General features: G+C 38.2%; 1 long non-coding RNA gene and 2 pseudogenes across 4 annotated transcripts; all 3 read left to right on the top strand.

The window, feature by feature from the left end:
- The first annotated feature begins 3205 nt into the window (after window positions 1–3205).
- Window positions 3206–5241, top strand: LOC147505588 (uncharacterized). 4 transcript variants are annotated; one of them, XR_015220634.1, is made up of 3 exons: window positions 3206–3358; window positions 3474–3620; window positions 5111–5241. It is a non-coding gene; the product is annotated as an uncharacterized LOC147505588 (long non-coding RNA). The 4 variants fall into 4 exon arrangements; XR_015220636.1 differs by lacking the exon at window positions 5111–5241 and adding an exon at window positions 3735–4368; XR_015220635.1 differs by lacking the exon at window positions 5111–5241 and adding an exon at window positions 3721–4368.
- A 51411-nt stretch (window positions 5242–56652) lies between these two features.
- Window positions 56653–87920, top strand: LOC147505587 (ruBisCO large subunit-binding protein subunit alpha-like; annotated as a pseudogene).
- A 94-nt stretch (window positions 87921–88014) lies between these two features.
- Window positions 88015–111330, top strand: LOC147505586 (ABC transporter B family member 28-like; annotated as a pseudogene).
- Window positions 111331–116784: the final 5454 nt, after the last annotated feature.

Below are 116784 nucleotides of genomic sequence, written 5' to 3'. Positions count from 1 at the left end.
CGTGGTACCATTTTGAGGGTTGCTTCACTTGTCACCATTAAATTATTAACTAGTTTTGAGCACGTGGGCTCACATGCACGTCTATGCCACAATTTTTTTAAATACTCTTAATACTTTTTACTATTTTAGTATAGCAATTATTACAATGTTATAAAAACAATTATTTTATAATTTAAGATGCAAAATAGGGACAGAATTGTCTAAATAATTTGTATTTGATAGAGACAACTCAATTCAGAATTTAGCCCACGTCACCAATAAAATCAGCTTCATCTTTATAGTATATTACATATTAACCCCTAAAATACAATAAATATTACAATTGCATTTAATTGATTCTATTTTAATTTAAAATGGAAAATGGGGACAAAATCGTCCGAAGTGGTGTGAACGGATTTGCCACGCCCAAACGGCTCACTTGCATGCGCCTCATTACAGGGTAGAATAGATTAATTGCGGTACACGAAGCATTTCCCCTTGTACTAATAGTAGTGCTTCACTTGTTATCATCATAAGCACTTTGACTGAATGGTGAATAGTAGATGGTATTAATTGGTTGTTTTGGTTTTGTTAACAATTCAATGGTGCTAGTACTTTTAGTAGTTGCTACAGCAGATTATAAGGATGTGAATAAATTATAGAATATACATGCTAAAACGCCTTGGCTAATTTAATGGTTGTTGAACTTATTTGTATATTCAAATTCTTTTGTTCGGAACAAGAAGAAAAAAATGCTTAGGAAGAATATCTAGTATTTGAGCCTAGCTATATAATCAGACTATGTCCATACAAGATGAGGCTGAATGAGAGCAGAACAGGTTGTGATCTTAAATTGTTCCTAAAATTCCATTTGGCATTGCCATAATAAGTTATTTTATTTGTTCTTTAGACTAATGTGTTTATTTGTTGCACATTCATGATTTTCATGTGTTCTTATTATATCATGTGTGTTGGTACACATAATTTTGAGGTTGTTTGTATAGCTTCTCGGACATAGATCACGCTCTTTTTCTTGTAGGTTGCTAATGGATGATCTTATAAATTAATACCCTTCCATGCACTGATTTTTAAGTGGCAACGCATATTAGGTCGTGTATTGGATCATCCCTTTCAGATGAAGTTAGACAAAAAAATGGTATGAATCGAAAGACATTTACATATTTATTTTGTTCCAATCAAGAAATAAACTTAACTAATTAAGGTCCCATTCAGGTCTTGCAGACAATCACAAGTGAATGCATTGCTCATTAGGCAAGGAATTGGTCAAAGCCTCAAAGGTTACAAATGCGAGTCTCTACCAACTCCACTTCTGATTAGGTATAAATTATTCATTAGAGATTTAAGTTCTTAAAAACTGACTCTGGGTGACATCTACAAGCTATGTACTTAGGGGTGGAATTTGAGCCGAGTAGCTTGGGCTCGGCTCGAACTTGGCTCGTTTAAGCTCGGCTCAAGCTCGTTCATTTAATTAAATGAGCCAAGCTTGAGCCCATATTATAGCTCGCTTAATAAACAAGCACGGTGAAGCTCAGCTCGATAAGCTCAAATACCATCATCGTATTGTAAAATAGCCGAGCTACTCAGGCTCGACTCATTTAAACTCAGCTCAAGCTCGTTCATATAATATATGAGCCAAGCTTGAGCCTATATTAAAGCTTGTTTAAATAAACGAGCCAAGCCAAGCTTAGTGATGCTCAGCTCGATTAGCTCGAATTCCACCCTATATGTACTTTCGCAGTTTTTTATTTTGGATGACTATCGGTCTATCGTTAATGTCCTATCACATTGTAAAAGATTGTACTAATTTAACACTGAACTGAACCATTAGATAGTGTGCAATTGTGCATGGCATTTGACATGATCCCTTTCTCACGACTTCGAAAAGTGTTTTAAATGAGAAGTATGCTGCTTCTTTTCATCTTGTTTTGAATAACATTTAGGCATAAATAAAGGACGGTCCAGATTGATTTTAAATACCAAATTAAATCAGTCTCAGGCAAGGCCTTTTAGGTACTACATGTTTGGTTATTCTGTTAGGCTTCACTAGATCCAATTTTAAACTGCAATTCATCACTATCACTAGCTCCATCGTGTTTTTGAGCATAATAGAGCATTGGTGAGATATATGAAATAGGAAAGAGATGAGAGGAGAGGCGAAGGTGTTGTAATGGTGATTATCATAATTTAAAAATGAATGAGGTCAAGATGAGACTTAAAGATTCTAAGCCTAAGCCTAAGATGTTAGGCCTCACAAGGTTAATAATTTTGTCCGAGTCTGGTTTCCTACATTTATCAGAGAGAAATCTTAAGATTATTTGGCGATGTTGGGTTGTATTCGAAACTATTTCTTTTTTACCTTTTTCCAAATAAATCATTTGAGAATAGTTAGGATCAATCCAGTGGTTTGTATATATGATCTATTGACCGCCTTCAATATTATATTAGTGGTTATCAATACTGACATTGAGCTATTGTGATCACTAGAAAGCTTTATTTGTGGATTCTTTTATATATAGATATATATTGTCTGTGGTTCAATATTATTTATGGAGTTGTGTGAACCAACAATACTTTATATGAACTTGGTGCTGGCTATGGTAAGATGTTAGATGACTTGATTCATAAAGGACTTTGTAATGGACAATTAAAGGTTTCATATATTACCAATGAGGTTTCTTATTCATGTGTAAACTTTTGGGTTTTGATACCGTACCAACTAGTAACAAGCTTGGGGACGACAACAATTTGGAAAGAAGCCTGTAGAAATGATTGAATTGGAACTATTATGATGTTCTTTGTAAGAGCAAATTTTGACATAGGAGTCAGATTTAGGCTTGGATTTCCTACATACAAAAGTTAGTATTGTGAGTCTATTTTTTATGTGCAATATCATTTTTTATGGAATTGGACCTAAGTTACGTCGTAAACAATTTACTTAATGACATTCAAGGGATAATTTGTTTCTGGCAGTGCAAGTTATATAGGTTTATCATTACAACCATTTTGACTTTCGTTTTTAACATATGATTATAATGGTAACACATTCAATGATTTAATTAAATATGACCCATATTTCAATCTACCAATTGCATGTGGGGCATTGTGAAAGGATTGTTTTCACGTCTTTTTTCCCAGTAGTGTGTGTGTGTGTGTGTGTGTGTGGGTGTGACTTGAAAGGACCATTTTTCCAATGAGGGGCGGCATATTATAATTTTAAAGATGAAACATGGGGAGGAGAGGGGCTTAGTGAGCCTTATCCCATTACAATAAAATGATCCACAACATGGAGAGAGAAGCCACACCCACAAAAGCAAGGACAACTTTCTCCTCCAGAGAGTGTGAGAAACCCGTAGAAGAGGTAATACCGTCAAAGCTCCTACTAAAGAAACATGAGATTTGCTAATAAATTTTATCTGTTTCATTATTAAGTTGTGGAAACACCTATTAAATACAATTGTGTACATCTTCTACAGGGTCTGAGTAAAATAATCCCTGTAGCTGCTGAACTAGAGGAAAGTAATGCACTGGTTCTTGCAATAGTTCCACCAGGTTATGTTGGGGCTTAGAAATTGTATAAACTCAACTCAAAGAAGATCTCTATGCCTAAGTATTCAAATTATGTAAGTCCAAAAGTCATCTCTTGTTTAATTTGAACAAGATCTTCTCTATATTATTCTATTATGACATTTAAATTATAAGAAAGTACATTCTATATGTTAGTAAACTTCAACCAGGCCACACATCAATTTGCACGGAAACGGAAATTATTCATGTTGGACTATTGTAGTGATGTCGTTTAACAAACTTTCTGGCAAGATACCCATTGAACTAGGGCAACAACAAAACATTGATACAATGTAAGTATCTTCATTATTTTTCATCTGCAAGTTTAGAATATTGTTTTTATGATTATACATTATTATGCTTAGTTCTCCTTAAACTTGTTCAAAATGTTGAGAGATAACAATCTGCTTGGCAGAATTCCTGTCCAACTGAATTGGGTTGAATGTCAAATAATAAGTGGGCTTTATTTATAGGGTGCCAACCTAGAAGGGATTCTTAGTTCCATGTAAATGTCCACTCACCCCCGTGGTTTATTGCTTTTGTTTTACCAATATGCATGGAAAATTTACTACACCAAGTACTATGATATATTTTGTAATCACTTGATACATTTTGCAAGCTTAATTCTTAAAAAATTTTGGTTGGTCAAGCTTTATTGTGAAGTGAAAAAGGTTGGGGGCAAATCCTTATCGATTCAAACATTTCTTACACTAGTTTAACTGCTTTTTATAGAAATATATTGTTTTTTCAAAATCTGGGGTCCCCTCCCCTGATTGGTTAAGGCTTTGTTATCAATAAAAAAAAATTAGGGGAAAACCCTTAGTCCCTTATTGATTCAAACATTTCTTACACTAGTTTATCTGCTTCTATTATATATTGATTATTTGTTTCAAATTCTAGGTCCCCCACGGATCCATCAATCGGCTATGATATCAAGTATCAAAACTTGTTGAAGATATGTGCTTTGGTACCACCTTATTCTTTTTCATTTTTGTTTGATGCTTTTTCTTCATTTGATACCTTTTTTAGCACTTGCAAAGTGGATGTATGTAGTTGTTGACAATATATACTGCATATCTACATTCATGGAAGTTAACATATGCATGTGCTAGTGTTGTTTATTATGATAATCCAATTCCTTAGAAGCACATATGTCCTACGTGCCTTTGAAGAAGTGTTATAAATCACTATAAAACACAACCTTCTAGTAGCAAACCCGAAATTTATAGGATTTGAATATGAATTTTGGTGGTCACATAAATATAAGCCGCCTTGTATTGGGGTCACAGTCCTCACGTAACTTAATTAAGAAATACCTTTTAGCATTCAATGTTTCTTTGCTGCATAAATGTTTGCTTTCCCTATATAATGATGTAGATGCACTTAAGTTATTTATGGCGATGATAAGGAGACTGCTCTTGAGATCCGAGCAGGTATGATCCATTCTAGAATTCAAAGTCGAGTTTAGTTTCTTGATGAAAGAGTTAAGTTGATATTCAAACTTATGATGGTGTTAACATACACATTTATTCGACATCAATGCAAGGTGTGATTCATTGGGCTGCACAACCTTCTCCGGAGGTGTTCCTCTTAAGGTGGAAGTTGGACTGTTTTTGAAAGTTGTTCATCTCTAATGTTAGTAATCATTTATGTTCCTTGTGTTGTTTTGCCAACTCAAGTAGAGGTGTTAATGTAACCAAATATCCATGGTTAATGTATACACAATATAAACTATAGGCTTCATAATTTCTATCTCTTTTCCGGTCTATTCTAATGTATACATGATATAAGTGAGGTGTTTTTCTTGTTGAAACCCTTTAGATGGTTGCTTTTCTCAGTATTCTCGCACGGCTTCCCTTAGTAGTCTTCTAGATGGGACTAGTATATATTTGGGGTAGTCGGGCTTGTGTTTTTTTGAAAAGATGCTCCGTGTTAGGCTTGTGAATTTGTTGATGCAACTCGAAACTTTTCCCGTATTATTTTTTTTGGTTGGAGGGGGGGGAGTATACTTTCTTGGGTTTAACTAATTATGTTGGTTTGATTTAAAGGGATTAATTGTGAGTTTGTTTGGATAGAAAGAGAAGCTCATAAAACTTTAGAAGTAAGGATAATATCAAATGTTTTTATACTTTCTTATTCACTCATGATATACCCAAGGTGTTAAGCGCTAAGCCTATGTATTCAATTTAGTTTCAATTTGCTATCTAAGAAGAAGAGAGAAAAGTAATGGGTACACAAGAGCTTCTAGCTCAATTGGTTGTGTACCCCTCTCCTCATGGGAGGTTGTCGAATCTCACAAAGTGTTGGTTGTGATTTATTTCTTGTGTAATTATGTGATGGGCCTTTGGGCCAAACGAGCCTTCGGGCTAGAGACAAGGAGCTACTACGATGGGTGGACCGAGGAGCAAAAAGCAAGCCTTCATGGACAAGGTGGAGGCGGTTGGGTCTACTCAAAATGGCGCATCGGCGAGACCCTTCGGGCAATGTAAGCTTTCGGGCTACTGGTGTGGGTATACCTTAACCCTCTAAAAGAGTTAACGATCTCATTTAAAACAGGCTTGCCAATCAAAAAAATAAGAAAGAAAAGTAATGGGTTTATAAACAAAAGAAAATTCTTAGTTTTCAGTTTTATGTTATTGGCCTTTTTTCCCATTATGCCAAGAAAGTTTGATTGAAGCTGTTATGAGCAAGTATAACGTCGTTATATGTAACACCACGCTCTGTTTAGACTTTCTTCTAATAACTGATTTTAGGGGCCTTTTCTGGAAACTCTAAGATGACAAGGACTATTCTACAAATATTATTTTGGAAGGGGCTGTTTTGTAAATTTTGAATTTTTTTGTTTTGACTAAACTGAGAGATGAGACAAAAAGTGAGGGGAGAGCTTCCTCTTTCATGGTGTTAAAACCCTAAGAGAGATAATGTGAAGAAATGGAAAGAAAGAAACACTTTTACATAATTAAAGAGAGAAATTAGTGAGGGTTGTTAATTAGAAGTAGGAGAGATTCAATTGTAGGAAGAAATTGAAAACAAATTAGGTAAGAAGAAATAACAATTGAAGGAATTATGTGGAGTTCTAAAAAAATTCTTTGGGTGTCAATGTTTGGTAGCAAATTCATGCTTTAGTGATTTATTTTCTACTCTTTTATTTATTCTATCTTCCTTTTGATTGATTTAAGATAAATTATACCAAATTTATTGTATGTGTTGGTTAATCATTGTAGGAATCCTTAGGTTATACTTTGATTTTGAATATTTTTGGTATTTCATGTATACTATGGTTTTAGGGAGTGAATTATTTGTTTTCTTCTCAATCTGTCATGCCGATATAAAACAGTTAGTTGACTAACTTTCCCGTATTCAAATGATTTGAAATTTTTATGGTAGATATAAGACATGTAGAAGAAACACATATCTAAATATTAGGTCATTTGGGTGTGGAGAAAGATATGAGCTCCATAAGTTTGCGCGTCATAAATTTGCACTGTATTATCGTCCAGTTTTTATATAGTTGAGATGAGAGTTAGGTGTTCAGGAAAACATAAAAAAGTAAGTTTTGCAAGTTTGATTTCCATCCCAATTGGCCTCATCGCATTCTGAGGCCTATGGAATTAGTTATGATGTCTAGAAGTTGGGATGGCAGAAAATAGTGCGTCAGAAATCAGTTTTTGCACACTGAGTTCAAGTTTAGCTTTTGCATATTTAGAATGAGATTGAGATTTTTTTTGTAAAACATAAGAAAGTAAATTCTGTATGTTAGCTTTTCAACAAAAAAAACTTCGTTGCTTTGGGATACCTGTAGAAAGAGTTGTACTCTCCGGAAGATAGTGCGTCAGAATTTTAGTTTGCTGAAATTAGGATTTTTTACCAAGTTTGAGCTATATTTACTCCTAGATAGGAATGAGAGTGGGACTTCGAGTTCTAAATAAAAAGTAAGTTTACATATCCTAGTTTCTAAATAATCAAGTGGTGTATCATTTGGATGAATGTAGGGAAAGTTTTTGTTTTGATAAGTTGGCTAGAAAAGGTACCATGCCCTTTTTCTAGGTGCGCAAACCTATTTTGAGGAATATTTCTAGAAATGAACTAAGAGCTTCTTAAATCATTCCTGGGTGTTTTGTATGCTGTTTGTAACCTATTTTTATATAGTGGTTTTTATTTTGAATGGCATGGTTTTTAAGATAGTTTTTGGTGACCCGAAAATATAGTAAAATTCGTTTTTGAGCAAGTTTGATTTATAGGTTCATCGTGCATCATTAGAGCTGAAACATTATATATATTATTGTGGGAGTATTTGGAACTTGTTGTAACTATTTTTAGATGATCTAAGCCGTTGGTTTCCTTATTTGTAAATATAATGAGATTTATACATATTGCTTTTGGATTCGCTTTATTGCTTGAGGAATTTTATGCTTGGATGTCGTGGAGACTGTTTTTTACTCTTGAGTTCCAAGGAGAGCTTTAGATAAGTTCTCTTATTAAAATAGGACAATTAATTCATAACGAATGTTGATTGAATTTGTTGGAAATATTTTTACTGTGGTAGTGTTAGATATGCCTTAAGGAATATATGAGGTTTGGAATATGAATGTTTATATAAAGTAAGAGCTACGTAAGGCTTGATTCTAATCTTGAAAGATTGGATACGTAGGCAGCCTTAGTTGAAGGTGCAGCCGTTATAGTATATATTATGTTTTTGTTTTTGTGACCGATATATGCATGCAATGGATGTAGTATCTGTATATGATTTTGTGTTTTATGTATGAGTCAAGAAACTATATGCCTCTACTTAAACGAGAAACTATCCCGTGAGTCTCGGAAAGTAAAAGGAACTACTCGTCTTGATGTACGTAAGGGTTAAATAGTGTGGTTGTTTTTCTTTGAACCGTTTCAACTAAACGGTGGTCTTGTGGTATTGTATTTATATGTGATGGTGGTCACGCTCAGATTTTGTGGTAATCTAATATTTATTGGTGGTGGTGCTACCACGGGAACTTAGGGGTTCCGAAAAGGATATAAGAATTTAAATGGGTTAAGCTTGTAATATTATTTATAAATGGGTATTGAATGATATACTTAAAGAAGTTTGATGAAGCTTGGATTGTGTATTGATAAATGGGTATTGTAAGGTATATCCTGAAGAAGCTTGTAATTGCCTTAGTGTACTTTGGTTTCATTTTATTTTCAGTTGTGATACTGTTTTGGTTCCTTGAGAATTTCCTATTGGTGGTTTGCTGAATGCCATGGTATAAGTTGAATAATTTTCTTTTGTAAACTTTTATATGCCTAAAGATAATAATGTGTATGCTTGTTTGCAGTCCCTAGTCCACCGTGACTCCCCGATTTGATTTAATATATTTTTATTGGGCTTGCCATTAATGAGAATACCTGTTGAAAATTCCTTTGACTGATCACCAAGGTGGATAGGTATAGCCCGTTAGCCCAAGAGTGGTTGTTTTAATCTTCACCTCAAGAGTAGGCGAGAGATATGATATGTAGCGCCAAGGCATAGATAGATCCAACTCTCTCGCTCGTGAGCCCTGAATTGATATCCCGACTGAGATGGTTGCATGTTATTGAGAGTGGGTGCTTTGGTTATCTTGAGGATACAAATGGATATATGTGTTAGTCACAACAGCAGTGTGTAGAGGTGTGGGTCCGATATTTGTGTGGAATGTTATAATGAATCCTATGTGGTTAAATTTGAAATATTTTAAATGTTAACTATTTTTTATTTGTTTAAAAATATGCTTTGCAGGATGGTAAACATACTAACTTTCTTGTAAGGGTAGATCACCATATAAAGATTTTTGAACAAAGTAAATTTATTTCATTTGTTGGTTAATTTTGATAAAAGGACGCCTCACAATGTATAGAGGAACTAACAGTCCTAATGTAAATTATACTATGTTTTTACTTTTAGTAGATTTTAGATGCGTTAGAGAAACTAATGCCTTCCGAAGGAAGGTACTAAATTGTCTCGAGGCGTAAGGGTTGCTTAATTGTTATGGTATTTGTCGAGATGGTTAGGTAGCTCGGTTAAGTAATGAGATATATATATTGTTATGATTTCTAAGCTATGATAGGATTTAAGTTTATGAAAATATTGAAAATATAGAGGAGACTTTGCTAAATTTTTTGTAAAATTTTTCTGTTTTTGTATAGTTTGGGTTTTGCTTGGTTAGTTCGTATCACGTCTCGAGTTTTGTAATGATTGTATATGCCACATGTCTTTGGTATTCACTCATTATGAAATTTGGAGTGTGACATTATAGGCTGGAAAAAAATAGGTTGAGTGCACCAACACCCAATGTCCAAACACTTAACTCTTCAAAAATCTGACTTTGTTATTAACTTTGTAGTCACTAGCTAGAGGAGTATACTACACTACTAGAGACATCAAATTTTGTATATTTAGAGATATCTATTTGTATTAACTCTATGAGTTTAAGAGCAAAATGAATAGAACACCTTCATCGTTTGGACCAATACTCACTTGCTAACTAACGAAAAAAGTGAAACTCAAAATTGTAATGCGTGTTGCACCTAAATATTTTTGAATATCCTTGAATATGTAATAAAAAGGTTAGTTTTCCTTTCAAACAATCAAATCTCTTTGATTTCATTAGAAGATTTCAATTTTAGTGTTTTTATCTCATAATTCTAGAAAAACCCGAGAAGTTTGACTAACTCGACCCAACCCCTGAATTGGTCGGGCTAGGACTTTGGTTGAAAATTTAAGAACCGACTAGGGCTTGGTCCTTGGCTTGGTTGAAGCATTTGAAACTTGGGTTGGGCTTGGGTTATGCCTTTAACCCGACCCAACCTGCCCGAAGTTCCACCCCTAGACCTACTCCACCCACAACTTAAGAAAACCAACTTTACAAGGATCCATAACTATTTTTCTACCAATTACCTTTCTTCCTTTCTTATATCATTAGCATTTTATGTTTATTGAAAAAGCACATGTAAAGTAGTAATTTGTATTCCCTATTATAACCTATACTACAACAGTTCCAAAGAATGAGGGAAGAGCTACATAAAGAGATGGAGCTTCATGTTGTCTCGGAGCATGGTGTTCAGTATATTGGCATAACAATATCTATTTTATCATGCTTGGCACACAATATCGTGAAAGCCACACAATATTTTTGAAATGTGTGTGCCGTTAAAGAAAGTCGTATGGCGGGGATCCAAATCCCTTGATTCTCTACTTCACGAAATTTAGTGTGTTCACATGGATTTCTATAATATCAATGAAGTAACACCTCATATCTCTTATATTAGGATTGATTCACTATTTTTCATACCAAATTTTCCAATTGGTTTTTTTTTTTTATGTTGTATTTTGTGGTAGATTTTTTATGGGTATATTTCTTAGGCATTTTTATCCTCTTGATGGTTTCATACTTGAAGTTTATTATGAACCAAGTGTGTTACCAAACATCACCTTTTGTTCAAGTACATATTTTTATAAATATGTGAAATACCTTTAATTATGGTAATAATGGATTAATGGTAACACACTTGGTTCATTATTTATGTTTTATAATGTTTGGAAGTTTATTTATTTTTTTTTTATTCTTGGTGGTGTATTGGTGGTTTTACAGGTACTCAACGACCTAAGAGGTTTTCTAGTAGGTTCTAATATCCTCCAAGCCTGCTAAACCATTGTGAAATTTTTTTGCACCATAATTAAAGCGGTAGAGAAGACTTTGAACCATAATTAGGATACATACTTCGATGGAGATTCAGTTCCATGGGAACATGCACCTAGATGGAGGCAATCAACCAAGAACATAGTGCTTTGTAAGCTTATACATATATGGAATGGAGAAAATGCAATTTTGGAGCTGATTCAGCTATTAGAAAATGCTCCTCACAATAACAAGGCTTTTACTACAAAGGAGAGGGCAAGCCAGAGAGTAATAGAATAGGTGAGATTGGTGACACTTGAATTGTCACAGCCCGAATTTCTAAACAATTAAAAAAAATGAATATTTGAAATATAAATATCTCAAACATTACTCGGTTCAATTGTCTAAAAACCTAGGCTATGACGGGGTGGATACAACACATGTCAAAACCTAAAACCCACATCATAAAAGAATCTTAACAACAAAAATAATCTCCAAAATTCTCTTTATTACTTTATAAAAAAGTCTATCTTCCGTCCCAATAAAACATCAAACCACTCTAAGAATAACAGGTCTTCAACATCGTATTTTCATGTCATATGAAAAGAAAACTACATTATTACATACTTCCAAAAGATCAGACCTAATAAAAGAACTAACGGACTGCTCGAGATCAAATCCAAATCAAACATCGCGGTTCCACTGCCTTCCACCTATGTTCCCAAGAACACACCCACGTTGCCAAAACAAAGCAAACATAGGTCAGCAAAATGGAATTTGCTGGTATGAGTAGACTAACCACATATAAACATTATCATACTTTAATTATCCAAACAATCACTTTATATTATCCCATAACTTAATCATTCACAGCTTGGAAGACAGGTAGTTCCATCATTTTAACCGGCATAATTTCTTCCCAAGCAAGACTTCCATTATATAACTCATTATAATAACTCGTTTTAATATCTAAACCATTGAATTAAAACTTACCGATATCCACTGCTGTATAAGGGTAGGACCGCGTCCCTGCACAAAATATTATTAAGTCCTACCCTCCTGCAAAAGAAAGTTATAACTTCTATATAACATATGTAGATATTATATTAGGTATTCAAAAGTAAACCCAAACACTCGCATAATCAAAGAATACAACTAACCTGCAAGGCGAATACCTTAGTTCCTCTCTAGGGCAGTCCAAAGAATCTGGTCATTCATGGCACATTCAATGAATACCCGGGTCATTCATGGCACATTCAATGAATACCCATATATAATGCTAACGGGCCATTTATGGCACATTCAATAAATCCCCACCTAACATATGACATCAACAGTCATAAAACTCAATTCCAAAACTTGAGGCGTAGAGAGTTCTAAAAGAGTGCGGTAAATTTGTTTATGCATTATTGAACTTTATTGTATATATTCTTTTAGAGAATGGAGGAGTATCTAGATTCATGTATTTTGGTTACGCGTTATTAATATATCGATGTCTAAGTGTCATAGCGTTGCATATCACAAAAACTGAAATATCACATAGCAGTTAATACACATACGCACGTATATATAGAAAGGTCTTAGCCTAAAGCCAAGCATGCTAATAGCCCTAGACCTATCTTAATAACCCAAATCATAATCCGAGTTAAAAAGTCAAATTGGGTCAACTGGTCAAAGTCAACCCTGGTCAAAGTCAACGTCGACCTGCCAAGGGTCAACAGCAGTCAACCAGTCCAAACTTATCTAACCCCAAAAGCCCACAACCTAAAGCCCAAAGTCTAATACAAAAATCCAAATAGAAAAGGCCCAAACAAAATAAGGTTTTTGGCCCAACCGATTAGGCCCAAGCCCAAGCCCAGCCGGTCAACAATTCTTCTTCCTCACCAGCTACAGCAACCTCCTCCCCACCAGCCACCAAATCGCGCCGGCCACCAACTCTCCTCTACATCATATCGGTTTTGACCCTTGCAAAAACCCCTACAACTTTGTCAAACACAAACTCCCCAAATCATTCGATTCATATACTCCCTCCAAACTAGATCTAGAAATTTCGACCTCCATTAAAGCTTGTCAAAGCTTCAAGCTTTAACAGCTCCACCCAATTTAACATTCAACCCTTCCACTACAACCAACATCAACCCAACAACTACAAAACAAAATCCAAACCAAACACTAAAATCGCACTGTTCATCTTCCTCAACATACCACACCCATGAGAGGTCCGAAATGACGCTTACTCCAGGCAGAGGTTTGGCAATGCCAATACTGCATATCGCACATGCCATGGACGATGATCAACATGATAGAAAACTTATGCTTTAAGCTATAGCTAAGACTCAATAAAGTTAACCACACGCTGGTTAAATCTAGAGCAGAACTTGAATGTAAACTATCTACTACTTGATTGTATTATTAGTCTTTTAGTTACTGTTGGTAGATAAACAATACACAAGTACAAGAGAAGTCAAAATGGCAATATTATAGTTTCTTCAAGCCGTTATGATTTCTTCAAGGCATAACAAAGCGATCCGTTTCGGAAATACTAGAAACTACTTTAATACCGATTAGGAAGATCCGATACTTGAAAACACACACACCAAAGAACAAGACTGTCATTAAGATATATATTCAGGACAAACTTTAAATATTATGTTTCATCACTCATCACGTTGAAATTTACATGTATACAAAATATCTACTCACCTGCAGCGCTCTCCGATTATCAGCCAGCTATAAGAAAAAACTTCCTTTTCTTCTTTCAGAAAAATCCCGTTTTCTCGCCTAAAAAACCTCATTGTGTTTTTTCCCCAAAAACTTTACGTGAGAAAACCCACCGAAAAATAAGGACAACACTTATCTATTTACCTACGGGGCTTTTATCCTTATCTGATAGTTATCTATATTTAGTTTAACCTATTATTATTATTATTATTATTATTATTATTATTATTATTAATACTACTATTATTACAGGAAAAGCAAAATAAAAGACGGGGTGTTATATGAATGATGTAAAATTAAAAGTAATATGAGTAGTTGTGTTTTAACATTACACCTTGTCTTGTGGTTATCTAAGATTTAACTAGAATTTTTATGGGGTTGAAGATGGTAAGGATGTGTGAAACAAGTATCTTGTGTCGTGGACATGAGGTAATTATGTCTATTTTTATGTAACACAAACAATGTAGAGTCAAATTAGAGCAAACTTGATTTGGTGTGAAACAAGTCTTATGTCATTCCAAATGATATATATATGGCTTGACAAAATCTTGTGAATATCATTTTAATAAGCGTAAGACATATATATATATATATATATATATATATATATATGAGGGATAGAGGCACATTCTTATGCGCACATTATAGCCACATTGTAAATTAATTAAAGAAAAATCATAGACTTAAAAGTTGAATTAAGGGCTGATTTTTTGTAGATATGATCTCCCCATCATGGAGAACATGCTCACAAAAATTTAGCTTATTCAAATAAGTCTAACATTAGAACATGCTCACAAAACTTTTAAACCGTTAGATGAAAAGTTCAAAAATGAACACATATGACAAGAAGTAAGAACGACCAAGACCTGAAAGCACCGTCGCATGACTTGTGATATTATAGTCAGTGGACATAATGCCACTGGCTATAATTTCACTAGTCATGCCACGGTGCTTTCAGGTTTGGGTGGTTCTTACTTCTTGTCGACCAACTCTTGTAGGTGAAACTTATTTCGTTCAGTTACTTTCTCTTCAAATGTAATCCTTTGGGCAATTTCGAGTGGCAGACCAATTTCATTCACTTTAACCTTATATGATCTCAATACTCAGGAAAGTTCTTAAACAAGTGGAAATTATAAAGAGCTCTAATAAATCTTAAATTAAACGTTTTACCCATTGGCCTATCGTGGAACTTCTCATTGTGTAATTAACATCGCTAAGAGCACGCAACAAAGTATGCATAACTTGTATCATCCATTTGACATTAAGCTACATAACATACAAAATATTGCAAAATGAGCCACACAATAATTAGTTTGGCATTAACATTAATCTAACCATTTTGGTGGTAAACTCAAAACCACCAGAGATATGCTTATATACTAATTGCAGCTTATACGCTAATTGTTCTGACAACAAATGACCTCTATCATAATACATACTAATAAAGATGCAAACTATAGTGTGTTTTTTTTTTCAAGAGCCATTATCGAAATGAATGGGCTAATCTCAAAAAGTTAAGATTTTTTTCACGCTTGCCTTTCATAAAAACAAAAATTAAGTATTGTCATGATTTTGGAATAAATAAAAACACAAACACTATGCAATAACCTTAACTATCTGTCACCAAAACAAAGATGACCTTTCTATGCTTGGGGTGGATCTAAACAAAGCCATACCATTGTGCACCATATATTAATCTGCAAACCAAAACACATTCATCCTTATACAAAACACTCCTAAACTCAAGCTATATATAAAATTTTCAAGTATATTGAGAGTGAAAAATACAAACTTTAGAAAAAGTAGCACCTTTGAAGATATGGTTATGTTTTGTAAAATAAGCTACTATCAAACTTAAGTATATATATGAGTTACCAAAAAAAAACTATATGAACAAAAACAATTAGTACCTCAATATACTTGCTAACTCATCCTCTTCACCATCTTTGTCAACTTATTTTCAGAAAAGAAATGCAAAACCTCACAAAATAGATTTGGATCAATGGATTTTTCAGAGACTAGCTGTCACTTAGCGCAAATCTCGAGATGGTTTGCGGCCCATGCTTGCTTTGTACGAATGATTACACTTGCATATAAGCGCGCAAACTAATTTGTACCCTAGATTTTGGATATTTTAAGAGTCGGGATCCCCAAAACCGGGCCACTTGATAATTGTTTTAACTCCTATCCACTTTCCGCGATTAGTGCGTTTGCATTAAACTCCCCTAATTATAGATTTTCAATGCCCACGGTTAGGAGTGTAAAAAAAAATCGTTGACCCATCACGGTAGGGACCCGATCTTCACCCGCCACCCAAACCCATGACCGACCATACCGTTTCTAGGCGGTCGGGCTATGGGTGTAGCCGTGTAGGTTATATGCTCAAACCCGACCCGTCAAGCCACCCGACCCACACCATATCAAAAGTCGTTGACCCAACCCTGTTGATTTGCACAATTTCAAGACTCTAACTCTAATATTTTTGAATTTTGTTTATATTTTATTTTACCTTTTGTAGGAATTTGGGAGATAAAAAACTTATGAGTTCAACATCAATTTAAATATTCAAGTTTGAACATTGGGCAAATATCAAGAGTTCAAATTCAATTTCGTCAGCCCAAAAAAGTAACCACAATGATTGGGACCAAGAAAATAGGGACAACCAATATATTTTCTCCCTAGATTTTGACACTCCTAGAAACTTTCATGATCGCGGGATGTCCACAAAAACAAGTGTATGACGTTACTGAATATGAAGAATTTGGAGAAGAAGTTGAAGCACACTTTGAAGAAGACATTTGATTTTGAACCCTAATCACAAATTTGATTTTGATTAATAAATGCACAAGTTTGATTTTCAACCCTAATTTGAGAAATGAGAAAGAGTGGGAAATGCACAAATGTAGGGGATTAAATTGTTTCGAATTGGAGAAGGTTTTGTGTTTTAGAGGTCCGCGTGTTTTAGAGGGTCTTGAAAGAGGTGGTTAAAATTCGAGTTGGTAAAAAATGCTTTGAGGTGGAAATCTTTGAGGTGGTAGAAATCTTTGAGGTGGTATGCCTGAGTGGAAAATACAAATAAAGCGAAAATGAAAAACAATGACACATCATCACTTAACCGGCGGAACCTAGCAGTTGCTATTTTTGTGAAATTGGGCATAGTACATTGTATCGTTTGTGAAAAAAAAATTCTATGTTGATACAAGTGTTAATAGGACCTAAGAATGCGTTGCATATAGCTGTATTTAAACCAAATATTTTATTGTTTTGTACCATAGATCCTCGCTCCCATCTTCATTTTATCATCTTTGTGGAAAATAATCAATTTACAAATGTTTAATCATGAAAAGAAAATTCAAATTTCGGATATGGTTTTGAGTTCAAGTTCAAGTTTTTATTTTTTGTTTATTTTTCATTTATTGATTCTAATTTTTTTCTCTATGTTGTGAATTGGAAAGTATTACCTACAGAATTAGAATTAGAAAGTTTTTATTTTTTGTAGGAAATAAGGATCTTGGTGAGAACCCAATCAAAGCCCGGAGCCCACTAAAATTTGAAGATGACCATTTAAAGATGGACATATTAGGTGTTGACATTGTTAAGCCCATTAAGCGTTTCATGTTAGTTTTAGGAGAAGTTTTGAGATCCATTTGACAAGGATGAGGTCCGGATAAAGATGAGTCCTCAAAGCGGATTGATGTTCATGGAGCATAATTGTTCTTGGCGGATGTCGAAAAACCCAAGTGATTGTGCTCAAGTTAGGCAAGTAACTAGCTTTGGTTCCTACTTAATGTAGGCGAGAGACCGATTCTACATTAAAGGTATTTGACCTAAACATGCACAACCTAAGCGGTGGCTTTTGTGTCGATTTCATTTACTTTTATTTTTTAAATTTCATAAAGCTTTACGTTTTGCTTTTCCCAACCAAAAGATGACATCATGACAAGGGATCTCCCACCATGTGAAATGTTCAAATGCATCTCCCTCAGAGTACAAATGGCAAACCCACGGACATATACTACTGATAGGAAACTTGATAACACATATACTTCATGAGTAAGAAATTAGCACATTGATGAAGTGGTGGCGACATAGATGCAGGTCTTTAAGCCCACTACTGCACGAAAAAATGTGTATTATGGTAAGTAAATTGATTATACAAGGGACCTTCTTCATCCTGATCCGATTAGAGTCCTTATGTCTACCCCTGTGAAAGCAATGGAAAAAGAAGCTTCACATTGTAATTCGACTAGAAATGGGTAATGATGATCGGTTTCATAGTTTGGCCAAGATCTATCTCCATTTAAAAAGAATTGATGATGCTTGCCAAACTTCCTTCTCGTAGTTCTCGGTTATCTTTGAAACACATGCCTATCTCTTTAATTTTCTCAAGAAACTTGTTCAAATGAGTTGCCCTTGATATTGGCCAAATCTTTGGAATTCAGTTATAAACTTGTTTCAACTTGCCAAGAGAGTCGCGAGCAAGGGGATAGTCTCAAGATGTGCAGAACAGGAATCCCTCCATAAAATAAGTCCTGGATGCAAATGCTATTACCTCCATGATGCACAAATGGAAAACTAGAAAAATCCCGTGCTACCGCGACACAATTTAAAGTCTCTCTCTGATTCTGCCAGATGCATTGGGGAGGGAGTTTAAAAGAAGAGCTCATGGCCTCCGCAAAAGAACCACCTGACAAACATACTTCATAGTCCTCGGAATCTTCGCAACGATGCATAAACGGAAACTATAAATTGATTGCTATATCTGCGAAAGAAAGATTAAGGCCAGGCATTTTCTGTTTCTAAAAACATGGATTAAAAAGAGCTCATCAATACTGTAAGGGAAATTTCCGAGTATCCCCGATCTTCCTCACCTGTCTTGTGATCTTGGAAAGCCTCTATTGAATAAAGAAGGGATGAGATGATGGTGAGTTCGGGGTTGAACCGGCCTCACCCGTCCTCGATCTCCTTTGCTCTTAAGGAGAGTCAAACCCCATTTTGTATAGTTCCTAAGAGCGAATCCCTATGGTTTATATAGAAAGGGCTACGAGAGTCCTAGGGTTAGGTCTTCACCGCCAGAGTTCCCTTCATCTTTGGACTCGCCATCCCATTAGGATTCCTTTTCTTATGGAAGTCTAAATCTAAACCATATCTTATGAAAGGTAAGTTTCCTTGTTGATCATAATGTCCCATCGTGTATGGGAAGATTATATCTAAAAGGTAACTCCTAAGATATGTCATCATGATTCCTTCCTTATCATCAAAGATCGCCATCTTCAGTTTCCTTATGTTCAGGAACTGTCTATATCAGTTCCTAACGATTGGGGTGCTTGTTATGTTTGAAGGAGTAGTCACCATGTGCGGCACATGTCCACTAAATACTCGTACTAAGCATGAGATCACTTATTCCGCAGAACCCGATCCGATGGTCCTTGTTTCATTCTAGACATCTATAGTCTTAGGTTATTTCCCATACGTGTCATCTATTGGTGGCGGAAATCCCCACGAATGCCCCCTCGGTGCCATCTAGCATGTGGGCACTTGGCGACTCTTGCTTTTTGGGCGCAGAATCTTTTTCCAAAACCGCTTTGGACCGCTGTTGTATCCAACTAATTAAGGCTCGCGAAAAACGGCGAACAAACACACCGTTTCCCGAAAAAGGTAATGATGGCAGTTCCATCCCGAAAAAGCCGACCGCCAGGCTCATCCTAATCGTCCATATTATCTGTATATAAAAGATCTAGTGAGAGAACTTTCATTATCTCTTATGCTACTTTTTTGCATATTGAACCTTTTGATATCCCGGTTAGGGTTTAACCAAAACTTGAAACTTTTCCTCTTTTTGATCATGAATCCCTGGTCACTTGTAAACTTCGAAGATCTTTTTCCTCCTCGAACTGATCTGCGAAAATTTCACATCCCCGAAGATATCGGGCTTGGAATGGGGAGGTTATCTGATGAGTAGGCCTACAAGGAGGTTGGCCATCACCATTGGTCACCTTAGGGGGGACTCACTCTTCCCTACACCCATTGCTAAGAGAGTGTACGATTCAACTTCAATCTTGCTCTTGGTCGGGTAGCACCCCTATTTTATAGAACTGTCATATATTATTTTCTTGCCAAGAGACATGGATTTGCTCTAAAACCGTGGGTGTTTGGTTACTTTTATGAAAAGTCTGGCTTGATCGAGACCAATCATACTATTGAGGAAGTGATGATGAAGGCCGGGTCGATCACCACCTTCCGTGTTTAGGTGATGCGTGGGATGTTTGCCCTCGATGTTGATGGTGATTCAATGGGAATTCTGTTCCCGAAAAATACACCCATGCTCCAACCCGAGTCTTCTTACTCTCGGTGCTTTTATAACTTGATATAAAAGTCTTTACCTGAATTTCTTTGCTATTATTCCTTAGATGACTTTTCCTCCTGGAATCAACTAAGCTGCGAATGATCTTTGCCACGGTGGACATTATCAAGAAGATCCCCAAAGAACAGAGGATGCCTTGGGTGATAGTTCCTAATCCCACCCGCTTTTTGAATATTTTAACATGTCTCATCAAGAATTGCTGCAACTTATCCTGGATTTTCCCCTTTTGGGATAAATCTTTGAATTTTAGTGCATAACACTTCCTCCTCCCCGTGGATAAGGATGTTCGGGACTTCTTCCTCCTCTAGTTCGGGATGAATCTTTTGGATTACTATAAGAGAAACCGCCAGGAGAAAGTTACGTGGCCGTCTCTAGTGATGCTGCGCGACGTGTCGGGTTCGTTTAGGAGCCTGCTATCGATGATTATTATGTGATCAGCGGCGGGAGGGGCCTAAACTGCATCATGAATCTATTTGGCGGCGGCAATTTTAAAAAAGGCGATGCATCAACCTTTCTAGATTGAAGAGATCCGATACTTCTTTATTTCTAATGTTCCCACCTGTTAAGTCTTGTAAGAATGTAGTTGTACCCCATCAGTTCTAGATCCTCCTATGAGGTTACGAACAAAGCGGGTGAAAATGTCCTTTATTTGGACCGCTTCTCTCCCCTAGTAAAGGGGAAGGTATTCTTTGAAAATAATCAGCCGAACTATAATTTTTGGTGATAGGAGGAGGGTGATGACATCCCCTTCTTACCTCGATCTCCGAATTCCGCGAGGGATGATGGAGATAGATGGGGAAGAACTCGATGAACTTCCTATTACCAACAAGCATTCTGGAAGTCGCTAATTCACGCTGACAACAAGGTGAGCCCGATGGCGGGCGGTTCTTTACCTGTCCTTTCATCAACTGATGTTCATCTTGCTAAGGTAAAAACTTTAAGCTCTCTGTTCAATGTTATGTTTCTCGTTTGTGTCACTTCGCTTTTCGTATCCTTTTCGATTAGTGAATAACTTTTTAGCCATGAAAGAGCTTATCTTATGCGGCGACTCGGCCAGTACAACCATTGATGACGGCTCATAGCTCTTGATGCGGGTGAAAAAAGCTGGCTTGAGAAAAGAGTGAGGGGCTGCGAATCCAAGGATTGAATAGCTGCTTGGCGGAGAAATCTATCTTGGTTTCCAAAAACTTATGAGAGATATGATCTCCAACCTTTGGGGCTCTCGAAAAGCCGAGAAAAGGGCTGGCGATCTTCTACAACTGCGCGGAAGGTGAAAGTTCTTGGAACACGCTCCCATTTCACCATACAATGCAAAAGCATGACCAAGTCCCTTAGGTGTTCTTCCTTCTATATGGAGAGGCTAATCTTCTCCTTCAAAAGGGAGGAGATGGAAGCCCGATGCTTAAAGGTTTAATGATTCTTCGGTTCATGGTGTTCTTGATCGGGTTAGTTCTTTATGTTTGTAGTTATTAGTTCCATTGCCCACTGAGGGGGATGGAAGTATAGAATAGAGTTTATGTTTTGCAATATTAATATCATGCTAGTGTTCTTTACTTTTCTTCTAGTAGTGTAATTCTTTAGAGTTAGGGATATTCTTTGTGTTGCCTTAGAAGGGGTATTTCGGGGGTGGCTGCCCTAGGGGAAGTATTCTTTGTGTTTTTGCCTTAAGTGGTGATTCATTGAATGGCTACCCTATTAGGAAGTACTCCTTGATGTTGCTCTTGGTAATACATTGAATGGCTGCCCGAGCTTACATAAAAGGAAAAAAGATATTAATAGCATAAACATAAGAACAACTATTAAGTAGAGTTAATTGTTAGCGATGTTTCATCGAAAGGGCATCGGCTTTTCCTCGATTGCCTAATTGTAGTCTACTTGTAAAACAACCATAGGCGAGAAGGTCATAGATTAAAAGTATTGGTGGATTCTAATCTCTTGAATTCTCTCTCTTATAAATTCTCGATAGTTTAGTTAGTTTAGCTTAGTTTAACATTAGAATCTACAATCCCTGACATTAGTTTTTAATCCCTCAAACCCCCTTCCAGTCCGATTTCTTCACATAACATACACTTAAAAGTGGAGCGATACCCTACTCATCCTTTACTTAGTGAGGGATAATTGGGTTTTGATCTGCTTCTCTTTTGTTCATCGATCATCATCTATCTACATCATCCATACACCATCTAAACACACAAAAAAATTTAGTGTCGAAATGCCGCATTTGCGCTTTAAGTTGTTTATGTTTAGCGTTTTTCTTTCAAGATTAGAATTTTGGATATTGGGGGTAATTTTAGCGCATCATCTATCCTTTTAAGAAAGAAAGAAGCTTGAAGGACATCTAGAAGACAAGATCTACCATCCGGGTTAGTCAAATCTTCATTCTTTTATTGCTTTCTTAGTATAGTTGCATCATAGTTTAGTTTTATTGCTTTCTAGTATAATTGCATTTAGGATCTTTTCAACAATTGAAGTTGTAAGCCTTGTGAAATATCAGACTCTAGTGTTTCTTATGCGAATCTTGACAAAGCGGACTATCGATGCGTAGGTGGTGATATTAAAGCAATCCAAGTGATTCACCATAACCCTAGAAGAGACTGACTTTAGACAGCGGAGAGATACTAGGCTGCAAAAGCCCAACCCAGTTGAAGGAAAGTAGTTTTACATTCTAGTATAATTTAGAATAGTTGCATATTAGTTTAATTACCTTCAAGCATAGTAGGATAGTTTTTTTGTTATTTTTTTTTTTTTAGAATTTTCTAGTGTATGCCCGTCGTCCATATCATCGTCCGGTAAGAACCTTATGATGGACAAGGTTTAACAACCGACTTCACAAGAATACTAGGCGAGATTAATCTGATGGCGCAAGTAATGATGGAGGTGTTTTGGACACCAATAATCTTGAAGCTATCCCACCCATTACAAGCATAAATGAGGAGGAAGAAGGTTGAAGTTGATTTCTATTCGCCAATCATTGGAGACCCACCCGTAAAGATTGTTTTTCGGAGGACGAAGCTAATCAATTTGAACTTAGAGCATCCGGTAATCTCTATGCTTCCAAAGTTCAATGGTTGAATAATGTTTGACCTTATGTTCATGAACAAATTTCTATCGATCCTCGGAGAACTTTCAAGAACGAGAATATCGGGGATGAGAGTATCAAGTTAATTCTTTTTCCACTCTCACTCAAAGGTAAAGCATCCGAATGGTTAAGCTGCCTGACCCCATCAATTCAATCAACAATTTGGGAGAAGTTGAGAACAAAAAGTTTATGAACAAGTTCTACCCGCCCGAAATGCGGATGCCATGCGACAAGCCATCAAGCCAATTTCAAAGGGAAGGTGGTGAAGAATATCATCAAAGCTGGGAGAAATTCAATAATCTGCTAGTCTCATGTCACATCATGGTTATGATAAGAGCAAAACCGGCTCATTTTTTTCTTCGAGGACTTTCTACTATGAACAAGCAGATGATACAATCGATGCATCAAGGTAAGTTTACATCATTGGATGGAGAGGAAGCTACAACTTTCTCGAGAATTTGGTGAAGACACTCAACAATGGAGTACTAGCGGCGCAGGACGTAGCTAGAGTGGAGGGTGCCGAAGAAATTTGGCAACCAAATTCAAGAAGACCCAAATCAAGCAATGCTATCAATTATGGCAAGCCTATCAACGGGACTTGAAAATCTAAACAAGAAGTTTGATTAGTTCTCCATGAATCCTCCAAAACCAAACAATTTCCAAGCTAAACCTCGACCATCCAAGCCTTGTTATACCATTTGTGAGCTATGTTCGATGAAGGCCACACCCGAAGAGTGTTCGTCTTATATCGGATACTAATGCAGAGGCATGTAGTATCAATTCTTTAGGAAGAAATAACCGGTTCAATCGGGGACGTAATTATTGGAAACCACAAAATACAAATCGGAGAATTTTCCTCCGAGATTTCAAAATCGATCAAATGGAGTTCGGAATAACCGATTATCGGTTCCAAAACCGCCCGGCAACCATACGTAAATCAACGGTCATACGGAACCCGGCAATACCAAGCCAACACAAGCGAGAGAGTTAGTACCGGATCTTATGAGTGGATATATTGCCCTACGCCTCGGTCAAGCAAAGCGGTTATCCCACATCCGGAAGAAGCTATCACCACCATTGTCAATGAGTCAAAAACGGACAAATCAAAAGAACCGGAAGTTGGAGAATAACTTTGAGTGTCATTCAAGGCGGATAGGGCAAATCATTTTGCCTTTGACGGAGAGAGATCAAAAGGAGCATTACCAAGCCGGTAGGAGCAAATCGAAAGGAAGAGGTATCTTGCGGTGGATAACACGGAGATTACTCGGTCGAATGCCCAAGTCAATTCTGTCACCACTCGAGGTCGAGGCAAGAAAGTTGATAACAAGATTGTCTATGAACGGGGAAAAGATTCGTGGAGCCTAAGGTAACTTATGTCCCCACCATCCCACCCGGTTCTAACATTCGGATATATCTAGTGTTGTGCCACTCTTTGAAGAAACTGTTGCAAAAGAAGTTGAAGGAACCATGTGGAAGTAAGTAGAAGAAGAATCCATCGCGGTGACTCCACTGTCACTCCACTAATTGTTATTACCAAACCAGCCGAAAAGAAGAGAACCGATATTGAAGAATCCGCCCAAAGACCGTTTCCTTGAAACTAGTGAATACCGAGGAAAAGATGTCCGATTACAAAGGAGATTTTGCGATGTATTTCCAGAATTTTCAGATTAATATCCATTTGAGCCGCCATCAAGCAAGTTCCCTCTTATGCCAAGTTCTGAAAGATCTAGTAAAGAAGAAGACCAACATTCGAAAAAGCTTTTATCGGCTCAAAGATGTTCATCGTTACCTACAAAATCTATCGGTTGTGGAACCCGAAAGATCCGGAAGTCATTATTACATACATGCGAATTGGAGATTCTTTGGAGGAACAAGCTTTATTAGATTTGGGTGCGGTGTGAATCTTCTACCATATTTTCGATCTACGAGAAGTTGGGCTTGAAGGATCTAAAACCGGTGATGTTACTTTACGGTTGGCGGATAGATCGGTGAAGATACCTAGAGGACTAATTGAAGGCGTCATAGTCAAGATCGAAGATTTCTATTATCGGTTGATTTCATAGTACTCGACAGAACCTACATCGGTAGGCAAATACCAATCATTCTAAATGGACCATTCTTGGCCGCCGCAAATGCACTCATCATCTGTCGAAGCGGTAATATGGCGTTATCCTTTGGTAATATGAAAGTCGAGACCAATGTTTTCCATATGTTACGGCAACCACACAGGAAGTATGTGATGTGAATGAGGTATGCATGATTGAAGCGTTAGCGATTATTATCGACTCATTCATATCCTGGCGATGAGTTATTGAAAGCTTCCGCGGATTTCAGTTGTGAGGAACTTAGTGTTGAGTCAATCAATGCGATTTTGGATTCATCTTTGTCATGGATGACATCAAGTTCAAAGAAAAGCTTGAATCACCTATGCTTGATGGACCACCTAAAAGAGCTTAAAAAGGAGCCACCTAAGCTAGAATTGAAGCCTTTACCGTCTACACTCAAGTATGTTTTCTTGGGAGATTTGGGAACCTACCCGATAGTCATTGCATCAGATTTGACTAAGGAGCAGGAATCGGGTTAGTAGCACTTTTAAAGGAACACAAGTCGGCTATAGGTTGGACAATTGATGATATCAAGGGGATCGATACATGATAGTTCAACATAGGATTCATCACGGAAGAGGATTCCAAGACTTCTAAGCAACGCGAGAGGAGGCTTAATCCGAAAATGAAGGAAGTAGTTAGAGAAGAGGTCGTCAAACTCCTTGGCAGGGGCATTATCTACCCTATTTCGATAGTCAATGGGTTAGTCGGTTCAAGTTGTGCCAAAGAAGTCCGGAACCACGGTGTCGAGCGAGAACAATGAGTTGATTCAACTAGGATTAATTTGGATGGAGTTTGCATCAATTCTGGAATTTGAATAGCGATCGAGGAAAGACCATTTTCCATTGCCATTTATCGATCGGATGTTAGAAAGATTAATTTGGACAAGCTTACTCTGCTTTCTTGATGGTTACTTTCAGGATATTTTCAAATCCATATTCACCACGAGGACCAAGAGAAGACCACATTCACATGTCCATTCGGAACATTAAGCCTACCGTCGTATGCCTTTTGGTCTATGCAATGATGCGAGCCACTTTTGTGATGCATGATGAGTATTTTTGGCGACATGGTGGAGAAATACATGGAAGTTTTATGGACGATTTTTCAGTTTTGGATCATCTTTTGAGGATTGCCTACACCATCTCTCCTTAGTCCTTAAAGCGTTGTTGTGATACCAACTTAGTTCAATGGGAAAAGTGTCACTTCATGGTAAAGGAAGGGATAGTGCTAGGTCACCAAGTTTCAAAGGAAGGAATTCTAGTAGATCGGCGAAGATTGATATTATAAAGGATCTACCCAAACTGAGAACTCGGTCAAAGATATCCGTGCCTTCCTAGGTCCGCGCCGGATTCTACCGTCGATTTATCAAAGATTTCAGTAATTGCAAGACCCATTTTGTCACATCTGTTAGGGAAAGATATTGTCTTTGATTTTGATACATCATGTGTTGAAGCTTTTATGAAGTTAAAGGAAGCACTAACTTCAGCACCAATCATTCGTGCGCCCGATTGGAGCCAGCCATTTGAAATCATGTGTGATGCATCTGATTATGCTATAGGAGCCGTTCTAGGACAAAGAGACAAGAAAGTGCCATATGCAATCTACTATGCTAGCAAGACTCTAAATGGAGCTCAGATTAATTATTCTACCACTGAGAAGGAACTCTTAGCCGTCGTCTATTCTCTTGACAAATTCCGACAATATCTAATAGGTTCAAAGGTGATTGTCTATACTGACCATGCTGCCTTGCGTCATTTACTCGCTAAGCAGGATGCCAAGCCAAGATTGATCCGATGGATACTACTTTTGCAAGAATTTGATTTGGAGATACGTGATAAGAAAGGAACAGAGAATGTCGATTTCTCGATCACCTTTCTAGATTGCTAGTGGAGAATACGGAAGACAATTTACAAATCTGTGAGACTTTTCACGATGAGCGGTTGTTCAAGATATCGAAGTGCCATGGTACGACCACATTGCAAATTATCTTGTGACCGACAAAGGTACCATCACATTGGAGCAAGCAAGAAAAGATTTATTCTACTCAAAGGCCAGATATTATTTTTGGGATGATCCATACTTATTCAAGAAGTGTTCGGATCAAATTATTCAAGATGCATCCGAGGTGGAGCAGAATCCATTCTATCATTCTGTCATGATCGGACCTTTGCGGAGGACACTTTGGCCGATAGCGTCTGCAGAAAAAGGTATTACAAGCTGGATTCTATTGGCCTACTCTTTTTTTAAAGATGCAAATATTTATTGCAAAGCATGTCCGAGAGATGCCAATTTTGGTAAAACCGAAAAAAGGTTCGAAGTGGCCTCAACAACCGATCCTTATCACCGAAATCTTTGATGTATGGGGTATAGATTTCATGGGACCATTTCCTCCTTCTTTTGGTTACACCTACATTCTACTTGCTTGTGTGGACTATGTTTCAAAATGGATTGAAAGCAGTTTCTACGAAGACCGCGAAATCATAAAAGTCGTCGTGGACTTTTCGAAGAAGAACATTCTACCAAGATTTGGAACACCGAGAGCCATCATCGGTGATAACGGTTCTCACTTCTGTAACCATGTATTTGGGAATCTTATGGCAAAGTATGGAGTAATTCACAAGCTAGCTTTACCATATCATCCCTCGGACTAATGGTCAGCGAAGTTTCAAATAGGAAATCAAGAGTATTACGAGAAGGCGATGAAATCCATCTAGGAAAGACTGGTCTCTTAGACTCTAAGATGCACTATGGGCATCTGAGAACAGCATTCAAAACACCCATAGGGATGTAAGCCCCTATCGCTTGGTTTATGGAAAAGCGTGTCATCTACTGTTGAGTTAGAACATAAAGCCTATTAGGCGTTGAAAGAGATGAATTTCAACCTAGATCAAGCGAGGAGAAATGAGGAAGCTTCGGATCGTGAATTAGAGGAATTGAGAAGTGATGCTTATGATAAGTCGAGGATTTACAAGGATAAGACTAAAGCATTACATGATAGAAGAATTGAAGAGAGAATTTGAACACGGGCCGGAAGGTTACGGTTTTACAACTCTCGTCTAGAAATTTTCCCTGGAAAGTTGAGATCTAGATGGATGGGACCGTTTATAGTAAGACATGTCACACCTTTTTTGGAGCTATTGAAGTAGAAGACATAAAAAGAGAAGGACTTCGTTTCAAAGTCAATGCTCATCGACTAAAAGCCTTTTCCGGAGTTACCTCTTTGGAGACGTGGAGGCCATTTTTCTCAAGGATCCGGGTTTATCGGACCAGCTTGTTAGGAGGCGGAAAATTGGGGTAAGTTACCTACACACCTTAAAGATTACATTCTATGTCTTCTTTGAACCTGTTACTCTGTCTAGTTTAAGTTTTTTGCATGAGGAAGCCAAACGCGTAGTAAGCTTGACTCCTTAGGATCTCATTAGTATAAGTGCCAGCGATGGATAGCCCTCAGATTTTCATAACTTTGTCCTTTACTGAGAGGAGTTGCAAGCGCCGGAGTCAAAGTCTCATAACTCTAGTAGACCGAGTATAAAATGTCTATAGGAAGTAAGCATGTTGTTGATAAATCAGTTTTGGAATGGGAATTCTAGTCTTGAGGATCTGACTTTAAAAGACTCACATTATGTCTTGGGGATCTGACGTAAAAAGACCTAAAAATTTGTTTCTTGAACTAATTCTGATATTCGGCATCAATGGTAATATCCTACCTTTTTCTCATCCATTTCATTTACTTCTTTATACATTGAGGTCAATGCATGCATAAGTAGGAGGAGGGTGTACTTGAGAAATGAATTTCGAAAATTAGTTTTCAAAAACAAAAATATTTTTGTTTCTATATCGAGTAGCATGAGAAAAATGAATTTTAATGATGAGTGCGGGATATAGATTCTATATCTTTAGTCTTTGAGTTTGATAGATAGTTGATGTTATTGATTTCATTACGCTTAGACTATTTATTATGCTCGGGACATAGTTCTTATTGATAGAATTCTTTATCAAGGCACCACCATAATACTTGGTCAGTTTTGTGTACTTTTGCTAGAAAGAGATTTAAACCCTAGTAAACCGAAGTAGAATTTTTAGACTTAGCCCGTGAGACTTGAGCTTTATACTCATTTTTGGAGAGTTCTTATTTAAAATCCCAGTCTTAGTGACTCATTATCTTCAGTTCTTTTATGTCGTTGTAATATAGTCTCATTATTCTTTAATTTGGTTAATTAAGTGACATCAAGTTGGGGAGATAGCCATTTAGGTCTTGTAGTCTATTCAAAACAGAGTATCATACTGATAAGTCAAGTAGTGAACCCATTCAGCCTTTATCCCACCTAGTAGGACCATCATGTTAAACCCTTTTGAGCCTTACAATAAGCCATTTTCTTTCATAAAACCCTCTACTATTCACCCTTCACCCAACTCCAGACAAGAAGTATAGCCAAAATCTTTATCAGCCATACCCATATGTTTCTGAGAATACGAGGGGCACAAGGAGGAAGAAAGACCAAAAAAGGAAGATTACAAGGAAATACCAGAGAGATACAATGAATCCCATCATTACATTTCAAAGTGAAAGAAGCTAGTGGAAAACAAGCATATCCAGTACTAATCAAGGATATACCACTGAGTTTTAAAAAAAAAAAAAAAAAAAAAAAAAAAAGTTGAACAAAATGGATGGAAAAGCTAAAATAAAGGAAGAATTTTCTCTGCAATACAGAATTTGAAGAAATCTTCCAAAGAAAGAAGCAAAACCCTTAGTGTTTTCAGAAACAACCTTAGAATCCTTTTTACCTTTCCTTCATAAACCAATACCCAAGCCAAGTTACAACCCATGACTTATCATTACAGTATGGTACGAAGTCTAGAATAGGTGAGAGGATGCTAAAGTGAAGGACCCGACACTTCATATGTGATTGACATTCTTTCCATGAGACTAATTTTATTCAGAAGTCTGTTTTTCAAGGTAGTATGTGGGATGTTCAGATGCATTATTCTTTTCCCCACATACATGAGGTAAAATAGTAGACCATTTTTTCGAGAGATTCTTTTCTGAGAGTATGACCGGTGAGGATTGAAAGTCGAGATTATCTACCTATGGTAAACTAGGGATTCCGTTTCTTGGATAGGAGAGTATAGGAGATTGACTAAGTACACACATAAGCCTTGATTGAGAATTTTGTCAATTTTACTATCTCCCATCATAATCTATGAGTCTTTGCAGAAATGTAGTTAGCAATGGAGATCGCATCTTATGGGGTAAGCACTAAGTGGGTAAGGAATTTTTCTCTCTAAAAAATACTATCATTCTTAAACATGCTATTGATTGATTTTGTGGGTATATCACCGAAAACCCTCACGAGACTATAACTTCGTCCTTTTGGGGAACTTAAAGGTTTAAAGCCTTGTTGCATATGGTAAATGCAATCGCGATGCCCGTGGAAAATGTGTTAGGATTTTATTTTTGTTATTAGGATGTGATTTTGATCACTTATCTATTTTTATCTTATTTGCTAAGAGACTAGCAAAAGGCTAGTTGGGAGTTGTGATAAGTGCTCAAAAAGTGCTATTTAACCCTCGATTATGCCTCTTGTTTAGCCATCTTAGTGGACTAATAGTGTTTATAAGTTGTGTTTTAAGATTCTACAGGTGAAAAAGAGAGTTTTGTAGAATATTAGAGAAAATGGGGTAAAACGAAGCAATTCGGAGCATCAATGATCACATGGGAGGTCCGTGGACAATCATGGAGAAGGCCAAGGAATTGGAGCTATTAAATATGCGACTTGGACCTATTTTAAAGTCTATTTGGAAGCCCAAGGCCAAAGGATTCGTTGCTTGGACCAAAGCCATAAAAGAGGATAGAAGGATAGAAGCGTAAGAGAGAAAATCGGGCTTATGTGGTTCCGGGACGATGGATCGAAAGGCCCAGACGCATTGATTGCATCCGGGACGATAGATCGGCGCCCGACGCATTGATTAAGTCTGGGACGCATGGATAATGCGTCCCGACGCATGAATCGACAATCGTAGCCAATTCCTTCGGGTTTTGAAGGCTAAGTGGGACTGGAAAAAAAGAAACCTATTTGTATTAGGGAAACAAATGACGGTTTGGAATGCTTCTAGAACTCATTGTAACCCCTATAAATAGAGGACCTAAGTGCCTCATGTAATTTGCCAATTCACTTATATTCTTGTCTCGAACTTGAGGAGAGAGATTAATAATAAAAGATCGGTTTTAACTAGTCGAAGTCTTAATAAATTAGTCTTTCTAGTCTTATGTTCTTCAACTCTTCTTCTTCTCGTTCTTCGTGTTCTTCCTTCTATATGGAAGGCTAATCTTCTCCTTCAAGGGAGGAGATGAAGCCAGTGCTTAAGGTTTAATGATTCTTCTGGTTCATGGTGTTCTTCAATCAGGTTAGTTCTTTATGTTTGTAGTTATTAGTTCCATTGCCCACACCAGGGGATGGAAGTATAGAATAGGGTTTATGTTTTGCAATATTAATATCATGCTAGTGTTCTTTACTTTTCTTCTAGTAGTGTAATTCTTTAGAGTTAGGGAAGTATTCTTTGTGTTGCCTTAGAAGGGTAGCTCGGGAGGGTGCCTAGGGGAAGTATTCTTTGTGTTTGCCTTAAGTGGTGATTCATTGAATGGCTACCCTATTAGGAAGTACTCCTTGATGTTGCTCTTGGTAATACATTGAATGGCTGCCCGAGCTTACATAAAAGGAAAGAAGATATTAATAGCATAAACATAAGAACAACCTTAAGTAGAGTTAATTGTTAACGATGTTTCATCCAAAGGGCATCGCACTTTCGCTCGATTGCCTAATTGTAGTCTACTTGTAAGAACAACCATGAAGCAGAAGGTCATAGATTAAAAGTATTGGTGGATTCTAATCTCTTGAATTCTCTCTCTTATAAATTCTCAATAGTTTAGTTAGTTTAGCTTAGTTTAGCATTAGAATCTACAATCTCTACAACATTAGTTTTAATCCCTCAAACCCCCTTTCAAATCTCATTTCTTCACATAACATACACTTAAAAGTGGAACGATACCCTACTCATCCTTTACTTAGTGAGGGATAATTAGGTTTTGATACGCTTCTCTTTTGTTCAATGATCATCATCTATCTACATCATCCATACACCATCTAAACACACAAAAAGAGGTAGTGTCACACAACATCTGACTTTTGAGTGGGAGCTACCAGTTCTGGAGGTATGACTGCTTCAGTTCTGTAGGTCAGTGAAAATGGGGACTCACCAGTTGACCGTTTGGGTGTAGTTCGGTATGCCCATAGTGTAGGAACCGTTATGGTTGCATCGAATGATTTAAAACAAACCGCAAAAACCCATGCGCAGTGGAATAAAGGGTGTTCATGATTTTGTTTAGAATCATACCTTTGATCAGCTGTGATTTCTCTGAGAATCCAAGCTCTACGAATCAGCAACCTCTTGATCTTCTATTGTATTCCTATCCTTATAATGGACGTTGTGTGGGCAACGATCTTCCATCCCCTTCTTTCTCTCTTGGCCTCTCTCACTCACAAGATCAGAACTGAATTTTGGAACTTTTCTTTCTTGAGAAAACCTGAGTTTTTCTTAATGTTAAGCTGCCAAGAAAGAGGGGTTTGTTTTTATAGGCTACAACAGGGACCATAAAGAGAAATTAGGGTTGGGCCTCCTGACGGGTTTGGGCTTCCCATGTTTGCCCAGAACATACGGCCCAAGTCCGTCAACAAATGGCTTATTCTACTAAAGGTCATTGTTACACTACCGCCCTAATTCCAAATTACGTGTATTATGTTTATGGGCTCCATATTATATGCTCGTTGATCTCCCCGTGTTTAAGATATCGAATGCCCGTTGATTAAGTCAAGTTACTGACAACTACATTAATCAACTTCTTATGTCCTTGAGTAGTACCACTCAACCTTATTGTCATGTCGGATTAAATCCACCTGCAGGGTTTACATGACAATCCTTATGAGCTCCTCAAGGGGACATCATCAGCCCAACTTCCTGCGGGTCACGGATTCCTTCTATAATCAACATCACACCTTACATACAATGTCATTACCCAATCCATCGAGTTTGTTGATTCACAAATGAACCTCACTCATTGATGATTTAAAGCAATGTACAATGCACGTAAGTGCCCGTTATTATATCCGGATTAAAAGGACAAGCATCCATAATAACAGAGGTGTTTGTTCTCTTATATAGTCAATATAAAGAGAAACAACCTCACTTGGTCTTGTTCAATACACACCAAGTGTACTAGTGTAATCCTGTAGTCAAGATAGACTAATATCATATTATACTACAACCGTACCAATGGTTTGTCTAAACCCATCTAGGTTGTGAACGTTTACTTATACTTTATAAGGTACTGATGATATGATCTTCTGTGTGTCACCACACACCATATCATCTACAACATAAAGTATTAGACACATGCATATAACTAATAACATATATAATATGCATAACATTTGCCCATATGATTCTCATTCAAATTATAAAGAATTAGAGTTAATACAAAAGTAATGCTTTTAGTATATAACCCTATCACATAGGACCTTAGGTAGTTCCTCGACCCATAAACCTTTCATGTCGTCTAATTTACGCTTCATGTTATCCAAGATGACCCTGTTAGAGGCTTCAGCCTGGCTATTGCCTTGTGGATACCTTGGAGTTAAGAATAGATAGGTAATGTGAAACTCCTCACAGAGTTTAGCGACCAATCCTTTAGCGAACTGTTGCCCATTATCTGAGATGATAACTTTGGGTATTCCAAACCTGCAGACAATGTTGTTCCAAATGAACTTTCTGATGTCCTATTCTCGAATGAAGATAAGGGGAACTGCTTCTATCCACTTGGTGAAGTAATCCATCGCAACCGATAAGAATTGGATATTGCCAGGAGAAGGTGGTAAAGGTCCTACGATGTCAGTTCCCCACTATGCAAATGGCCATGGGCTGGCCAATAGGTGTAGTTCTGTTGTTGGAGCATGTATTAGCGGAGCATATCTTTGATATTTTTCACATTTGTAGGCAAAAACATGTGTATCCTTTTGCATATAAGACCAAAAGTGCCCTTGCCTTAGGATCTTGAGAGCTAGTGTTCTGCCCCCAGCATGGTTGCCATAAATTCCTTCATGAACTTCTCGCATAACCTGTTCAGTGAGGTGTGGGGAGAGACATCTGAGATGAGGTCCTAGAAAGGACTTCTTGTACAGATCGTCTCCAACGAGGGTGAATCTTTGTATCTTTGAAAGTAGATGCCTTGCTACATTCTTATCCTCAGGGAGTGTCCCGTCTTTGAGGTAGAACTTATATGGATCCATCCAACTTGGAGTAATGGCTGGAACAACACAAACTATTGTAACTGGGATCTGAATGCTAGATTTCTCCTAGAACTCTATAGGGATGGAACGTGACTCACTGTTGCCCAACATCGAGGCAACATATGCCAAAGCATCTGCGTGTCAATTTTTGGATTGAGGCAGCTGATAGAACTGAATGTTCTCAAACTTTCCTTGAAGACCCCTCACCAGTTCTAGGTATTTGACCATTCGTTCGTCCCTGGTCTCATACCCTCCATCAACTTAGAACACAACCAGCTGTGAGTCACTAAAAACTGTGAGGTGTGTTAGGCCCAGGTCGAGGGCCATTATAAGGCCAGCAAGTGTCGCCTCATACTCTGCCTCATTGTTAGAGGCGTTCCAACCTAATCGGATGGATTTCTCCAGCCGCATATTGTCAGGAGTAACTAACATAGCTCCAACTCCTGTGCCTCTGTCATTTGAAGATCCATCCACAAACAGCCGCCATCCGGAGCTCGACTCCCATGGGTCTGGACGGGTGTTTGGAGATTCAGGTAGGATGCTATCATCGAAACTAGGGGTGGTTGAGTCGTACCCCGTGTAGGTCATTGGGAAATCTCCCAAGAATTTTACTAGTTCCTGACCCTTCTCTGAGATTCTGGGGACGTAAATAATATCATATTATGACAGTTGCACAGCCCATTTAGCTAACCTTCCCAACCTATTCGGTTATTCCAAAACTGATCGCAATTGGTACTCTGTGATCACTCTGATGGTGTAGGACTGGAAGTACGGTCGTAATTTCTCTGCGGCAAAAACAAGTGCTAAAGCGACTCTTTCGAGTTTAGGGTACCTTGTTTCTACTGGTAGGAGCGTCCGGCTCAAGAAATAGACAGGTTTTTCAACCTTCTTTTCATCCATGCATATCAGTACAGAACTGATGTCGTAGTCAGATGAACAGAGATAAAAACCCAGGACTTCTCCCTTAACAGGCTTTGAAAGGATTGGCGGTGCCCCCAGGTATGTTTTGAGTTGATCGAACACCTTTTGGCATTCTTCCGTCCATGCGAAGGAGGTGTTCTTTCGCAGTAACTAAAATAGGGGTTTGCACTTATCTGAACTCTTGGAGATGAACCTGTTCAGAGCTACTAACCTCCCTGTAACTTTTTGAACCTCTTTCATGTTTTTAGGTGAAGGAATTTCTATGAGCGCACAGATCTGATCTGGGTTTGCCTCAATCCCTCTCTTAGTAACTAGGTACCCTAAAAACTTTCCTGATGATACAACAAAAGCACATTTTGCAGGGTTGAGTTTCATGCGATATTCTCGAAGAACATCAAATGCACGTTGCAAGTGGGAGAGATGATCTCCCCATTTCAGACTCTTGATCAAGAGATCATCATACACCTCCACAATGTCACCTATCAATCCTTCAAACATTTTGTTCACCAAACGCTAGTATGTGGCCCCTGCATTTTTTAGTCCGAACGGCATGACTTGATAACAATACAGGCCATCTTCGGTTGTGAAACTTGCATGCTTGTGGTCTTCCTCATGCAATGGGATCTGGTTGTATCTAGATGATCCATCTGTGAAAGATAACAGTTCATGTCTAGTCGTCGCATCCACCAACTTGTCAATTCGTGGCAGAGGGTAGCTGTCTTTCTGACATGCATGGTTTAGATCCGTGAAGTCAATACAGATTCTCCATGACCCATTCTTCTTTCTTACTAGGATAATATTAGAAATCTAGGTGGAGAAATTTATTTCCCTGACAAAATTAGCTGCTTTTATTTTATTAGGGTTTAGCCCTTTGCATATATAAAAGTATTACACATCTTACGTATATAAATAATTCAAATTAAGTCTTTTCTCCTTTAAATTCCATTAAAAAAATAATAAAATATTATATATATATATATATATATATATATCACCTATCCTTCTTGGTTTCTGCTTGATTACTACTACATCACTGTGGACATTGAGCTGGTGGCATGCTACGTGGGGGTTAATTCCTAGCATTTCTTCGAATAATCAAGCAAACACATCTTTGAGCTCTCGGAGGAACTGTATCAGAGCCTGACGCTCTTCAAAACTCAACAAGGTACCGAAGAAAGTGGTTTTTGGCGAGCTACCTCCTAAAATTTCCACTTCTTCTAATGGCTCCAGTGAAGGGGGATCCTCCCTCTCTCATGGTACCAGGTCCGGGAGAGATAGATCCAACTGTAATTGCTATTTGGCGAGTCGCCCCACCTCCATTGGTTCAAAAGGGAGTGGGGACTGCTTCATCGCTAGCGCATAGCATGCTTTGGCAGCCACCTAATCCCCTCTAATTGTCTCAATTATCCCATTATGTGGGAACTTCAGACATTGGTGATAGATGCTAGGAATAGCTCGGAGTCTGTGCAGCCAGGTCCTGCCCAAGATCATATGATAGGGTGTGTTAGCTTTTACCACAACAAAATTTATGATGAGAGTTACTGGACCAGTAGCTGCGGGTAGTTGGATCTCCCCAACTATCAGAGCTTTGTCCCCACTGAATCCATATAGGTTGGAGTTGGTGGCGACCATTTCAGAATAAGGAATCTGCAGCTTCTTGAATACGTCGTAGTAAAGCACATCTAATGAGCTGCCTGGATCAACCAATATGTGATGCAAATCATAATCTCCAAAAGGAAGTGTCAGGACAAGTGCATCCTCATGGGGGCTCTGGATGCTACAACAGTCAGCCTCAGTGAAGAGGATGAGTGGATCTTTGTGAGGTATCGCGTTAACCTGAGCTCCTGTAGTCAGCTCGCTGTTCATGATCCTTATCTGCTTGGCGATGCACATTTGATATCACGCACCTTTTTCAGTGATCTGTCCACTTCGTTTGTTTGCTTTTTCAGAAATCATATTTATTTGGAGTCGGCCATTCGCGATCCGATTGCACAGGGGATCCCGAATCGACATGCTAATAATCCTCCTCAGATCAAGGCTTCGCTTGTTCGTGTGCCACAAACTGCTTCAAATACCCCCTTTCAATCAGATCCTGTAGTTCATTTTTCAGGGTCCTGCAGGTTCTGGTGCTGTGACCCTTAATCTTATGGAACTTGTACTAGGTCCTTTGGTTTCTGCTACCCAGGGAGCCTGACTTTAGCGGAGCTGGCCATTTTAGGTAACTCTGATTTTTTATTGAGTCCAGAACCTTATCTGGCATTTTGTTCAGAGGGGTGAAGTTTCTGTCCATTGAGGGAAGAGCTTCTTCAGCTCCCTCCACACGTGGCTTCTTCTGTGGTTTTCCATCTGCACTACTAGCTACATTTTGGTATTGCCCTCTGGGCATTCGTCCCTTTGATGGGGATTCGGCCCTTTGGCGACCACGATTACGGTCTCTCTTAGATTTTTTAGGGGAAGAATTTCCATTCCCTTCTCGAGGAACCCCAGGAACTGTTCGACTAGTCTTCTTTGCTTCCTGACGCCTGTTCAGGACATCCTCTTCCCACCCCACATGAGTTTCAACCCTGTCAAGGAGTTCCTCTAAATCGCAGGGTGGTTTCCTAGAGAGAGATCCGAATAAGGCGTTGTTTTCATCCAACCCTTGTTTGAAAGCTATTACAGCAGTCTGTTCATCACAAGACTCTATTTGGATTGAGAATTCCATGAACCATTGCATGTAGGATCTCAATGCCTCTCCATATTTTTTCTTGATGTTGAACAATGCATCGATCCGTTTTAGCTGATACTTGTTGCATGAATAGTCTATGAAGGTCCTAAATAGTTCTTCTGAGGACCTAATCTGACGCTCAGGTAATCTGTGGTACCACTGGAGCATAGATCCAGATAGGGAGGCTTTGAACTTGTCACACCCCGAATTTCGACAGAATTCGGAAAAACAATATTTGTTCCCGACTCTTCGATTTTCGAGGTGTGATGCACTCTCAACTCCCAAAAACCCATAATCAGTTTAAATACGCGGATAATTAAAAACCAATAAAAATTTAAGATAAACAAAAGTCATATTCATTACAAAAATTCACAAATATGATTAGGTTACAAATCTCCTTTCAACAACTCTTTAATTATAACTACAACTGAAAATATAAAACAACATTTGTCTCAACTAAAATCTATTACACCTTAAGGGAAAACAAAACATATCCTGAATGCGACGCTAATGCAAACCACAAGCAGCAACCAACCTTCTCCAACATTAATCCTGCCAAGACTTATCAACTATGTTCATTTAATGAACACACCCGATAAGCAAACATGCAAATCGGGTCAGCATTATAAACAATGCTGGTGTGAGTAGCCCTAAAATATAAATTATACTTATACATATATATACACAATCCATAAGGCATTTAGTTCCTCCACCAAGGCACCTTAACTTACAACGACTAATACAATATCCTTAAGTACAATAATTTAGGCAGGTAGTTCCTCCACTGAGGCGCCTTAACTTCTAACGACTAATACAACATCCTTAAGTACAATAATTTAGGCAGGTAGTTCCTCCACTAAGGCGCCTTAACTTCCCACTAACCACACAACAAACTATACGCATAATAAATAAGGCATGTAGTTCCTCCATTGAGGCGCCTTAACTTCCCAACCATAATACAAAGGCATTTAGTTCCTCCACCGAGGCGCCTTAGGTTCTAACTAAACTAAAAACCAGCCAAGCATATTCTATACTTACTGCATTTCATGCTCAATTACAGAGTGGGTCGTCTCTTCACAAGTAATTAATTTGACCCACCCTTTTGCAAAACTATATACAATCATATATTTAAAGATATATCATTAACCAACATATTACCATAATTATATTATTTAAGGCTTTCTTTGCGTGTCCCTAAAATCATGGCATATCTATGTCTTACCTAGTTTCCCTGGCTACCACAATCGCTACCCAACGCTGAACATGTGCATCCACATGCCTCCCTTCACATAATGAACCAATCCGTGCGTAGCTACCCTAAGCGGGATATCGCATACCAGGTAACCCTCACACGAAAGCCATTATGTAAGTACTGCCACTATTCGACATAAAATATCGCGCGTCTCGTTCTAAATTTTGCGAACGGAATAATCAAGCCACTATTAAAAGCTCGCCCGGAAAAGGGCCATTCAGATTCACTGAAACGCCAGAAGGGCCAATCAAACACTTATGCCCGAAGGGCCATTCAGATTCACTGAAATGCCAGAAGGGCCAATCATATCACATACGCCCATCACAAGGGCCAAATCACATGAGTTGTGGTAGCTAGGTTCTAGGATTTTCGTTACGTAATTTATTCAAGTGTCATACATTTATATCTCATAATAATTTCACTATATCATGTGCATGTCAAATACCTTATTGCACTAAGCCACAATATTTAGAAATATCTTAATATATCTCATAACCATTTTCATTCTTTCATGTGCCAATATATTATTGTACTAAGCCACAATCCCGTGGGAAATATCCACAAATATTATACTACCTCCTAGTAGCATCTCACAGATAAAATAATGGAGCGTTTATATATTTATTTTTCCAAAACTTTTGCATTTAATATATATATCCCAACATATTTTATAATGTCACAATTGATTAAAACGTATCGCATAACATTTTTATAGCGTTTTAGGAATATTATATCTCCTAAAGTTTCTATCTCGTCACGTGTCAAAATATCCATAATATCAACGTCAAATCTCTCTTAAATAATGACAACCAAATTTATACAAGCTTCCACAGCATTTTAGCATTTGATTTGTCCATACAATTTACAACGTAAAACGTAGCACAATTAAACAGTCAAAAATACGTCAAAGAGCCAAACCCAACAGTCACTAGTTCGACATTCATCCAAACAGGTCCTAACGCAAACTCGTAGGTAAAACACTTCAACCCATGGTCCTAATCCAACTAACCAAAATAAAGCCCAAAATTGGGGCCCGAAACCAAGGCCCAAAAGTCTAAACCCTTAACGACTCACCTTGACCCATTTTAAGTCAAATGGGTCGGCCCAGAATAAAAATAGAAACTAGCCCCAAACCAAAAAGAAATGAACTGGCCCAACACAACTTAAAATGAAATGGCCCAACAACTTAAACTAGTGTGGACCGGCCCAAACAACTAACCAAGGTTTAGGCCCAAGCCCAACCAAGGTACCAGGTCGTCTTCTCCAGCTTCTTCTTCCTCACAGCAGCTCTCCTCTGCGAATTTCGGCCACCACCAACTCCTCTGCACCGCCCCCTCATCCCAGCGGTTTGACTCCTCTCTAAAAACCCCAACTTCGATACTCACAAAACCCAATTCCTCTCACCTTCGAAACTCGACCCCGACCGCCATTAACACCTGTTCAAGCTTTGTCCTAAGCTTCAACAGCACTCTCCAGCACTCACTCACTACCCCCAACTGTTGGTTCAACCCCAAACACCTAGATTATGACCACCTGCAAATTTCGATTAGTAGTCCTAACGATTTCTGACTCGCGCCGCCATTAACAGCTTCCCCAAGCTTCGACAGAACCCAACCAAACCTCAATTCACATGCCCAACACTTTACACTAATAACCAAACACTCTTCAACCATACCACAACAATAAAAGTTCACCCCACAGCCAAAGAGTTCAAACAAATACTAGTAGAACGATTCTTGGCGACGCCATTGACGCCCCTTCAGAGCTTGAATAGCTCCCTAACAATGTACCACCACAACCCAACATCCATCCCTAACCCCGACATCAGCCAAACATCAAAACTGTATACCAGTTCAACCCATTTACTGAACGATACTTTCTTTGGGCTTTAGTCGCCATTAATGGGCCCATAAAGCTTCGACAGTTCCATTTCAATATCCGAATTTCATGACATTTCAACAAGTTTTTAACAACGATAGTTTAACAAGTTCTAACAACGACAGGACGAACAATAATGACAGAAGAAACCTTAGTTATACGTGAAATAGAAAAACTAATCTACTCACCTTAATTAAAAGCTCCACGAATCTCTCATAGTCCGAATCGTCGCGCTCCAACACTCTAGCAAACGAGCTTTTATCTTCGCCTCCATTTTTATTTTATTTTTATCTCAAAACCCTATTCTCTAGAAAAAAAAAATAAAAAAAAATATATATATATATATATATATAAAATATATATATAAATATATATATATATATATATATATATATATATAAATCCGGGTTTGAAACCTAAGCCCTCAACCACCGGACTTCGGCCCGTAAATCGGGGCCCAGATATCCCAAATCCAATCTAGCGAATTTTAAATAAATAAATTAAATAATTAATAAATAAATAAATACATATTTTAAATACGAACGTTACAGAACTCCTGACACATGACATGGTAATATCTCTCATATTGTCCCATAGTGGCACGATACTTGAATACATTATCCACCAAATCTGACTTGCCACTAAAGACACTGAACTTCGGTTGTCTGTAACCACGGGGATATGGCTTCCTCATCACCCATGATGCAAAAGGAGATCTACCTGCCCCCATTATGGCGGATTGAACAAGGGAGTCTTGTATTTTTCTCCCCTTGCCTGTCATCCGATGCATCTGACGGATCAGGTCATTCTTCTCAGTTTCCCATGCACTTTCTTTGGTAGAAAGTTTTATGTTATGAGTTCTTTTACGGTGTCAAGGGTCGACATCATGATCCTGGTCAGTGGAGTCCAGTTCTAAGGTTGTTCCTGAGTCCTCATCTGAGTTGTTGTATTCTGACTTAGATGGCTCGCGTCGTATTGGATCCCCACGCCTTGGGTTCCTAGCACGACCACCTTCCGAAAGGTCATCATCATCAAGATCGATGAGTGGCTCCTTCCCTGTGTCAGACTGATATAAGTGCCTTAGCAGCTATAATTCTCGCTCAAGATTGCTTCTTTGCTATTCCAGAGCCTGCACCGCCTGACTCGCCTGAACAGACTCTGGGTTGGTAAGGACAACATTCTCACCATTTTGACGTTCCTCCTGAACGTTATTTCTGGGACCTGCTCTGAGAAGAACTGGTCCATCGGGGCTGGACACAGTTCCTTGGGGGGATCATTCGCATCTTGGTGACCAACATTCTCACCCCCTTCAGGCATCTCGTGTTCTTCTTCTCTGATGGCGACACTGCACGTGGTAGCGCCACCCTTTATTTTCTTTGCTCCTGCCATCACAACAGTAAAAGTTTTTAGACTAAATCAATCGTTTAAAAACGAATATTTACCTACTTTCGTCCCCACAGACGGCGCCAAAAGATGTAGGGGAAATTCTAAGTATCCCCTGATCTTCCTCTGTGCCTTGTGATCTTGAAGCCTCTACTGAATAGAGAAAGGATGAGATGATGGTAAGTTCAGGGTTGAACCATCTGACAGCTGCCTACGTATCTTCTTTGTTCTTAAGGAGAATCAAACCCCATTTTGCGTAGTTCCTAAGAGCAAATCCCTATGGTTTATATAGGAAGGGCTATGAGAGTCCTAGGGTTAGGGTTGTCCTAATTGCTTGTGAGTTCCCTTCCATCTTTGGACTCTGCCTTCCTATTAGGATTCCTCTTCTTATGGAAGTCTGAATCTAGACCATATCTTATGAGAGGTAAGTTTCATTGTTGATCATAATGTCCTATCGTGTATGGGAAGATTATATCTAAAAGGTAACTCCTAAGATATGTCATCATGATTCCTTCCTTATCATCAAAGATCGCCATCTTCAGTTTCCTTTTGTTCAGGAACTGTTTATATTAGTTCCTAACGACTGGGGTAACTGCTATGTTTGAAGGCGGTCAGTCATATGCTTGACACATATCCACTAAATACTCGTGCTAAGCACGAGATCACTTATTCACAGAATTGATCCGATGGTCCTCGTCTCATTCTGGACATCTATAGTCTTATGTTATTTCCCATACACGTGTCATCTGTTCAGTGACGGGAAATCTCCCCTACAAGCATAGCAAAAATTTCATGGATAACTCTACACGAGTATATAACTTAATTAATGTACTCCAAAGTCTCGGACTGCACAGAAAATTAGCACTATCCCTAAAGCACTTGAGTGCTACTGGTCTGTCCCACCACAAGGCGCCTTCAAATTCAACTCAGACGTCATTTCAAAAGGAAATCCTGACCTGGCATCTTAGGGTGGGGAGCTCCTATAAGAGATAAGAATGTACAAATACTGGACTCTAGAATTGGTGGTCTTGGGCAATTATTCATGGCATTGGGTGGATGAAAATCTGTATATGGTGTAAATACGGCCACCCTTTACTTTATTCCAATCCCCAATATCAACTACAATGAGGAGTTTCGCATAGTAAATTTAGATAGTTAGACAGAAAGGTCCTTGTTTACATTCAACACAACATGCTCTGTGAGTTGCATGAACGAAACACCTAAACTTTAGCAACTTATAAACTACTGCTAGCACCTTTTCAAAAGGTCTTTAAAGTTCCAAAACCTAACCATTAATTAAAGACAACCTTTTCTATTCACTAACAATACAGTTTAAAGTTCACAAGGTTCTATGAGTTGATAACGTATGAAAATAGGAATAGAGAAAACATTATTTCAGTATTACTTGATGATGAATACTGGTGCATTCAATAACCATAAGCTATGTGTCAAAAAAGACCCTATCGTTGGGCAAGTAACTTGTTTCGGTTTCTTGTACTTCTAGCCAGTCCTTTCTAACCTACTTTCTGATTTCAATATTTCCCACCCCAAGTCTTTGTTCCCAATTCAATATTGCTTCTAATTAAAATTAGTAAAAGTCGAATAGCACCTTCCTACATTATTTTCCAACTCTCAATCTCTCATAGCAAAATTTTGGGAATAACTTGGGTAAATTGTACTGCTTATATATAAGGCAAACTTCCTATATTCCCTCTCTTTCATTCTCATTCCTTTATGGTCTCTTTTTCCTATTCCAAACAAATAACTAGAGTGGTGAAAAACACCAATACTCCACAACGAACAGATAAACATACATATCCAAAAGGGCAGAACACGAGATAGTAAACATCCACTAAATAAGAAAAAACAAAGTGAACTGATTGTACTAAAAAACGATATCATTATGGGAATATTAATATAAGAATAATCCACCATCTATTGACACACCAAAAATTGTTCTTCACTCTCCCTAAAAAAAACTAATTAATCAATAACAACCCCAATAAGACAAAAAAAAAAAAACAAAGAATTTAAAGAGTGGTGCCTCATTACCAAAACTACCAAAACAATAGTAAACCGCTATATGATATAGAAAATTGGGAAAACCACAAGGTATATGTTTACCCCTCAATCCCTAAATCAGGTTCAATTAATTTGTTGCTACGGTTGTAGCTGTATTGGGACAGTCTCTTGCATAGTGGCCATCAGCCTCTTTACAGTTGTAGCATTGGTTTTCGCCACTTGTGCTGCCACCATTGCGTCTAGCACTACCACTGTTCTCATTAAAACACTCCCTCGCCAGATGGCCATACCCACCACAAGAATAACACGTGCCACTTCCCCTGCAATTATTATTATTACAGTCTCTGGCAAAGTGACAAAAATTGCCACAGTTATAACAACCTTCGCCTTGGCCATCAGCACTTTCCTTTACAGTGCACTCCCTAGCTCTATGGCTAGGATTCCTGCAGTTATAACAAGAAACATAGCGAGTCACATAACCTCCATTATTACTATTAGCACCAGCAGTAGCATTATTATTCTCTTGACAATCCCTAGCTCTATGCCCATGCTGACATGTAACAAGAACAAACATTCTCTAACTTCAAGTAATAGTATTATTGCAGTTCATGTAAGAATATCAGTGTTATCTTCAGTAGTACTTTGTAGATATTTCGTTTATTTCTAGCACTAATTGCACATGCAATTCAATGATGCAACTGTAAATAAAACACTGCTGAATTTAACAATGCTAGGTTCAAGCAGATATTATTAACTTGAACAAAACACAACATTCATACGGAGGAACACATGAGATCTACTTTAATAAGAATGAAGACAGTTTAAATGTTCTGGCAAAGGTAATAAACAGGTACCTCTGTTTGAAAAACATCATATGTGTCATCCCCAAAGCCATCTTGTTGCAGTATATATCCACCCCCATGAAAATGAGGAGCAAAATCCTCACGTTTCCGCTTGCCAGAAGACATCATGAAGAAATCCTGGATTTAAACCATATAATTTAGAATCGCAATGACTTCTAGATTACATTTATCATAATTAACACAAACAAGTCTATGTTTCTTTCAAAACGTAACCAAGCCCTACCCCAAAAGAAAAACAAATAAACATATTTAAAGAAAGAGTATAACCTATGTCGTGGGTTGAGAAGGATTCCCTCTCTCCCCTTCCTCCCACCCTTCGACATAAGCTACAAGATTCAAACCTAATTACTACCAATAGCTTGAAGATAGATATATGCTCTATCCTTAGCCAATGCCACTAAACTCACCGACATTAACGTCTACTCCAAGAGGCCTTTGGTTCATCCAAGGAGAAGGTGCTTGCTGCACAAACAATAAATGAATTTCAAATCTTAATGATCAATGCTAGAAACTACTAACAAAAAAGCCCACATTAATAGCTTTAAAAACTTAACATATACGGACTAGGCATCCCAGGTTTCACCTCATTTGGAGTAACACTCTCATGTCCACTACTATAATCACTAGGTGTGGGAAGCTGATACATCGAATTCTCCCCACTTCCTAGCAACGACGTTTATACCGTTCCAGGTAAAGGCATATGAGCCGTCCCTGGTATCGGCGTTTGCATTGGAGTCTGTAACGGCGTCTAAAATCCAAAATCCAAACCCCAAATTCCCAATAAACTAACAACCTAAAACTAACTAAAAAAATCATAAATAAAATTAACTTTAAGGTTAGATTCATGGTGGAAAGAGCATCTCGGCGATTAAGTTGCGTTTACTCTCTTGATTGGGCTCATAAGGTACATTAAGATCATGAATGGTGTAGTTACAACACCACGTGCACCATTAGTAGGTAATTTAGGTATAGTTGATCTTTCTATTGGTCCTAGCTCATATCATTAACACACCAGCAAACTTGAGTTCTATAATTGAAAAGAGGTGGTGACACTCAAATATAACTTGATATAAAATAGCTAGTAAATGCACCCATATACAAGGTAACCAAGTAAGCAACACATAGACAAAATATATATATATATATATATATATATATATATATATATATATATAAGAATCAAAGTAAAAGTAAAGCATCGACATGATATTTGACTACAAAATATATAAACACTTAGTAGAATGAATAAAGCAAATATGTAATTTTTTCCAAAGTATAGGTGGTGCAGAACATTAGCGAGTAATCAATTCAAATCTTAATATGAATACCAATGTTTAAGATCCATATTCAGCTGCAAGCGCACAAACTCAAATGGAATATATAGTTCGAGCAAGCATGGGAGAAGGGACATGTTTGAAGGAAAAAATAGGTGCTAATATGAGAGTAGAGCCCAAACAAGTTATAGCTGGTAGGCACCAGTCATACTGCTACATATGCCACCTGCAACTAACAATTATACGCCCCTACATTGTTGTTTTAGACATCTGATGTGTTGCCTACAAAGACACAATTAAGCTTAAGCTTCAGCATACAAGGACTACTAGACTAACAAATCTGTCACGAGACACCTTAAACTTTTACGGCAGGCTAATTTTGTAGTTTTCCTAGATATACCATGCTCAAGGAAATAAAAAACATAAAACTTAACATGCTCAAGGGGTCTACTATTTCAGTTTCCCTAGTTATTCTTCCATCCAATCTTTGATAAATGCATCAATGCATTGGAGAATGCTCTACTACGATAAACCGATGTTAGAACACCCCAAGATCACACTAACCACCCACATACATATCAAATATCCATCCTTATCTAACCCCATATTCCAACTTCTACCAAGTCCGAGCATTTCCACACAAGGTAATTACACTTCCCCATCTTAGTTTTATATGATTAGATATATACTACATTAGTGCGGGTTGTGCAACGTACCTTCATTAATTACAGCTTTGGTTTTCTCCCTTGCCTCTTCTTCTCTATCAATGGTCTCATTTTTGCTTTCTTGTATAGAACAAAAAGTATTTATCATTTTTCTCTTTTCTTTCTTTCTTCCTCTCCTCCCCCTTCACTCTTTTCACCATTGTAGACAGGCTAATTCGCTTATGCATTTCCTCCCGAATATGAGGTTATTCCATCGTAATCGGGTGACCTTCTACTTCTTGAAGATGTTGTTGCCCCTCCTCTTGAAGTTGTGGTTCTTCTATCACCAAGGCACCTCCTTGTCGCAGATAATCCACAATTTCGGTGGGTATTTCCACTAGAATCGAGTCTGAATTGAGACATTTAGCACGAGATTCATCTGCGGGAGTATCGAAGTTGGGGCTGTCATGATCCATCAAACCTCCATCTCCCATGTTCGCACCTGTTTCACCCAAATAATCTTCTTTCATATTCTCTTCAATTTTTGGTTCTTCCATCATTGGGTCACTATCATTTTGTTGCAAATTAACCACAATTTGGGTGGATCCTTCCGTCGGTGTGGAGTTTGTACAAGGGAATTCATCGTGAGTATCCGTTCTAGGGCTATCATCATCCATCAAACCTCCCTCCTCCATGTGCCCACCTATTTGACCATAATCATATTCCTTGCTCCATTTTGTTTCAATCAGCTCAAGGTAATTTTTCCAAAGTCACACATTCTCATCTCGGGGCTTTACCAGTTTTCTCCTCAATATCTCTAATGTAGTCTCAATTTCTTTCGGTTCATACAATCGGGTTAGAAGGATTTGTTCATTATCGGTGATATCTCTGAGCTCCTTACTAACTTTCAAGGGAATTTTAGCCTGAAAGGACACTTAAATTCAATTAAGAAGTTCAAATTACATACTCGGCAATTACATCCCATTATTTATCATGACTAACATATAATCCATAATTTTATTTGATATATTCCTTAGTATTGGTATAAATGCCATATTATTGGTATAATAATTTATGTTGCAACTGATCGCAGAAATGTGCAACTACAACTAGATCAACCACCAAAGGAGTGATCTTTCACACAAGACAAAAGTTCCAACAAATAACTCAAGCATTAAACCCAATCAACAATATCAACAAACAAGCTTAAACTAGTGTAGAGACTATGTAAAGAATGCACTCACACAAGAGGAGGATTAATCGTGGTTCGGCAATGTGCCTACATCCACACGATGAGATCAATGATTTACTAGATGAACAAGATAGAGGATTACAAAGAGGAGCTCTCACTTCACTCACTTGGAATGATCTCTCTCACTCACAAAAAATGCTCTCACAAATCTCTCTTTTGTTCTCTCTCAAGGAAACCCTAGAAAATTTTTCTCTAACTTTCTCACATAGAAAAAGTTATTTCACTCTCTCTCTTTATCCCTTATATAGTGCGTAGGTTAGAAAACTGACTTACAATTTACAATTCAAGTTATCAACTTACATGCTCATCTTTAGGTGCTAACTTATCTACAAAACTTACCTTTGCTTTACTCTTTTTGTTCAGCCCCTCACCTACTACTTGTGGGAACTTGTCATTGAGCACACTCAAATCCCACTTTGCGCACTTAGGGTATTACATTTCATAATCCTTGACCGGTGAGATGAAGTCCACCATATGCTCGCAGAAAAACCAGTACTATATATCATTGAAAAAAATGAAATAAAAAAACACAGTTATTATTCAATCACTCAATAATAAAACCTATAATACCACTAAAGTGGGTTAAATACTTACAAGTAGTTATACGACACATGTAGCAGTGCTCATTGGGCTTTTGGCACTGTGTTTTTTAATCTGCTTTATCATGTGGGAGGAGATTGTTGCTGCCCACGACACCTTATTCATTTCTTCGAAATTGTAGACGTAGTACATGTATGCTGAAGCCAGACTATAATTTGATTTTGTGAAGAAGATGGAGTTGAGCATAAACAACACCATCAGCTTGGCAAAGTCGGCTATTGACTCCTTATCTTCTTTCTTCACAACTCCTTCTAGTGCACTCCAAATTTTGGAAATGGTGATGATGTTAGCGTTGAAGTATTTCACTTTAAAATCAAGTGCATCCCCACTCAACAACTTCTTGTCTGATTTACTTACTGCTTCAACAACATCTACGCCCTGCTTTGGTAGCCCAAAAGTAAGGCTCACATCCTCTGGAGTTAGTCGCACACTAAGTCCGTGTATTATGAAACACCCCTCCTCTGCGTTGTATGCTTCAATGATAGTCTTGATGACATCACTAGACTTCAAAACCATCTTCTTGCTCAGTTTCGAATCATAGAAACATTTGAACAGTGGAAAGAAAGGGGTTTTCTTCATCTCTTCCAAGTGACACTCTTTGATTGCACTTTTAAAAGAGTGTTCACCCATAAGCTTCACCAAAGACGACATTCCACTCCGGAATAGAGTTACCTTTCTCCTTTTGTTCCTCACTACCTCTTGCTCTTGCTCTTGCTCTAGATTTGTCCATTCTCATTTCTTGATATAAGATATTTGTTGTGACCAATGTAATGGAAGACATAAGACATGGGATAGTTTTGTAAAAACATTGTATACTACATAAGATAATATATACACATGGCATAATATATACGAGTGCATCATCCGTCATACAGCGTATAACAAATAAATGACAAAAAAACAAATAAAATCTTACAAGCGGGTTGCATTTAACACAACTCATGCATGCTCTGTGACATGCACAACATATAAAGATGCAATATAAAATAACCAAATGCTGATAAGAATGCATGAAACCAATAATTAAATGAAACGGATGCAAAGACAAAAAAAAAACAGGAATAAAATCCTAATATAAACAAACTAAGTATAATAGAAGCTTACCATCGCGAAATAATTATAACAGGATATCAGTGTTGAATGTTGGGACACACAGTAAATGAATCGAGTATAACGCAAGGAGTCAACTATGACATTTAAGGGCCAAGGAAGATGCTATTTAGGTAGCACTCGAAAGAAAAATCTTCATGGCTGCTAAGTCCATTAATAGAAGGACAGACATATAATTGTTACAGGTCTGTGAGAAGTGACTACCGCGTGACAATTTGCCCCAGAATTGGAAATTGTATTTTTCGCTTGTCAATTAAGTTTGAGTGCCTATGGAAGACCAGCACAAAAAGGGAGAGTGATCAAAATCATGCACACCCAGTTGCTGGATGCCCTTCAAGGGAGTTAAATGTACTTTTACATTCTACATTGAGTGTGTCAAATAAGTGGCCTAAATTCTCTGTATATTCAAAAGGAAGCCCATAGCCCCATTGGCAATCTCGGAAGGTCAACTAAGTACCATAGTGGAGCAATCCAATCAAAATTTCTTATCTAGAACCACCTTTTGGATGTGTTGTGATATGTTAGGAAAATAATGCAAGGGTCTAACACTCTAACACATGCTATTTGATTCCTTTGTGCAGACCAAACACACATATATATCTTTCCAGAACATGGCATTTCAAGTTGGATTTTGTGAAATTTATAGAAAATTTCAACCCATATATGCAACAAAATCTTCAAAGTTTTAAAAAAACAAGTTTATAAGAGATTTTACCTGTGACCGATGAGATGATTTTGGAGATTTATAAGTGGGTGCTTTGGTAGATTTACAAGCGGATGGTTTCTATAATTTATCTACTTTAGGACACACCTTCATCCTCACGTTTGGATTTCTCTCTAGGACACCCTTTCCCATCTCCAAAGTTGCACTTGCTCTTTTGTTTTTACCCATTTCTGTTCAAGAACTTAATTTGATTGAATGGAAGTTTTGTTTTAGAATAACTAGTTTTATTTTGAATATTGCAACCTTCTAACTGGTTTCAGAAGATGGAACGCGGGCAAATATGAAGCTATTTGGAAAACATGAACGTGGAATATATAGTGTGAGTTTTGTAGTGGGGTTGGACTAAATAGAAGCGTGTCCCATAAGATTTTGGTTAAACCAGGGGGGGCAAAATACTCGTGCAATGCACATGCCATGGCAGTTTTCGATTTGTTACATTTCGTAAGGAAACTCTTGAAATTTTATATTTTTGCTTTCTTTTGTGCTCTTTTTTTTTTCGGTGATAACCCTTCCATATTTTCGATATATAAACCAATGCCCAAAATACCGTCGATATATATCTTTTTTTGGGTACACGAGATGGAAATATTCAATATATCTCCACCGAATATAGAACTTTTTTTAGCCGATATATATCATAATTGCTGATATATTGATATATATCGACCGATATATACTATATATCTGATATAAATTGTTGACTTTGACCAATTTTTTACCGATTTTTATTAATATATCAACGATATTTCTGATATAATCGATGATATTTCCAATTTATCGATATAGAAAACAAAATTTTGGCCGGTCAACAGAAGGATATATATCCACTGATATATTAATATATCCGATATATCTCAGTTTTCGGAGTACACAATATATTGCTCGAATTAGATATTTTGGTCCCTATATTTAACTGCTCTTAAAGGATTTACAATTTTTTTTTTCATAGGTCCACACAGGTTGAGGACCAATACCGCATGCTTTAGAGCCCATTTACATCATCCAAAATTTGTACACAACTGATGAGCTCAGAAATTACGACATTTCCTAATCCAACGGAAAAGAAAAATAGAGTTGCTAGAGTTTACAGAAGTAGTCTTAAACAATTTAAAGCTCCTAATGATCGTTTCTTTAAACTGCCATCCTGCTCTAGCTCCTTCCTTTCTTAGCTTCTGCATCAAGTATTTGTTGTCTCCCAAAATCAGCATGTGCTGAAGCTTTAGGTCCTTGTATAGTCCAACTGCAATCTCTGCACCAATATATGCACTCTGCCTCAAGAGTACTTCCAGCCTTGAATCTCTTATACACCATTCCCAGCAATTGACCATCTTGCCTCTTACACACACAAGATTGAATAAAAGAATTGTGGAACTCGAGGGAGAAAAGTATATAGTTATAATAGGTTTTGAAGATTTGATAATTTGATTTGAATTTAGTCTCAATCACTGACTTTGAGTTGGAATATGGTTTGATGTATATGAATATGATTTGATTTTGAGCGTGAATTTGAGTTTAAATTTGAATATGATTGTATGTATATGAAGTTGAAGTTGAAGTTATGTGCATATATGAATTTGGTTTGGATATGAAATGAACTAAATCAAATAGTAAATTTGTTTTGATTTTGGTCTTAACGACCCATCCAGGTCGTACATAACCATAGAAAATGATCCCCACATATCGTTCACAAACGAAACTGGCCTTAACAACCTCCTCAGATCGCTTGTCTATAGGGCCAAACGATCTCACAGGGTCGTTTAGATAAACTTGAAGCGGTCTCAAAAGGTCGTTTAGAGTGACTTCGAGCGGTCTTCCCATATCATTTAGAGTGACTCTAAGTGGTCTACCATTATCGTTTAGAGTTAAATTCGAATTCAACATCAATGTCAAATTCAAATTCAAATGTCATATTCAAATTCAACGTCAAATTCAAATTCAAATGTCAAATGTCAAATTCAAATTCAAATTCGACGTCAAATTCAAATTCAAATGTCAAATGTCAAATTCAAATTCAACGTCAAATTCAACGATGTTTGCAATGTTGTAACATTGAAGGACTCTAAGCCCCTAGGGCTTACGTTGCCCGAAGACTCATCAACCCCGAAGGGAACCTAGCCCAAAGGCTCTCGCCAATACGCCATTTTGAGTAGACCCAACCGCCTCCACTTTGTCCATGAAGACTTGCTTTCGCTTCTCGATCCACCCATCGTAGCAGCACCCAGTCTCTAGCCCGAAGGCTCACCTAGCCCAAAGGCCCATCACATAATTACACAAGAAAGAAATCCCAACCAACATTTGGTGGGATTCGAACTTGCAACCTCTCGATCTCCCATGAGGAGAGAGGTACATAAACAATTGAGCTAGAAGCTCTTGTGTTGAATGAAATAAACTACAATGACCTCTTTATATATATAGATATCCAAGCCATACTTGATTAATAAGGAATGAAACTAGACTTCTAAATCTAACCTAGACTTCTAAATCTAATTAAACTCTAAATAGATGTCAAATTGGTCTATTTTTTTTTTTTTTGAATAAAATAAGATGTTGTACTATACTAAATATTAAATTTAGTTTATGCTGCCTTTGTGTTGTGTTATATTGTTTTTTTCTTAATAAGTTTGGAGTTTGGGGCAAGGATCAAAATATCAAATTCGAGCAATATATCGTGTACCCCAAAATCGAGATATATAAGATATATCGATATATTAGTGGATATATATCTTTTTGTTGACCGGTGGCAATTTTATTTTGTGTGTCGATTTATCGAAAATATCGTTGATTATATCAGAAGTATCATCCTCCACGTCACTGTGTCATTTTTCTGTGTCAGTGTAGAATTAGTGGAGGCACCCAAGAGCATGGATAGAGATATGCAACTAGGGGTGGAACTTGGGTCAAGTACTCAGGTTAGCCCAAGCCCGGTGGGTTTTGTTGGTTCGGGCTTGGCCTTGTAAACTCAAAGCCTAACTTAGTTTCAGGTTGGGCTCGAGTTAGAATATAAAATTACTAAAAAACCCGAGCCCGTGTGCATATATGTACGTATATATTTCATTCCTTCTATTTTGTTATTGTTATATTGTTTCCTTATAAAGATTCATTCTTGTCAAAAATAAGGTTAATAATATCAATTTAAGAGAGAATAATTGAATCAATCGGGTTAGTTTCCCTTTCAAATAATCAAATACCTTTGATTTAGTTAGAATATTGCAATTTCGGTGTTATTTACCTCTTAATTTATTTATTTAACAGTGAAAAGACGTTGAGTTATTCATTGTTTAACATTGACACCCGAGAAACTTGACCAACCCGACCCAACCCGAGTTGGGCTTGGCCTGAAAATTTAAGGACCGACTAAGGCTTGGTCCCAAGCTCAGGTTGAAGCTTTTGAAACTCGGGTTGGGCTCGAGTTAGGCCTCAACCCGACCCAACCCGCCCTAGTTCCACCCCTATATGCAACTAAGGATGCCTGAGTAGAAGTATGTCAGGATGATACATAATATATAGCATTCTATTGAGCACCGTTATCAGTTGGTTCACACCATTGTTACTGGAAGTTTTGGTATGCTGAAGTAAGGATGATACAGACAATGTATCATACAGACCTGTCATTCGTTGTCTGCAACATGTGAGAAAGATTAATGTATCTACTTGGGTAGCTGCTTCTAAACTAAGCTTCCTGTCATACAAATTAGAGACATGGTAATTCAAAGACATAATTCCAACAATTCATGGCATTCCAAAGACAAATAATTCCAACAATTCAGTAATCCGAAGACACACAATTCCAACTAGTCATTGTCATCCAATGACAAACATTTCACCAAATACGTATAGTTAATTACATTAAGCAACAAATAGTTAATTACTTGTCCAAGTCTAAATCACGAAGTTGCAGTAACAGGTCGCGACATGCACTATCACTTTCCTGTGCAACACAAAGTTCAACATCCAAGGTGTTTTGTACCGTATAATCAATCGATTCATGAATACGTAGACGCCTTTCAAATGTAGAACTAGACTCTTGTTCACGTCTTTCAGAAGTAAAACTAGAACCTTGTTATGAGATTGGTGTTCTACTCTCAACCCAATAGACAAACCCATAATCTTTTGATTGATCCTGTAGTTAAATGTTGGAAGTTTACAACCCAATTAGATAAACATGTTTAATAAGAAATAAAAATAAAATGATACACAATTTATTCCTTACAATTCTGTCATACACAACTGATCTCGGGCAAATACAATATCGCCGTTTTTTGTTTTTTCCATTCCCAGTCACACCAAATACCTTACAAAGACCACCTCCACACGGACATAACACGGCTTCGTCGGCCTATAAGAAAAAAATCACAACTTGATTTTTGAGATTTATTTGAAGATTTAAGCGACCCAGGCTTCTAAAATAACCCAATTCAAATTACATGTTAAAATCACCAATTAGAATCCAGTATATAATTCTTCAATAACTCAAATTAGTAATAATAAACAAAAATGGCTCACCCAATTGGGGCAGTTGTAGTACTGCCGACCTGGATTGCCGTTGCTTCTTGATACGTGTAAACATGATGCGTCAAAACGACAATAACATCTTAAAATGGGGTGGATTATGTTTTCCTCGATCATCCTTTTATGACTTACAAAAAAATCAAACCCTAGTAAAATTAACTAAATAAATCTAACTCACTAATATCAAAATTATTTATTGAAATTAACACCTGAGAGCAGAAGAGTAAACAACTATAAGTGGTACGTTGGTGTTGTGGGTGGAGGAAAGTAGTAGTGGAAAAACTGAAGAAAAAAAAAACAGACTTTATTAAACAAATGGCACAAAGAGATCGTGACCAACCTTATCCAGGATGTTTATGCCAGCTGATATAGAAACATATTAACAATGACAAACAACATTCATATGTATTTACAAGACCAAACAAAGCACTGTACACATAATCAACTAATATGACAAATGCACCAAAATTATAAGTTTTTTCAACAATGGGGACCATCCTTGTGGAAAACGGTTGCAACATAACTTAATCTATTTCATGATCATGTGTTCTCTCTTTTCCCCTAGAATAGGAAAAAAAACCCTTAGTTAAGTTTTCTTATCCCTTACAATAGCATGTTTTTTTCCACTTTAGGTAAAATCCTCCATTGATCACAGTGAGAGTTCTTTAGTGAAAAAAAAAATAAAACTTTGTTAGCAATATGAGTTCTCATGTTCTGAACCTCCAGAACTTCCCAACTCTTCAAACGACAAACACAAATGCTCAGTCACAAAACCTCAATCATAGGGTGGATAGAGTTTGCTCTCAAGGAGTAAATGGAGATAATCCAGGAGGGCAACCACGTAACTGGAATGCACTATTTCAGGGAGATAAAGGAAGTACTTTAGAAACTGGTCTTAAACAGTTCAGTCTAAATATAGTCGAGGGTATTGCACAAGTACAAAATGAGTTAATTTGTAAAGGTCGGAATATATGGAAAGACTATGTTGTGGGGTTCTTTTTGGAACAAAAACTACCATATCTAGTGGTAAGAGAATTCCTAAGGAAAAAATGGAAAACAAAGGGGGATTATGAGATGGTTGCGGATGCAAATATCTTCTACTTCAAATTTACCAATGAAGAAGATAAGAGAAGGGTTCTGGAAATGGCCCAGATATACATGGCAGGAAAGTGTTTCATAGTTACCCAATGGAATCAAGATGTGGAAAAGAGAAAACATACAGTTAAAGCTATTCCGATTTGGGTAAACTTATACAATGTGCCAAAGGATTTATGGACTGGGGAAGGATTGGGGTTTATGGTAAGCATAATAGGGGAACCTCAGAGGATGGATGAAGCCACTGCTACAAGGAAAAGATTGGCTTTTGCTAGAGTTAGTGTGTTAGTAGAGATTAACTTAGAGTTACCTGACACCTTTGATATAGATATGGGTGGTGATGATATTAGAACGATATTGGTGGAATATGGCTGGATACCAAAGATGTGTGACTACTGTAGGAAGTTTGGGCACAAGACTGCAGGGTGTTTGAGGAAAGGCAATGGTATTCACCTTTTTTACGTTAGAGAATTGAATCTCTTCTTATGCGAAAGTGCAAATTCAAAGATTTGCCTTACTCACGATCTTCGTGTTCATATAGTTTGGAGTAAGGATTCGAACCAACCTAAATCTTAGGACAAACTACAACTTGGTTGTTTTACTCTTTAGGGAACTAGTGAGTAAGTTTAAATATGATTATATTAATACTAAATACTTTGTTTCTTTACTACACAAAAATTAAAAACATTAAGTTACAAAAATCATGCAACTAATACACAATACAATTTTACTAAAAGCAAAGGTGGAGAGTTAATCCTCCTCATGTGAAGATAACTTTTGTTGTTTAATTTTAATAAGTTCATTTTATTCTTCCTAGAACTCATAGACAAGTCCTAATAAAAGAAAACTTGATCCCTAACATGTATGGCTCATCTCTAAGCTCATACATGCTAGCATGTGGAACCAAGATAATGACTTATCTCTAAGCTCATCACTTTGATCCCTAACTAGACACTACACCAACTATCATTTTGGGATAGGATGTAGGTCTAGTTGTTCTTCCTAAACAACTTACCAAACCAAACAACAAAGATTTTCCCTTACATGAGTTTTATTAATTCCCCAAAAAGGAAGTTAGCTCATGATCATTGGGATAAAGGATTACAAGTGTAGAATGTAACAAAAAAAGAGAGAGAGAGAGAAAGAAGAAGAAAACTAACTATCTAAACTTACTTGCTTTTGATTTATTTTCCACTAGAAGAAAACCAAAGTTTCCTCCATTAAAACTATTACAAGCTTTTTCTTACCAAATAAAAACTAAATAAAAATCTAAGACTAAGGAACTAAAATAATACAAGGTAAGGAAAAGAAGTCAAGGGAGTAAATGGAGTGTCCCCCCCCTTGTTTTGTTTTCTTCTCTATTTGAGAGAAATCTCATTTCCTCCCACGTGAAACATCAAACCAGATTTACTTCATTTTTATCCACCACATTAAAACAAAGTGACACCTTGCCTTTTTTTTCACTATTAACACCTAATCTAATTAATTACATGCAAGGTGTCAACTTTGCACAAATAATTTGTCATTTTTGTCTTGACATGCTCCATGATTGATGACTCATCCAATCTTGTGGGCCTGCATAGTGGGTCCATGTGCAGTCCAGTGGCGTTCCGATCTTTGGGCAATTTTATAACTTCCCATCTATGCGTAGAGTTCATTGCCCTGATTGTCTGAGCAGGTCACTTGTCGCATTCGAAGTCCTGGTTCAAGAGGTAGGAGCTTCGGAAGTTTGATGCTTCTGTGCGGATTTGGAAGAATTCATATATATGTCGTTCCCCGTGCTTTATCGTAGGTTTAACCAATATTTCCATGTTTACTGCGAATACCTGCAAAAGTATAAAAACATATTTATTTCATGATTATTAAACACATAATTAACCAAATTTATATGTCTCAATGGGGTTTCATAATACACTTTTGGGTGTTTATCACACTACCCCCAAACAGCACTTTGCTTGTCCTCAAGCAAAGAAGAGACATTAAAACAGATAAGTGGCCAAAAATGTGTAGTCCTAACTAATTCTCATTTCGCAGAGTGCGGTTGCATTGACCATATGCAACAAGGCCTTAAACCACTAGGAATTCTCTAGTGGATGAGTTATAGCCTCGTAAGAGTTTTCTAGAGAAGATACTCACAAACTTCATTTAAACTACAATGACTCAGTGATAAAAACTCGTTTCCTAAATTAATCTCAGATATCCATACATCTCCTTAGCAGGAAACGAGGATTGATTTCTTTGAAACTCAAGTTAATATGCATCCAATAATTAAAACATTTACATATGATAATGCATACAGTGAACTTTGCATTGAAATGTACTAGTAGGGCCGTTTCTGGATCCTTTGGAGAGCGTACTGATAAAACAAAATTTACACACGTTTTTATTATTGGCTTTCAGTTACTTATTTTCTTAAGTCCGAGGTCCACAGTCCAAAGTCCGAGGTCCACAGTCCAAGTCCAAAGTCCAAAGTCCAACGTCCGTATAGTCGTACGTTTTAGTCAAGTTACCTTACTCACGTGGGATTGGTAGGATAGGTCGAGTAAGGGATCGTCCAAACCTTAGGGCTCGGATAGGTTCACAACTAGAGTTACAACTTTAAGTGAGTAGGATTTTTAGGTTTCTTTTTAGTTGGTTTTTAATTAAAATAATGGTAATGCAAATAAAATAAATTACTATGACGATTATATGTATGTAAACAAAATGTAGAGAAACAGGGAGAGAGTTAATCATGCTCATGCAAGAATCATTTTTTAACAGTTTTTATTACCAAATCACTACATCCCTAATTGCCTCGCTTTGAGACGACGCCGAAGTATTGATCCCTAGTGCATGCCCACATCTCTAGGTCACATTTCACTAGCATAAGGAGTTTTAATAATACCGCGATCTCCGGTATATTATTTCCGCTCCCGGCTCGATTTCACATCACCGGACGAATTGGAGAGTTTGTCGACACTGAGAGTCGTAGCGAAGTAGATCTGGAGCATCGTGATCCAACTTTGTACGTCTCGATCATTTTGGGACTGGATGTTAATTCTATGCCTAATTAATTCTAAGTAGTGATTCTAGAATATTAACGAGTCAATCCGATTTTTACACGAAGCAAAGATAACCCTCCCCGAGGGGATTAGCTCATCATCATAGAAGGAATAATAAAACTTGTCGTATACATTAAGTAAATAAATGCGGTGACGTAAATTAAACTAGAAAAGAAATGACTGTTATTAAGGGTAAAATAACTTACAGTATTAAGCTGCTGAAATGGAAATGGCGGAATGTAAGTACTGAAGAAGAAGAAAAAAACTAAGCGTAGCTAAAGCATTAATATGCTGAAGACCTTATAATGAAGGCGACCCCTTCATATATATAGGCTGATACAAGAGTGATCCGTGAATCATTTAATTTAGTTTTGTTCGGTAGCTGATTTATTTGTTCAAAACTTTGAGAATCAAAGTTTTGTTTTGATATGTTTAGCTTTTTGTCCTTTTGCTTTTTAAGTTTTTTTGTTTCAGTAGCTTATTTCAATTCAAACCACGGTTTGAATTAGTGCGTACATCTTCTCTCTTGCCAGGTGGTATCAAATTGAAACCATTCTTTGCCACCGCCTATGCCGACTCATCATGCCTTCGGGCCCAGAGAGTGTGTCCACTTAGTGTGTCCATGGCGGCCGATTTTGGCGTTTTACGACTTTTTTTTGTCCTTCGCTAGAGAGTTCGTCGCCTCGTCGCGCTATGGCAGCTTCACTAGCCAACGTCGGCACCTAGATTTATCCGATTTGAGCTTTGGGAGTTTCCTGCTTCTTTATATGTGGGCCCGTTCTGTACTGGTTTTGTTCTTTTGGAAACTTCGACTCTAGTCAGGCTTTGTTGGGCTTCACGGGGATTGAGTGGGAATTCCAAATATTCCCCGTATTCTCGTTTCTTGGCAGCTTCACTAGCCAACGTCGGCATCTAGATTTATCCGATTTGAGCTTCGGAAGTTTCCTGCTTCTTTATATGTGGGCCCGTTCCGCACTGGTTCTGTTCTTTTGGAAACTTCGGCTTCACGGGGTCGAGTGGGAAACTCCAAATATTCCCGTATTCATGTACTTCAATGCATGTTTTATCACTATATTCATTTTAATTGCGGAAACCTGCAAAAGTACGAAAATATAATTATTACAGGATTATTAAACACATAATCGACCAAAATGCTATGTTTCTCGGGATTTAATATTATAGTTTTGGGTGCTTATCACACCACCCCCAAACAGCACTTTGCTTGTCCTCAAGCAAAGAAGAGACATTAAAACGATAAGTGGTAAAAAAAAATGTGTTGTCCTAAGCTAAATTTCATTTCGCAGAGTGCGGTTGCATTGACCGTATGCAACAAGGCCTTGAACCATTAGGAATTACCTAGTGGACGAGTTATAGCCTCGTGAGAGTTTTCCAGAGAAGATACTCACAAACTTCATTTATACTACAACGACTCAGTAACAAAGGCTTGTATCCTTAATTAATCTCAGGTATCTAGACATCTCACTAGCAGGGGAAACAAGGATTTTATTATTTCGAAATTCAAGTTAATATACATACAATAATCGAAACATCTACGTATGAGCATGCATGCAGGAATCTAATAATGAAATGTACGAGCAGGGCCGTTTCTGGATCCTTTGGATAGCGTCCTTAATTAGGTTCTCATAGGTATATGTCGAAACACAATTTCTCTCTTATTTTTCCACTCAAGCTTTGCTATCTCCGGTGTGCGGTGGGCACACGCTTTCCTCACATACTCAATGACAAATGAGGAGGAGCGAGGTCGAGAAGTCACAACTACTACTTATTATCACACTATCCTATTCCTAATTGAGCTAGAGGTCTTTATTAGGTGTTATGGGGGCTTAGGTGGTAGTGTAGAAGAAAATGGAATGGAAAATTCAAAATGCTAAGTATGAGAGAATAAGGTCTTGAGATATTTATACTAGAGAATCCTTATTTTCTTTCCTCGCTTCTAATATGGGTTTCCATACTTGGATTTTTCAAGCTTTTGTATTCCCTTTTGATTTGATCCTTGGGGGAAGTTCTAACCTTGATATTTCTTTTGATTTTCGGAAACATATTTCTATTTTCTTTTTCTTTTCTTCTGAAATAGGTAACTGATTTTTATTTGTGACAAGGGTTTTCTCTTCATTTTTCTGCACTTCATCCTATTTCTCATACTCATCATCTAGGTAGGCTTATTTATTTATGGTTACTAGATGGGTAATGATTTTTTTTTATTTTTTTTGTGAAGTAGAAAGGATTAATGAACGGTTCAGTGGGGCGACTAGTGGTAAAATTTTTTACAGGTGTGAATTTTGGCTATATCGATCCAAAGAAGGCCTGAATTCTCGCCTAGGATTTGGTAGTGATCAAGTAAGTACACGTGTGAACTTCTCTATTCGGAAGAACTACTCCTCTGTGTCATTACTCATATATCACACATTTTGAGGCTTTTGGTTAGATTCTTACAGGATATGGAAACTAAGTTGTCTAACTGTGGGTCCCAGAAACTTACTGCTGTGTACATTAAATGATAGTCAGTGCATGAATGCTCATGAAAAGATGTAAAAACTATTGCATACATATTAAATTAAGTTTCTAAGAACAAGTCCTAATTTTGATGCTAGGGTGAGATTTCTAAATATTTTTCATCATAGAAAGAGAAACGAGAATTTGTCATTAAGTAAATTTATTTAGACATTAAGTAAACTATATATAACTATGCATGCCTAATTTTTGCAAAAGGTTCTCACCACCCCCAAACAGTTGGATACTGTGTCCTCAAAGTGTTAAGAGGAAGAAAGAGTATACCTGAAAGACTTTGAGCAAAAATAAAGCTGACATCTTCCATAGAAAGTTATTGTAACACACTATATATTATACATCATAAAAGTAGAAGCACACTGTTAGAGTAGCACACTGTTAGGTTATTTATTTATTTCATATCAAAACATAAAACAAATATGTACATGCATCAACTCACATTGCCCCATCCTTGAACTGGGGGATAGTCCTTCCTTGCCTCGTCCCTGTAGAAATGCCATTCCTTCAAGATCCCACCAATCTATCATAGCTTTCGGACTTCACTCCATTTCCTCTTCTTTTGCATTGTCTAGATGAGCTATCATTTTTCATCATTAGGGAAAGAACGAACTTTCTTAAGATACCTTGCGTATGTGTCCATGTCCGAAATCGCAAGGAACGAATTATCTTGTTTGTTGGACACATAGAGTCGACCTTTACCCAGTCCTGAATGGTGGCTGCAAACTCAGGGAAGTATGTCCTCACTATCCTGCATGCTGTAACTGGCAGGGTGATATAGTGTTGCCAAAAAGATCGAGCCTTCTTAAGATTCTCAATTACTAGTTCTGTAATGTCGAAGGTGGTACGTTGCTGGGCCAATGCATGGAATGTCTTACATGCTGCTTTTGATGCCGTGGAAAAATGCCAATCTCCCATGATGTTCAGAAGAATAAATAACATGGCAGTTCCAACATTCATGGTCATACTGGCTAGTGGAATAGTGAATTCTGGCCATCGGCCAGCTTCGGCACGTTCTTTGACGTGGGCAAGGCCATCGCCATAGCGGGCAGCAAAATCTTCCCTAGAGTAGTCATTAAGGTCATTCTCTATCATGTATTGGATGGGAGATCCGGGTCAAGAGGAGGAAGGTCTAGAGCCATAGCCACTGTTGGCTCATAAAAGGCGTGTCGGGTGTTACCAATACGTAGTGTAAACCCATTCAAAGGGAAACCCTGGACAGCTGATAGATCTTCCATGTTATTATAAAAATAAGTTGCCAAACCTGGGGAGTATGTCTGCTCCGGGTGTAGAATGAGAGAGTTCCATCCAACTTGAGTGATGTAGTCTCTGAAAAGATGTCCATATGCCAGAGAATTTAGCAAAGAATGGAAAGATTGTTCTGGAATCATCTTTGGAGCTTCCATTATGTGAAAAAAAAATTGTGACCTGTTTAGACAAGGATAAACAAATATTAGAGCATGATGAGAATAATTAAGTAAAAACAAATTACCATACGAAAATTAAAAACTAAAAAGAAAATGATAAATGATATAAAATTGCAAAATATAAATGGTTTCATTGGCCCAAGTAACGGCAAGGATCCTTTTGTGGGAGGAATCCGTTTATAAGATTCTCTATGCCGTCAATCCGTGCAACAGCCTGTTGCAACATTTTGTTTTCTGTCTGGTAAATCTCGGCATGGTTCTCCATTATGAGAGTGTGATTTGCCAAGAATTGGTTGTGGCTGTGCAAGAATTGTGCTTGTTCCTCTTCGTTTATTGTCCGCGGGTCTTGAAATTCAAGAAGGCTGGTGATAATAATGTTCTGACGTTTGAATAATGTCATCAGTCCTTGTTGAATTAAGCGAAGCCCTTCCATGGGATTAAATACGTTACATAATGCATTTTCAGTGAAGATGTTGTCGGTGGAACAATCTTCGTTTGGTCCTGTACCGACATGGTTCTTTGCGACGTCGGGGTTCCAGAATCCATTCCTACATACTGAGTGAATGGTAAGAATGTTGGCTGTTCGAAGAGGTGTATGAGGAGAAGTGCTAGAAAAACCCCAATGTATCATGATAAGTGTCACAATGGTTGGTAAAGGGGCTGCCTTTTCCCGCACGCGCGATTGCATTCCGAGAAATTTAATAATGCAAAATCATTGCGGTTACTCGCAAGACCCGAGTAAATGGAGGAGGGGTTTGGTTATTTCGGAAGTCTTAGATGTGCCTAGGACATTATGAGCTACCCATTGGATCACAGATAATTGGTTCTTTTGTAAAGATCTCTGATAAACAATACGGTTTTTCCGGTTGTATTCGCCGTGAAGGATAGTTGCAAACATCAGATGCCGGATATTATCGAAAGGTGAATCCTGAAGGTGAACTCCTTGGTTTGTAATAGGAATTTGAAGTACCTCAGAGATGATTTCCATAGTCAATTCATTTTCGCATCCGTTAGCACGGACAAAGAATTGTCCGTTTTGGAAATAACCGCTTTTATAAAATAACAAGACCAATTCTCTGGAATAAAATGCTTGTTTATGGTGTAAAAGAGGGTACCATCCTCGACGTAATATTTCAGTGTCAAAAAAAGGATGAAAAAGACCATTTTGGAAATTTTCCATAAAATTTTGCTCGGGCACGAAACTTCGAGTGAGGGCCATTAAAGATGGAGTGGTGAAAGTTATTTTTGAAAGGAAGTTAAATTTTTGAGGTGCCTATCCTTGTTATAAATAGGCACCCATCCGAAATGTAAAAGATACGTTTCGAGGTGTCACAGGGTAGTTAGACCACATGTATCTTCTAAGATATGCGCAAAAGTGGATGTAGTGTGGATGAGAAGAATGGGGCATGTGACAAGGAGTTTTTTTTTTTTTTTAAATAAAACGTAAGTAGAAGGACAAGGAAAATGTAGGTATACGATTACACTAAGATGTAAGAACATACAATGGTATGAAAACACAACACAATGATACGATGACTTAAATACAAACCTAAATGTTAGATAGAACTATATGCCACATTAACAACATGACTATAATAAAACAACCGAGCATGAAGACTTGAGAACCATATTCAATCTGCTGCTGCTCAAACTTTTCTAGTGCATCCATTAATCTTGAGCTTGGAGTGGTCCAAAAACGGTTTTTAGAATAAGAAGTGTAAAGGGAAGAATATGAAATGAGTGAATATGGAGGAAGAGTTGAACTTATTTATAGAAAGAAAATTGCCGTTTTCTGACTGTTTTCTGACCGTTTTCTAGATGTGGTCATGACCGTTTTCTGACCGTTTTTTAGTTGTGGTTCATGACCGTTTTCTGACTGTTTTTTGATGCGTTTTCATTATCGGTTTCTGAACGTGTTAGTTACGTTAAAATTTGTTGTTTAATGATGAAATATATATATATATATATATATATATATATGTATATAATTTATTATTACCAATATATGTTCCTACCTATATACTATAATATTAGATATAGCTAATATATCAAGATAAAAATATTTAGGAACCATCTACTATTAAGCTAGAAAATGCAAACACGTAAATAAAATATCGATATAAATAATATACAAGACCGGAAAAAAATAAATCTAGCTACCGATGATCCCTCAGTGTCAGAGAATCCCTGGGGCCGCGGAAGAAGAACCGGGGAGTCCGCGACGCCGCGGCAAGATCTGAGCTCCGTGGAGGCTAAGCGCTCCCGGATATCACCAAGAGTATCCATCACCGAGCTGGCCCGATCTTTGGCTCGCCATGAACATTTCTGAAACCGGTTCCGGAAAGTAAGCATACTATCCTGAAATGCGATCATGGAGGATCTCATTTCTGCTTTGGAATTCACCCATCTTTGTTTGTCATCGACTCGTGGCGAGTGGTCATATCTGTCCTTAACTCGCCTAAGGTACGTCTCATCGATACCTGATAAGTGCTCAAAAAGTGCTATTTAACCCTCGATTATGCCTCTTGTTTAGCCATCTTAGTGGACTAATAGTGCTTGTAAGTTATGTTTTAAGATTCTACAGGTGAAAAAGAGAGTTTTGTAGAATATTAGAGAAAATGGGGTAAAACGAAGCAATTCGGAGCATTAAGGATCACATGGGAGGTCCGTGGACAATCATGGAGAAAGCCAAGGAATTGGAGCTATTAAATATGCGACTTGGACCTATTTTAAAGTCTATTTGGAAGCCCAAGGCCAAAGGATTCGTTGCTTGGACCAAAGCCCGCAAAAGATGATAGAAAAGTGCTATTTAACCCTCGATTATGCCTCTTGTTTAGCCATCTTAGTGGACTAATAGTGCTTGTAAGTTATGTTTTAAGATTCTACAGGTGAAAAAGAGAGTTTTGTAGAATATTAGAGAAAATGGGGTAAAACGAAGCAATTCGGAGCATTAAGGATCACATGGGAGGTCCGTGGACAATCATGGAGAAAGCCAAGGAATTGGAGCTATTAAATATGCGACTTGGACCTATTTTAAAGTCTATTTGGAAGCCCAAGGCCAAAGGATTCGTTGCTTGGACCAAAGCCCGCAAAAGATGATAGAAGGATAGAGCAGAAGAGAGAAAATCGGCTTATGCGTCTGGGGCGATGTATGTATCGGCGTCGACGCATTGATTGCATCGGGACGATAGATCGGCGCCCAGACGCATTGATTAAGTCGGGACGCATGGATAATGCGTCAGGCGCATGAATCCATCTTGTAGCCAATTCCTTCACCGGTTTTGAAGCGAAGTCAGACTCTGAAAGAAGTCTATTTGTATTAGGAAAAAAATGACGGTTTGGAATGCTTCTAGAACTCATTGTAACCCCTATAAATAGAGGACCTAAGTGCCTCATGTAATTAGCCAATTCACTTATATTCTTGTCTCCAGAACTTGAGGCAGAGAGAGATTAATAATAAAAGATCGGTTTTAACTAGCTGAGTCTTAATAAATTAGTCTTTCTAGTCTTATGTTCTTCGACTCTTCTTCTTCTCGTTCTTCGTGTTCTTCCTTCTATATGGAAGGCTAATCTTCTCCTTCATGGGAGGAGATGAAGCCGGTGCTTAAGGTTTAATGATTCTTCTGGTTTATGGTGTTCTTCAATCAGGTTAGTTCTTTATGTTTTTAGTTATTAGTTCCATTGCCTCTTTTGGGGGATGGAAGTATAGATTAAGGTTTTTATTTATTACAATTGAATATCATGCTAGTTTAGGGTTTTATTTATTGCAATTGAATATTTGCTAGTAATATGCTTTTATTTATTGCAATTGAATATAATACTAGAATAGAGTTTTATTTATTGTAATTGAATATTATACTATTATTCTCTACTTTTCTTCTAATTGTGTAGTGTTTTAGAGTAAGGGAAGTATTCCTTGTGTTTGCCTTAGATGGTGATTCATTGAATAGCTGCCCAAGCTCACATAAAAGGAAAGAAGATACTAGTAACATGAACATAGGAATAACCTTAAGTAGAGTTATTTGTTAACGATGTTTTGTCCAAGAGGGCATCGGCACTCGCTCGATTGCCTAATTGTAGTCTACTTGTGAGAACAACCATGGAGCAAAAGGTCATTGAATCAAAAGTATTGGTGGATTTGAATCTCTTGAATCTATCTCTCTCATATTCTCTCCTTATTTCCAATTTTTAGTTTTAGTATAAGTTTAGTTAGTTTAGTTTAGTTTAGCATTAGAATCTAAAATATCTACAATTATAGTTTTTAATCCCTCAAACCCCCTTTCCAGTCCTGTCCTTCATATAAACATACACTTAAAAGTGGAACGATACCCTACTCATCCTTTACTTATTGAGGGATAATTAGGTTTTGATACGCTTCTCTTTTGTTCAACGATCATCATCTATCTACATCATCCATACACCATCTAAACACACAAAAGGAGGAAGTGTCAAATGGCGCCGCTGCCGTTTTAAGTTGTTTATGTTTAACGTTTTCTTTCAAGATTAGAATTTTGGATCTTGAGGTAATTTTAGCCACATCATCCATCCTTTTGGAAAAGAAAGAAGCTTGAAGGACATCTCGAAGACAAGATCTACCATCCAGGTTAGTCGAATCTTCATTCTATTTATTTTTCTTAGTATAGTTGCATCGTAGTTTAGTTTTATTGCTTTCTTAGTATAGTTGCATCATAGTTTTATTGCTTTCTAGTATAATTGCATTTAGGACCTTTTCAACAATTGAAGTTGTAAGCCAACACAGCGAAATATCAAACTCTAGTGTTTCTTATGCGGATCTTGATAAAGCGGACTATCGATGCGTGGGGCGTGGTACTTAAGCAATCCAAGTGATTCACCATAACCCTAGAAGAGGTAGCTTTAGACAACGGGATGAGATACTAGCTGTAAAAAGCCCAACCAGTTGAAGGAAAGTAGTTTTGCATATTAGTATAATTTAGAATAGTTGCATATTAGTTTAATTGCATTCAAGCATAGTAGGATAGTTTTCATCATCTTCGTGATAGCAAGAATACTAGAGCAGGATTGATATAATGGCCGCGACGTAATGATGGAGGTGTTATGGACACCAATAATCCACGGAAGCTATCACACCCATGCAAGCCTGACATAGAAGAAGCTTAGCGATTTTTATTAAGCCAATCATTGGAGACCCACCCGCGTGATATTGTTTTTCGTAAAGCGAAGCTAACCCGGTTTGAGCTTAGAGCATCAGTAATCTCAATGCTTCCAAAGTTCAATGGTTCAAACAATGTTCAGCCATATGTTCACATGAACATATTTCTATCAGTCCTCAGAACTTTCAAGAACCAGAATATCAAAGATGAGAGTATCAAGTTGATTCTTTTTTCCGCTCTCACTTTCGAAGGTAAAGCCTCCGAATGGTTAAGCTGCCGACACCGATCAATTCAATAGATAATTGGGAGAAGTTGAGAAAAAGTTTATGAACAAGTTCTACCCACCCGGAAAAGGCGGATGCCATGCGCGCAAGCCATTAGCAATTTCAAAGGAAAAGTGGTGAAGAATATCATCAAAGCTGGGAGAAATTCAATAATCTGCTAATCTCATGTCCACATCATGGATACGACAAAGAGCACACTGGCTCATTTTTTTTTCTATCGAGGACTCTCGATGATGAACAAGCGAGATGATCTGATCAATGCACAAAGGCAAGTTTACATCAATGGATGGAGAGGAAGCTTACAACTTTTTGAGAATTTAGTGAAGAAACACAACAATGGACTACTAGCAAGCGAGGATGTCGCTTAGCTAGCATGGGGGAGCCAAAGCAATTTGGTTACCAAGCACATGAACAATCGGATCAAGAATTGAAGTCTACATTGGCGGCTAGCCACCAAGATTGAAACTTTGAGTAAGAAATTCAATCATTTCTCCATGAATCCCTCCAAGATCAACAAGTCTCAAGCTAAATCTTTCCCGTCATGCAAGCTAGCCAATATTTGAAGTCTGTGGGACACTTCTCATGCAACTCTAGAATGTCACGGTTACTATCAACATGCATCGGTTGGAGAGTACAATATAAACTCATTTCAGAGGCCCAACCAAGGTGGTAATAACTTTCAAGGTAATTATTGGAGACAGAATCTTTGGACCCCAAGTTCTCAAGATCAAAGTTATATTCCACGGACAAGTCAAGTTTCAGTTGGTCCCTCAACAACAATTATACTCTCAACAAAATTCCAATACAAGTGGAGAGTTAGTGCGATCCTAGGAGAAATTATGCGCACCCGCCAACGGAGAATGCAATTACTTTGCTATCACAGAAAAAAATCAGAAGTTTGAAAGTGTTCTAGAGCTTCTTGCACGCGATCTCGGCTCAATCTCCGGCAATCTCGGGCAAGTCAATGTTCTAGAATGGAGTCTCACAGAGGCTAAGGTCGACCAACTCACCACTGCTTTGTCTGTAAAGACACAAGCCACTCAACCTAGCTTATTGGAACCAATATTGAAGAGTGAAGATGTATGCCACATTGGGACAACTTCTAGTATTTATCACCTCCATGATCATGTTAGCTCAGTTACTACTCTCAGATCAGGATTGAAGATAGACAACAAGGTTGACTTACCTTCTCATGATGACATTGCTACAGAGCAATTGGTCAAGATTTCAAATGAAGTTCAAAAGGAAGTGGGGGAAATCCTTTCCACTCCCATTTGTCAAGACAACCAAGACAAGATATGTAAGAATGCCAAAGAGAAAGAAGAGCAGACACATGTTGATGTGTTTGTACCGAAGGCACCTTTTCCTATATTTTTTGCTCAAAGCAAAAAGGACAAGCAATTTTCAGAGATGAAGGAGGCATTTGAGAAAGATAACATCAATATCCCCTTTCTCAAAGCGATCAAGCAGTTGCCATCATATGCCAAATTCTTGAAGGATGCATGCAACATAAAGAGAAGTACTCATGTTCCAAAGCGGCGTTTCTATTTGGACAAACAACATCTATTATCCATCGACAAGCTCGAGTCAAGCTCAAAGATCCGGAAGTCCTACAATATCATGCGGGATAGGAGAAAAATTCACGGGTAATGCTCTTTTAGACCTTGGTGCTAGTGTTAATCTCTTGCCATATCATGTGTACCAAAGCGTTGGGCTGGAGAACCTAAAGCCTACAAAAGTCAAATTAAAGTTAGTGACCGTTCTACCAAGATTCCCGTGAGGCATAGTTGAGGATGTTCTTATTCAAGTAGCCCGATTTCTACTATCCAGTGGATTTCATTGTGATAGACACCGGGAAGCCTTTGATAAAATTCCAATTATTCTAGGCGACCTTTCCTCGCTACCGAAAAGCTTTGATAAATTGTTACAGCGGTGAAATGAAGATCAACTTTGGTAAGATGTCCATGGACATAAATATCTTTCTGTTGTATAAGGATTGTGATGAAGCCGAAGGTGGAGAGGTGTACTTCCTTGATAGTATGATACAAGAATTCGTCCCATTCGAAGATACAATTGAAAGTGCTCAATCTGAAAACTGTGATGAACACGAGAACCCCACCACGAGGAGGCGTTGCTAGCCATGTTCTTGGAATCTCTGCGCAGAAAATTCAGAATCTAAGTGAAGCGAGAATGGAAAATTGGCAGAGAGAGAGTATCATATCTTGAGAAGATGAACTACATTTCAAGATGAACAACGGACTTCTACCCAGAAAAATGGGTTACTAGAGAATCGGCTTAAAGAAGTTTTGGAAAAACAACGAGAATCTAGAAACTGAAATGAGTCTTCGAAGCGAAAGTGGACCATATTGATAAGAAGAATTGCCTTTGTTGAAGCCTCTTCTACACCATTATTGTCACGAGCGAGAGAAGTATGTGAACGGTCCCATCGCCCACCCCACGAGAGTAGTCGGCCCGGACATCCATTATCATCAACGTGGTGGTAAAGGGCACATCGGATACTATTGTCTGTTAGAAAGAAAGATTTTCATCAATCTTCTACGCGGAGGAACCACAAGGCCTATCACACAATCATCGGACTGAAATAGTTCAGGGGTAGAGAAGCAACTTCACCGGTAATCTTTCCAAAGATATCAAGGAGTATTTTTAACAACCCACAAGGTGAGACCTCCTCGACCTCCAAACATTTGGTCCGATTTGGGTAAAAAAATCGATCTCCTCCTCCCAAATTGATAATACATTACGTCTTGGGGATCGGCGTAAAAGACCTAAAAATTAGGCATCAATGGTAATATCCTACCTTTTTCTCATCCATTTCATTTACTTTTTATACATTGAGGTCAATGCATGCATAAGTAGGGGGAAGGTGTACTTGAGAAATGAATTTCGAAAATTAGTTTTCAAAAACTAAAATATTTTTGTTTCTATATCGGTGACATGAGAAAAATGAATTTTAATGATGAGTGCGGGATATATATTCTATCCTGCTTAGTGTTGAGTTTGATAGATAGTTGATATTATTGATTTCATTACCGCTTAGACTATTTATTATGCTCGGACATAGTTCTTGTTGATAGAATCCTTTATCAAGGCACCACCATAGTACTTTGTCGGTTTGTGTACTTCTCCTAGAGAAGAGATTTAAACCCCTAGTAAACTGGAAGTAGAATTTTTAGACTTAGCCCGTGAGACTTGAGCTTTATACCCATTCTTTGGAGTTCTTCGAAAATCCGAGTTTTAGTGACTCAACATCTTTGAGTTCTTTATGTCGTTGTAATATAGTCTCATTATTCGTTAATTTGGTTAATCCGAAGTGACATCAACTGGGGAGATAGCCATTAGGTCTTGTAGTCTATTGAAATAGAGTTCATCTTGATAAGTCAAGTAGTGAACCCATTCGGCCTTTATCCCACCTAGTAGGACCATCATGTTAAACCCTTTTGAGCCTTACAATAAGCCATTTTCTTTCATAAAACCTTTACCCGTCACCCAACTCGGACAAAGGAGTATAGCCAAAATCTTTATCGGCCATACCCATATGTTTTTCGAGAATACGAGGGACACAAAAGAGGAAGAAAGAGCACAAAAGGAAGATTACAAGGAAATACTAGAGAGATACAATAAAGACCATCATTACGTTTCTAAGTGAAAGAAGCTAGTGAAAAAACAAGCATATCCAAGTACTAATCAAGGATATACCACTGAAAAAAAAAAAAAGTTGAAGCGAGAATGGATGGAAAAGCTAAGATAAAGGAAGAATTTTTCTCTGCAATACAGAATTTGAAGAAATCTTCCAAAGAAAGAAGCAAAACCTTAGTGTTTTGAAACAACCTTAGAATCCTTTTTACCTTTCCTTCATAAACCAATACCCAAGCCAAGTTACAACCCATGACTTATCATTACGGTATGGTGCGAAGTCTAGAATAGGTGAGAGGATGCTAAAGTGAAGGGACCCGACACTTCATATGTGATTGACATTCTTTCCATGAGACTAATTTTATTCAAGTCTGTTTTTTTCAAGGTAGTATGTGGGATGTTCAGTATGCATTATTCTTTTCCCCACATACATGAGGTAAAATAGTAGACCATCTTCAGAGAGATTCTTTTCTAAAAGTATGACCAGTGAGGATTGAAAGTCGAGATTATCTACCTATGGTAAACTAGGGATTCCGTTTCTTGGATAGGAGAGTATAGGAGATTGACTAAGTACACACATAAGCCTTGATTGAGAATTTTGTCAATTTTTACTATCTCCCATCATAATCTATGAGTCTTTGCAGAAATGTATTTAGCAATGGAGATTGTCTATTGGGGTAAGCACTAAGTGGGTAAGGAATTTCTCTCTCTGAAAAATACTATCATTCTTAAACATGCTATTGATTGATTTTGTGGGTATATCACTGAAAACCCTCGCGAGACTATAACTTCGTCCTTTTTGGGGAACTTAAAGGTTTAAAGCCTTGTTGCATATGGTAAATGCAATCGCGATGCCTCTTGAAAGTGAGTTAGGATTTTTTTTTAGGATGTGATTTTGATCACTTATCTATTTTTTATCTTATTTGCTAAGAGACTAGCAAAAGGCTAGTTGGGAGTTGTGATAAGTGCTTAAAAAGTGCTATTTAACCCTCGATTATGCCTCTTGTTTAGCCATCTTAGTGGACTAATAGTGCTTGTAAATTATGTTTTAAGATTCTCAGGTGGTGAAAAAGAGTTTTGTAGAATATTAGAGAAAATGGGGTAAAAGCGAAGCAATTCGGAGCATTAAGGATCACATGGGAGGTCCGTGGACAATCATGGAGAAAGCCAAGGAATTGGAGCTATTAAATATGCGACTTGGACCTATTTTAAAGTCTATTTGGAAGCCCAAGGCCAAAGGATTCGTTGCTTAGATCAAAGCCATAAAAAGAGGATAGAAGGATAGAAGCGAGAAGAGAGAAATCGGCTTATCGTGCTGGGGACGATGTATCGGCGTCGAGACGCATTGATTGCATCTGGGACGATAGATCGGCGCCCAGACGCATTGATTAAGTCTGGGGCGCATGGATAATGCGTCGGGCGCATGAATTGATTTCTTGTAGCTAATTCCTTCTCGGTTTTGAAGGCGAAGTGGGACTCACGAAAAGTCTATTTGTATTAGGAAACAAATGGCGGTTTGGAATGCTTCTAGAACTCATTGTAACCCCTATAAATAGAGGACCTAAGTGCCTCATGTAATTAGCCAATTCACTTATATTCTTCTCTCGAACTTGAGGAGAGAGATTAATAATAAAAGATCGGTTTTAACTAGTGAGTCTTAATAAATTAGTCTTTCTAGTCTTATGTTCTTGACTCTTCTTCTTCTCGTTCTTCGTGTTCTTCCTTTTTATATGAAAGGTTAATCTTTCTCCTTCGAGGGGAGGAGATGAAGCCGGTGCTTAAGGTTTAATGATTCTTACGGTTTATGGTGTTCTTCAATCGGGTTAGTTCTTTATGTTTTTAGTTATTAGTTCCATTGCCCCACACGGGGGATGGAAGTATAGATTAAGGTTTTTATTTATTACAATTGAATATCATGCTAGTTTAGGGTTTTATTTATTGCAATTGAATATTTTCTAGTAATATGCTTTTATTTATTGCAATTGAATATAATACTAGAATAGAGTTTTATTTATTGTAATTGAATATTATACTATTATTCTCTACTTTTCTTCTAATTGTGTAGTGTTTTAGAGTAAAGGGAAGTATTCCTTGTGTTTGCCTTAGATGGTGATTCATTGAATAGCTGCCCAAGCTCACATAAAAGGAAAGAAGATATTAGTAACATGAACATAGGAATAACCTTAAGTAGAGTTATTTGTTAACGATGTTTTGTCCAAGAGGGCATCGGCACTTTCATACGATTGCCTAATTGTAGTCTACTTGTGAGAACAACCATGGAGCAAAAGGTCATTGAATCAAAATTATTGGTGGATTTGAATCTCTTGAATCTATCTCTCTCATATTCTCTCCTTATTTCCAATTCTTAGTTTTAGTATAAGTTTAGTTAGTTTAGTTTAGTTTAGCATTAGAATCTAAAATATCTACAATTATAGTTTTTAATCCCTCAAACCCCCTTTCCAGTCCTGTCCTTCATATAAACATACACTTAAAAGTGGAACGATACCCTACTCATCTTTTACTTATTGAGGGATAATTAGGTTTTGATACGCTTCTCTTTTGTCAACGATCATCATCTATCTACATCATCCATACACCATCTAAACACACAAAAGGAGGAAGTGTCAATACCTGGCGAGTGTACATGTCTGTCAGGCCACTGTTCACTGCACGTAGGGCCTCTATGGGTTAGGTGATCTTACTCATGGCAGTCTCATCAAAGTATGGTGGGTGAGAGGATCCTGCGCTAGCGTGCTCGGCAGCCCTAGGTGTTGTGGGTTCCCAAGGGTCTTGTATGAATTTCTTAAACACCAGCATATTCTCATATTGTGGTATAGGGAGTAGTGGGGTGTGCGAAATCCCCAGATTAATCATGACTTGCATTACTAGAGCGGCAAGGGGCTGACCTAAGAGTGGCATGTGTGATAATATCAAAAGAAAGGTAGCGATGCGAAGTTACCCTTTTCACTCGGGAGAATCGAGAGAAGGTGGAGGAAGGTCTTGTTGATGTCGGAAGGCTTCGAGGTGCCAATGGCGTTGGTCCAGCCATTGAGTCTTTGCTAGCTGGTTCCGTCGCGACCGAAAATCTGGCGCATTTTCCATCGATGTTGTACTCTCCCTCGATAAAGCGTGTCGAGCAGCATTAGGTCGTAAGTCCGTGGGTACCGCGGACCGCTGGAGGTCGATGCGTGGTCGACCCGATTGGAATGCCGTGATCGGGAGAGCAACACCGGTGTGACTTCGTGGCGCACACCCTCGACGGTGACCCACAAATGGTCGCCATTAAAGCTTCCATTGTCGTAGAATTTCATCACCAAATCCTTGGAATAAAGCCCTCCATTGGCATATAACAAACTCTCCCATCCTCTAGAGTGAATTTCATGATCAAAGAATGGTGCAAACATCCCGTTTTCGAACAAATTCCCAAAAAAAATTTCAACACAAATCTGCCTGTTTCCGGCCATTTCTAGTTGTATAGAGAGGATGGATATTGATTACTGATGAGGGGGAGAATTGGGATGATCTGACGGAAGGGATTCTTGTTCGGAGCTGTGAGGGTCTCGCGCGAGACCTGGTTTTAGTGTGGGCCTGTCTCGTGCGAGACTGATTCGAGAAGGGGCAAGATCCGGTTTTTTAGGAAGACGAATCGTGGATTTGTGACGCGTGTTATCGGGTTGTTTGGGTTTAAATGGACCGAGAAATCGATATTTTGGTTGGGCCTAAAATTTTCTCGAAGCCCAAATCAAGCCTAAAGCCTGATTTAAACCTAAAAATCTAAATGCGTACCCACGACTCGTTTGGACTCCGAATTGGACGAATGAGATATCAAAACGATCGGCATGAAAAATTCTATCCAATTGTGTGAGTCATTCTTGAAAGTCACATTTTTTTTTTTTTTTAAGAGAAGGAAAGTGTAAAGGTTTTATTTACATACAAGGGAGATATACGTGAAAAACACTAGATGTCTAGGGGAGTCACCATCTTAAATCATAGACAATTGTCATGTCGGCTCTGGAGCGAACCCAATCCAGCCAGACTGTGGCTTCACCTCTATGTATTATGGGGTTAGGGGCAGGACGGTACCATCCTGGACCGTGCGCGCTACGGTCTAATAAAATTGCCCTTTTTACATACGGCTATCCTCAAACCGCCCCAAGGGACTCAAAGTAACCAATTCTAGGGTTGGTCTGGTGGAATCCATTGCCCGTTTGTGTTCCAAGTATGCAACATCTGAGGTTTGACACGAATCCCTTGTGCAAAACTTAATGCAAAGGGAAAAGGTAACAAAATAAACATATTTACAAGGTGAGTCTTTTAACGTCAGATCCTCAAGACGAATCCAACACTGTGGGAGAAAGCGGCGCGCGGCGGCGAAGATTATCTGCTTGGCGGTGGTGTTAGACAAAAGTATACCTTAAAGCTGGCTAGTATCGGATAGGAAGTCGGGCCTGGAAGCGAAGGGTGTTGGCAATGCATACACCAGCCCATCCTTCGGCGCAAGACGTCGTTTCGACGAGCAAAAGAACTACGACCATTTCCTATTTCGTGATGAGTGAGACTTACACCAAATGATTAGCTGAAGTTCAGCGAGGTAGAGAGTAGAAAAGGGAAGAGAAGGAAGGAGGTGAAATTTTAGGTACCCATCGTTTACGAAAAGCCACGTTTGCTCGTGTTCTGAAGAAGACATTTATACTCGGTTACGCAAAAGAGTTTTTCGTGGACTAAGGTTCGGCTTGCAACCACACACTTCAAAGAACTTTGGAGATCATAAGATAGAAGATGGCCCGGCTACCAAAATGGCGTACCCTCTATAGAAACAAGATTGAGTGCGCCAAATGAAACATCTAGTCGATTAAACTGGATTTACGAAGAAGAGTCGTTCAACATCCGGTGGCGTAATTGTGGTAATGTTTTAGGCGTTGTCCATTGACTTGAAATTATTTGTTATCTTTTGGATTAAGCAAAGAGATTGCCCCATAATGTTTCACAGGTGACATAATGAAAGGACCGGACCATCGTGTTTTCAATTTACGGGGAAAGATGTGTGTAACTGGAGTTGTACAATAAAACTTTTGGCCAATTTTGAAATCCTTACGTAAAATGTTCTTGTCGTGCGCTCTTTTCATATTAGCTTTGTAGGATTTTGAGAGATCATAAGCATCACTCGAATCTCCTCCGGCTCATTTAATTGCAGTTTTAAGCTTCGCTTTGCCTCGATGATATTGTAATTGAGGCTTTTGATGGCCCACAAGGCACGGTGCTCAAGTTATTTGGCGGATGACAAGGTTTTCCAAAACAATGCGGTAAGGAGACATCCCTATAGGTGTCTTAAATGATGTTCGGTATGCCCACAAGGCATCCGATAAAAAGCGAGAGATCGATCCTTTCTTGATGGGTTGGCAGTTTTTTCTCGAATAGACTTTATCTCTGTTGGAGACTTCCACTTGGCCACTTTCGTTTGTGGGTGGTATGGAGTAGCAACCTTGTGAGTAACTCCATATTTCTTCATTAAAACCTAAAAAATTTTGTTACAAAAATGTGTACCCCATCATCGATGATAGCTTTGGGAACACCAAAGCGAGAAAATGTTTTCTTTTACAAATCTCATGACAGTCTTATGGTCATTTGAGCGACATGCGAGTGCCTCAATCCATTTGGACACATAGTCTACAGCGACTAAAATGTATAGAAAACCTTGAGAAATAGGGAAGGGTCCCATAAAATCAATGCCCCAAACATCAAAAATTTCCACAATCAAGATAAGATTTAGGGGCATCATATTTCGTTTGGTAATTCGACCTAGGTGTTGACAACGAATGCAAGCTACGCAATGTTAGGTGTGCATCGCGAAAAAGGGTAGCCCAGTAAAACCACATTGTAACACCTTGGCGCGTTTGCTTTCCCTTTGAAATGACCTCGCATAAAGATTGTTCATGGCAAAAGGATATCGTCGGTGTGTTCCCGATCACGGAATCGGTGACGAATGAGTTGGTCGGAACAATACTTAAAGAGGTAGGGTTCATCGAAATAATATTTTACGGTGGATAAGAACTTTTTATGATCGGGACTTGACCAAAAGGAGGGACTTCCTCGGTAACTAGGTAGTTAACGATATCCGCGTACCATGGAGATGAGAAAATAGAGTACAAGTATTAGATGCGGGAAGGAATCATTGATAACCGAGAATCACTATCGATGTCACCAACCAACCTTGATAAATGGTGAAACTCGACATTTTCGGTTTCTTTCTTGTCTTTGATTTCGGGGTGAATTCTTGTAAGAGAAGGATCAGTGGAACAATCGTTGTTTTCGTCCTTTTCGCGGTAAGTACCAAATTGCGGCATGGTAGGTATATCACGATGGTCGATGTTCCAACTAGGTAGAGTGAAACTTATCCAAGGCATAGACAACGACTAGGAACTCTTTTCGGTTGTGGGTATAATACGTTGGCGTCGTTAAAAGTTTTACTAAGCGTAGTAAATGACAACGGGTTTGTCGTCACATCGTTGGCCTACCGCGGCACCAATAGCAAAGTCGCTAAGCGTCACACATCGATTCGAATGGTTGAGACCAATCGGGGGTTGAATGATAGGGCGGTAGTCGGACCGGTTTTAGAGTATCAAAAGCTTGTTTGCAATTGAAATTGAAGTCGAATACTGCATCCTTAAGCGAGGAGATTGGTTAAAGGGTCGAGCAACTTTAGAAAAATCCTGAATGAATCTCTGTAAAACCGGCGTGGCCTAAAAAGCCGCGGATATCCGAATGCGTGGGAAGGGTGGCGAAGAAATTTTAACAATTTTAGCTTTATCAACCTCTATCCCATCTTTTGAAACAATATGACCTAGAACAAGTCCTTTGGTAACCATGAAATGACACTTCTCCCAATTGAGTACCAGATTTTTCTCTTCGCAACACGTTAAAACTTTGGAAAGGTTGGATAAACAGTCGTTAAAGGAATTTCCATAAATGGAAAAGTCGTCCATGAAGACTTCCATATAACGTTCCACCATATCACTAAAAATGTGAAGCATGCAACGTTGGAAAGTGCCTGGAGCATTACAAAGACCAAAAGGCATTCGATGCGTATGCAAAGGTTCAAAGGGACATGTGAAAGTTGTATTTTCTTGATGGTAGGGATCGATGACAATTTGGAAGTATCGGAATAGCCATCAAGAAAATAGTAGTAAGCATGACCGCTAAGCGTTCTAGCATCTGGTCAATGAATGGGGAGGGAAGTGATCTTTCACGGGTTCGGCATTAAGTTTGCGATAGTCGATGCAAATTCTCCATTTTAAAGGAATGCGAGTGGAGATGCACTCACCCTTTTCATTTTGCACAACTTGAATGCTGGACTTTTTTGGGAACAACGTGGGGCGGGACTAACCCGGTCACTATCGAGATAGGGTATATGATACCGTATCAAGTAAAGCGTAGAACTTTCCTCTCGACTACTTCCTTCATTGCGGGATTAAAGCGCGTTGTGGTTCTCGTGATGTCTTTGTGCCGTCATCAAGATGTATCACGATCGTGCATATGCTAGAGTCTATTCCCTTGATATCATCTAAGGACCATCCGATAAGCGGGCGGTGTTCACGAATGACATGAATCAAGCGTGTCTCTTCGATGCGTAGTCAAGTGAGCAGAAATTATTATAGGGTGACTACCATCGGGATCGAGATATGCGTACTTCAAATCAGGGGTAGAGGTTTTAAATCCGGAGTTGGAGGATTAGGGATCAAGGATTCGTGAGGGATCATCTCTTCAATGGAAAAAGCGAATCGGTCCTTCGAATTAGTTTACCGAAGCATTAGGGTCAAATAGTGAGTGCCGACTCTAATAATGCATGGACATCCCTTATGTACGAAGTCATCATCAAACTCCGGATTATCAAAAGAAAGAAATTGGTGTATCTAAAATGCGGGGAAAAGAGTTTGTGAAATAATCATGTTCGGACTATCAACAAAGCTAATCTAAGCCCTCCATTATAGGATCGGAAACTGTTTCATTAATTTGAACACGTTGAGTTAAATGAGAAAAGGTTCGAAAAGACAATGTCATTGAACCGTCCGACAATTTATGAGGCGTTGGCGGTTGCAAGGAAAGGGCGTCCCAAGATGATAGGGATGGAGTCACGAGGCTACGCCGGTATCTAGAATGACAAAATCAAGCTGGGTAGTAAAAATCTTGGACCTTTACTATAACGTTCTCTACTATGCCTTTTGGGTACTTGATGGGCGATCCGCGAGTTGCAGAGTCATATTGGTAGGTTTCAATTCATGAAGACCTAACTGCTTAAATAAGTAGTAGGGAAGTAGGTTAACAACGGCACCTAGGTCTAAAAGTGCGATAGCGGTATACTTGTCGCCTAACTTGCATAAATACGGTTGGTCGACACGGGTCCTTATGCTTTACCACACCATTGGTAGTGGCAATTGAGGAAGCGCTTTCGATGAGGAATGCTTGTTGAGGTACATTAAATGCGTCGTTTGGTGGTGCACATGTCCTTCAAAACTTGGCATGCTTGGGCAAATGCTTTTAAGCGCATCTAGGAAAGGTAAGTTTATGGTCAAATTTTTGAAGGTTTCACGGATCTCATCAAAATGTTCGTCATGTTTGTTCTTTTTACCAAGCGGGCAGGGAGCGGAGCTTTTGGACGGAATCGCATATAAGGATCGAGTGGTATCTTTTCCTAGGGACGTGGGTATAGATTTTGAAGGTACAACTTCGTCCGTTATAGGTTGCGAGGTAGGAGTTGGAAGGACGTTAGTCGTGGCTTCCGTCGATTCCTCGTCTGGCATACGTATATTATTGTCGATGGTTCGGCCAGAACGAAGAGTGGTAATGGCATTTACCTCACCCTGGCTTGGATTACTAGGTCCTGGTGCATTGTTGAGTTCAAAGGCAGTGTTTGTAGGCTTAGGGTTTGGAACTGCTTGGCCAGGGAACACGCCCTTTTGACTTTTATCCTGAGCTAACAGCTGAAGAGACTATTGGATAGAAGCTAGGATTTGATTATGTTGATTCATGTATGTCAGGAAAGTTTCAGCCGTTTTATCGGTTGTGGATTGTACCAAGGGGCGGCGGGGAACTAGTTCCACGGTTATTATTCACGGGTTGATTTTGGTAGCTATATCCTTGGTTGGCGGGAACAAGCTTGCGGTTGTTTTGGTATCCCATATTTGCGTTATTGGGAAAATTACTTTGCCCTTGCTGAAATTGTGGAGGATTTCCTGACGATAGGAATTGTAGTTAGCGGGTGGTGATGACAGAGCGTTGTTGCCACACGAAGGAGCTTGTTGTTGGGCGGGGGTGCCCAAGCTAAATTCGGATGTTGTCGCCAAGGTGCATTAGGGATGTTGAAAGCACAAGCCTCTTCAGAAGGTTGGGGAGGACACTCGTATACCAAAGGACAATAAGAATCGGCGTGCTCAGGACTTAAACAAAGAGGGCATGGGGAAGCGTTGGCGGCCATGACCTGTTTGGGTTTTTGTTCATTTACTTGTACCGAAAGAGCATCAACCTTTTTGTTTAGGGACTCGATTAAAGTTTTTAATTCCGGATCGGGTTTGACCTCAAACATAGACGTAACTTTGGTAGGAGTATCTTTAGAAGATCTAGAAGAATCAGTGTTTCCCCAATGGGCCGGGTGCTTCGTGAGGCCTGTTTCTCAAGAAAAGTGTATGCTTCAGTAGCGCCCTTGTCCATAAAACAACCGCCGTTCATGATATCTAATGTTTCCTTTTGATGGTCAGAGAGACCATTAAAGAATGAACGGACTAATACCGCGGTGTCGAGTTGATGATGGGGACATTCGAGAAGTAGATCAGTAAATCTGCTCCACACTTCCGAAAAGGATTCCTGGGGGTGCTGGCGAAAGAATTGAATCTTTTGAAGCATTTCTGTAGTTTTCTTCTGAGTATAGAACTTTATCATGAATGCTTGAACAAGTTTGGCCCATGTGTCAATGGATTGCGGCGCTTGTCCGGCGAGCCAAATTGAAGCTTTATCAGCTAAAGTGAAGGGAAACAACCTAAGCAAGACTTGTTCGTTGGTAACGGTCGGATGGCGGAAAGTGGTGACTACTTGTTGCATCCGACGAAGATGATTGTCACGGTTTTCATGGTCAACCCATGGTAAGCAGGTAACAAACCGAAAATGTTTGGCGGAATCTGAAAATCACCTACAATCGCATCGAGTTTAATGCGTGAAGCGGTCCTTCTGTAAAGGCGATATAGAAATCGAAAGGGGTTTCTCATTTGTGAATTTTCTTCAACCATAATTAAAGGAGATAATGGAAGCGGAGATGTTTGGCGAGGTTGATTCACGGAGGAGGAGGAACTATGCCTAGGAGATAACATAAGCGGTTGTTTCTTGTATTTTCGGCGATGATATGTAAGTTCTAATTCCTTATGTTTACCGGACCGTAGTCTCATACAAATATAAATTTTAATTTAAGGTTCATAAGGAATGAATAATGATTTGGAGGTTTTAGAATTTAGGAAGGAGGAGTTGAAAGCACGTCTTCACGGTACATTTACTAACTTTCGGCGGGGGAAGCTAGGATAGCGTGTGAATATTCAAAGCGTGTCAGTCACTGAGAGAATTGAGGGAGGTTGTTGTGCTAGCGTTCCTTAATTAGGCAACCTCAATTTTTTTTTCAAGTTTCTAGGCAGCGACACTACTAAAAAAAAGGGTTTTATCTCTGTTCTAAAATTAGCCTTATCACCGGTTATGATAAAGAGATAATATGTCCTGTAAATGAGATAATATGTCCTGTAATTAAGGTACTAACTTTCGAGTATAAATCTGTTAAGCCTCTTACTTAACAGAGATAAAATATATGGATTTTACCAGCGGTGGATAGGAAGGCTGATATAATAGAAAATTTCATTTATCTCACCATTGTGGAGCGGATATAATAGGAAATTTCATTTATCTCACCATTCTAAAACCGATATAATAGGAAATTTAATTTATCTCACATTGAACCGATATAATTGATATTAAACCAAATATCTAGGCACTAAAATGATATAATAGCTATTATACCAAATATCTCGGCACTAAAATGATATAATAGCTATTATACCAAATATCTCGGAATAAATTAAAGAAAGCGAAATCCCAAAAAAAATAGAAGTCCAAAAAATTGAACTCCGCTCTGATTACTCTCTATCTCGGCCGGGGAATATCATTCACGAACTCGCGATAATGGCAAGCTGCCATTCTAATCCCAAGTATCTAAGCTCTCTGCTATCTCTTACGTTTATTTTTTAATCCCAACTATAAATTTCGATCTCCACTATATATCTCTTCGTGTATTTTTAATCCAGCTATCTGCAGCTCTCCACTATCCGTGTATTTTGCCCTCTTCACCTCTCGCACCAAGCGACTTCGGAAACAATTCAAGTTCCACTACCCATTTCAACTCCACGGCGGTTTAACAACTCTTATGGGTTTTAAAGGTACTAAAATTATCTTAGATTAAGCTAGGAGATTATATAGTGTTCAAAACTAGTCAGATTTTTGAAAATTCATGTATAAATAAGTTAGTGCCTAACCTTTATAAACTGATTTGCAGTTTTTCCATCGACTATTCATTCCTTGTTAAAACAAATTGGATCGAGGAGGTTACGGGTAGATCTGCCTCAACTTGATTTGCTTTTGTTAAAAAAAAGAAGAGAAGATAAATGCGCTAATGCCCTCACCACTTCATCCATCCTCAATTCCCAACTCGGGGAAGCCTTAGTAATAGGACAAATCGGAGGCGAGAGCTCAATTGTAGACCATTTCTTTGCGAGAAAAGCAACCGGGTTTGTTATGCGTGCAAATGCTAAGGAAATTGCTTTTGGTGGGGCTTCAAGGAATGACTCTTGTTTTGGAATTGATAAGCTTGTTGATGCCGTTGGTGTTACCCTTGGTCCTAGAGGTATATCATTTATATCGATTGTTCATGTTTTGTGATAGATATATGCTTAAGAGGTATATAATGAAACGGGGACCTTATAGAAAATGTTTTAGTTTGGTTTGCCTATGTCCACTAAGTTCTATCTGGATATCTGACTTCTTTTAGTAATACCATTCATTGGTCTCAAAATTCTTGTTTTGCTATCTTTCTTGTATATTTTGAAGGAAGGAATGTGGTGTTGGATGAATATGGTAGCCCAAAAGTGGTGAATGGCCGGGTAACAATTGCTTTCGGCAATTGAACTTGCGAGATCTATGGAAAATCTTTGTGCGGCTCTCATAAAGGGAGGTAGGATATTCTTTCTTTAGATGCTTTCGTTTGTTGGCATCATGATTTGTTATGTCTAAAATCACCCTCGATTTTTCTAGTTGTCTTGTTAAAATCTTCTCTCCTATATTTCCCCTTTTCCCAAAAGCATTACACATAATTATTTTGTTTCACATCGCTAGTGGTTGTTATTAGCATATATTTTGGCCCTTCTCCTTTCTTTTGATTTTTTTTTAGTTTTATGCAGGAGGCATTGATGTGTGTAATCAAATTTGTAGAAATTATATAGTGTTTCTGCTTTGGACAAATGATTTCATCAAAGATACCACCGCCGTTTTTATGAGCAGAAAACCATCTTACGGTGATTATGCTCTCTAGCTATTTGAAACTTGAAATCATTAGCCATCATTAATATTCTATCGAAAGTAGAAATGGCTCTTTTCACATTTAAAAGTTGAAGAAAATGCTTGTTTTGCAGTGCTTGGTTTAAGAGCTGAGTGTTTTTTTTGAGATATAGGATTAAGAGAAAAAACATATAGGTGCATTCGAGATTTTACTATGAATAGTAACTGAAATTATAATTCGGGACTTTTTTCTTTGTTTTGTTGAGGAATTGAGATTAAAACTAATATTTAATGAGTTTTACAATTTGGAATTATTGAAAAGTTCCTGGAATTCCAATTTTATGTACTTACTTTGATGGAGTTAAATTTCTGTGTGGGGAGAGAGACTTTTGTAACATTTGTATTTTCCATCTTACGGGTTGTAATTTGTCACCCTCTATTTAGGGTGAGCACTTGTCATCATAACGATTCACATTTTTACGGGAAGTGCTTGTTGGGCATCTCGGATATATACCAACTTTGCTCCTGCAGTCCTGCTCTTGTGTGTTGCCCTTTTTAACTTTTCTACTCATTATAGTTTATGATCATGAAAGCAAGCGATGATCACTGAACACTATATATTTTCTGAACTAATGTTAGTGTTTTTCTCACTATAGTAGGATGAGCGATGAGGCATAGCGATTATGAGCATAATAATGATTTTTTGCTTGGTGTTTGGCTTGTCTGTGATGATCGAACTTTAAAATTTAGTTATTGTGTTCAACGTGTATGCTATATGTATTATTGGTAGTTTTATTTAGCATTGTATGTAACACAACTACTCCTTCGACAAAAGGTTGCAAGTAAAACAAATGACTCTGCTGGTGATGGGACAACGACAGCATCTGTTCTTGCACGAGAAATCATTAAATTAGGGTTGTTGAGTGTTACATCTGGTGCAAATCCCGTCTCGATTAAGAAAGGAATTGATAAAGACTATACAGGGTCTAGTGGCAGAGCTAGAGAAGAAAGCAAGGTCCATCGAAGGTCGTGATGACGTAAAAGCTCTTTGCCACTATCTCTTTGGAAATGATGAGGATATTGGTATCATGATTGCCGATGCTATCGATAAGGTTGGGGCTGATGGTGTTTTGTCTATTGAGTCTTCATCATCGACAACGGTTGATGTCGAAGAAGGAATGGAGATTGGCCGGAGGGTATATCTCCCCACAATTTGTGACAAATCCAGAGAAGTTGATTGCTGAGTTTGAAAATGCAAAGGTTTTGGTGACAGATCAAAAGATTTCATCGATAAAAGATATAATTCCTTTGTTGGAGAAGACAACCCAATTGCGATCTCCACTACTTATTATTGCTGAAGATGTCACTGGGGAGGCTTTGGCTACCCTTGTTGTGAACAAGCTTCGAGGTATCATCAATGTAGCTGCAATAAAAGCACCAGGTTTTGGTGAGAGGCGAAAGGCTCTTCTTCAAGATATTGCCATTCTAACAGGAGCTGAGTTCCAAGCCAGTGATCTGGGCTTGATGATAGAAAATACTGAAGTTGAGCAGCTTGGAATTGCGAGAAAGGTGACCATCAGCAAGGATTCAACCACAATAATTGCAGATGCTGCGTCAAAAGATGAGATCCACGCTAGAATAGCTCGGATAAAAGGGAGTTGTCGAGGCAGATTACGTGTATGATTAAGAAGCTGGCCAAGAGAATTGCCAAGTTGTCGAGGTGGAGTTGCAGTTATAAAGGTGGGTCTTTGCTCAGAAACCGAGCTTGAGGATCGTAAGCTCGGATTGAGGATGCAAAGAATGCAACTTTTGCTGCCATAGAGGAAGGGATCGTTCACGGTGGTGGTCTTTGCATTGGTTCACCTATCAATGTTTGTTCGCAATTAAGGAAAAATTTGATGATCTTTGATGAGCGGCTGGGTGCGGACATTGTGCAAAAGGCACTTGTAGCTCCTGCATCTTTAATAGCCCACAATGCGGCGTTGAAGGAGAGGTAGTTGTTGAGAAAATAAAAGCGAGGAGAATGGGAGATTGGATATAATGCAATGCCGGATAAGTCACGAGAACTTAATTTAGTGCGGGGTAATTGACCCAACAAAGGTGACAAGGTGTGCTTTGCGAGAATGCGGCTTACGTGGCGGGGATGGTTCTAACTACACAAGCCATTGTGGTTGAGAAGCCAAAAGCGCCAAGGCATCTGCAGCAACCCCACAAGGGCTTACGGTATGATTCGTGTTTCTTGAAGTGAAGTTACCACGAGAGATTCTTATTGTGTTTTCGCCAAAGAGGTCTTGGTGGAAAGGGAAAAGCGCACTTGAGATGACTTGCACCTGCACTTGCAGATCATATTACATTGTAGCAAGAGAACTTCATACGAAAATTATGGTTTTACATTATCATGGTTTTCTTACAACCGTTGACTAACTGTGAATTAAAATCACAAGCCATATACAAGTGGTCAACTATACCTGTCTTCAAAGCTCATGGAATGGCCCAAGCGTACATATCTGATTGTGCGAGTGAAACATTTTCAGCCATCCGTACAGTAAGTGTCCAAAATACTCCGCTTGAGTGAGTGGATACTGAGTAGCCAATTCAATGTACTTTATCAAGGATAAACTGTAATATGTGGATTGGCTTTCTGTACTTGTTCTGCTTTCAGGTTAGATCCTTTGGTGGTGAAAAGCGTCAAATGTCAACATTCGGTAATCAGGTAATTTACATTGTCATATGGAGTTGTGGACATGTTGCCTTCTTGTCAGGAATATGATTGCTCTACCAGAAATACTAGAGTTTTAGTCATGCTATCATTCTATAGACCAAAAAAATCTGAAACCTTTGATGGGCTCATTTAAACTTGGCAGATTTTGGCCTACCGGTCGAGTGACACAAAGCTTAGAATTTTCAGATCTGCAAATGAAATTTGTGACTAGAATTGTAGTTTATGTTTAGTTGTTAACTTTATCTTGTCTGTTGGAAGCAAAGTGAAAGCAGTAAGCATTTCCACGTGACTGTGACCTCTTTTTGGAGTATGTTTATTTGGATATGATTCTCAATGTTCAAATGGACAGCGTGTCGGAACTTTGGTAGTCGTATTCTCGATATAGGAAATATGCAGCGGCCGATCAAAGCCGTAAGAGTAATTAATGCTTAATAAAAAAAATGTATTTTATACAAAGAAGATCTTACTAGTTCCATTAAGTACTTTCATATTGTTTTGGTTGGCTTGTTTTGCTCGCATAAGACTTTGATGTTAAATAGCCATGTACTTCTTTTACCAAAAATACTAAAAGAATATTGTCGCAGGGTGAGTTTTCTGTTGGAACAGTGGCTTCTTTTATTGGATACACATTCACACTTACATTTGCTATAAGTCATTTTGGATTTTTCAGCTTATCTAATTGGTTCTTTGTATCTCTGTCTATATAATATTGGCAATGTTTTAGGTACAAGGGTTGGTCAACACATTTGGGGATCTTAGGTGGGACTCTTGTTGCTATTGGCGGATAAATTTTGTGTTATCACGGGACGGAATCTTGATGATTCTCTTGCTTATGGTTTAGAAAGGTAACTCAATGAAAAGGAAGTTTGCAATGAAAGCCTTAAATTGTTCTACAATGAGGGGTTCACTAAGGAGAATTTTGCTCCTAATAAAAGCGTTTTCATGTCGACTTTAAAATCGGCTAGTAATGGATGTAGTGTAGTGTGGTGCGGTGACATTTGTCTTGAAGGTATTTTTTTTTATCTCATTATATATACTTTCTATGATAGAGCCTTGGTTACAAATGTCGATGACATTTATGTTTGATGACATTTGTCTTGTGGTTTTGAGTGTGCACCAAGGATTAACATTTACATGACCTCATTCCTTTGTATATTGTATAATGACGATAACTAGTAGTGGTATGAGTGGATTTGCAGCTTTTTAATATATGCTTTCATTTTTACTTCACATTTTTCTATCTTCTTTTGTAAAGTTGGGTTGTCCACCCCCTCTGATTCTTTATATATGTACCATTTGGAAAAGAGATAAATATGAAAAGGATAGGTCCTTCTTTGCAACATTTTTACGGTAAGGTCAGCTTTGCAACATTTTTATACTTGTTCAATCCTTCCTTTTTTGCCCTTCTTATTTTGTTTATATTCTCTCTTATTGTGTGGTTTTATTGCTTAGAAGTAACTTCTAAGCAATGTGTGAACCCCTGCATCTATCCAACTAGAGCTTTATTGGGGTGAGATAGCTTCGGTGACACACATAGTAATTATGTCCTTGAGCAATCAAATAATTCTGTTGAGGTGGGGCCTCCACTAAAGATGCACCTCAAGTTGAGTCCTCGGTTGCCAAAGCGTGGAGATATTCTTATTGACATCAATAACCGATTCCTCGGGATTTCTGTCGGATATATTTTCAAAGGAAAGATTGATGAAGAGTCCTCTAGCATAAGTCCGTTTATGCGTGATGGAACTAAACATTGGTCATTCTTTGAAGTTAGCACATGATGAGTTTGTTAGAAATGATGTTTCTCTTATGGATCGGGATCATCTTGGATATTCATCTCCACTTACTAAGTTGTGAAGAGAGTCTTGGAGCCTATAATTTTTCACGGTGATGACCGGCGTGAATACTTTAGGACTTGTGGATTCTCAATTTTTTTTTTGAGTAGGAAATTTTAGGGAACCATCTGTAATAAGGAAATTCAACAGGAACCATCTGTCTCCTTTCCTGAATATATAGAGAAAGGTTAAAAAAATATCTTATTATAGTTCGAAGAATAGTAGTTGATACAATATTTGAGTTTCTATATATAATTGATTGATCACTAGTACTCTTTGAAAGTTAAGTTCATGTTCGACATTGTTCTTTCTTCTCTTAATGAAATAAGTTATTCAAAGAATTTACTTATGTTGGGTTGTTTTTGTTAATTGGTGTTGATGTTTATGAATATGAAAGAAAATGTGGTGGTTTGGGACAGGTTTTTATTTGCTGGTTAATTGTCATGAGCAATACCAACAAAAACTGACATAGGGTGAGATAAAAGGTTGTTCAAGAATCTCTCTTTCCAAAAGAATTTATCACGGTTATTTTTGATATTATCTCGGTTTCAATAAAAAAAACATCTCAGTTTTCTTCTATACTAATTGGTTTCAATCAACAATTTATCTCGGTTTTATTCTATATAATATCGGTTTTATTTAGAAAACCGAGATAATATATTTAGATAAGATGTCAGACTTCTAAGATAATTTAGTAGCTTATTATCTCGGTTTTATAAAACTCTATTACCTCGATTGGATTTTTACCTCGGTTGTTTTTTCCTAGAAAACCGAGATAAAAAACTCTAACATCTTGTGAGCTTATAAGCCCTTTTTTTAGTAGTGTGATGGAATAGGATGATTTATGATGGTGTATTATGCGGGGTGTTATTAAGATGATTTAGATGAAATTTTTAATTACTATGATTTTTTTTTTTTAATTTACATAATTAGTGTATTATGGAGACGTGATTCTGAAATATGCAATTAAAAGCGATAGATGCCAAAATAGAAACTAACTAACATATACTAGTCAAGAAAGTCTACCCATGCAAATCTATATTACCTATCGTGCAACTATGTGTAAGTTATCGTGAGCTAGGGGAATGTCGAGAATGAACTCATGCAATTGAATACAGCACGCGTGAATTGATGTAACATACACATACAAAAATATTCTAAGCGGTGGTTTGGCCACGCATATATCAAAATATATTTGAATCATATTAATTGTGTTGCGTGAATATGTGATGACGAACCACCTTTACATGCACTGAGTTCTCATGCCAACATACAAAAATATCTGAGGTAAAACAGGTTATAATATCCTCGACAAAGTTTGAGGAGTTTAAGAGTTTGAAACACGGCGCCCCGCGATTCCTAAATATAGCGATCGACTACTCCCGAGCTTATGCTTACTAGTAAAGCAGGACCAAAGAGCCCAAAAGAGTACTGAAAAAAGGAAAGTGGCACGTGACTGAAAACCGGTGTTGATACTCCGGGTTAGTCTCTCGCTGCTACTAATTCAGTCTCGTCCGAGACTCTTTTGTCTGCTCAAGATTTCAAATTCCGGAGTACTTAGCGCGTGCTAATGAAAATAAACAAACTTGGTTCACAGATATTTGTTAGTAGAAAAAGTTAAGGTAAACTATTTCGTAACTTGTTAGTATTGTAACAGAAATGAAAATTAAAAAGATAAGGAGGTAAGGGAAGGGTTTTTATGGATGTATTCCAGTTATTACGTTAAGTCCATAGTCCTTCGGCGTGCAGCGGCGCCATTTGATAAAACAAAATTTACACACGTTTTTATTATTGGCTTTCAGTTACTTATTTTCTTAAGTCCGAGGTCCACAGTCCAAAGTCCGAGGTCCACAGTCCAAGTCCAACGTCCGTATAGTCGTACATTTTAGTCAAGTTACCTTACTCACGTGGGATTGGTAGGATAGGTCGAGTAAGGGATCGTCCAAACCTTAGGGCTCGGATAGGTTCACAACTAGAGTTACAACTTTAAGTGAGTAGGATTTTTAGGTTTCTTTTTAGTTGGTTTTTAATTAAAATAACGGTAATGCAAATAAAATAAATTACTACGGCGATTATATGTAAGTAAACAAAATGTAGAGAAACAGGGAGAGAGTTAATCATGCTCATGCAAGAATCATTTTTTAACAGTTTTTATTACCAAATCACTACATCCCTAATTCGTCTCGTTTCGGAGACGACGTCGAGTATTGATCCCTAGTGCATGCCCACATCTCTAGGTCGCATTTCACTAGCATAAGGAGTTTTAATAATATCGCATGCGCATCTCTGGTATATTATTTCCGCTCCTGGCTCGATTTCACATCAGCTGGACGAATTGGAGAGCTGTTTTTTTTGAGAGTCGCGAGACATTTTAGATTCGTGGCGACTATCTGGAGCATCAATGATCCAACTTTGTACAGTCTCAGTCATTTTGGGACTGGATGTTAATTCTATGCCTAATTCATAAGTAGTGATTCTAGAATATTAACGAGTCAATCCGGATTTTTACACGAGCAGCATAACCCTCCCCCGGGGGGATTAGCTCATCATCATAGAAGGAATAATAAAACTTGCTGTATACATTAAGTAAATAAATGCAGGACAGAAATTAAACTAGAAAAGAAATGACTGTTATTAAGGGTAAAATAACTTACAATATTAAGCTGCTAAAATAGAAATGGCGGAATGTAAGTACTGAAGAAGAAGAAAAAAACTAAGCGTAGCTAAAGCATTAATATGCTGAAGACCTTATAATGAAGGCGACCCCTTCATATATATAGGCTGATACAAGAGTGATCCGTGAATCATTTAATTTAGTTTTGTTCGGTAGCTGATTTATTTGTTCAAAACTTTGAGAATAAAAGTTTTGTTTTGTTTTGATATGTTTAGCTTTTTGTCCTTTTGCTTTTTAAGTTTTTGTTTCGTAGCTTATTTCAATTCAAACCACCTGGTTTGAATTGGTACGTGTCTTCTCTCTTGCCAGGTGGTATCAAATTGAAACCATCTTTTGCCACCGCCTATGCCGACTCATCATGCCTTTCGGGCCCGAGAGTGTGTCCACTTAGTGTGTCGATTTTGGCATTTTGGCACGACTTTTGTCCTGCTAGCAGAGTTCGTCGCCCGTCGCTATGGCGGCTTCACTAGCCAACGTCGGCACCTAGATTTATCCGATTTGAGCCGGGGAGTTTTCGCTTCTTTATATGTGGGCCCGTTCGCAGACCGGTTTTGTTCTTTTGGAAACCGACTCTAGTCGGGCTTTGTTGGGCTTCACGGGGATTGAGTGGGAATTCCAAATATTCCGTATTCTGTTCTTGGCGGCTTCACTAGCCAACGTCGGCATCTAGATTTATCCGATTTGAGCTTCGGAAGTTTCTCGCTTCTTTATATGTGGGGCCCGCTCCGCGACCGGTTCTCGTTTCTTTTGGAAACCCGGCTTGCGGGGTCGAGTGGGAAACTCCAAATATTCCCGTATTCAGTGCCCGATGCATGTTTTATCACTATATTCATTTTAATTGCGAAAACGCAAAAAATGCGAAAATATAATTATTACAGGATTATTAAACACATAATCGACCAAAATGTTATGTCTCTCGGGGTTTAATATTACAGTTTTGGGTGCTTATCACGTACCTAAATGGGTTCTCACAGGTATGTGTCGAAGCACAATTCCACTCAAAATTTTACCACTCAGGTTTTGTTAACTCTAGTGTGCAATGGGCACACATTTCCTCACATCTCAATGACAGTTAGAGGAGCCGATGTCGATCAATCACATCTACTACTTATTATCACACCACCCTACTCCTAATTGAGCTAGAGGTCTTTATTAGGTATTGTGGGGCTTAGGTGATAGTGTACAACAATAAAATGGAAATGGATAATCAAAATTCTGAGTATGAGAGAATAGGGTCTTTAAGATATTTATACTAGAGAATTCCTTGTTTTCTTTCCTTCTTCTAACCGAGTTTTCCAACCTTGTTCTTAAGCCTCTCGGATCGCGATGATTTTTTTTTTTTTTTTTTTATTGCTTAAGAACATGATTCTATTTTTCTTTCCTGAAGCAAGTAACTGACTTTTACTTGGGACAAGTCTTTCTCTTTATTTTTCCACATTTCATCCTATTTCTCATACTCCTCACTTAAGTAGGTTCTTTTATTTGGTTTAATAGATGGGTAAGGAATTTTTGGCGAAAGTGAAAGGTTTGATGAAAGGTTCAGTGGAGTGACTAGCGGTAAAATTTGTAACAGGTAAGAATTTTTAGCTATATCGATCTAATGAAGGCCTAAATTCTCGCCTAAGGTTCGGGTGGTGATCAAGTAAGAAGACGCGTGATTTTCTCTAATCGGAAAAACTACTCCTCTGTGTCATCACATACAAATCACTCATGTCAAGGCTTTTGGTTAGATTCTCACAGGATTTATAGTTTAAGTAACTAACCGTTGGTTCCAGAAACTTACTGCTATGACAATCAATGATACTCAGTGCATGAATGTTCATGAAAAGATGTATAAACTATTGCATACGTATTATCTTAAGTTTCTTAAAACAAATCCTAATTCGGATACTAATGTGAGATTTCTAGACAATTTTCATCATTGAAAAGGAAACAAGACTTTGTCACTAAGTAAAATTATTAACAAGAAAATAAAAACTAAATACATGTTACAATATGCCTAATTTTTGCTACAGGTTTAAAAATACCCCCAAACAAAATGATGCTTAGTCGTCGAAGTATCAATAAATAAAGAGAGAAATTACCTGAGAACCGTGAGCAAAAATTAGGGCTAGATTGCTGGAACAGAAAGGTTGGAGAACATAATATATTATTCATAAAGAAACAATAAAATGTTCAATAGCACACGAAACATAGCACACGGAATAATGAAAGACAATAGCACACGAAACATAATTTTTAGCTAGATATATGTACAATGACAAGCTCAAATTTACCATCCAGCGGGATGTGTAGGTCTGGCGTCCTCAATAAGGAAATGCATTTCCTTAGCATCGCGCCAAAAGATAATAGTCTGCCAAATTTCTGCCCATTCTTTGTCTCCAGATTTCCTCAAATGTTTCTTCATATTTTCATCCTTCGGGTAACAACGAACATGCCTTAGGTACCGAGTGGGACGCTTCCATTGCCTAACCCTTAATGAATGAATGATTCTATTTGTTGGGCACATAGAATCTACCTTGACCCAGTCATGAAAAGTAGCTGCAAACTGTGGGAAATGTGTCTTCATGATTCGCAAGGCGGTTCTGGTAAAAAATATAATCGATCCTGAAAAGTGCGAGCTCATTTCAGGTTGGAGATAACAGAACCTAAGATGTTAAATAATGTATGACCTTGAGCCAGTGCACTGAATACTACGCAGGCAGCCTCATTGGCAGTAGAAAAATGCCAATCTCCCATGATGTTCATGAGTACAAACAACATCGCAGTCCCCATGTTCATGGTCATGCTTGCTAAAGGAATGGTGATGTCGTGCCATGGCACATGGCCAGCTCCTTCTCGTTTAATCTCAAGACCATCACCGTAAGTTTAGCGAAACACTTGCCACTGAAAGGAACGGTAAGAATTATGATAGATGTAATGCCATGATGCGGCCGGTTCGTGATATGGAAGATCCAAAGTTAGGGCAAGTTGTTGTTCAGAAAAAATATGATGTGTGTCACCAACTAGGATTGTGAACCCGTCTAAGTATAAGCCATGTGCATGATTGAATGCTGGTGTGTCCTCCATATTAGCATAAAAGTATGCAGCCAAACTCGGAGAATAAGTTTGGTCAGGTTGAAGAACTAGGGAAGACCACCAAATGTTAGTGATGTAGTCACGGAAGAGATGGCCATAAGTATTGGAATCCATCATAGACTGAAAGGATTGCTCAGGAATGAGTTTTGGAGGTGTCATGTTTGATAAAGATGCAATGTTTGATGAAGATGCCATGGTGGATGAAGTAAAGAAATGGGCAATGAGAAAGGCAATTGGATGGATAAATGAGTATGGAAGAAAATAAACCCTCCTGTAATGACATTGAAAATCACATGTTAAAATTAGTTAGTCACAACGTAAATAATTTTAGCAACCATTTCATACAAAAGAAGACACAAAGATAAAAACAAATTAATAATACGACGAAAAACGTAATAATATATACGATTACTTATTTATTCACTTAGTATCATTATTCCATTTTTTTATTCAATAAGAAAATCATGGATTATTATGAAGCTATTGGAGACGAATATCATGCACCACAGTGTTTAGTTCTTCAATTTGTTGTCTGAGCTGCATCTGAATGTCCCCTTGGCTGACAGAGAGTGTAGTTTGATTCTCCATTAGGAGAGCGTGATTTTGCAAGGACTGAGAATGATGTTCCAAGATTTCCTCCTGTTCAACATCATGCATTGCTTGACGTTCTTGGAATTCTTTAAAAGTTGTAATGATGATATTCTGATGAACGTATAGTTCCCGCATGCCGTGATGAAGAAATTGAATGCCTTCCATGGGATTAAAAATGTTTATCATGGCATTTTCATCAAAGAAATGGTCAGGGTTTGAGCTTGGGTCGTTCTGTTCATCTGTCAGAGTATCAGGAGTCCAAAAACCAATGGAGTAGTCTGTTTGGAGTACACTAATATGTGCTCTTTGAAGTGGTGTTTCTGGAGAAATTACTGGATACCCTAACGCATCATAATTTGGGTGACTAAAGTAGGTAGAGGTGCTAACTTTCTTGTTTTCCTAGTGATCACGTTCCAGAGGTGTTAAATTAGACAAAAATCATCCCTTTAAGTCTGCAAAACCCAAAGTAGGTGAAGTTGAGACTTTGTGACTTCTGATTGGTGAGATGTACCTATCACATTGTGTCCCAACCAGTGGAGCACAACTCATTGATTCTGTTTCGAAGAGCATTGAAGAACAACATGATGTCTATTTCCCACTTTGCCATGAGAAACGGTAGCTCTTAGTAAAGTTTTGACGGAATCAAATGATGACTCTGGAAAAAGGAACTCCTGGGAATTCATTGGGATTTGAAGTATGTCGGAGATAATTTCCCTAGTCAATTCCAATCATCGTCCATAAGCATCGAAGTAGAATTTTCCATTCTCAGGTCCTATAAATTGGTAGAACATCAAAACCAATTCTCAGGAATAACCAACTGCTGAATGATATAGAAGAGGCGTCCATCCCCGACGTACAATTTCGGTGTCAAAATAAGGAGAAAACCGGCCATCTTCAAAAACTTTTAGGTAGTCTTTCTCAGACATTATTTTTCTTTGTTGATCCATTTGGTACTATTACGGAGGGAAGGATAGTGAAAATTGTTTGAAATGAGAATGGCTGAAAAGAAGAGATTTATAGCCAATCTATGAGTCTATACCAATCTGGATTCCAAGTGTAGTTAATGACCCATGTGATTATGAACAGCAACAATGGGGATCTATAGTAAGTCTTGTCATGTTAGATTTCCAAAAACAATTAATGAGATGTTTCAATGTTAGAAAATACGGACGAAAGTTTCACAGGGTAGTTAGACTTACACGTAATTTCAGAAATGATGATCAGACCTCAGTAATAGCATATGGATAGAATAATCGAGCTGCATGTGTGACAAGTGTTATGTGTACCTTGTAGCGTGCGCGATCTTCTCTGAACACCATGAGTATCGATTTAATTATTTTGGTGAGTTTTGGATGATGTTTTCTTTGTTATGGTTTGTTTTATTATTATTTTTTTTTTTTTTTTTTTTTTTAGAGGAAAAGACAAGTAATATACACAAATATTTAATACGAAACTTCTCCATTTAATACATAACCCGTACAAATGTGTGAGAATTATTTAACACATCATACTAATATACAAAACAAAGACGGAAAGAGAGATGTCAGTTACATAGATCTAGGTGTTCTGGATCATGTTATGCATGAGTGACAGCAGAACAATGATAAACACTGTTATCACGAATACTGTGATAGCCCATTCGCGTTGCTCCTTTTCCCATCGCTCGATTGGATTCATTATGTTCAAGAAAATGAGAATTTGTGAAGAGGAATTTGTGAAGAGTGAGAGAAGTGGATGAGTGAAAGTGGAAAAGAAGAGTTGTATTTATAATTAGAATTCTGATCGTTGGGCATCTGACCGTTTGGATCAGTCCGTTGGGTTCTGACCGTTGGGCTTTGAGAGTAGGCCCAATGCATCAAGAAACAAACTAATATATTAAGAAGTACAATAATTGCATAACATAAATAATTTCTCATTCAAACCATCTGGAGATACAAAATTATGAGAAATCAAAACGATATATAATTTTTTATCACTAGAAAAATAAAAATGCAATGCATAAGGGAAATAAATGACATAGTCATTTCTAAGCCAAGGGAAATAAACAGCTACTGGGAATCCTCAGGGTTAGCAAAAGATGAACTAGGGTTTTACTCTTAAATACGATGAACTCCCGGCTAAGCCGACCGTGCGGAATGTGGCCCAAAGATCAGAAGTAGAGTTGATCTTGGAATTGCTGCTGATTTGCCATCATCATTCTCTGGAAACTGCCTTGGCGATTGCGCATTTCTTGCTGGAAGTCATTTTGGGAAGTAAGCATCTCTTCCTGACGAAGAAACATTATGCGCATGCTAGTATTCATGTGTCTTAAAGCTTCCATGGGAGTGCTGATTCGGCGCATGATATCCTCATTAAAACAATTGGGTGGTGAAGGAGGAGGAGGAGGTACGTTATCACGCTCAATATCATCTCTAGCTACTAGGTCCCAATGGTCCAAAACACAAGTCTCAAAAATTCCAAAATTCTCAAAAGACCTTGTTGGAATGAAAGGAGTAGCAGACTGGAATCCTAAGTTAAGCATAAGCTGAGTAACAAGTACAGCAAGAGGAGCTGACCTATTTGACGCAGTCGTAAGAACATGGCCCAGGAAATGGACCATACATAAAGTATTCTTCTTCTCCTGGAGGATCCACAGCAGGTGCAAGAATGTCTTGTTCACGTCAGACGTCTTTGAAGTTCCAATAACATTGTAAGCTAGCCATTGAGTGACGGCTAGTTGGTTTCATTTGAGTGAGTGCTGGTACACGCAGTTCGAGCCATTATTATACTCTCTCTCGAGAAGCGTGTCAAACATTAAGTCCATCATAGTCGGATACTCTGATAACAACAGGGTCGGACTATCTGAGTTTATCAGAATATGTGTTGTATTCGGTATTAACTCCAGCGTGAGTTCACGTTCCAACCCATCCGCCGTAATCCAAAATTCATCACCCCGGAAACCACCATTGTTGTAAAACTTTAAAACCAAATCTTCCGAGTAATTAGCCGGCACCTTGTGCAACAGATACTCCCACTCCCTATTTGCAATTTCTTCATCGAAAAAGGGATGAAACATGCCCAAATCGAATAGATTTTTGAAATTCCTCTCAACTGTGATTCGTCTTCGTGCTGCCATAGAGGGGTCTAGATGATTTTCTAAGGGTGGAAATTGCTAGGAGTGTTGGAGGAGATGGTGCTGGAGCAAGGGGGTTTGAATTGGTGGAGTTGTGCCAGCGTGCGCTGGTGAAAATCAGGCCTGGGAAGCCTCGTGCGCGAGTTGAGTGGGAGGGGGACCAAGATCCGGATTTTGGGGGGGAAGAAAAGTGAGGGGCTGACGAGTGGTTTGGCCTGCGGGTTGTGTTTTGTGACCGGATCCGTGATTTTGGATCAAGTCCAATTTTTGGCCCAAGCCCAAATGATTTCCAGAAATTCTTCTTATGTCCCGAAATGTTCTAAAATTTCAAACGTAGAATTTCGATTCGTTTTAACTCCAAATTGAACGAATGAGATATCAAAACGATCGGCATTAAAAATGCCATCCACTGGAATATGGCATAATCACAATCAAACCCCTTCTTCTTCTTTTTTAGGGGGTTTGAATCTTGTAAAAATAGAACGCAAACCCCCATTTTTTTTTTTTAAGGAAGTTTATTTATTTACAAATTTTATATACAAATGTACAAGGGGAGATGAACGTGTTAACAACACCGGATTTCAAGAAGAAAATAATTACTGTAAAATCAGGCAACTGTCATGTCGGTTCTGGGACGAACCCAATCCAGCCAGACTGTAGCTTAACCTTTATGTTTTAGGGGCCTAGGGTTTAGGACGGTACCATCCCTGACCAATGTGCAATGGTGTAATAATAATATTACCCTTAATACATATGGTATAGCCTCAAACCGCCCCGAACTGTCATCAAATAGAAAACTATTCGGGGTTGGCCTGGTGAAATTCATTGCCCGTGCGAACGAGGGACCATCCGATGTTGCCTATCACATCTCTATTTGTGCACAACACTTAGTGCAAAGGTGAAAATAAAAGACACGAGTATAAACAAGTTGAGTCTTTTAACGTCAAATCCTCAAGACGAATGTGAGTCTTTTAACGCCGATCCTCAAGGCGAATCCCAACCCGTGGGAGCAGCGGGGACGACGACGAAGTTTATCCTGCTGAGCTGGTGTCAGACAATAATATACCTTATACCGGCTCATATCGGATAGTAGATCAAGACCTGGACAGAAAAGTGTTTGACAATTCATACACCACCCCATCCTTTTTGCCCGTTGCTTTCGAGCAAAAGTACTACGATCATTACCTATTCGAGATGGGTGAGATTTACACCAAATGATAAGCTGAAGTAGGGGTGGGCAATGGGCCGGGTTGGGCTAGCCCGGCCCTAAACATTTAAAGCCCTTCAAATATTAGGGCCGGGTCGGCCCAGCCCTAAAGTCAGCATAGGATCGGGTCGGGCCGGGTCACAAGTCTAAACCTCAAGCCCTTACCCTACCCTAAGCCCTCTTTAAAGGCTTTAGGGTCGGGCTTTAGGGCCGAGCCTATATATTTTCTTTTTTTTTACTACATCAGTTTTAAAACTCATTTATATTACAAAAATGTACAATAATCTACAAACTCAAAGTCCAACCAATCTAGTAATAATCCTGTATAAGTCCAAAAATTTAAAATGCACATCCACAATCTAATGAACTGAAGTACATCGAGAGTTCGGAATTTGTTCTTTCTTGTACTCAAACCTCACTAAAATTACATTTTAAATTGAAATACATAGACAAATAATTATATTATCATTTTAAAGGAAGAAGTAATAGATATAAAGAAGAAACATAATAGTTTTGGTTAAGGGTCATGGAAGTTGTTAAACTATTTGTAATATCATAAATTATTTCTATAATAGATTCAAACAAATATAATATTACCTTTCTTCTAATTTAAAAGTGATTCAAGCTTTGTATATGGAAATGAAAATATTGGCTTTTGAACAAGTGATGGAGAAAGGTTTGAGATTACAAATGTCATTTTTCTGACAAAGGTTGTTTTTGGTTTACGTGTTACAAATGTCCGCTCAGATTTTGCTTTAATGGTGTGGAAGGAAATCTTTAGTTTTAGACTTGGCTTGGATGTGAATAAAAATATAATTTATAAGAAATAAGTGAGAAAAGAAATTGAGAATAATAAGTTATGGACTTTGACTTGATGATCAAAGGAATAAAGTCTTATTTTTATTAGGCTAGTGCTCATTGTTCTTCATGGTACATTAAGTTGACAAATTTTTGTTATATAAGACAAGTTATTGGAAGTACCCTTGGGTGTAAGTGATAAATTACAAAGGACAATGTTATTTTAATTGAAAATATTTAACAAAGAGTTGGACAATTATGGTATGTGTATTTATAATGAAAGTGTGAAACAGGGCCGGTTAGGGCTTGGTTAGGGTCGGGCTAATGAGGGCTGAATTAGGGTCGGGCCTATGTTTTAGAATCTTAGCCCTAGCCCTGCCCTAGAAGGCATTAGGGCGGGCCGGCCGGCTCTGTGAGGGCTTTAGGTTGTGAGGGCTTTATAGGGCTTAGGGTCGGGTCGGTCAGGGCCGGGTTAGGGTCGTTAGGGCCAAATTCCCACCCCTAAGCTGAAGTTCACGAGGAAGAGAATAGAAAAGGGAAGAGAAGGAAGGAGTTGAAATTTTTGGTACCCATTGTTTACCAGAAGGCACGTTTGCTCGATTAACAAAATACATTTATACTCAGTTCTGAAGTAGAGTTTTTGTGGACTAAGGTTCCGGCGCTTGCAACCACACACTCTAGGGATTTTTATAAAAGAAATAGAAGAGGGACCGGCTACCCTAATGGCATACTTTCCTTGTTTATATCACATGGAAAGAAGTACACCAGTGAATTTATTAGTCTGTGTAGACTGGATCTTTTAGAAGAGTCTCTTCAACATTTGGAGAGCGCAACTCATGATAATGTTTTACACGTTGGCCATTTACTTGAAATTTGCTTTCATCATTTTTGTTTTTTAAAGATATAGCCCCATAAGGGGTGACAACAGAGACAATGAAAGGACCAGACTATCGAGTTTTTAATTCTCCTGGAAAAATGTGTAATCTTGAGTTGTACAACAAAACTTTTTGACCAACTTTGAAATCTTTTCTCAATATGTGCTTGTCATGCACTCTTTTCATGTTGGCTTTATAAGATTTCGAGAGATCATAGGCATCACTCCAAATTTCCTCGAGCTCATTTAACTGCAATTTTCTCTTTGCGCCTGCCGCATTAGTATTATAATTTAGGCTTTTGATGGCCCATAGAGCACCATCCTCAAGTTCAACCGGCAAGTGACAAGGTTTTCCAAAAACGAGGCGATAAGGAGACATCCCTATAGGTGTCTTAAAAGTTGTTCTGTATGCGCACAAGGCATTAGATAATCGTATAGACCAATCTTTTCTAGATAGATTAACAGTTTTTTCTAAAATGGATTTGATCTCTCTATTAGAGACTTCTACTTGGCCACTGGTTTGAGGATGATACGGAGTTGCCACTTTGTACGTGACTCCATATTTCTTTACTAATGATTTAAAAATTTATTACAGAAATGTTTTCCCCCATCACTAATAATAGCTTTTGGAACGCCAAATTGAGAGAAAATATTTTCTTTTACGGAAAAAAAAACGATAGTTTTATGATCATTAGCACGACATGCCAATGCCTCAATCCATTTTGACACTTAGTCAACTGCTACCAGTATGTAAAGGAAACCATGAGAATTTGGAAAGGGACCCATGAAGTCGATGCCCCATACATCAAAGATTTCCACAATTAAAATGGGATTTGAGGGCATCATATTACGTTGAGTAATGCGTCCTAGCTGCTGGTAGCGGTTGCATGCTTTGCAATGCTCATGTGCATCTCTAAACAGTGTTGGCCAATAAAATCCACATTGTAGAACCTTGGCCGCTATTTTCTTACCACTAAAATGACCACCACAAGATTGTTCATGGCAGAAGGATAACACGTCATTGTGTTCCCAGTCGGGAATGCAACGAAGGATTAGTTGGTCGGAACAATACTTGAAGAGGTAGGGATCATCCCAGAAATAAAATTTCACAGTGGATAAGAACTTTTTTCGGTCATTACGAGACCAAGATGAAGGGACTTCCTCGGTAACTAAGTAATTTACTATGCCAATGTACCAGGGGGACGAAAAAATGGAATATAAGTGTTCATCCGGAAAGGAATTACAGATAGGTTCAGTATTAGTATCAATATCACTGACAAGTCTTGATAAATGGTCTGCAACCACATTTTCACAACCTTTTTTTATCTCTAATTTCTAGAGTAAATTCTTGCAAGAGGAGAATCCAGCGGATCAACCTCTATTTTGCATCTTTTTTCACTAATAGGTAACGAAGCGCCGCATGGTCAGTGTAAACAATTGTGGAAGAACCCACTAGGTAAGGACGAAACTTATCCAAGGCATATAAAACGGAGAGAAACTCTTTCTCAGTGGTGGTATAGTTACGTTGAGCTTCATTAAGGGTTTTACTCGTGTAGTAAATTACAATTGGCTTATCTTCTTGGTGTTGCCCTAGTACAGCTCCAATAGCATAGTCACTCGCGTCATACATTAATTCAAAAGGTTTAGACCAATCAGGTGGTTGAATTATGGGAGCGGTAGTTAAGGCAGATTTTAAAGTCTCAAAAGCTTGTTTGCAATTGAAACTGAAGTCAAAAACGGCATCTTTAAGCAAGAGATTGGTTAAAGGCAACCTTTGAGAAATCTTGAATAAATCTCCTATAGAAACATGCGTGTCCTAAAAATGTGCGAATGTCGCGAACTGTTTTTGGTATAGGAAGTGAAGCAATTTTTTCTATCTGAGCTTTGTCGACTTCGATTTCATCTTTTGAAACGATATGTCCTAAAACTATTCCTTTTTTAACCATGAAATGACATTTTTCCCAATTAAGAACAAGGTTTTTCTCTTCACAACGTGTAAAGACCTTTTCAATATTTGATAGACAGCTATCGAAAGAATCTCCATATATTGAGAAGTCGTTCATGAATACTTTTATAAAACGTTCAACCATATCACTGAAAATGTGAAGCATACAGCGTTGGAAAGTACCAGGTGCATTGCAAAGACCGAAAGGCATTCGTTTATATGCAAATGTACCAAAAGGACAGGTGAACATAGTCTTTTCTTGATCAGCAGGATCTATGACTATCTGAAAATATCCTGAATAACCATCAAGAAAACAGTAATATGCATGACCGGCTAACCGATCAAGCATCTGATCGATGAAGGGCAGTGGAAAGTGATCCTTACGAGTTACTGCATTAAGTTTGCGATAGTCAATGCATATTTGCCATTTCATTGGAATACGAGCGGAGATGCATTCATCTTTATCATTGCACACAACTGTAATGCCAGATTTCTTTGGAACAACGTGTACTGAACTCACCCAAATATTATCGGATATAGGGTAAATAATACCTGCATCGAGTAATCTTAAAACTTCCTCCCGTACCACATCTTTCATGGTTGGGTTTAGACGACGCTGCGGTTCACGCGACGTCTTAGCATTTTCTTCAAGATGTATGCGATGGGTGCATACATTAGGGTCAATGCCCTTAATGTCATCAAGGGACCATCCAATAGCATAACGGTGTTGTTGAATAACATCTATTAAACGGGATTCTTGATCATCAGTCAATTGAGATGATATAATAATTGGATGACTACCATCTGGATCAAGATGTACGTATTTTAATTCCGAAGGAAGAGGTTTTAAGTCAGGGGCAGGTGGAGTGGGTATTAAAGATTCTTGAGGAAAATCGTCTTCCATAGAGTAAACAGATTGATGTTCCTCCAAATCGCTGGACCTCACGGTCGTAAGGTCAAATAATGGTATTGACTCTAATAATTCGTTTACTTCTTGTGTATAATCATTGTCCTCAAATTCAGAATCGCTAAAGAAAAGAAATTGGTATACTTCATCTTCAGGAAAAGTGTTTGTTAAATACTCTTGCACAATGCTATCAACCCTGTTCACCTCACCATCAATGTCAGGCTCTGGAATTTGTTTCATCATCTTGAACACATTTACCTCGATCGAAAGATTTCCGAAGGACATGGTCATGGAACCATCCCTACAGTTAATAAGAGCATTAGCAGTTGCTAGGAACGGACGTCCTAAGGTGATAGGAATGGAATCACATGTAACTTCAGTATCCAAAATAACAAAGTCGACAGGATAGAAAAAGTCTTGGACTTTTACAAGGACGTTTTCCACAATTCCTTTTGGATACTTAATGGAACGATCGGCTAACTGTAGAGTCATAGTGGTAGGTTTCAGCTCATGAAGACCTAGTTGTTTAAATAAGTAATGGAAGTAAGTTCACACTAGCTCCTAGGTCTAATAGTGCAGTAGTCGTATATTTGTCACCTAAGGTGCATGGAACCGTTGGTCTACCAGGGTCCTTGTATTTGACTATACCATTGTGTTCGGTGATGGATGGAAACTGTTCGGTGAGGAACGCTTGTTGAGGAACATTAGCTCTCCTTTTTGTGGTGCACATATCTTTCAGAAATTTTGCATGTTTTGGCAATAGCTTTAAGGCGTCGAGAAAAGGTAAGTTGATTATCAAATTCTGAAAAGTCTCTTGAATTTCAACAAAATTCTCATCAGGTTTATTCTTTGCCAAGTGTGCAGGAAACGGTGCCTTTGAGCGGAATTTGGCAAAGGGGTCCGCTTGCTTGTTTCCTAAATTCTGAGATGTTGACTTTGTTGTATTTGGTGAATCCTCCATAGGTTCATTATTGGAAATAAATTCATTTGAACCGTTGGATTTCTTTGGTTGATCATCTGGCATACGTATTTGATTGTCTACAGTTTTTCCAGATCGAAGAGTAGTGATTGCGTGAACCTCACCTTGGTTGGGAGTACTTGTACCAGGTGCATTGGTGAGTTCAAAGGCAGTGTTTGCTGGCTTAGGGTTTGGAACTGCTTGTCTAGGAAACACGCCTTTCTGACTCTTTTCTTGCGCCAATTGTTGAAGTGATTGTTGGATAGATGTTAAAATTTGAGATTGTTGGTTCATGTCAGCTAAGAAAGTCTCACTTGTCCTATTCCGTAACGAGTGGCGCAGGTTATGCAATAGGTACTAGATCACGATTATTGCTGAGAAGTTGTTGATTATAGTTGGGATTTGGATTGGCTGGAACAAGGCCACGGTTGGTTTGATAGTTAGCATCCGAAGTATTTTGAAATTGATTCTGACTTTGTTGGTATTGTTGATTATTTCCTTGGCGGTATGGAATAAAGTTGTTGGTTGGTCGAACAGGTGGATTAGCAAAACCGGAGGACCCCCACCGTTGGTTATTTCGGGCCAAACGAAATTCAGATCTTTGTCACCAAGGTGCATTAGAATGTTGAATGCACATGCCTCTTCCGATGGTTGAGAAGAAGGGGAGGCATATAACAAGGGACAATAAGCATCAAGATGGTCGATCGAGACAAAGAACACATGGGGATGTGTCAACGTTCATGACCTGTTTTGGGAGTTGATCGTTTACTTGAACCGCAAGGGCATCTACTTTTTTAGTTAGGGATTCTATCAAATTTTTTAATTCGGGATCAGGTTTTACCTCAAAAATAGATGTAGCTTTTGTTACAGTAACCTTTGATGATCTAGACGACTCAGTGTTACCCCAGTGTGTAACTTTTTTCGCTTGTTTTTCAAGAAAAGTATATGCTTCAGTAGCTCCTTTGTCCATGAAGCAACCGCCGTTCATTATATCAAGAGTTTCTTTTTGATAATCAGAAAGACCATTAAAGAATGAACGAACAAGGACAACTTTGTCTAGTTGGTGATGAGGACATTCTAAAAGAAGATCAATAAAACGACTCCATGCTTCCGTAAAGAATTCATGAGGATTTTGACGAAAGAATTGAATTTTCTAAAGCATTTCAGTTGTTTTCTTTTGAGTGTAAAATTGAAGCATGAAAGCTTGAACAAGTTTATTCCATGTGTATATGGATTGTGGCTGTTGTCCTGCAAGTCAAATTGACGCTTTTTCTGCTAAGGTGAATGGAAATAGCCGAAGCAAGAGTTGTTCCTTAGAAACAGCTGGATGGTGAAATGTTGTGGCCACTTGTTGAAGCCTATGAAGATGATTGTATGGTTTTTCGTGATCCAAACCATGATACACAAGTAACAAACTAAAAACGTTTGGCGGGATACGAAAATCACCGACAATGTCCTCAAGTTTGATGACGGGGAAGAAGGTCCTTCCCTGAATGCATAGATAGAAGTCCGGGGGGGGGCTTCTCACCGGTGGAGGATCATCGGCCATAACTGCAGAAGTTAATGTTACGGCGAAGGAACTTGATGAAGGTAATTAAAGAAGGAGAACAATTTTTAGGTGAGAACTTATGCAGTTGCTTATCATTATTTTTTCGACGATAGGTATGTTCAAATTCTTTAGTGGAACCGGACCTTAATCTCATGCAAGCATAAAATTAGATCTAATTTGATGTGAAAAGAACTTATTATTACTTGAATTTTATGATTCTCTTAAAGATTTTGGAGTTGAACAACGTAGGCCTAAGTTGCTGCTAATGTAGTAGTGAAGCGAGGAATACGTGTTTATAAACCAACAGCTAGATCACAAGAGAGATATGAGGGAGGCTTTCCGTACAAGCACGGTTCTAATTAAGTAACGTCAATCTTTCAAGTTTCCTAGACACTGTTGGAATATGATTATGATTAAGATTTATGGAATTAAAATTTATGCAAGGGCTTAATTAATTTTTTTTTTTTTTTTTTTTTTAAGATTTATGCAAGGGTGAAAATACAAACATGCAAATACGATCTACTCATACAATACGAGATGCAGTAGCATGTGAAGATACTCTACTCATACGTATAACTATACGAATAGGCAAGGTTGTGTCATCGATAAATACTTCCATACGTACAGGCAAATATACATCAAGAATAATGCGATATGTATCGCTTAATTTGTAAGTCGATATTACGTAGACGTATATCAACAGTAACAGACAAATTTGAATCACTCATACGTATCTAAATACATTAGCATGTGAATATAGTATACGTATGCAGATAAATACGACAAAACTAAACATACAACGTATTATACATAAACTAAAATACGACTCTTGTATTACATAATAATTCGATTTCGGCAATACTCATTGAGATTGCGAGTGTCATATAGAGAGCAGCTTTACCCCGTAGGGTTTAGAAACAATTTACCCAACTCAGATTTTAATCCTCGTTGGAATGTTCTCCTCTTTCTTGACAAAATCAACTTATTAGACAATACTGTGTACTTATACGTAGAGAAATACTAAACATGCAATAATAGACACTTATACATATAAATATAGATAACCATGCAAAACAGTACCATTGGTATGTATATATACATTAATATGCAATTCATACCCACTTAATCGCATATAAATATTTACGGACGTATTAACATGATTCATGCATATTTCTAGCCTAAGATGTAAATAATAATCCATAAACTATTACATTATACTACATACATGGCATTCATGCAAAAAACTAAAAAAAAAAAAAAAAAAAAAAAAAAAAAAAAAACACTAAAAATTTGGAACCTGTAGCTTCCCGCTAGTCCGCCAAAGAAATGAAACAGACGTTTCAATCCGTCGACGTGATTAATCCGAAAAGATATTCGAAGTTTCTGTTACAGTTCTAGAGAGTTAGGCCTGGATATGGATTAGGATTTATCAGTGGATGTTGGAGGTAGAACAGGAGAAGCAAAAGAGAAAATACACCCGCGGACGCGGGTTACACCTGCGAACGCGAGTCCAGTACCGCGCACGCGTGTTGATTATGCCACAATGAGTTCAAATTTTCACAGAAACCCTAGAAACTTGTGTAGTTTACTTTCCCGGTCTTAACTTTTTGTCCCTAGAAGTACAACCAAAAATTCGAGAGAGGTCAGGTTGTTTTCGAGACAAAAATACGAAAATAAAACAAAAACGTAAAAATGAAACGAAAAGGAAATAAGGATGAGAGTGGGGGTTCCCCTTGGAGCAATTCCCAGTCCGTAGCACAAACCCTTGGTCTTTAGAATGGCAGCGACGCCATTTTGGTATTTACCTTTTTTACGTTAGAGAATTGAATCTCTTCTTATGCGAAAGTGCGAATTCAAAGATTTTTCTTACTCACGATCTTCGTGTTCATATAGTTTGGAGTAGGGATTCTAACCAACCTAAATCTTATGACAAACTACAACTTAGTTGTTTTACTCTTTAGGGAACTAGTGAGTAAGTTTAAATATGATTATATTAATACTAAATACTTGGTTTCTTTACTACACAAAAATTAAAAACATTAAGTTACAAAAATCATGTAACTAATGCACAATACAATTTTACTAAAAGCAAAGGTGGAGAGTTAATTCTCCTCATGTGAAGATAACTTTTGTTGTTTGACTTTAATAAGTTCATTTTATTCTTCCTAGAACTCATAGACAAGTCCTAATAAAAGAAAATTTGATCCCTAACATGTATGGCTCATCTCTAAGCTCATACATGCTAGCATATGGAACCAAGGCAATGACTTATCTCTAAGCTCATCACTTTGATCCCTAACTAGACACTACACCAACTATCATTTTGGGATAGGATGTAGGTCTAGTTGTTCTTCCTAAACAACTTACCAAACCAAACAACAAAGATTTTCCCTCACATGAGTTTTATTAACTCCCCAAAAGGGAAGTTAGCTCATGATCCTTGGGATAAAGGATTACAAGTGTAGAATGTAACAAAAAGAGAGAGAGAGGAGAAGAAAACTCACTTGCTTTTGATTTATTTTCCACTAGAAGAAAACCAAAGTTTCCTCCATTAAAACTATTACAAGCTTTTTCTTACCAAATAAAAACTAAATAAAAATCTAAGACTAAGGAACTAAAATAATACAAGGTAAGGAAAAGAAGTCAAGGGAGTAAATGGAGTGTCCCCCGCTTGTTTTATTTTCTTCTCCATTTGAGAGAAATCTCATTTCCTCCCACGTGAAACATCAAACCACATTTACTTTATTTTTATCCACCATATTAAAACAAAGTGACACATTGCCTTTTTTTCACTATTAACACCTAATCTAATTAATTACATGTAAGGTGTCAACTTTGCACCAATAATTTGTCATTTTTGTCTTGACATGCTCCATGATTGATGACTCATCCAATCTTGCAGGCCCGCATAGTGGGTCCATGTGCAGTCCAGTGGCAATCCGGTCTTTGGGCAATTTTACAACTTTCCGCCTATACGTAGAGTTCATTGCCCTGATTGTCTGAGCAGCTCACTTGTCGCATTCGGAGTCCTGGTTCAAGAGGTAAGAGCTTCGGAAGTTTGATGCTTCTGTGCGGATTTAGAAGAATTCATATATACATCGTTCCCCGTGCTTTATCGCAGGTTTAACCAATATTTCCATGTTTAATGCGAATACTTGCAAAAGTATGAAAACATATTTATTTCATGATTATTAAACACATAATTAACCAAATTTATATGTCTCAATGGGGTTTCATAATACACTTTTGGGTGCTTATCAGGCAACACTAGAGAAACTGATAGACAGAAGGAGGTGATGGAGGTTAATTTAGTCACTATTCCTGAGAGTAGCACACTAAGGAATGAAGTAGGGGAAGAAATTACAAGCCTTGCTGAAGCCGCAGTAAGGTAGGCCCCTGAGGATCGACCATCAGACAGAGAGGAGTTGATAAACATCATCACCAATGAGGAAATGGTAACAAGGATCCCAGACAGAGTCATTGATACGGAACATTATGCTGAGACCCAGCCAGAAACAGAGGAAGTGGTCAGTACAGAGGTCAGTACAGTGGTCAGTACAGTGGTAGCTGAAAATGGCGAAGCTGATAGAGGGACTGAGCACAGTGGTGATAGGAATAGTGAACACAGGGATGGGGATTGTGAGAGGGGTCAGGAGGTTCGGACAAGGTCAGCTAGAGAAAATGAACAAGCTACGGAGATACAAGAACCGACAAGTCGTGCAGAAATGGAACAGGAGCAATCTAGGGTGGAGAACAATGAGAACAGGGTGAGTAATTTAGTGGTGGAAGTGGGAGAGTATGATAATGTTTTAGTGCCTTATGTGGGGATTACACAAGGCGTTGAGCAACCTATAGGGTTCAATCCTTTGATGTACTACGATGAGGAACATGAAGAATACAATTCAGTGAAAGTACAAGACTTGGGGAGTTGTCTGAAGAAGTTGTGTATGATGAAGAAACTGTCTACTTCAAAGACAAAAATCTCCTTCCTTTGTCCGAAGAGCCTCAAACTCCAATGAAAGGTGGAGTTGTGACTCGAAGTCAAGGTAAACAGAATCAAGCAACCAGTGGAAAAAACCAACAAGGTAGCAAAAACAAGGGGGGACCCAAAGGAGCAAAGAATAAAAAACATCATCACTAATGATAGGCCCTATATGTATTTGGAATGTGAGAGGAGCTAATGACCTTTTGAAAGCAAAGGAAATAAATAAGGTGAGAATTGATAAGAAATTATGCTTGTATGGGATACTCGAAACAAAAGTGAAGAAGGAGAAGTATGATGGCATACGTAATGTTTGTTATCCTACATGGGAGCATGAAAATAACTATGAGAAAGCTTCGTCAGGCAGAATTTGGATATGTTGGGATCTTTTTGTTGTGAAGTTATAGAAACTTGATATGACAGAGCAATTCATTCATTATAGAGTTGAGTACCTTCCCAAGGCAGAAGAATTTTTTCTTACAGTGGTGTATGCGAGCAATTCTTTTCAAGAAAGGTTAGCATTGTGGAAAGATGTGATAAGGCTGCATGGTTCAATAAATAAACCGTGGTGTGTTGTGGGAGATTTTAACAACATCAGGACTATGAATGAAAGAATAGGTGGTGATCCTATGCATCCCAGAGAAGCCCAAGACTTTATACTCTGTCTCTAGAATGCTGGGCTAACGGATATCAATTCTAGCAGATTCTTTTATACATGGTGGAATAAATCTATTGGTGCTGCAAGCATTATGTCAAGAATAGATAAATGCCTAGTTAACAGTTTGTGGCTAAAAACATATCCAAATTCAGGGGTTGAATTCTTACCTCAGGGAGTTTCCGATCATTCCCCCATGCTCCTCACATGGAATGATTTTAGTCGGTCCCTTATTCCCTTTAGATTTTGTAACTTTTGGGTTTATCAACCGGAGTTCAAAATCATCCTAGAAGAAGTTTGGAATACAAGGATATATACAAATCCTATGTATGTTCTTATCCAAAAACTCAAGATGCTTAAGGAGAGGATCAGACCTTGGGGGCCAGAATTTTTTTTTCAAAATTACATGAGAGAGTTATAGCAGCAAGGCAGCAGTTAAAAGACGCACAGATTCACCTCCAAAATAATTCTTCTGATGTGGGTTCGGGATTATGTGAAAAGCAGGCTATGAAGAAATATATTGATCTAGCAAGAGCTGAAGCAATAGATTTGGCCCAAAAGTCTGAGGCTCAATGGTTGTCAGAAGGGGATAGATGTTCGAGTTTTTTCTTCAACTCCTTGAAGGAAAAGGCAGCCAGGAGAGGAATATGGGCGATAGCGAATGATAATGGTGGTATAGCTCATGGACAGGCAGAAGTAACACAGAGCATGGTGAAATATTTTACTCAGATGTTGGGTGTTTCAGCTCCACCAGTAAGTGATAGAGAATTTTTCATGGAGCTGAATGTCAGAAACACTATTGATCCAGAAATGAGTGCGGCATTGGAAGATGAGGTGACTGATACAGAAATCAGGGAAGCCTTATTTGAGATGGAAAACAATAAGGTGACATGACCTGATGGTTATAATCATTTCTTTTTCAAATTTTGCTATGATACAGTAGGGGTGGATGTTGTGAACGACATCAAAAATGTGTTTAGTACAAACAAAATGCCTCGGGGTACAAACTCAACATTTCTCTGTCTAATCCCAAAAGTGATTTCGCCATCCAAAGTAGAAGATTTCAGACTATTGCTTTGTGCATCACGATATAAAAATGTGTTTCCAAAGTCATTACCAATAGGTTGAAGATGGTGTTGCCTGAGCTAGTACATGACAATCAGTCAGCGTTCATCCCAGAGAGATCTATACAGGATAATATCCTTTTGTCCCATGAAGTTCTGAGAGGATATGATAGAAGACACGGCACCCCCAGATGCTCAGTGAAACTGGATATCAGGAAGGCCTATGATATGGTGAGTTGGCAGTCCATCTTTTACATGCTGGATAGATTCCAGTTCCCACCCAAGCTGAAAATGTGGATTCAACTATGCATTAGCTCACCTTCTTACTCTATCCTCATAAATGGCTCTCCTGAAGGTTTTTTCTCCAGAGGTAGAGGTTTAAGGCAGGGGGACCCCATGTCTCCATATTTGTTTGTGCTCATAATGGAAGTTCTTGGCTGTCTAATTAGAGATAGTGTGGTAAATAAGCTCATCCAATTCCATTCTAAATGCAAGAGGAATCAACTCACGTACCTGGCATTTGCGGATGATGTTTTAATTTTCTGTAAAGGAGAAGTGAATTCTATATATGCTCTCAGAGAATGTTTGGTGGAATTCAGCGCAGCTACTGGGCTACAAATAAATTCGCAGAAGACCACTATTATGACTGGTGCCATGGGATAACAAGATGGTTTGGCTTTGGCTCAGATTCTAGGTATTGAACTCATAACTCCTCCAGTACAATACCTAGGACTTCCTCTCTTCTCTTCTAGGCTTGGAGTTAGAGAATGTCAACCTCTGATAGATAAGGTTACAAGCAGAATCAAGGATGGGAAAGGCTAAACTACTCTCTCATGCAGGTAGACTGCAACTAATCTTATCAGTGCTGAGCTCACTACATATTTATTGGGCTAGAACATTCATCCTACCAAAAACTATTCTAGAACATGTGGAAAAGATATGTGCGACTTTTCTGTGGAGTGGAACTGATATAAAGAGATGTGTGCATCAAGCGAGTCTAAGAACCATCTGCAAGACAAAGGAAGAAGGTGGATTGGGGATCATGAACATGGATGTATGGAATAAAGGAGCTTATTGTGGATTGGTATTCAAAATAGCTGCTAATGAAAGTAGTATTTGGGTTGATTGGGTATGGAAGAATCAACTGGCTCACAAATACCTGTGGACTATGACAATCCTGCAAGATTGTTCATGGTCATGGAGGAACTTTCTACAGAGCAGAAAAGAAGCGCGAGGTCTAATTCTATACTCTATCTCTAATGGTAGAGACACGCTTGTATGGCACGATCTCTGGTGTAATAGTAGCCCTCTCTTGTTCAATGTGCATGCAGTAGCTGAAATCCAGCTTCCAATCAATGCCACAGTAGATGAACTCTTATCAGAAGGTGATTAGAATGAAGTGGTACAGAATATCCAATGTAACAGGCTACGAGAGAACATCTTGAATACAAGAATCAATAAACATTTAGATTAGGATCGAGTGGTGTGGAAGCCTCACCAGAGTGGGAAGTTCACATCGAGCAGTGCATATGAAGCTTTGAGGACAAAAGGAGAAAAAATAAGATGGCAAAGACTTGTTTGGGGCAGGTTGGTTATACCAAGACATTCTTTTACGACCTGGTAGCTTTTCTCCAACAGTTTATCAACACAAGATAGGTTGGTACACAAAAAGATCCTCTCTTCCTCTTCCTGTTGCTTGTGCAACCAAAGTAGAGAATTCTCTAATCATCTTTATTTTGATTGCGCATATTCGCGAGAAGTTTTCAATGGCATAAAAATTTCTCTGGGAATTACGACTGATGGTAGAAGTTTAAATAGGGAATGGTCCTCGTTGTTGAGATTATGCAGAGGATCCAGTTTAGTGGCAGAAATTTATAAGGTCTACATTTGTGCGGCAGTGGATGGGATATGGAAAGAAAGAAATGGGTGACGATTCAATAGCAATGCTAGACCAGCTGTAATGGTCTTGAAGAAAATCGTCAGAGAAACCAAGGCGTATATTCAGACTTAAGCATCTGAAATCGTAGATTCTCTAGAAGCTAGGAAGCTCTGTCAGTCATTGGGTATTCAGCTCAAGTTCAAAGCAACGAAGATGCGTTAGTGCAATTGGATCCCACCAGAGGAAGGAAAGGTAAAACTAAATGCCGATGGAGCTTTGGCGGAGGAGGGATCTGGTCATGGAAGTGCCATCATAAATTGTCATGGCGAGGTGTTGGCAGCTTATACGGGAAGTGGTGACATTCAATCTGTAATCTATCAGGAGCTGAAAGCTATTGCGATCGGGCTTGAGCTATGCTATGAGCTAGGATATCATAAGGTGGAAGTGGAATATGATTCCCTTACAGCAGTGAAAATCATCACTAAAATTGCAAAACCTCCATGGACATGTTCGAATTTGGAGTCTCTGATCTCAAAACTAGCTGCGAAATTCAGCTTTTGTTCTTTCTCGCATGTTTTTAGGAAAGCTAATAAGCCGGCAGACTTACTTGCAGGACTAAAGCCTTCTTTCTGTAATGATTTGTTAGTGTTTATACCTCCTCTAGATAGAGAATTGCATAGACTCAAAGAGGAGGATGCTCTAGAAACCACCTATGTAAGATTTGGTTAATTAATGCAAGTGAGGGTCAACCTAACCCTAGCTTATCTTAGAAAAAAAAATTAATATGACAACAATCATGAATAAAATTATGAACTGAGACAAAACAAACAAAATTATTTAAGGATAAGTAAAATCAACTAATATGACAAGAAGGATGGATAAAAGTATGAACAGAGAAAGAACGAACAAAAATTATTACTAAACATGCATATATTATTAGTTTGCTAATAATATAAAAGTAATTGAAAAAACAAGGTGTAACAACTCAACCTTTAGTACAAAGTTAGTTTGCGAATTCAAACATTGTCGAGACAATTTTAATTACTAACACGCATTACATTCCTAATTTCAATTACAAATCATCTGAGAACACTGTTTCTCTGTCAGAAATGTCATCCCACGACTCCATCCCCCTTCGTCTAGGTGTCTACCATTGGCCAAGAGGAGAGTACAAATGTAGCATGCACACATGTTTCCAATTGACATCCCATAAACCTAAGCATTTCTTTCTATATCCGGCCACTCATAATTAGTGCCTTAACCTAT

This window comes from Coptis chinensis, chromosome 4, assembly GCF_015680905.1.
Source record: "Coptis chinensis isolate HL-2020 chromosome 4, ASM1568090v1, whole genome shotgun sequence".
NCBI lineage: Eukaryota > Viridiplantae > Streptophyta > Magnoliopsida > Ranunculales > Ranunculaceae > Coptis > Coptis chinensis.
This window is presented reverse-complemented; position numbering and strand designations above follow the sequence as displayed.